At 43.4% G+C, this 144,179-nt stretch overlaps 3 protein-coding genes across 3 annotated transcripts; all 3 read right to left on the bottom strand.

The window, feature by feature from the left end:
• Nucleotides 1–7,023: 7,023 nt before the first annotated feature.
• On the bottom strand, nucleotides 7,024–42,046 carry CAPN5 (calpain 5). Its single transcript, XM_062513837.1, has 12 exons — nucleotides 41,885–42,046; nucleotides 25,811–25,942; nucleotides 17,178–17,386; nucleotides 16,568–16,760; nucleotides 15,816–16,009; nucleotides 14,370–14,447; nucleotides 13,611–13,806; nucleotides 12,399–12,521; nucleotides 11,535–11,731; nucleotides 10,282–10,403; nucleotides 7,532–7,668; nucleotides 7,024–7,206 (listed from the first exon to the last, which is right to left on the bottom strand). The coding sequence occupies exons 1-12, from the start codon at nucleotides 42,044–42,046 to the stop codon at nucleotides 7,024–7,026; spliced, it is 1,926 nt and encodes a 641-aa protein (XP_062369821.1).
• Nucleotides 21,969–22,613, bottom strand: OMP (olfactory marker protein). The gene has a single exon (XM_062513851.1). The coding sequence runs from the start codon at nucleotides 22,611–22,613 to the stop codon at nucleotides 22,134–22,136; it is 480 nt and encodes a 159-aa protein (XP_062369835.1). The 3' UTR covers nucleotides 21,969–22,133.
• Nucleotides 42,047–77,697: 35,651 nt separating the features above from the next.
• ACER3 (alkaline ceramidase 3) lies at nucleotides 77,698–127,694 on the bottom strand. The gene is made up of 11 exons (XM_062513825.1): nucleotides 127,567–127,694; nucleotides 108,341–108,451; nucleotides 101,289–101,341; nucleotides 97,113–97,165; nucleotides 94,919–95,000; nucleotides 93,764–93,799; nucleotides 85,747–85,805; nucleotides 82,292–82,393; nucleotides 79,810–79,914; nucleotides 78,252–78,297; nucleotides 77,698–77,751 (listed from the first exon to the last, which is right to left on the bottom strand). Exons 1-11 carry the CDS (start codon nucleotides 127,667–127,669, stop codon nucleotides 77,698–77,700), a joined length of 804 nt encoding a protein of 267 aa, XP_062369809.1. The 5' UTR covers nucleotides 127,670–127,694.
• Nucleotides 127,695–144,179: the final 16,485 nt, after the last annotated feature.

Here is a 144,179-nt window from a genome sequence, read left to right as displayed (position 1 = left end):
GTGGAGCCGCGCTGCCTCCAGCACCGAGCGAGGGCAGCGACTGCCCTGCCTGAGCCTCTTAGCGGGGGAGGAGCCGGGCTCCAGCCAGCCCCTGATGTGGGTGTGGATGTGGGTGTGGGGTGTGAGTGCGGGTGTGGGGTGTGGGGTGTGAGTATGGGTGTGGGTGCGGGGTGTGAGTGCGGGTGTGGGGTGTGGGTGCGGGGTGTGGGGTGTGAGTGCGGGTGTGGGGTGTGAGTGTGAGTGCGGGGTGTGAGTGTGAGTGCGGGTGTGGGGTGTGAGTGCGGGTGTGGGGTGTGGGTGTGGGTGTGGGTGCGGGGTGTGAGTGCGGGTGTGGGGTGTGGGTGTGGGGTGTGAGTGTGGGTGTGGGTGCGGGGTGTGAGTGTGGGTGCGGGGTGTGAGTGCGGGTGTGGGGTGTGAGTGTGAGTGCGGGTGTGGGGTGTGAGTGCGGGTGTGGGGTGTGGGTGTGGGGTGTGAGTGCGGGTGTGGGGTGTGAGTGTGGGTGCGGATGCGTGTGGCACCTCCGTCCATCCCGGGAACCGCCGGCGCCGCGCTCCCGTCGCTTCCCCACTCTCCAAAGATGCGTCCTCCTGCAGCCCTGGGGGCTGCCCTGCATCATGGTATCATAAAATCATAGAATGGTCTGGGTTGGAAGGGACCTGAAAGATCACCGAGTTCCACCGTGCTGCCATGGGCAGGGACACCTTCCACCAGACCAGATTGCTCAAAGCTCCATTCAGCCTGGCCTTGAACACTTCCAGGGATGGGGCATCCGCAGCTTTTCTGGGCAAATAACCTGTTCCAGTGCCCCACCATGCTCACAGCAACAAATTCATTCCTATTATCTAATCTAAATCTCCCTTCTTTAAGTTTAAAACCATACCCCCTTTTTCCTATCGCTATCTGCTCAAGTAAAATGTTTTCATGGCACCCATGCTATGAGATTAGCTGCAAGTACAGCTTCAAGTCCTCGTTGAAACTGCAGAGCCCTGATGGATCTCTAGGAAAAAGTGTGGCTGGAACTGGAATCCCCATCCTCCTGACCTGTGCATAGAAGTCTCTGGGCTGTGCAAGGGACAGTACCGAGGCCCTGTAGGGTGACAGGCGTCTCCCGACAGGCCAGGAGCTGACAGGCGTACTTGTTTGAATGCACCAGCCTTGTGTACGTGTAAATGTGAAAAATGGGACAGGAAAACACTTGAGGACCAGGAAACTCAGAGCTGATGTTTTGCCTAGAAGCTTAACTCTGACCTGGTGACTCCCTGCCCAAATCTGGGCTACTGTCCTTTTCCCTTCCTGCTGAGAAAGGTGGGGCTGGATTTTAATTGTGTTACGAAATGTCACTGAAGTTTCCTACTTAGGTATAAAGCTTGCCATTTCATTTAGTGAACGGTGCAAAATACACCTTTTTATTTGCAGTGTTATCATAAAAGTTGTTTCTAAGATCCACTTTGGAAAGAGTATGCTGGAAATCCTCCTGGGCACCTGACTGAATGCATTTTTTTGGTGATGCTGGAGAAGTAAGGAACAATATAAGGGAGCTCCTTGCTTCAAAGCTAACCAGGAACTCTGCTCAGAATGTATAAGTCACAGCACAGTCATCTGGTCCCTTCCCTAGCCCTTAGAAATCCCTGCTGATGCCCAGCCCTCAGCCATGAACAGACTCAGCCAACTTTAATCTCAGGACAGATGATTTATGACCACCTGGGGCCATGCCCAGCATCACTCAAGCCCTCCTCGCTGTGTCGATATAGTTGGTGTGGATGTGAGGGCAGATTCTGGCTGTGTCTGGGTTTTGCTCTGGACTGCATCCAATGTGCTTGGAAGGCCTTGAGCAGCCTTGCCTTGTGCCCAACAGGACCCATGCATGTGTGGAAAGGCAGCAAGGGAGGAACACAGGGCTGGACATTCCTCCTGACTGCACGGCTGGGTTTGGAGGTGGGATCTGGAGAGTGCAAGGAGCCTTCGGACACCTGCTCAGAACAGACTCCAATGGCCAATCCCTGGGCATTAACCTGGGCTATTGGCCAAGGATGTGGCAGCACCAGAACAGTTCTGAGGGACAGGCAATGAACTCATCCCATTGCTGAAGGCCCTTCTACCTCTGCAACCATTCCTGCTGGAAATCCTTCATCCTTTGGAGCAGCAGGAGGCTCATATGGCAGGGAATATATACAGGCTTAAGGTGGGAAGATCATGGCTGCAGGGAATCCAGGTATAAGAAGAAATACTTCAGCACCAACTTTCAACCATAAGATAGATGTCTGTTCCTCTGTGAAGATGCTCTTTCAGGTCAAAGGCAGACCCTAAACTGCCGATGCATCATAGAATCACAGAATCACAGAATTATTTGAGTTGGAAGGGACCTTAAAGATCATCTAATTCCAGCCCCCTGCCATGGGCAGGAACACCTTCCACAACACCAGGCTGCCCCATACAACCTGGCCTTGAACACTTCCAGGGATGGGACATCACATTCACAGCTTCTCTGGGCAACTGTGCAAGTGCCTTACCAGGCTCACAGTAGATAATTTCTTCCAGATATCTCATCTAACCTCACCCTCTTTCACTTTAAAACTCCTCCCACTTGTTCTATCAAAACATGCATTTACAAAAAGCCCTTTAAAAAAGTCCCCTATGAAAACTAATATGAGACTATATGAAACTAATGTGAGTAGAAACCCCTGTCAAATGACCTTGCTGGAGGGATGTGGAGGTGCTGCAGGACCCTTGGTGAGCCTGGGCTGGATTGTGCCTGGATCTGTGCACTACTCTATTACTTGCTGCTGGTTTCCAAACATGCACAGTCTCTGCACATCTCCCTGCTGACATGCTGAGGTCCCACACCAATTCCAGCACCCCTATCTCCAGGCTGGTGTGCACAGGCAGGGCTGCAAAGCAACCTATACTTTAAAGCACACTGCCCCCGGTACCAGCAAAATCGAGGTGTGGATGTTGGTGGAAAAGCAGTCTCCATGCCTCCATGATGGTCTGTGGCTTATCCAGGCTTGCATAGACCTTGGTTTTTTTTAAGAATGTGCACAAAGCCAGAGCTCCTGCACTATGCCCAGCATCACAGCCCCATAGGTGCCCAGCCAAGTCTGCTGCTGAGGACATCCTCCAGGAGAGGATCAGGATGTTTGGGGGACTGAGGTGTTTGTAAGGCTTTCCTCCCAAGAAAGGTCCTTGCAAGCTGTTTCAGTGGTGGATGCAGAGGAGTAGGATGTTTATTCTCTGTCTATTATTTGGTGACACATTTTGCCCCAGAGGATGATCCCAGAAGCTGAAGAGCCTGGGAAGATACCTCCACCACACAATACAAGGGCTTTTTCCAGATGTCTGCTCCAGGCTCTTAAGGGTGGGCTGCAGAAGCACACAGCTCCTTCATGCTGCAAAGCCTTTGAGCACAGGCAGCTGGTGGAGGGAAGCTGAGCTGAAAGCAAGATCCCAGTGCCAAAGCTTTGGGTCTGTGAGTTACAGCAGCAAGACTGGAGATTCCAATGGACAGGGCGAGGCTTTTCAAATGTTCCCTGTGTGCATTGTGCAGGCTTGTTTCTGAGGGAAAGCCATCCAAAATCCACTTCCTCCCCCTACTTTGCCCATAAACTCTCTCCCCCTCCTTTTATTTTTTCAGCCATCTACAGAACTCTTTTCCAAGTCAAGTGAGGCACAAAAAAACAAGTTCCCTGCACTATGGTGAGTCTGGGGCATAGGATGCAAAGGTTTATAGTCAGGGGAGGTTACCCATTCCCACTGTGGATTTTCTCAGCAAATTTGAGTGTAACCTTGTGTGAAAAAAATACAGATCACCTTGCCTCAGTCTCAAAGCCTACAGGGATGGAGTTTAGTGAATCGAGCAAATTCAAAAGGCTCTGCAGAGCCACCTTGTGCCCATCAAAAGCACTCTGGAAGGACACAGCAGTTCAAAAGCAAGGAGTCTGAATAAAATATACACAATTTATTTATTTATAGGAGGTTTACAGCTGTACAATGTTGGCTTTCTGTTTGGACCACTCTCTGATCTTGTGCAGCATGACACATCAGTGCCTTTGGCAATGAAGACAAGTCACAGCCTGTTTTAAAAGGCAGATGTCAAAAAGAAATGGATTCCACGGAGTGTAGAGCTGGGCTGCTTGCAACCATTGAAATGATTAACAAAAGAAATGTGAAATAAATCAGACACATGTCCTACCCTACTCACGAGGGACTGAAAAGTGCTTTTCAGACCTGCCCACCTCTCTCAGAAAAAACTCCCCAAACCCCCTGAGTATTTCTGTTTACTTCATTCCAAGAGAAAAGGTATCAACAACAGGAATGGCATTTTAATAATTTCCCTCCCTCATCTTCTCTACAAATAAGAGAAAAAGAAGAGTAAGAAAGGTAATTTCTGTTCTTCCATTGGAAATGTAGGGGAAGAAGGCTTTAACTTTCCCAAAACTTTATTTTTTTCTTTAAAAAAGAGGACAAATATTACTGATATGAAGACAATTTGGTCCTGATAGAGAGTGATTTTTTTTTTTTAAAGAAGCTATTAAAAAGCTGCCTTTCCTCTCTTTATGGCTGGATTCTCTGCAGGGAGGAAGGAGGCTGCCCATGGGCACCTGGCCACCACAACTCCTTGGTGAGCTTTGGCACTGCTCCTTGGGCACATGGTAGGGCTCTCCTGGACCTCCTGTGCTGAAGCTTATCCATAGCCTGATTTCCCGAGAAAACAAGGCTAATGCAGACAGGCTGGACACCTCCATCTGCTGATGATGGTACACAGCTCCTGTCATGTTCCTGTGATGCCAAATAGCTCATCCCCTTGCCAGGTGAGGTATCTTTGGGCATCCCTCTCACATATCACTCTGAACATAAGCCTGTGAGATCTCCTAAGACCCAAATCATACCTTCTGACCCCACAATCCTGCTTCCATTTATTTTCAGTGATGAGTCTCATACACAAAACTAGAATAAAATCAAAATATCTCTGAATTGGTCTTCCTAAATTCAAGGATTTGCTTTGACCTTGGGATCAAAAAAGTTGCTTTACCTAATAAGGAGTGTTTAAGTAAATTCTGCAAGACACTGAACCAAACTTGGTCCCAGTGATGGAACCTGGAGTTGGAGGGTGCTCAGTGAGTAATTGAGATCTGGAAAGAGCATCATGGGACCGCTGTTTACCTTTAAGTCCTGAAAAACAAGACCTAAGAACATAAGAAAATTTGGTAAAAAAGCAAACTCGTAACTGCAGGACTGTGAAGATGAGGAAAGGAGAAAAGCAGCCCGCAAAAAGCAATGCAGTTGCACACTCTGCTTCTGGTTCCACCAAGAACTGAGCTATTAGGTACTGTGGGGAACACTTTACCATGTTTAAGACTTAGCAGACCTTTAGGGACCTTTAAAAAAACCCAAACAGATTTGCAAGACAAACATAAGTATTTAGTAGGACAAGTAGAAATCTTTTGCTATATCAAAAGAAAGCTTTCCTGTTCACTTTTGTTGCAGGAAAGGGACTCTGCCCAGGTCAAAATTTACCAAGATTCAAAGATTTTATCATATGTATTAATTTCCACTTGCATGCAGGTGACTGCAAAATATTTGCTTAGAAAATCTGACAGAAAAATCCCTTAGCTTGCACCACTTTAAAGGCACATGAATAAAAAACCCCAAGCAACAGGAGAAAAAAAAAAAAAGGCTTGAAACTTGTCCTAGTCAGCTGCTGAAAGGCCAGACAAGGGGTTGTTGTTCGGTTTATCTGGGATGGTTTATAAGAAGCCAGATTCTGCCACCCAGCGGAATAAGGAAGATTTACTCAGTTTTCATGGAAATCAGGAGCAGACCATAGCCCTAGACACATCCCCAAGGATGCATTTGGGTTGTGCTCGTAAGACTGGCTCTAGGACTGTGCAACTCATCCTCTATGACGGGAGACTGGAAATTAAAGGTGAAAGATGGACACTGGTATGAATTCAATATTCCCAGCATTTTTGGGCTGCACTGGGAGCAGCGCTCCTCTAGTGCAAGCTAAAATCCCACTATTTTTAAAAAGAATTTGAAGAGGCACTGAGAAATGATGCACTGTAGGCAGCAGTACAGACGGAGCCCATGGAGCAAAGCTCCCCATCCCTTTGACGCTTTGGCCTTCAGAGGAATGAATCTTCTCTTACCTAAGCACTGAACTGCCCCAGCAGACAACCCACTCCAGCTCCTGGGGTGAGCTCTTTGGATGGGGACAGCATGGAGACACAGAGACAGCAGGCACCATGGGAGTTCAGGAGGCACCCGCAGGAGCTGAGTCCAGACTGATTCAGAAACTTGACCCCAGAGAACAGCTGTCCCACCACAGCTGTTGACAAAACCTTTCTATACTTCAGAGTTGCATGGGGTTGAACAAGACTTGGGTGGAGACAGCTTGTCCCCAAAATGATAGAACCTTTGGTGTTTTTGCCCCTGTGGATTTGGGCTGCCTTGGTTTGTTTTCCTTGCAGTTGCAGTACACAAACCCATACCCAAAAAACATCCAACAGGCCCCGATCTGTTTTTCCACTTCTCCTTTGCTGTGGTGCCTACACAGATAAGCGATTACATGGCAGTTTCAAGGGAGACAACTCCATGCACACTACTCTTAACCCAAGCAGACACGCTGAAGATGCACTGAAGCAGCTGGTGGCACCGCGGTGGCCACGTGTGTGTGTGGTGGCACATGTGTGTGCCAGCCTGTGTAAACAATCAGCCCCAGGGCATCGTGCTCTGGCTGTCAGGACACACAGCGTGCTCACAGCAGTCCCACAGCGCACGAGGCAGCCAGGGGGGCTGCAGAGGACGCCAGCAGAAGGATCATTGCGGTTCCCCAAAAAAGGCACAATTTTTAAACATTGAAAACACAAGATTGGCTCCTTGGAGTGGAATGCATGCATGGTTCATATACACTTCGCAGATGGTAGGTAGGCTCTGTGTCTCTTTCTCTGTCTATATATATATTTATATGTATGTGTGCATGTTTATATTCACATATGTGGCACCAGAAGAGTCATCCTTGAGTACTCAGACATTAGTGAGGATATTACTGCTGAGCAGCATCACAGCAATGGTTCCAGGGAGATCGTTTGACCTCCTGTTCCCCTTGTCCTGGAGGTGCAGCGTGTGCACTGACTGCCGGTCGCTGGGGTCCCCCGTGAGCACCACTTGGCCCAAGAACTCGTCACTTATCAAGTTGTGGTTCCAGATCTGTGGAAACAAAACAGGGATGAGGGCAGCTCCTTCATGAACTAGATGCAGCCAACCTTCATGAACTAGAGTGAAGGGGTCACTGGGGACATGCCCTGAGCTGAAGCCAGGGAGATGGTGAGGTGTGGGGGTGTCACTCTGGTAGTGTGAGGGGTGAAGGACATGCCTTTACCAGATGTCACTGTGGTGGTGAGAGGTTGAGCTGCATTAACTAATGATGCTCAGCCTGGGGAACAGATCTGCTGTGGACAGTGTGAGGAGAGGGCAAGGGGTGCAAGTGAGAGAGGGTCTCCATTCCTCAGCCCACTGCTTGCCTGCCAGGTACCTGAACAATGATGGGTTGTCCTGGCTTCTTGCGGTAGAAGAGCCCTTTCACATCGAATTCTGGTGATACCGTATTCTTCTTCACTGGAGAGCGAACCTTTTGTCCTTCACACTTGATGATCACATAAGGGTCAGCTCCTGAGGAGATGAAAGGGAATTTTGTCCTTTGTTGTAGCTTCTGTAATTCCTGAGAGTCCTTTTCCAGGGGTGTCATGCAGTACTTTGCCTCCATATCCCACCAGAGGAGATGGGTATCTGCCAAAGGGTTGATCACACCCCAAATGAAGTCCATGGAGCTCAGCCTTCTGGCTCAGGTTTAATTCTATTAGATGACGTTGTTTCTGGGCAGTAGGTGCTGATGGGCTGCTGTGAAGCTGGGGAGAGGTCTGGATGGAGCACAAATCTGATAAGGAGCAGGCTGAAGGAGCTGGGGGGGGCTCAGCTGGGAGAAAAGGAGGCTCAAGGGGACTTTATCACTCTCTACAACTCCCTGAATGAAGGATGTAGTGAGGTGAGGGTTGGTCTCTTCCCCCAGGAAACAAGTGACAGGATGACAAGAAAGGGCCTCAAATTGCACCTCAAATTGAGGGAGGTGAGGTTTAGACTAGATATTAGGAAAACTAATTAATGACAAAGTGTTATCAAGAACTGGAACAGGCTGCCCAGAGCAGTGGTACAATCACCATCCCTGGAGGAAATTAAAAGATGTGTAGGTGTGGCACTTGCGAACATGATTTAGTGGTGGACTTGGCAGTGCTGAGTTAAGAGTTGGACTCGATGATCTTAGATGGCTTTTCCAGCTGAAACAATACTATGATTCTATGAAAGGGCTTCCTCTCTTGTCTCCATATTCTATAGGAACACTCCTTCATCACCCCAAACCTTTCTGACCATTGCAGTAAATGCTCCATGGAGGACATTGTCCTACTCAACCCTCCTTTCAGCAGACAGAAATAAAATTGCAGAAATAAATCACAGAAAAGAGAAAGTGGGTCACACAAGGAAATACCAGACAGAGGATAAAGTTACCTAGTTCACACTACCAGCCCACAGCTGGAGGGGACCTGAGCTTCCAGGAGAAGGAAGGACTCCCTCATTAGTGAATACTTTCATCTTACCAAATAAGTGCTTGTTTTGGCAATTTCAGTAGAGAAAGAACTACTGCTATGGAAATTTAGCTGCCAGAATGCTTTTACTTACCATGAACTTTAGTGGCTATGATGGAGACACAGATGAGTGGGATGAGTTTTCTTGTCCAGAGGAAATGAGGAGGAACAAACAAGCCCATTCTAAGGGTCAGGGATTTTGATTGCCAGACCACCTCTTTGCTAGATTTATGTTTGCAAGGACCTGGCTTCCCTGGTGAGACACAGTTGCTGGATTTCACAGCTGTTTTTCCAAATTGTCTTTTGGGATGCCTCTTAAATCCTCAGATTCCATCAGCCAGAGCCAAATTCCTATCTGTAAATCACTATTTCCAAAGTAGTGTTTAAGGCCTGTCTTGGGATGCGGGAGAGATACCACGGCAGTGGAAAACACCAAACACACTGTTGGTGGTGGGAGCTGAACAGCTGGAAAACAGCTGGAAGAAAGCAATTCCCAAGGGGTTTTTGTGGAAAAAAAAATGTTTTATGACTCCAGAATCCACACGTTCTTCTTGTCTGAAGGAAAGGTAAACCTCCTTGTTTCTGAGAACTGCTCGGAGATCTTTGGCTACAGATTTCCCTGCATTGCTACAGGAGCAATGACCTGCTGTGAATGACACAAGAAAAAGACACCTGCCTAGGGTTAAATTTTCCCCCAAACACCAGATAGGGTATAAGGACTCCCTGTGTGGCATGTGATAAATAAGCACACTGACTAGTCCTTGCTTAGAAAAGCTCCTGCTTGTTACTTTCAGGATTATAGTGATGGAAAGCCCTGATAATAATTATTTGGTGAAAAAAGGTATAATTTTAGTTGGGTTTACTTTGATTTTTAATTTTTCAATTTTTATATTTTAATTCAGCTTGAAAATGTTTGGCTAAATCTTGTCACAGTTACAACATATCCTTGACTCAGGAAATGGGGGAGAAAGGCTAGGATCTGGTTATTTCCATGGTAGAAAGATAGTTGCTTCTCTAATCACAACCTCTAGATCTTTCATCCCAACTTTAGCAATCTCCTAGTACAACCCATCACTACCACTGGGTTTCTTGGTCCAGAGGCAGACAGAACATGGGACTCTTGTCCTGAGCCTCTGTATGGCTGAAGGACGTGGGGAGGTATGGTCCTGACATTTTCCATGCAGGAAAAGTGATGGATGTCAGAATTGATCTAGATCCACACCATCCCAAAGTGAGCTAAATTTGGCATACCCTCTGCTGATAAGACATTTATCCAGCCTCCAGTGATGAATACCACACATCAGGCTCTTTCTCTGTCCTTCTTACTAAAAAGCCTTTAAATACAATTCCTGACTTTTACAGCTGCTCATACCTGGGAGAAAAGCTTGGGTTGTTACAGGACCTCTGCTAAGGACTTTGGGGAAGTTTTGGGAGGGCCTCAGATAACAGCCTGAATATAACAGTTCCCACATCATGTCCACTGCAAGAAGCAAGTTTAGTTCTCCATGGACTTTCTCCTCCTCTGGTTTCTGAATCAAGCATGTTCAGTGAAAAAAAATCTGAGGATATAAATTCCAGCAATGTCCAACTTCATAAATCACCTCCCAACTCCTCTGGGGCCAGACAGGCAGGGAAAGATCAGTACCTCCTTGGGAGTCCTGATTCTTGAGCCCAGCTGCAGCAAGGACATGGATCTGGGATACTACTTGTGGGTAGCCGCACATCCCACTCCAGCAGGTGTGTGGTGGCTCATCCAGTGTCAGCTCTCTGTAAGGAAAAACATGTGGCCTTTGAGAGGTGCCCAGTCTTATCCATCCGAAGAGTGCTCCAGCACGATGAAGGACTGTACAGGCCATTCATTTAAGAGTTGGACTCAGTGATCTTTGGATGATCCTCGTAGGTCCCTTCCAACTCAGAATATTCTGTGATTTTGTGATTACACACTGTCCACTGTCAAACTCTGCTCCCCACCCCAATCTCCTCAACCTGGGTTTGGGATGCTCTCCCATATCATGCTGTTGAGGGTTAGTTCTCTCCCTTTTTCCCTCTGTGGAATTTTCCCCATTGTCATGCTAAGATACCTGTTGACTGGGCCCTGGTGACAAGGGGGAGGGGACGTGAGGGAAGAGGTAAGCCCCGCGAGATTCAAACAGCCAGAAGAGGAAGCGGAAGGCTGGGCCTCGGCCCATTTCCCCTGCGGAGTTCGGACAAGAAGGACGATCGCCGTCTGTGTCCCATCCCAGCGTCGGGAAACCACCATCAGACCCTGCCCGGCTGCCTTCTCGCTGTGAACTGCCACCATCCAGCATTCTACTGAGCACTGGGACCCACACCGTGAGCAGAGGGCTCTCTCTCTCCATCTCTCTCTCCCCCTGGGACAGCGCTGCCATCACCCCCAGCCCTCCTGCGGCTCTGCGGGACCCGCCCGCCCCCAGCACCGGGAACTGCAGCTCAGGGAAAAGGTGCCTGCAGCCAAAAAACACTGGGACTGAATTACTCTTCTGTTTGTGGGTAATTTCATAGCTGTTGTTGTTCTTGTTTGTCGTGTTAGATATACTGGTAATGAACTGTTATTCCTACCCCCATATCTTTGCCTGAGAGCTCTCTTAATTCCAAAATTATAATAATCGGAAGAATCACGTTTGTTTTTCAGTCCAAAGGGAAGCTTCTGCTTTCCTTAGCAAACACCTGTCTTTCAAACCAGGACACATGCTTAGAAGAAGAGTGGGAGCTTCTCTGCATGTCTGTGGAGAGACTTGTAAAGATGACCTGTCTCTTAACAGAAAGCCAAAGAGCAGCTGCAGGCAAGGCTATGACCATTCAGGAAAACCACAGATCAAAAGCACAGGGCTGTCTCCATAGAGCCAATTCCTCCCCATCCCTGCTCGTGCTCCTTACCGGCAATCTGAAGGCACGTCTGTGAAAATCCTGAGAAGGAACTCGCCCTCATGACCAGGGTCAAAAGTAGTGGGGATGATGACGTAGCGGCCTTCCTTCAGGTCTGTCCTCAGGAAGACACTGCGGGAGTTGATGTAGATGGAGCTGGCCACCTTCTGCTGCAGGGTGTGCATCCGGTAGTTCCTATTCAACTCCACCTGGGCAGAGACCACAGTGGATTGTCACTGGCTGAAAAGGTACTGGTATCCACCATGGAGGAGAAAAGACTGAAAGGACTGAGTCCACAGTGCCAGGACGCCTGGAGTTAAGAGAACCAGCAAAACGGGCCCCAACTGTGCTGTGTGGAAAACAAGTGTGGATGTGGCTTTCCCAACTCTTTTGACTCAGGGACTCATCTCTTGCCTCCCAGCTTGACACTGCGGACCCAGCAAACAAAACATAAGAATTAGTCTAACAGATTTTAACATCTGGAGAGAAAAGACTAATCATTGCTTTTAGCAAGAACTGCACAGAATCACAGAATGGTTCTGGTTGGAAAGGACCTTCAAAATCATCTGGTTTCCATCTCCTGTCATGGGCAGGGACACTTCCCACTACAGCAAGTTACTCAAAGCCACATCCAGCCTGGCCTTGAACATTTCCAGGGAAGGGGTATCCACAGCTTCCCTGGGCAACCTGTTGTCCATGCTGTCCCCTTTGATATCCCTCTTACTCTCAAGAGGAGGGCCGGCTGTGCTGATGGCACCCCAGAAGCACCCAGATAATGCTTAAATGAACAACATGGTCAGGCAGGACTGATGTACCACTCCACAAACAACAAATTTACAGTGGCATTCAGGCCAACATGCAGGAAGCCCAGCCTACCTTATGGATATCAAAGCCTATGGCCAAGTTCTCTCCTTTGCCCTCTTTGCGACTGGTCCTTTTGGGCTTCTGCTGGATGGAGATCAGCACTTCATCTTCTGCCTTCTTCACATCAAACACATACTAGAAGCAAAGAGAGGAAAGTAAGGGAGATATTTATTAATACAGGATCCCTGGACTTCTATGGGGGTGGATTTAACAGATCTAACATCAGCTTAACCCAGTTCACCTCCATGCAGGGACAGCCTGGCTTTAAAAGGTTAATACAGAGCTGGAAGCTGGAAACAACTCTCCCACATCCTTGATGAGAACTCCTGCAATGGACCAGACCATCCTTCAACTGCTTGTTACATGAAGGACCCAAAAGGACCTGGCTTGTGATCATGAGAATCCCAGTTCAGAGCAGGACAAGACAACTGTAGAATCATTTATGTTGGAAAAGGCCTCAAAGATCATCCAGTCCAACCCTTAACCTAGCACTGCCAAGTCCACCGCTAAACCATGTCCCCAAGTGCCACATCCACATGCCTTTTTAATGCTTCCAGAAATGGTGACTGTACCACTGCTCTGGGCAGCCTCTCCTAATGTCTTCATCCTTCCAGTAAAGAAGTTTTCCCTAATATTCAATCTAAACCTCCCTTGGCACAACTTGAGGCTGTTTTCCCTGATCCTACCACTTGTTACCTGGGAGAAGAGACCAACTCCCACCTGGATGTGATCTCCTTTCAGGTAGTTGTAGAGAGCCATAAGGTCCCTTGAGCCTCCTTTTCTCCAGAACATTTTGTTCCAGGAGATGAACTTCAGGCTAGAAGGAAATGGCTCTATGGGCTACACCCGTCCGCGTAAATTTAACAGCATCAAAATTTGGGCACAAAAAGTGGAATTTGGTCATTCACACATCCAGACTGTTGGAAATGATTCCTGGCCCTGTTTGACTGTAACCAGCCAACACTGCTACACTGTGGCACAGTTTGTTTTTCCCTTGTGCCAAGATGCTCTACACTAAGCACTTGGATGCAGTCTCCTTGATAAGAGGGATAATGTTAATAGAGTTGGCCTTGATGCTGGTCATGCTGTGCAGAGAATTGCCATAAGCACAAATAATGTATTAGCGATCTGGTAGCCATTTTGGCCTTCTAGGTCCCTATAAGTGAGTTAAACACTTGGAAGCACATGTGAAGGTTCCAGCAGGCCCTCTGCCCCATTACCCACCTGGGGGTTCTGCAGGAAAGTGTTCTTGTGGTTGATGCAGCCTCCGGAGCGGTTTTTCAAGGGGTCACTGCTTCTGGTCCATGCCCCGTGTAGCACTGCCTCCTCCCAGGTCTTGTGGATGCTCAGGTAGGAGGTGTTGATCAGACGGCACTTGATGATGTCTGTGAAGTATTTGCAGAAATCTTCAAAGGTCATCCTGAGTCAGGAAAGGGAAGAACTGGGTTATGCTGCTTCATTCCCTGGAAAGGTACACTGCAGGGATTTTCTGGATTACCTTCTAGAGAGTGTGGGCTGCCTCTGATGGCTGATGAATAACAAAAGTTACTCACCAAATATCTCCAAAAGAGATGGAGATGCCTTTCTCTATGCCTGCAGTAAGTACTTGTTGAGTTTAAACAACAGGTCTCTGTGTTATGGAGTGGAAGAAGCAGCACAGTGGCCCTTTCTCCACACAAGGATAAATGTTGTACTGAAATATTCCTGGTGAGGCTGTGAAGTTCAGCACCTTTATGACAGGTTCTCAGTACCCTGGTGAAATGGTCTGGTCCCCGAGTGATGCAGAGCACCTTGCAATTCCAGGGTCATGGCCAGCAAAAGCTAATACCCATGGGCTCAAGGAGGGAGCTCCACTAGAGACCCTATGGCTTGGAAGCCTTTTTTCTCTGAAGAGCTTGTACGCATGGAAAAGATGTACATGCTCCATGGGGTGGGAAGATGCCGTGGGCATGGCCTGTGGTGACAAACCCAGGAGGGACTCACCAGAACTCTCCATCATCTTCCACTGTCATTCCCATCTTCTCTCTCTCACTTTTACTCACTTTCTGCCACTCCTCAGATCTGTGGGAAGAGAACAGGATCATTGCTCAGAGGTAAGGGACACACAAGTATTTGAGGCACAAGGACTGTATAAAGCCAGTCCTCATGCCACTCTGGTTAGGTCATCTGACAAACATGGGGGAAGTGTAGCATGGCTTGGAACTTCAACTTCCTTCCTGACCAATGGAGTTGAGCCCAGTTTGGCAAGGTTTTATTTGGCCTGTACAATCATAGCCCTATCCATAAAGATAACAAAATTGACTCTGGCCAAAAGCTCTGGTTGCACCAGCCCTTGGTTCCTCATCTCATCCACAGCCATCACAGCAGTTAGTGGTGGCAGAGGCTAATTCTGTTGGGTGCTCGTTTTGCTGGAATAAGTCTGGGAGCCCAAAGGTGATCTATGAACATCCTTCACTGGTATGAACAGACATGGAACCACAGAATGGTGTTGGTTGGAAAGCACCTTAAATATCACCTCATTCTAACTCCCCTGCTATGAGTAGGGGAACCTTCCACTGGACTGGGTCACTCAAAGCCCCATCCAACTTCACCTTGAACACTTCCAGGCTGTCTTAGGTTGAAATACAGGATGTGACCAAAAGTATGTATTCTATCACCATCTGTTGAAGTCAGGTGGGGCAGTGTTCCTTATCTCCGTGGGAGATATTCTCTGCTAATGGGCCATCTGTTAAAAACCAGGTGGGGCAGTGTTCTTTATCTTTTCCACATCCATCCTTCCTCACAGAAGATATCTCCTGTTAATGGGCCGTTGAGTCCCATTACATGATAAAATTACATCATCCCACTGAGAGACGCTCCAGTCAAGGGGAGGAGCCAAGCCTTTCCTACCTAGATAAAAACTGAGATTTGGAACGTCAAAGCAGCCTTTTTTCCACTGGATTCCAGAGGAAGACAGGACCTTTTCACACCATCATTGGACCTTCAGAGGAAAACTGCACCCTTCTACAGGACCATTGCTTTAGTAGAACCACATCTGTCACTCCAGGACTGCAGCCACCATTTAATGGGTCTGCTACCAACACCCTGACTGACGGGGTGTCAGGTTGTATTCTGAATCTCTCAGTGTTTTTTTGGGTTTGTTCTCTGTAATACTGTATTTTATTTTAATTTTCCTAGTAAAGAACTGTTAATCCTATTCCCACATCTTTGCCTGAGAGCCCCTTAATTTCAAAATTATAATAATTTGGAGGGAGGGGGTTTGCAGTCTCCATTTCAAAAAAGAGGCTCCTGCCTTTCTTAGCAGACACCTGTCTTTCAAACCAAGACACAGGGATAGGGGATCCACAACTTCTCTGAGGAACTGCCAGTTCCTCACCACCCTCAGAGGGAAGAATTTCCCACTGAAAAAAGCTGTGCCTCCCAACTCACGTGTCACTCCAAGGGCCGTTCCACTCCCGCTCGCCCCATGGGTTGCGCATACGGATCATGTCCAGCTTCTCTGACTTGAAGAAGGACAGAAGGCCATGGCCCAGACGGACCTTCCGCACGTCTGTCACCGCGTATGCATGGCCCTTCACCAGCCCGCAGGCCAGGCGAGCCTCCATGTCAGCTGCTGATGTGGCCTGGCAGGGGGACACAGACAGTGCTCAGACCAGGGGGACATGACCACCTCTGCAGGGGCTGGGAAAGAAAGCAACTCAGATTTCCCTACAGGCTTCTTTAAGCCAAAAAGATGAGTATCAATAGTCAGGGAGACAGCCAGTTGGCATGTCTCAGATGCCATTTTATGTGCTGGATCCCTCCTTTTCTTCATTTGCTTCATGAGGTCTCTGAGCTCCCATACTGGCAACCGATAAAGCCCATCCCAATGGTTATACTGGGAGGTCTGGCAGCCTGCATTTGTAAAGATGCCCAGACGCAGACTCCAAAATGCCTTTCTCTGGAGTAGATCCCTTCCCAGCATTTAAAGGGTGCTGGGATGAATCTGGGCTCTTGGGCATAGCAACAAGGAATAAAGCGGGTTGACATTCAGGATTCACTCCTTTTGCCATAATCAAGAAGTTGGAAGTCTTGGCCACAATTTATCTGATCTAATTTAGAAGTTAATGACTGTGTAGGACAACTGCATCCTAAAATGCCTATTCCTGTGGGACTGTGACCATACTGGTAATGTTGCTTACCTTGATGGAGCAGCTGATGAGGCCTCCCCTGTTGTGCACCTTCAACACGCGCTCAAAGAGGAGGTTTCTCTTGGCTTCATCAGTGATGTAGTCCCCTTCGGTTAGGTCGATAGGTTCAGAGACCCCACCAGTGAAATCCACCAGGGCATCAGCTGTGTTGCCTCCATCCAGGGCCTCGTAACAGCCTGACAACCTGAAAGAGGGTGACAGGGATGGCACAACATTGGTGTGACATTTTAAAGGGTTGGAGATGATTCTTGGGGAACCCTCAAGAACGGAGATTTGTAGTTGAACTTCATGTGGGAAAGGACAGCAAACTAGGGTGAAAAAATAGGACCCACATTCCTTGATGCACTCTTGCTGTCATAGGACCAAAGTAAAAGGAACTTGAAATCTCTAGAATATGTGTTACTTAAAGAAACATCGAAGGCTTTGAGGGCAAATTAGGGCTAGAGAAGGCTTTTTTCCTTAGTGTTTTGTCTGTTTGAGGTATGTACTACTCCTCTGCAGGAAAGATGTTTCCACTGCTGTAAACCAGCTGGTGAATGAACAGAGAGGAAAAACAGAGTGCCTGGGTTCCACTTTATCCTACAACTGCCTGGGTACCTACTTGGCATAAGCTTTCTCCACCAAGGCACACCAGAACTCATTCTTGGAGTTGGAGTGGCAGTAGATGAGCTGATTGTGGAGTGTGGGCAGGCGGTCATCGATCACCACATCCAGCCACTGACCGAAACGCCAGAACTGGAAGTGGAAGATCCCCACGTAGCTCTCAGGTTTCTCAGGGTTCCACTCCTGCTCCTTCCAGTCTGGGATGACCTGCAAAAGAAGAGGCACATTATACCCAAATTATTCCTTTTTTCCTTAGGACTGACTCTCATCCTGGAACTAATGTAGACAACATCAAAGACAAGGAAGAATATGAGGGGCATGGACTTGCTTACAGTCTGCTGGGCCAGATTTTGGACCTGGTTCTGCCAATGCAGACTAGATTAACATGTACTGAAATAGCTTAGACTTCACTGTCCCTTGGAAGGAGGAGTTAAAAACCTTTGTCCTCTTTCTTATAATCCTACCCTGGGCATCTGCTGCCACCTACTTCTGTAGACAGGCTATTGGAGCAGATCAGTTCTTTGTCTAACCAGGGATGGTTACTTTTAGGATCAAATTTTCTGGGTTTTTTAGTGTCAGTAGGGTACCACTAACAAAGGGTACCTTCTTTGATTCTCCTACTTGATTCTGGTGTGACTTGACTGGCCCAAGAGCAAGTGTGGTATTCATCTACCTGGTGCCAACAAATAGGCAGCAGATACTCTGCATGAACCTACTCTTGTTAAGTAAAAGCTCGATCCTCATTCCCTCAAGGTCTCCATTCTTCCCTGTAAAGAGTTACCATGCTTGCCCAGGCAAGCACAGGGAGGTGATTTGAGGAAAGACAGAAAAGAAGACCTGAGTTGAAAGAAACCCTAGAGCAGCTGAGGGGTCTGAGGCAGCACAGGTTTCATGTCACTGCCAGCAGGACAGGCACAAGCAAAGGGTAACTACCAAAGTCCATAGCCTGTCAAGGCTGCAGGCAGTACCAGCTCTGCTTTGGATGGAAAATTCATCCAATAGGCAGGACAGAAATGAGCAGAGCCAGGCACAGATGCTGCATGTAGAAGGGTCTGCATCTTGTTTAGAACCAGTACACAGAGGCACACAGCAAAGAACTACCCCACTGCAGATTAGATTTTGTTGAGGGTGGAGGCAATGTGGTTTTACTGCATAGCCAGGGCGGGCTGTGAGGCCTCGTGTAGTTACTGCAGTTGATGGCTGACAAGTACTGACTTACACAGCAGCTGTAATGTGACTGACTGTCCACACCCCTGCTACTTCACTTACCTGTTCCCAAAGGGTCATGAGCTCAGTGATAAAATAAACCCCAAGGTGTCCATGCAAGCATGCATTATGTTTCAATACACCAAATAATCACTTTCCTGTGGAGAGCTGAGCGTGTTGGAGTGAGATAGAAGAGGACACAAATGCATTGCATGGAAAGAGCCTCTTCAAGAAGTCACAGGACATGGTGAAACCACCTTTACTGTGCTTTGGACCCTTGTCCAGCTGATAGAGCTGCTTTTTTTCTTTTTTTTTTCTTTTTCTTTTTTTTTTTTTTTTGAGAATTCCCTCTGAAGAGCCCCCTGACTCTAGCAATGATCCAGCCCAGGGCTCTTGTTGCTCCTACACTGGAATATTAATGATGCCATCAGCCCTGCAAGCTCACAGGCACTCTTGAGCTGTCTGGATCAATAGAAGCAGAACAGACAAAGCCATGAAAAAGAGACACATTTGGAGGGTTTGGTGCTTTGTAGGAGTGCAAACAGCTATGTCCCAGAGTCCTCTCTGGAGACTGCCAGGAAAGGTCAGCCAGCCCTCCATCAGTGCCCATTGATTCCCTCCGGACTGGAGCTCATCCTAATCAATTGTCATAGAGGACCATTGTGATAATCAACTCACTATTAATGTGGGCTTAAAAATGATCCCAGCATTGATTAGAGGCAGCTTGTCAGCCAGAGCTGGTACTGACAGGTTCCAGCTGGCTGGGTCTGAGACTTGCTCCTACTGTCACTGGTGGCAGGACACACAGGTCCCCACCATCCTCCTCCATTTCTTCACTTGGAGACAGCTCTGGAAGGACCCTCCACCACTGAAGGCAGCAAAAAGGTCAGCTTTCATCCAGAGCAGGGTCCAGGAGCAAGAACTGGTCATATTTCTACACTGACCCTTGAGGAAATGAGAGGAGTCTGATCTCCACAGGTGTTCCCTGCTGGAGATTATGCCATGGATCACCCATGCCAGGATCCCAACAGGTCCTGGATTCAGCTTGATTGCATGACACTGGGCCAGTGGAAACCATATTCTTCTTCAGTCAGCTGCTTTTTCCTTAGGGGCTCACAAAATCTGGAGCTGCAACACCATTTAGTGTGACAAATTTACTGTGAAAGGGTTCAGAGACAGGTAGCTCAGAAACACCAGGTTCACCTTTAGGGCTTTTTTCAATTTTCTTAAAAGTGGCTAATTAAGAGAAAAGGCACCTGTGACCCTGGAAAAAAATGTCCCTGATTAGAAGGAGAAATTGGTACATGCCAAGTTCTCCAAGCCTTCTGCTGGGCACTTGCCAGTTCAGGATAAGGAGAGAGGCACCCAGCTGTACCAATCTGCTGAACTGTGGTACAAACTGTGGTGAAATTTCCCTGGGAGATGGGACAGGCTGGTGTATCTGAAAGTCTTTATGGGATGCTGATACTGTTTAGGGATAGTTTCAGTGACTGGTAAAATGAGGCTTACCTTCCTCGCAGCAGAGAGAGATCACACTGGCCCACTCACCTCCCTCCCCAGTTCTGAAGGAAACAAGGATCCACCTGAGAATCATTTCCCCTTCAATGCCCAGCTTCAACCCCCTCTTGACCACAAAAACCCTGCTCAAATACTCCATGAAGTCTTTCACACCAAGAGAGAAGAAAGAAAATTTTCACCTTACATTTTACAGGAAGTTAAAAGGGGCTCAAGAATGCTAATATTGAGCTGAAATTTGGTGCTTTATTGCACCAGGATTAGGGCATTAGGGCAAGCAGGATTAGGGCAGCTTCCAAAGGGAGCATGAAGAAGACACAAACAGCCCCAGTCCTTAAGGGGAATCCATTGCCTAGGCTTTTTATTTACTGTGGTACAGCAATATCCAGCGAGATATGTGCAGCAAGAACTCTACCCTATCCATGTAGCAGAGGCATATTGCGAGACTCAGCATGCAAAACCCCCTTTGGATGTTACCAGTGGCTCCTGATATTTGGTCTAAAGTGGTTTGTAACCAGGAACTCTGCTCTGGGATGTACAAGGAGGTGTCTTCTATGGGAAAGTCTACTATGACCCTAGAGGTGTGCTTGGCCAAGCAGGGATGCATCCACTTTTCTCTCTACTCACCGAGTCCAGCATTTCTTGGGGTCTAAACAAAGACATCAATTTCTCTGGCAATGGCCATGGCATGGCTGTAGGATTTGGTAGTTTCTGGGCTTTGGTTTTGGGCAAGACTCAGAGCTCCCACCATCTCTCCAGCTAGTAGATGATCTTCTAAATTCTTTCTCCTTTCTGTCTGACATAACTTGTGCATATGATTTTGTACACTATTGTTGGGCTGGGGAAGGCATAGGGTCCACATGTCTGGAGATTTTGGAGAAGAGGTCAGACTTTTTTTGGGGCTGGCCTGCATAAGTCCACAGGCACAAAGTCACCTTGCCCTGGCTTTGCCATCACTGCTCTTTCCTTACTCATCTTGGGACGATGTCAGGCCACACCTTAAGGAGTACTCACGCACATTTGAGCGCAATCTGAGCAAAGGACCAACTGTAACAATACTTAGCTCTTTCAAGGGATTTTTCTCTCTGTGCATCTCAAGAAGTTTCATTGAAGTGTTCTGCACTTTTTGGTGGAGGAAAAGGAATCATCCAAACTTAGTAGTTTACTTGTCATGGGTCAAACTGGGTACAAAACAGTTCCTGTTCCAATACTTATAATGTACCACTCTCCTCCACTCCCATGGTCACCCAGACACCCTTCCCTGTGTTTTAGAGGGCAGGAGACATTGCTTTTCAGGGACAGAAGCAGCAGGTTCTTGCTCTGTGGCTTGCAAAGTGCTCTGCAGCCTCATGGCTCTCTACAGACACTTCAGAGTAAATATTTTCATGGTTGCCTTAAGGACAGAACAAAGCACAAATTAGCTCTGCTGCAGAGGACTCATTGCTGGCCTAGGCTGCTCTGAGCTGCTGACTCTGCCCACACACACACACACACACACACACATCTGCTCCAACCCATCTTGGACCAACAAATTCCACCCTCCCCCCAGCAAGAAATGATGGCAGTGGTCAGAAAAGGCTGGTGCAACCTCCCCATTAGTCCAGCTGGTTTACAGTGCAGAATACAGTGAGTCCAAGTACTTGTACTTCAGCTTCACAGCAAGGTGGATTCTCTGTGGGACTGGTCTTCAGAGACTCCAAGCTACCACAGCAGCGGCACAGGTCACCAGAGCCTGCAAGCAATCAGCACCTTGCAAGGAGAGGAGCTCCATCACAAACAAGCCCTCCCTTTTGAATGGCTAGGATGGAAACTAGAGAGCAGGGCTCTCTCCAGGGGTCCCTGCTGTCTTCTGGTATGACAATTACTTATTTTTCCAGTGGGTTTTTTTGGTGTGCAGTTGCTACAGTGAGAGGATTTAAGGCAACCTCGTATTTGCAAACCAGTAAGACCCTGCATAAATCCCTCATGAATTCACAAGCACAGAGTCTTATAGTCCAGACAAATGCAGCAGCAAGCTCATGGTCCCCTTCTCCTCAACATTTAGAGAGAGGACAGTACATTTGGGGAATATTTCACAGGGCTGAGGGGCTCCAGAAGCACTGAGCTGCTCTCTGCTTTACCACAGCGCTGTCTCTCGTTAAAAAGAAGAAAAAAAACCCCAGATGTAAAAATAGAACAAAGAACTGAACTGAAAGAAGCACAGCTGGGGTGAGAAAAGCTGAGCAAGAGGCAATCAGACTTTAAAAACAATGGAGCCTTTCAGCTGAGCTGGTTCGAGGCCACCAGTGAAAGTGAGGAGAAAATACATCACCTTGCGGATCTGGGCTAATTCTGCTATCCGCTCCCCAAATTCCTGGGCATCTGCCTCATTGCACTGCACCTCCTTGGCCCCCGGCTTCTTCCAGAAGATTCCCACTGGCTCCATCAGCTGCCGGTTCATCAGGTGGGTGAGATCAGGAGTCCAGTGCTGGGAGGTGCCGGTCACCGTGACCTTCCCAGGTCTTTCCAGCTGCACGTCCCAGCGGAGGAAGCGCAGTTTGTGCTGCTGGATGAAATCCACTCGGTAGATGTACTCATTGGGACGCAGCAGCTTCTCACCATCCTGGGGCCTCACGTTCTTCTGCTGCAGGCTCTGGAATCGCAGCCGCATGCGCCAGGTGAGCTGCTCATCGCAGGTGAAGGGCAGCTCAAACATCCCTGCCTCAGCTGCCATCACCCTGGCTGCTCCTCTGCTCCGTCCTCAGCAGTGTGCGGCTCTCAAACAGGACACGCAGCAGGAAAGATCAGACAGGCCCCTGGAGCTGGTGTCCTGTCTCCACAGCCCCAGCAGTGCTAGGCAACCTGGGCCAGTGACGCAAGACACCACTGGGGCTTCCCCTGAGTGCCCTCCCAACTCATTTGCAGATTCAGAACTGTTGGTGCTGCTGTACATGATAATCTATAGGGAAGGGATGGCTGGTGTCAACCTCCTTGGCAACCTCCCTGACAACCATGGCTCATCATCCCAAGGCAAAGCCAGGGATGCCACCTTGGCAGGGATAAGTGGCAGTGGCTTTCTCTGAGTGTACTTTCATGGCTAATTCAGACTGGAATGAGACTCCAGAGTCTGGTCCAATCTACTGCTCAAAGCAGGACTTAACTGCAGGGTTAAATCATGTTTCTCTGGGTTTTATCCAGTCCATCTTTGAGTATCTCCATGGACAGAGGCCCCACAGCCTCTCTGGGTCCTGTTCCAGTGTCTGACTGAGCTCACGCTGAAGATAAGCTGCAGCTTGTGCTGCTGCCCTTTGTTCTCTGACTGTATCCCTGAAAGAGCCTGGCTCCATCTTGTCCGCACTCCCCTATTCAGGCTGGATGGGGCTCTGACCAACAAGGTCCAGGGGCAGGTGTTTCTGCCCATGGCAGGAGGGATGGAACTAGATGACCTTCAAAGGTTTCTTCCAGGCCAAACCATTCTATGATTCTATGGTTAAGTAGCTGCAGGCAGCAATATGCTCCCCTCTTACCTCCCCTCTTCCTGGATGCACGAACCGACTTTCCTCCTGACCATTTTGGCCAGCTGTGCCATCCAGCAAAGGGCATGAGGGTCTCAAGGGACAAACTGACTCTAAGTCAATGAATAGCAAAGTAACACAACCATCGTGCCCTTTTCTGGATGGCACAGCTGGCAGGAGTCGGACACCATGCTGCTCCTGGAGCAGCAAGTTGGCACCAGCATCCTGGCATGGTTCTGACCCCAGTTTTAATGTCTCAATTTCTTTTCATAAAAGGTAGTCATATCTGAAAGGTCATGGAAAGGGTGTTATGGAGCCAGATCACACCTAGAGCCATGTAGGGTCATCCAAGACTCAGGAATTTAGAAAACAGCTCTCATCTAAATTCCAGTACCCCATTCCCACTCAGTGATTCACACCACACAAGCATAATGGAAACAGGGACATGGAGAAAGCAAGGTAGAAGAAAATGTTTGAATAAAATAACCTCCTAGGATACACAGGGATGTGGTGGCCTGCCTTATTTTCTTTAAGGTATTCCCCTTCCCCACACTTGAGAGAGACAGTTTCACTGGGTAAAATGGAGCAAGGGACATGCAGAGCCTATGTTACATCCTGGTGTACATCAGGAATACATTTTCTAGTGGCCATGAGTGATTTGGGCCAAGATTCCTGGGCTGATACTTCATAGATACTGAAGCCTGCATCAGCATCTTTCAGCTCTTGCCAGACTCCAAATAGAGACATTCTGGTGTCCAGCAATGTTATTATAATTGCATGTGCAACGTCACTTAGGACCAAGGGGCCCATTATTTCTGTCTCTGAGATCTTCAGTGGATAATAAATTCTTCATTGTGAGCGTAGTGAGACAGTGACACAAAGTTGTTCAGAGAATTTGTGCATGCCCCATCTCTGAAAGCGTTCAAGGTCAGGTTGCATGGGGCTTTGAGCAGCCTTGGAAATGGAAGGTGCCTCTGCCTGTGGCAGGGGAGCTGCAACTAAATGGTCATTAGGGTCCCTTCCAACCTATACAATTCTATAAATCATACCTTTCTGAAAGAAAAGAGGGGGCAGGTAAGAAAACCCTCTGAGAGTTAAGCAATGGAAAATGAGAAGTCACAAACACCCACAGCAAAACTGCCAAGGGAGGAAAAGCAATGCCCAGCAAACTGAAATAATGAAGTGTCCAAAGGGATCCAGCCTCTGTTTGGTTGGCATTTCCCAGGGCAGAGCTGGAAGTGAATGGTGAGGAAGGATGACAACTTGCTCACTCCCCCTTGGGGGACGATGGTGAGGAACAAGCTAAACAACCCTGTGCATCACCCTTGTAATGAGAGCCACAGCAGTCACCACAGCCACCATGGCAGGAAGCCTTATTGTTTATCTAAAGGCAACAACAGCTATCCTGTTACCATATAAAGAGAAACCTTGATTTTAACAGAAAATGGGGATGCTGCAAGAATTCCCTGAGCTGGGTGTTCATGCTCACCACAGGAAGCAGAGACTGGAAGAGCCACAGCACACAGAGCAGATGTAAAGGTGTGGGGTGGAGAAAACCATCTCAGGCTCGTGGCTGTAGGAGGCTGTGGGTGAAGCAGGTGGTGCTTCCTGCACACACTGGCTGCCTTTTGCAGTAAAATCTGGGAAAAGTTGCTCACAACAAGAGACTGCTGGTCTCTTGCCCTGTGACAGTGCACACCTGAGCCAGAGTCTGAAGTCCCTCTCCCCTGCCTTGGCTTTCACAGGGCTGAGGCCATGGTGGAGATGGGTACAGACTGTCCAAGGATGTGGCACTGAGCACCTCCTTCCCCCTGTACCTCTCTGCTTGCTCCCCAAGTTGCTCTGGTGCAGCTCCTTGGTGGCTTTCTGACCCACAGCACATTCCCTTTGTACCCCACACTTGAAGGAACATTGCTACCTGGTGCCATCCAGCCACAGGACATGCCAGGGATGGATGCTTTGGGCAAGCAGTGACTTAGGAAAGATGCTAACACCCTGAAATCAACCTACCTGCCCTGGCACGAGGTGTCTCATTGCCAAGGTGGGACCACAGTAAACAGCCAAAGAGAGGGGACACTATGGGAACAAGGGAAATGGTGCCTAGCGCTGCCGCTGAGTGTCCAAAATTTTGTTCTTGCTAATTTCTAGATTATTTTGGAATTCAAAGGGTCAAATTTGGGAACTAAAAAACAGGATGTGATTTGATCCACTTGGTTAAAGAGAAACTGGCCAAGGGTTTAGCTGGAGTGTGGTGACTGCAAATACCCTTTGCAAGTCAGTCTGCTGAGGGAAATCTTTGCACATTATCAGCTTTTCAGGACATGAGGCATCCCTGAGAACCAGTTTTTGACCTGGACAAACACAACACAAAGCCAAGGTGTTGACAGGCTCTCCCCTGGCATGGGGAGCCACTTACCTTCTGCCACAGAGACTCCCGGGATGCCAGGGAGGAACAGGCAGCCACAAACCAGCAGTTCCCGACCTGGCCCTGGTGTAAGTCATGGGAGCTGATCCCATCCACAAAGAGACGTGGATCATTGCAGATTTCCTGTGGGACAGGAGGAAAACAGACAAACTGTGTCAGTGAGCAGACAGGGAGATCAGGAGCAGGGCTTCTTGGCAAAGGAAAGTCACTTCCTCTCTTCCTCAGACTCCATGTAAACCTGACCTGCAGCTTTCTGCTGGCCTTGCTCATTAGGCTGGTGGCAGAAGGATTCTGTCCTGCCTTCTGCTCTCACCAGGACATGGGCAGCATCACAAGATCTACTTCCTATTCTGTCCCTGCACCAGTGAAGCTTTGTTATAATTATCCCTGTTGATAAGAGTAGTTTCACACCATTACAGCCCTTCTAAGTCTCCTCTTTCAGATGCCTCTACTCTCAGACTGTTTTACAAAGTGTGAAGGATCTGCTCTTCCAGATTTTAGCACAGCAGATAAAAAAAATTTGGTGAGCCAAAAGCATTGTAGCTGGGTCACAAGGATTAAATATTCATTCTGCCACCAAAACCAGGATGGTGGATTGTGCATAGACACCACGAAAGGAGAAGCTTGGGTAGGAGGCAGCTGGGAGGTAAGCTCATCCCTCCAACCATGCACCAAGACCATCAGTTTTTCTCTGCCTGGCTTCTGGCAGGCTGCCCTCTCTGCTTCCCACTGCCACTTAGAGCCTGGCCAAGAAAGCACTTAAATAACAGAGTGTGTTGAGCAAGGTTCAGGTGACACACTGCTTTTTTAAAAATATTTCTTCTTCTGCTCAATCCAGTTCGTAAGTTCACATCCAGCTGGAGGCTGAGAGCAGATGGGACAGAGAAAGAGCTGAAAGAACCCTTCCCCCTTTTGTTATTACATTTAATTTGAAGAGGAAAAAGGAAAAGCGAATTATCCTTCTTCCTCCACACCTCCCAGTTTTTCAGGCTGGCTGTACCCAGAATAATATGCCCCCCCACCCCCGACTTTGCCTATGAGGACTTGTATTACCTCTACCCACAGATTCATGGAAGGGTTTGGCTTGGAAGGGACTCCAAAGATCATCTAAAGTTCCAAACCCTGCACTCTAGCCAGAGACGCCACCCACTAGGTTAGGTTGCCTAGCGCCCCATCACAGGGATGAAAAGGAACCATAGGCACCTCCTGCTATTCCCACCTAGCCCAGCCAGCACCAAATACCTCAAAATTAACCTGACACAAACTGGCCAGGAGCAGATCCAAGATAAAGGACTAATGCCCAACTGCTGGTGCTGCAGGATGTTGGGACGAGCGCTAGGGGGAGGCAAGCTGACACCAGCAAAGGCAGGAGCCACCTGCGCTCTCAGCATCGCTGAGCACAGACAGGGATGGGAGAGGAGCAGCGGGGTCCAGCTCCTGTTTCACAGCACCGGGGAAGGACCCAGCACAGGGGATGTGCCTGGTGGTGTCTGTGAGATCAGCTCCTTGTGATCCTACTCTGCAGAGCAGAGGCACCTTCTTTATCCCATCTGAGGACCACAGCTGCCCCTTCTGCCCTTGGGGGCATCTGTAGATTACAATAAGGAGTTCCTTGATATTACACAGACAGATGAGAATGAGAACATGAAATCATGAGAAAGACAGGGCCACAAAATGGTTTGGGTTGGAAGGGATCTTTTAAAGACCATCTAGTCCAAGTCCCTGCAATAAGTGGGGATGTCATCAACTGGATCAGGTTGCTCAGAGCCCAGTCCAACCTGATCTCGAATGTTTCCTGGGGCTGGGACATCGATCACCTCTCCAGGCAAGCTGTGCCAGTGTCTGACCACACTCATTGTAAAATACTCCTTCCTTATAGGTAGCCTAAATCAACTCTCCTTCAGTTTAAAACCCCTACTCCTTGTCCTATCACAACAGGCCCTGCTAAAAAGTGTGTCCCCATCTTTCTTTAAGACTTTTTCAGGTACTGAGAAACTGCAGTAAGGTCTGTCCGGAAGTGTCAAGTGGGGCTACCACGCTTCCCTGCAGAAGGCCACACACCACACTCAAGCCTGGGGACTGAGTCTAGTTCCAGTGGACTCCCAGTGATCCTAAGCACAGAATCACCAAATCATCATGGTTATAAGGAATTTCTGGGTATCATCCAGTCCACACCCCCTAATCAGAGCAGGGTCAGCCATAGCAAGTTGCTCAGGGCTGTGTTCAGTCAGGTTTTGAATATCTCCAGGAACTGAGACTTGCAACCTCTCTGGGAAGCCTGTGCCAGTTTTTGGATCAACCTCACAGTATAAAGACTTTTCTCTTGCTTAAATGGAATTTCCCGATTTTCAGTTTGCACACACTGTCTCTTGTACTGTCACTGGGCACCACTGAAAAGTCTGGCTGTCTCTCCTTCATTCCCATCTATCCGGTATTTATGGACACTGTTAAGACTCCCCTGAGCCTTCTCTTCTCCAGAGTGAAGAATCACAGAATCATTAAGAAGACCTCTAAGATAATGGAATCCAGCCATTAACCCAGCACTGCCAAGTCCACCACTAACTCACATCTCTCAGCACCACACCTGTACCTTTCTTGAACATTTCTAGGGATGGTGATTCCATCACTTCCCTGGGCAGTCTGTTCCAATGCTTGTGCACCCTTTCAGTGAAGAAATTTTTCTTAATAGCCAGTCCTTGTAAAGGGGAAGGCAGCACTGCCTCCTTGTTCTAATGCTGTGGAACTGATTCTATCAGGATGAGTCTCATTCATGGGTCAGTCTCCCCAGCAAAACTCTCTGGGAAGGTTTGCCATATTGCCTAGACTGGAGGTTACCAATATTAAATTACTTGGATCCTTCAGTCCCTATTGATGCTGCTGAGTTTCCCCTCATACATTTTGTACCTGGTCTAAACTGTGTGGCCTCAATCCACTGGGATGACATCCCCTGTATTTCCTGGCTGTACAGAGGTGGGAGCCAAGGACCCATTTCCAAGGCACTGCTTCAGCCAGGCTGCAATGCCCCAGGATTGCATGGAGCACAGCGGGGCCCCGGTGTGTGATGCAAAGCACACTTGGAGCCATGGAGCACCATGGCCATGTGCAGAGGTGGTTGATGAACAAGATACCAGTGGGAGCTAGGTCAAAAAGCCAATAAAAGCTTTGGAACATTTAGTGCTCCTTTTCCTGTGAAAAGTGCTGGAAGTGATAAGGAGCTTCTTCTGCACCAGATGGAATTACAGGGCCTGGGATTTGCATGTGCAAAGAGAGGAGAGAAGCAGAGATTCCCTGGTCAGAGAAGGCAATGACCTTGGTTTCCTCCCCTCCCTACCAGAACCCAGGTAAACAACAACATTTATCCAGGCAGCAAACACCACGTCACCCTCCCAGCACCACAACCCCGAGAGGGGAGGTCAGCACACCAACATCTACACCCACACACACCCCAGGGCCATCTGGGTTCAGGCTTCAGCCACCACAAAAGCAGCTCAAACTGCCTCTTGCCTCCTGAGGCTCCAGCAGACAGGAACTTCCATCCTGTCCTTCATCCATCACAGCCAGATTCTGGGTCCTGTTGCTCCTAGTCTGGACACAGATGGAGCACATGAAGGAACAGGGAGGGGAAGCCAAAAGCTATGGCTGCAGGGAAGCTATGACTTTATTGTGTGGTTCTTAACTCTACCTTGGCCAAGGGAGTCATCCATGTCTCTTTACCCCCAAGGAGAACCTGTTTTGGAGGATCCCAAAACTCACAAAATCACTGAGGCTGGAAAAGCCCCTAAGATAACCAAGTCCAATCATTAATCCAACATTTCCATGTTGACCACTAGATCATGTTCCCAAGTGCCACACACACATGTTCTTTGAACGCTTCTGGAGATGGTTATTCCAAGGATCCTAAGCACCATTAGAGATGATCTGCCCTTCCTAAAACTGTCTGCTGAAATGCCTGCTGAGCTACAGGCAACAAAATACAATTTAGAGAAAGCCTATGTGGATGGTTCCATGGAAAGATTCAGACTGATAACACAGAGAGGGCCAAAATAGTGATTCAAAGTGGTGATTCATATTCTCCCTCCTCCAATGGATGTGAGACAGAGGTAGAGATCAGAGCCAGAGCAGGTCTCTGTCAATGAAGGGCTGATTGCAGATGTCGGGCTTGTAAGAGCCCAGACTGAGACAAGTTCATTAGGAAAAAATCTGAGCCCAGATTTTTGAAGTTCATTAGGAAAAAGAAGCCCACAAAAAACAAAACAAAACCACCAAAAACAAAACAAAAAAACCCACCACCACCCAGTCAGAGCAATTATCTTGCACTTTTTTCTTCCCACCCAAAAATATGTGGTCTTTCCCTCCTCTCTCTCTTTTGGGACACTTTCCCAAAACATACACAATTTTCTTACAAATGCATTTAAAGCAACAAATATCTTCCTCACCTTTTTCAGCCAGTCCAATTCCACACAGGGTTGTAAGGAGAAAATCACTTTCTAATTTGCTTTATAACTGGTGACTGTTTTACCATAAAGGTTTCCCAGTGCAGGTTTCTGAGATTCAGATTCAGTAGGGATCTGGAACATGTCAAACCAGATGTGGGCAGGGAAAAAGCTATGGCAGGAGGAGGAATAATCATGGGAGATACAACATCTGCTGCATGCCTGGACCATTTTTTGCTAACAAGATTTTGTAAGGAACAGACTAGACTAAATTCACTGCAGAGCCTGGCTGTTTCAGAACAATGCCTTCACTCAGACTTGCAGAATCAGCAAAATAATCTATTAGCATAGCTGCACTTCCTCCTTGCCTTCTGGGCAACTGGGAACTGAAAGGATCCTGTCTTAAATGTCACTCACACAGACACGAGAGCAAGAGGCACCCAAGCATGGTGAGCAACAGTGACACAGCAGACACAAAGGTTACTGCCACTGGGATGTGATTTTGCAAAAGGGGGAATGAATAAAATTTGCATGAGGGTGACAGGGGGAAGGGAAATGGGATGAATTTAGAATACCAGGGGTCTATGCTTTCAGATGGATTAATATAGGAACATGGAATCATGGAATGGTGTGGGTTGGAAAAGACTTTAAAGATCACCTCTCGCCTACCTCCTGCCATGTGCAGGGACACCTTCCACTGGACCAGGTTGCTCAAACCCCATCCAACCTGGCCTTGAACACTTTCAGAGATGCAGCAGCCACAGCTTCTCTGGGCAAACTGTTCCAGTGCCTCACCACTTTCGCTATAAAAATTGTGTTGTTATATCTACTTTTTATCTATTATTTTTTTGTTTAAAACCATTGTCCCTTGTCCTGTCACTACAGGCTTTACTAAAAAATATATACTTGGGAGATCAGCTTCATACACATGGAAGGGTAGGCTTGGTTGGGAGTATCTACACCCCACAGAACTGTTTGTGGGGGTTTGTATTGCCTCAGTCAGGCATCCCTAATGCTAATCCACTAACAGTATCTCAGTATGTACACATTCATATTGCTATCAGCTCTCACACTATGCAGAGGGCACTGGACACTCCACCCACAGCAAACAGGACTTGCTTGTGAAGGGAGGCATCCAAAAACACACACTCCCCACAAGCTCCTTGACTCAGTTCATGTACCACAGCACCACGCAGTGGCATTTGTTCTGGCACCAGGAAGAGCGGGGGCAGAGGTAAATAAGATCTAAAGGTCAATTTGCAGAACCTTGACAGGTCCCTGTGCAGTTTTATCTCCCTGGTATCCAAAGTACAAAGGCACCCAAAAAAGGATAAAGCAATGAGAAGTGGAGAGACACAAGACGCTGTAAGAGTACTGCACTTCCCCAGGAGCAGATGGAGAGGGATTGGAAGGAGAATGGCACAAGTACAGAGAGCCCAGACCTGTCATTCCTCCCACATGCCCTTTCCAGGAATGCACTCTTGGGAAGTCTCACCATTTACTCCACCCAGGACTTCTTCAGCCTCTACCCAGGCAAGACGGATGCAGAGGCTGGCACACCCTGGCTTTTAGCATCACCACACATCCAGACACAGCCCTCCCCAGGCCATCTCTCCCACAGCAAGTGCCTTTGTCTGGTTGCAAAGCCACTAAGAAAAAAAAATACTTTCTGGATACCAACAGCCCCGAGGTCTGCAGAAGTCACTGCCAAAGCAGGAAAGTCTTTACATGGCTCCAAGCAGTGAGGTGATGTGCCACAGGTCACCCCCATCAAGAGGCAGAAGTAAGCGGTCCCTCTGGGTTTCCAGTCCCAGCACAACCCAGTCACCAGGGGAACCATCCTTCCTTCGTAGAAATTATGTCACCTGGCTCCCTTTCATGCTGCATCACCTGAGCCAGCCAGACCCTTACAGCTGCACACAACTGCACACAACTGCAGTCTTGAGATGTGGAGAGGGCAGTGGGCAAATGCAGCTCTCAGAGACGGCTCCACCTGGATCTCCTTCCCTAAATCCTGGTCCATGTAGGCACAGGCTCTAGGGAGCTACACCAGAGAGGTGGAGGAAGAGGACAAAATCAAGCTCCCAAGGTTGTTTAACACCCTCTGACAGATACACCTCTCTGACCCAGCACAGTGCTGCTGGCCACCTTTGCCCAAGCTCCCCCATCCTCCATCATATCCCAGTTCTGTGCTCTCCTATAGATCACATTTGATCAGCATCCCTTGGGAAGGACTTGCAGGGTGAACCAACCCTGGTGTGGCAGTATGGTGAGTTTAAAATACACCCACACTCCAAAACCTGTCCTCTCACATGGCACACCATGCTCTCAGTTGCTCCAGCACTTCTAGTTGTGGGGTTTAGCCTCAAGCAGAGGAACTGCTTTGGCTTGAAACTATAAGCATCAAGCCCCAGAACTGGAGGATCACGGTCATGCAGATACAAATGAGGGGCAACAAACCACAGGCAGGAGCCCTGAGGATGCTCCCCATCTTGCACCACTTTTAAGCCATCAGTCCCCACCCTGGAGGATGCAGAGGTGGGGCCATGCTGGTGGAAAGGGAGAAGCCTTTTCAAGTAAGTCCTGCTGTGAAAAACTACAGTATTTCAGGAGGAATGGTCCAAACCCAGCCATTCACCACAGAGCTAATATGAAATTCTGGAGCAAGCTGATGTGGCCACAAGCTCAGCTGTACTGTTTCTGCCTCCAAGCAACACAATTCATCAACCGCCCTACCTGAATCCCAAATCCTATGTCCCACTGAAAGCTAATCTTCTAAAACAGGATTTAGAAATCTAAATTGTCCAGGGTTTTTTTTGTTGTTTTTTGTTTGTTTTTAATTAGCCTAAGAGTCAAGTTATTGATGGGAGAAGAAGAATTGGAAGCTGCAAAGGAAAACTACCTCCACACACCATTGTGCCTATCTGAGATCAAAATCTCCAAACTGCTTGTTTGCTTTCTGTGGGGACACACCCCCTTGAGCCATACTCTCTCCATTTCCTTGTCCCAGGGCAAGGAAATACCCTTTGGTTTGTGATTGTGTCCCATTCATAGCACCTCCATTCAAAAACAGGACTTGACCTCACCATGATCTAAATTAATCCCTGACTATGCAATGATGATGAAAAATGAGGTTATCATGAGTTTAAGCCATTTAAAGAAACTCCTTTCAGCCCACGCCTATTCTGGTTATTCATACACTGGGTGTAGCTTTACAAACAGAATCCTGTTTTATGAGAAAACCACCCTCTAGAGATGGGGAATCATGAGCTTCTGCTAACTAGGAGAAGGGACACTAATTCTTATGTAACACTGTCAGTGGCATCTGCATCAGACCACAGTCAAAATTTAACTATCCATGACACTCTCCATTAAGATGGTTTGTTCAACCTTTTCCTTTTTGGATGGGGACTCGGAGGAATGCACCACTGAGCAGTGGCTTCTACCCCAAGATCCAGAAATATCAAAGAAGCATTGTTTTATATTTCCACTCATACACACTCACAAACTCACACACACACACTCTCTTCATTTTTTATTTTCCTTTTGCAAGAGGCAGCACCATGGCTGATCAAGTCTTTGCAGGGGCTTCAGTGAAAGACACAGGAATGCCTGCCCTTAACACAGGCAAATCACTCCAAAATCCCATCCTCTCTGAGGGCTCAAAGATTAGAGCTCACAGACAGTGCAGAAACTCCCAGCTTGCACCAAGATTAAAAGCCTTGGCTGATTCACAGCATGCATCCAGCTCTGGGACCCCCACATAAGGAGGACATGGACCTTGCTTGCTGGAACAAGTCCAGAGGAGACCACAAAGATGCTCAGAGGGCTGAAGCAGCTCTGCTATGAAGACAGGCTAAGAGAGATAGGGTTGTGCAGTCTGTAGACAAGAAGGATCCAAGGAGACCTTAGAGCTCCTTCCAGTGCCTAAAGCAGCTCCAAGACAGCTGGAGAGGGACTTTTGACAAGCACAAGAAGTAACAGGACAGGGAAAAATGGCTTGAATGGCTTTAAACTGAATAAAATCAGGTTTAAGTTAGAAAGAAATTCTTTCCTGTGAGGGTGGCAAGGCACTGGCACAGGTTTCCCAGACAAGCTGCGGATTCCCCGTTGCCATTGCTGAAGCCTGAAACAAGAGGCTGTGAACTGCTGACCAAAGAACAAAGGGCACCTGTGTCCTGTCCATGTGACCAGACACTCAGAGACTCTCCAGGCTTTCCCATGCTTGGACTGTGAGAGGATAAAAAGCTAAGGTTCCCTTTGCTCGGGGTCCCTCCTCAGAGGCACCAGCTCAGGCCATTTTTCTGTCACCTGCACCAAGATGAAATAATTTTAATGATACATATGTCTGAGACTCTGTTATGGGAAAGCAGGGGTCACAGTATGGAAACCTGGTCTGACTGTGAGTGTAGGGAGTCAAGTGGGGCACACACTTCTCCCTGAAGCTGCCTGCTACAAGGGGGTTTTGGTCCCAGCTTGGGTGGTGGGAGTGTGACTGCCAGAGTGGCTCCTGGATGGCTGGATATGGAAGTTTCCTTAACACTGAGCAACCAGGTCTAGTGGAAGATGTCTCTCCCATGGCAGGGAGGTTGAGACTAGGTGATCTTGAAACCAAACCACTCTGCGGTTCTATGATAAGTACCTCTGTAATTGCTCTGCAGGTGGAATGTGCCCCTCCAGGACCCCAGAGCCCAGTCTGGGAGGATTTGCACATTTCCTCCCACGGAGCTCAGAGGCAGTGGATGCCCAGGACTCCTTTCTGCGACACCCTCTGCTATTGTTCTGCTCTTCCTCATTACCAATACAATAATTTATTGTCACCAACACGAAGCTGCACTAAGAAGCACACAATGAATCTAATCCAGGGATTTTACTGTCGCTTTTGCTTTTAAGGCCATGTCCTTCTGATGCTGAGGACAGAGCAGACTGGCTGGAAATTTCTTATCGAAGGCTGCAATAGTGCCAAGCAGCTTATCAAGTCCAGTCCTCACTGGGGCTAAGGGGGAGAGTGTGCTTGCCTGGCACCATGAGGCTGTGGCCCTGGGAGGATCTGGCAAGACCTGCTGGAATGCAGCCAGGGTCAGCATCGTCCCTAATGAGAGTAGAGACCTTTTAAAATAAGTACAAATAATAACAATTAATCTATTGTTCATCCTTGAGGGATGGGGTAGCCTATGAATGGCTTAAAAATGTAAAAACAAGGTCAATTCAGAGATTGAATTAAATAATGACTAAATCCTTTCCTGGCAAGGAACAGCCAGACTGGCAATCAGCTCAAGTTTTACTGAAAACAGCAGATAAATTAACAGGCGAGTGGCTCATAAATTCTTAAAGTGAGAAATGCAAAGGTCTTGAAGGATTTTAACCCCTGTGATGGACCCCAGACAGAGTCTGTTGACTCTTCAGAGGAGATGATCCCTCAGTCAATCCAGCAGCACGGAGGAGCCCCAGCATCAACACTAACCCCAAGCATTCTTTGGGTGACACCAAAACTGAGAGACACAGGCCAAGACACTGCAAAAAGCTCAGTAAATACACACCTGGAGTGCAGAAGTTAGTATTTTAATGTTTCTGGAAGAAACACCTCCAAGTGGGGCACCAGTGGGTTTTTGCACCCAGTTGTCACTGCCAGTGTAAGTGCCTTCCTGCTAAACTCTTGGTGAGCTTCAGAGAGCAAAGAACTGCAAGAACCTAACCTCTGTCTTCCCCATTATCTTCACTCTTGTGTTTTTGACAGCTTCCCAGCCTGTACTACACACTGGGGAAAATATCTTTTAATGCAGAAACTTGTGGGCAGTGAAGTGCTGGTCCTGCTTTTAGTGAATTAGTTCATTGACTCCTTTCCCATTCCAGGAAACCCCCAAGGGGAATGATTGTATAATCCTCACTCAGCAAGATAAAAGAGCTAAGTGCTTAATAATGTAAAGGAAAGTGAACCTAAGAGATGCTCTCCCATCCTGCAACACCTCAATCAAAGACAACAGCATCCAGTTCAAGAGACAATGGACATAATGTATCCTGCATAATAGGACAGGGGAGAATGGCTTTATGGTGATTGGATATTAGGAAGGAATTCTCCTCTGTGAGGGTGGTGAGACACTGGATCAGGTCGTCCTGAGAAGCCGTGGTTGCCCCATTCCTGGAAGTGCTGAAGGCCAGGCTGGATGGGACTCTGAACAATCTGATCTAGTGGAAAGTGTCTCTGCCCAGGCAACTAAAGGATCTTTAGGATCCCTTCCAACCCAAACCATTCTATGTGAATAGACAAAATTCCTACATACAAGTAATGGTAGATATATACCAGTCAGGGAATGGTTATTGAAAAATCCTATTTTCTTGGTTTCTAAAACAAGATTTCTCTTGTCTGTCTGGGAAAAAAAACAACTCAGGGCTGTGACTGAGAGCATGTCTCCCCAGTGCCATAATAGGGCTGAAAATGCCATGCCCTAAGATCTCCCGCTTCCACAACCTTTCCCAAAACACCTGGCTTCTCTCCCCCACAACTACGCTCTCAGGCTTTCCCCTCCAAATGACATTGTCCTCATCCATACAAAATAATATTACCATTTAGCAAGAATCTACCTTTATGCTCTTCAATCAGTGACAATCTCTCCTGACAATTAATTCCTGCAGAGATAATTCAGCGCTTGCAAGTAAATACTGGAGAGAGATAAAAATACTGAGAAACAGGCATGGAGGGAAAAACACTTCCCCTGAAGATTGGGAGGGTGTAGACTTTAGCCAAGAGAGTTTATCTGCTGGTTGCAACCAGCCAGGCTTGAACTCACAGTGCAGGGATGAAGCTCAGGCTCAACAACAACAACTATGCATCACCTCGAGCCACACAGTCACTGTGACAACAGCTGGCTTGGAAACCCTTGTGTTTGTCACAGCTTCTTGTTACAGCCCCTTTGGCAGAGCTCAGCATGGAGATCCCACCTGGGGCCCTCCAAGGGTCTTTGGGATCTCATGTCCCAGCCACTCAGCATCTTACGGATGACCATGAGGTGCTCCTGAAATGGCCTGCAGCACAATGCTGTGGACAGGAATGCACTCAGCACACAGCATCCCACCTGCCTCCCAGAACAGAGAGGAAAAAAACATCTCCATGCTCAACCTTGCTCCCTGGGAAGAGCTGAAGGACCAGAGCATGCAGCTCATGTAGTACAACACCACACCTGTGTATGATGTAAGCCTCTCACCAGGCTTAATTTGTTTCCCACATGTGCAGTGATGCCCAAATTTTTCCTGGGTGCTGACATGTCCAAGCAGCAGGTCATAACTTGGTGGGCTGAACCTGAATCAAGTGGCCCTCTTGCTGCAGAGAGAACACAAGCCCTAGGTAAAGCCCAGAGGTATTAAAGGCAGACACTAATCAAAGCCTGTAGCAATCCCATGGCAGCACTGGAAGAACTCTGTACCCAAGAAGAGAGCTTGGGACAGTGATGATTAGAAGAGATTAACTTTTTTTCCCACAGGGTAGATGAGTCTCTTCTACCTTAGACAAGCATTGTTTTTTCCACAGGGGATCAACAGACACAGCAGATGCCCCAAATCTCCCCTTAATTTTGCCGTTCATCCTGCACCTCATCCATCCCCTTCTACTCATCTTTGTGCCACCCCTTCTTATTCATCCCCTTCCCAAAAATCCAGACCAGCTCACCCAATGCACAGGCCAAACCTCCCGCTTCCAAGGTGCACTTCCAGCATTCCTGTCTCAAAAGGAGAGGGCAAAACTCAGAACTTGAGGATCAGGCTGACATTTCCACTGGGAGTGGTACTACCTGCCTGGGTACAGATCTCCCCATCCTTCTCACAGCAGCATACAGAGCACAAGGGAAAGAAGTTTCAAGCAAGGTGTTGGGATTTGGGCTAAGATCAAAAGTTCCATTTAATTTCTAATGCAACAGCTGAGTGCTGCTGCCAAAAGGAGCTGCTGATACTGCCCGAGTGATCTCCAAAATCTGCTTTGGCTAGACCACAAGCAGCCAGCTTGGTTTTTAAGTGGATTCACTGAGCAGGGCTCTTCAGGACCCCCTTCCCTGCTTGGGCTGATGCTGTGGTTTCCCTCTCTCTGAAGCACTCCAGCAACTGGTGTTCTGGCTTTGCCAGGCTGCATCACGGAGGCATCCAGCAAACAACCACCGGAGCCAAAACACGATTAGAGGGCTCAAACAGCTGCTCCCTCTGCAAAGATCTGGCATCCAGAGCAGGGCTGGAGGCCAAGGGAAGCAGGGAGGGAGGGAGGACACCCTGCTGGAAATAATAAGGCTGAGCCCGTTCCAGGAAAGGCTGCAGTGCCGGATGCAGGAGGAAGGTGAAGCAAAACAGCCTGAGCGGGAAGGGACCCGAGCTGTTCCTCAGCCTCTCCTTTTCCCCTCTGCCCAGAGAAACCTCAAGCAAAAGGGAAAGCAGTGCAGAGATTGGGGGTTTTGTTGTTTAGTTTGGTTTCTTTTGCCAAAGCATCCTCCACTGGGAGTGCATGTAGGAACAGAGAGGATGCTGGAAGAATATTTGGGAAGGTAGAGATGCACCCACGGAGGACAGACTGTTTAGATCCATACTAGCACCATGGAAGCATACAGAAAAAAGATCCTGGCTCTGCCAAAGCGCATTCCCAGCACCCCAGAGAGTTCACTAGGGTTACTTTTCACTTGCAAGTGCTTTATCTGAAAAATCACAGAATGGTTTAGGTTAGGAAGGACCTTCAAGATCTAGGATCTAGTTCTGATGGCCCTGCTGTGGCCAGGAACAACTTCCATTCGACCACATTGCTCAAAGCCCATCCAATCTGGCCTTGAACACTTCCAGGGATAGAGCAGTTACAGCTTCTCAGGGCTTTACCATTTATCTCCTTCGTCTGATTTCTTTCTGTAGATCACAAGTGAGAACTTTTCTGAGAAAGCAAGTGGTTGTTTTGAATACTGGGCAGCTTTTTCCATTCTCCACCCACTCTGTTCTCACAGCAAAGCTAGAGACATGATGAGCTCTTACGTTTTAACACAGTTTTAGCTGAAACTCTCCAAAACAGCCCATGGTCATGGCCCTGAGAGATAAAAGTGTGTACACACCATCCCTTCCCTGAAGATAGTATCCCTGGGACTGGGGACTCCATTTCTTGGTAAGGAAATCCCAAAAACAGCATCTGCCAAAAGCTGGCAGTATCACTACTTGCTTTTTTCTGAAAGAGATTTAACTGTGACTCCCTAAGAGAAGATTTGCTGGTTGTAATAGAAACAAGATGCTGTCATTTAATAACTGCACCATGCCATTCAATAGCACACAAGCAGAACAGTTGATTTAAACTTCATGGACATTTTGGACTCTACTGAATCCTGCATTAACTTGGAAAAGCTGATAGTGATTGCTTTCTTGCACAACATGTTGGGATTTTTCCTGGACTCTCTCCCTCTGAAAGCCAGTATGAATTCAGGCAGAATCAGGTCCAGCAACTAAAAATGTCAGTTTGCATTGTCTGCTGGCACAAAGCAATTCTCCCCATTAAATTTAGTTACTTCTGTTAAAATGAACAATTGAGAGAAAAAAATAGAGAAATGCTTTTGAGAAAGAGGCTTCTTGAAACTTTAGCAGCAAACAGGGCAGGCATGAGCTCAAATTCTTTTTTTTAATGGTGATTTTGTGGTCAAGGCAGCTGAGTAGGTCTGATCAAACAATCCTACCAGCCAGTGGCATCATGAGTCTGCTACTGCTCAGCATGCATTCCTGCTGGCACCCAAATTTCTGGCAAAGTTCCCTTCATCTGGTGCAGAGACAGCAAGACAAGGACTACCTCTATGTCTTGTTAAGCCTCAGGACTTTGCTGGCACATGGGACCCATTTCCAGCCTCCATTCCCACTGACATCACATGCCAGAAAGAGTCCTGGTCCAACATTTTATGTTAATTGCTTTAAGAGTCCCCTCCTACCCAAACAGTTCTATGATTCTATGAAACTGCAGAGCTGGGTGGCTGGAAAAGGTCTGAATTCACTCCATGCTTCAGCAGGGATGGGTTGGGACTAGGTGAGCATGACACCTTGCAGGTGAGGTTCAGAAAGCTTTCTTAGAAAGATCTCATGCTCTGAAGACCAAGGCAGTGAAAGGATAATGCCTGTCTGAACACCAAGGGCTGCGAGATGAAGGCCAGAAAAGCAGATGGAGAAAAGCTCTGAGATGCTCAGCAGAACACAAGCAATCTTTGTCCCTCTACAAAGGGATCCAACCTTCTGTCTTTAGATATGGGGCTGAAGTAATGTGTGTGACCTGAGTGCAAACCAGCAAGAGGGTCTCAAACACATCCCCACCTTTTACTCCCAGAGAAAGTTGTTTAGAAAGTCTCAGCTATCATCTGTCTGCTGTATAAATGGGATGTGCAAGGTGTGTTCACGTTGGCCCCCAGAGTGAGACGAAGCCATGGTTAGCCCTGTCTTCAGAAGGCAGCTGTGCACAAAGCCTCTTTTCCTTCCAGAAGACAAGGGGAATAAACTAAAACACAGGACTTTGCACAAATCCAGTGTCCAGGCAGAGCCAGAGTGGAAGACAAAGGCAGAGCAGAGGGAAGCAGGGCCTCCTCCCACAAGGAGTCTGGTGGGATGCTGGGGGGCTCAGTCCTTCTGGCCACACAACATGAGTCAGTTCAGCTCCATCTATCCCTTCACACAAAGCCTTTTGTCCACCCCCCTCCAGACTGCCCTCACCCAGACAGACATAGCACTGTCTTGTGGAAAGCCAGCTGATTTTCTGGGCTGTCAGCGGGGGCAAAGACAATGATGGCAGCTCAGGCAACCCTACAACACTCAAATGCCACCAAGTCATGTGTGGAAAAGAACGGGCTGGGCACAGAGGGATGCTGGAGGGAGGAAGGAAGGCAGGAAGGAAGGCAGGAAGGAAGGCAGGAAGGAAGGCAGGAAGGAAGGCAGGAAGGCAGGAAGGAAGGAAGGAAGGAAGGAAACCCAGGTGTGTGAGATGCTGGGATACTGCCACTCCCCAACCACAATTATCACTGCTGCCTGGGACTCCTCGTGCTTCAGGGCAGTCAGAGCACTGCTCTCAGTCAGCTCCAAGCAGACAGCCATAAAAAGACATGCAAATTTCCCATAGTGCCATCAGGTCCTGATATATATCCTTTGAGCTGGCACTGAGGGCAGCAGAAGAGGGACTGGTAACACTGGGGACAGGCAATGTTACCCCCAGCCTCCCGCAACCTGCCTTCATGACAGACAGAGCAGCATGGAGGAGAGGCAGAGGACAAGGTTTTTGCACAGAAGAGGAAGGATGGGTACGACCACCCTCTCCCCCAAAGATCCCAAAACCACCTCACCTACCCAAACCTTATCTTCTTTTCCCTTTCCAATTGGTACACAGCACCAACCCAGCTGCAAACCATCTCTCTGGTTTATGCATGGGGAAACTGAGCCACAGAAAAACCTCCTTTGTTCTTGGACCTCACTGGATGCAGAAGAGCTTCGACCTGAGTGCAGAAGGTCTTCCTGGCACCCTAGAGGCTCAGGTCTGGCTGCTGGGGAGAGGAGATGTCGACTGGGGCTTGACAGCCTTGGTGAAGCATTGTTAGGAATGCCTGAGAGCAGAGATGGTAGAAAGCAGTGTTGAGGGGCAAGGGGAGGGTGCACTTACTTTGGGTCGCTTCCACTGGATACCCTGGATCCTTGACTTGTAGAAGAGGGAATCGTCGTTGGCAGGGAAAAGCGGGTCCTCAAAGAGCTGCTTCCGCCGCTGGCACTCCTTCTTCAGGGAGGTGTAGCGCTGGTTCTCGTACGGCTTCACTGAGGAAAACATCCTTCCCCACCGGCTCTGGAGGACAGGCAGAGCAGGAATGAGACAGGACACGGTCTGGCCAGGGACACTCAATCCTCCTCTGCAGCATTTGAGTGGCAGCACCAAGACATCGCAGCTGAAGACAACCACCTCTGAGCCCAAGCGTACCTTGGTCAGCCCCCAGGGTTGGGACTCCCATTTACCCCTCGAGCCAGCCAAACAACACCAACCATAGCAGTGGATAATAGCTGGTGTCCTGCTTCTTAACAAATCCGTAACTCATCTGGGAGAAACACAGCCCTCGGAGGCAAAGGAGGAAAAGACACCCCCTGCATGATGGGTGTGCACAGCTGTGGGGGCTGAGCTCTACCCAGAGCACCCCCACCATGGAGCCTCAGCTCACAAAACGGCGCATTTCATGGTTTTGTCAGAGACGCCAATTTCTCAGCAGACTTTATCAGATGGGGTTTTAATTAAAAAAAAAAAAAAAAAAAAAAAAGATCTCCTGGCAGAGCACCACGTGTTTCTGGATTAATTATTCCTTCCTGACAAGCGTCTTCCTTCCAGGACAGAGATGTGAATTTAGCAATCCAGACAGCAGGAAACCATTGCTCAAATGCCCCCCCAGAGAGAGATCAGCACCTCTCCATCACTGCTGCATCACCCCTTTGGTCTTTTGGTCTTTTGGTCACTGGGTACCAACCCCTTTGGTCAGGCACAAGGAAAAGGGGAGTTCTGCATAGCTCCCCACTACCTAATCACAGACTTTTTTCAAAACTCCTTCCCTAAAGTTCCTCTGTATTTATTTATAACAGCCATGTACAATCCTTATCTCTTCCCAAAACGGGATGTCATTTTTCAAAAGTTGATCATTAGTGACCTCAGTCTGGAAATGTCTAGTGTACTTCCGTAAAGAAATGGGAATGTGTGTGCCACATAACCATGAAAGCATGGAATCACTGAGGTTGGAAAAGACCTCTAGGATCACCTATGCCAGTTGTTAACTCGGCACTGCCAAGTCCACCACTAAAGCACATCCCTAAGTGACATAATCTCAGCTTTAGTCTCCATCATGGTAAAACTAAGGATCCAGTGGGTGGATGCATCCAGCAAGCTGACCTCTCACCCCTCCTAGTGAGACATATAGAAACCATATGCCTGTTGTGTTATCATAACATGTGGTAGGATAATGACATGGCAGTAATGGCTAATTGGAAGCAGATAATTTGTAAACATCCAAAATCCCAAGGATTATACGATCACTTATGGTTGGCACCAATTTAAGTAGCAGTGTCACATCCCTTGTTAATGAACCACTAGGATTAGCTGAAGGAAAGCAGGTGTCTGAGAGCTAAGCTAATGCCCATTCTGGTGCTCCAGGAGCACTGCCCATCCAGCCAGCCTTTTCTCCTCTGGAAGAGAGAAAAACACTTCACTTATGGAAATCTGAAGAGCAAAGCACAGGTTTTAATTGACAACATTTATCATCTTGATTAGAAGCACAAGTGCTCATCAGTCAGAGCTTAAGTGAACTCAAAATAATCCTTTTGCTCGCTGCTCCACAGGTCTGTGCTACTGAGGAGGAGTTGCAAAAGCAGCTCCTGGGGATTTTCTCCCTCCCATCAATACCAGATGCTTCGCAGCATCCCAGGTGCTGCAAAGAGGCCCAAGTGCATCACCTGCCCTCAGAAAAGCCTTAAAAATAAATGGCCTGATATAAACCCCCAAATAATACATCAAATTTACTCCATGTAGAAAGGCTGACAGCCTCATTGAGCAGTCAGGGAATGCACTTAGTAGTCAAATCCACCTTGCTAAGAGGGTCAGGGATGCCACTGGCCTTCATATCCACAGCAGAAGAAGGGGTGAAAAAATAACGGAGATGTACCCAGGGAGGTCATGGGGACATCCTGGCACTGAACAAGCTCCTTCTGAGTGACAGTCAGGCCAAGACTTTCACAGTGATAGCACTCACTGCTACAGAGAGACACAGGGAAAGCAGCAGTGCTGGGAAAAGGTGGTTGGCAACTGCCTTCTGCAGGAATACAACAGGCTGGGAGAGGAGGAAGATGCTGTTAGCTGACATCCAAGATTAATTACTTGGACTGGTGCATGAACTGGGCTGAGAGACAGGAAAAGATATTTCCATGGGAGTTATGCAGAAAGAACCAGCAAGATGAGGAAGGGAGCCTGGAAAGGAGGGGAGGAAGGAGGTCTGGCACCTGTCTAAAAGCCACACTCAAGTTAAAGGCAGGAGTTCTGGGTTTGATGTAGGAGATGCTGGAGATGCTGCTCTGCAGCCTGTACCATGGCCAAGGGCTGGCACTTGGCTGCTCATTCATAAAATTACTGCTACACCCTGCAGCTTAGAGCTGTGCTTTCCAATGATCCCTGCAACACTGACTTTCACAAGACACCCTGTGCAATGTCCATCCCTATGAGAACAGGACCACGGTCATCTCAGCCAAGGAGTTCCAGCCTTTCTGATGCCCAAATTTGCCTGAATTCTGCCCTGCTATCCCACCCTACAGTGACTGTCACCTTGCCAGCCATCTGTCCTCGCTGCAGGGCTACTCTCACATGACAGTGTGTAGATGGATTTGAGTTGCAAAGCAGAAGGGGAAGGGATACTGTTCAGGATCATTTAGAAAAACAAACAAATGAAAAAAAAATAGCCCCACCTTGCAAAATAATTAAAAGGAAGGGGCAGAGGGAATGTTCTTAGGGCAGTGTTAAAATTCATTACTCTCTCTAATTTGCAGCATTTCATGCTTACCAGGCTGAACTTCACCTCTGCCACATTAAAATGCCCAAAGGCTGTCCAATTACTCTTTGCCTTCTTGGACCAAGCTCAGATGCTCCCAGAGTGCAAGAACTGGGTGTTTTCATGCCTGATTTGAATTAACAACCCTACACTTGAATATGCATGTGCCTGCATGTGAGCAGGGAGGGAAATCTGCACTCACCACTCTCAGCATGAATTTTTATAAACAGTGGTCTGATTGCAACCTCAGTCCTGCCATGAAGGAGTTAAACAAGAAAATACTTTGTTGGAAGAGTGAGCCAGACTTATGACTCAGGGGTGTTGTGGACTCCCCTTTTCACCTCCAGCATCATCCAGGTGCTCTAGCTCCTGCCAGCTGGTAACAATCAGGGCTCTAAGAACTGCAAAAGGGAGAAGGCTTGAAAGTGTTTGCATTGGCCAGGACCAAATACCTGCTGAAAGGCCCTTTCCTGCTCCCCTCCAAGCATCTTCCTTTCCTTGCCTTCCAGCTCAGAGGCTTCTCAGACCGCTGGCATGGGCTCACCAAGCTTATGTTATCACAAGGCTGCAGCCTGGCCAGGAGCAAAGCCTCCTCTCTTGTAGATCCTACAGCTGTCTGCCTCCAGGTCAGACAAAACACTTTGTTCTAAAGGACAGGTTCTGCTGCCCTTCAGCTCCGTTCCCACTAAACAGGAGAAGGCTTTGGTATCACATTGCAAAAGCACAGGATCAGCCGAATGGAGGATGAAGCAGGAACCAGGCATGTGGTTGCCCAATCCTCAACCAGGTGCAGTTATAGGGCTCAGTAGTGGGGTGCTTGGAGCAGCAGACAGGCTTTTTCTAATTATGCTGTTTAAATAATTTTTTACAGCCTCCTTGGGTGTTTCTATTGACAGACATGTGGCAGCACCAGGGTTATCCTCTCACCTACCAGCACAAAAGCCCAGCTCAGCAGAGGAAACCTTGTCGATGCAAGGAGACCTTTACACACTGTTTCTCCAGGACCCAGGAAAGAAGAAACACTCGAATTGTCACACACTGCTCACACTGAACACAAGATAAGCACTCCACACCTCTTGGCCAACAACTCTATGCCACCCACAAACAAAAAAAGCCTCAAGTCATCTTAGAATCATAGAATGGTTTGGGTTGGAAGGGACCTTCAAGATGCTCTAGTTCCAACCCTCTTCACACAGCTCCTCTGGGTGACCTGTGCCAGTGCCATTCCCAAAGCCCTTTCCCATTCCCAATACCCTTTCCCATTCCCAGCTGTGCATATACCGTAGCTGTGCTTAGACCCCAAATGGCATGGCCCAGAGCCAGCAGCACAGTGCAGAATCCTGCATTAGCAATGTCCACAAGGAGAGGAAGATGAAACCATACTGATGGAAATTAGAAAACAAGACATCATTTCTTCTCAAATTGACTGCGGTTAACCAGTGAAGCTAATTCTCATAGGAAGTTACAGGTAGCTCGTGTCCAGATGTTTCTGAGCACAGTTGGACATCTTTGCAGAGCAGCTGCTTTAGCCAAAATGGAAATTACTGAACATTTACAGTGGTTACTTGCTGAAACAACATTGTTGAAGAACAGAGCACTGAATGTCCCCTCCTGGCCTTTATCTCTTTTCCTCATCAGGTCATGTCTCTGTTCTCATTTAAGAGCTAAAAGCTCTGCTAGGCTAAAGGTGAAATAATAATTTTTACTCTTAATTATGCTTACATTAAGCTCTGATTTTAATCAGTGATTTGCTACAGCACAGATGGCATCCAAATCAGGACACCTTAACATGGCACCTTCCAGCCTGAGGGTTAATCTTGCATGAACAACCACAGGGACTAGCTGCTCTCCCTCAGAAACTCAGTGTGGTGGATTTAGCCCCAAAAAACATCCTGATGGGGCTAAGGGCTGTTTGTTCTGAGTAAACCCTCTGGCTTTTTGCAAGCCAGTACAGCATATGCTCCCTGATGAATCCTCCTCCTCCTCTGTGGAGCAAGAAAAAAGCAACATTCTCCCTCTGCAGAGATCCTGGTCCCTTCTGCAAAGGGGGATGGGGTACAAGGACCTGCAAAGGAAGGTGCTGTCTAACAGCTGGCTATTACTGAAAATAAACAAACAAACAAACAAAAGTCCTTTTGACAATGGCAAGTAGTGATAGGACAATCTGGGATGGCTTTAAACTGAAAGGTAGTAGGTTTAGTAGGTTTACTAAAGTAGGTTTAGATTTGATATCAGGAAGAAGTTCTTCCCTGTGAGGGTGGTGAGGCACTGGCATAGTTGCCCAGAGAAGCTGTGGATGCTCCATCCCTGGAAGTGTTCAAGGCCAGGCTGGATGGGACTCTGAGCAACACGGTCTAGTGGAAGGTGCTCCTGCCCATGGCAGGGGGTTGGAACTAGAAGATCTTTAAGGTACTTCCAACCCAAACCATTCTACAATTGTATGAATCAAGAACAATCTTTCCTTAAAAAGTGCATTTGCACCCAGGCCAGGGAAAGGGCAAGGTCACACATCCTGACAGAAAGTGACTGCAAGTGACTCCACATCACCAAAACACGCCTGGCTGTCAGCATCTGCACAAAATCAACTGGAGATAAGATGACGCATTTATTTGAAGGCTGTTTCCGGCAATGCGGTGATTTTTATCATACTTGCTTTATTTCCTCTGGATTTATTTTTTTTCCCACCAGAACATCATCCCTTTATTTTTTAACAGCAAGACAACAGCACAGGGGGAGACACAGCCAGTCAGAGGGTCTGGGGTGTGCTGGCCAGGAGCTCCCTTTCTGCTTGGATGAGTCACACTGGGACGGAGGCCTTTGGCTGGGGAGTTCCTCGTTCCTTGCAGCTATGAGTCACCCTTTGCAAACACAGTCGGATGTTGGAGCTGCAGGAGAAAAGGCAGCCCCATACTGAGAACACTCTCATAACCCCGTGCTGGCTCGAGCTCTGCCTGGCCAGAGCTTTGCACACAAATCGGGCTTGTGGCACCAGACTGGCCCTTCCCTCAGCACAGACCCTAAGAAGGGATCAGGGCACATGTCTGAAGGCATCCCGGCAGAGCAAACAGTAACAAGCTCAAAGCAAAGCTGGTGGCAGCATCTCCTACTATATCAGAAAATGCAGGGGGCTGGAGGGATGCAGGAATAGCAGGGAGAAGGATGGAACAACAGCAAAATGTGGTGGCAGAAAGACAGACCCAAAAGCAGTGGAAAGAGCAAGGCAGTAACATGCCACCAGGCAGCCAGCCTTGGATGAGGGAAAGCAGAGACGTGCTGAATATATTCGCCACTCAGGGTCCAGCTCACCCCAATCCACTCCTGGTTTGGGGAGAACACAGAAGCTGTTTGGGGCACCTTTCCACATGCTGTTTGATCCCTGGGGTTAGGCTTGTTTCCCAGGCCACAGCAGGGTTAAAAACCATGGGAGATCACCAGGAGTTGCAGGACAAGTAACAAAAGGTGAATTAGTGGGCTTTACCAATGCCAAGTCCCTGGAGACAGCTATGGCTTCACTAACTCCTCATGCCCCAGCACACTCTGACCCTGGTTAATAATTGTAAGGGGCAGCACAGAGTGGCAGCAACACCAAAGTACTCCCAAGCTTGCTCAGCAGCCAATGCAGCCTCCAAAAATACATCTTTGTGCGGGAGAAGGCAAGAACCTTCTCCTTGGTTTTCAGGCACTGGAAAAATACAACTTAGGAAGAGCAGACTCTCTCACACACACACCTGAGACACCTGCACCTATGGTCATCCAGCCACATGGCTCCTGCTTAGCCCAGGAGGGCTGTCACTCCACATGAGGAAACCACAAACTCCATGAGCCTACACAGCTGCTGTGTCCTTCTCAGCATCCATTTTGATCACAAGGAGAGGAGAGGAGAGGAGAGGAGAGGAGAGGAGAGGAGAGGAGAGGAGAGGAGAGGAGAGGAGAGGAGAGGAGAGGAGAGGAGAGGAGAGGAGAGGAGAGGAGAGGAGAGGAGAGGAGAGGAGAGGAGAGGAGAGGAGAGGAGAGGAGAGGAGAGGAGAGGAGAGGAGAGGAGAGGAGAGGAGAGGAGAGGAGAGGAGAGGAGAGGAGAGGATGCTATCTTTGCAGGATCGGACTGAAAATGTATTTCTATTATTTATTCAGTGTTTCTAATTGAACAGCTAGACCAGCTTCTTTTAAATCCAGTCACACTGACTCCACTGGAAGCCTTGCACCACATCAATACACTCACACTGGTTTTCTTGCCAGCTGGGCAAAAATAATATGAACTAAAGGCAGGCCTCCACCTTTATGAGGTGGATAGAAGGAAGGACAGAAGAGTCACAGGACATTGCTTGACGTAGCCATGTGAGCCTTTTTCTTGGGCATTATGGGTCTCAGAGGTGCTTATTTAAGATGCTGAGGAGCTAGAAAATCCATTCAGAAAACTCATCATTAGTGCAGATAAAATGCAGCACGTCTCCATGCAAATACTCTGCCTTCAATAGCTTTTGCAGCCTCTGGGATGATTAAAGCAATTGAACTTCAAACAATGCACAGAGAGCATTTGGGAGGAGCAGAAGAGATAACTGGGCTGCAGCTACTCTGTAGGAGAGTGAGGAGAGGCAGCTGGATCCTTCAAGATCATCCCTCCCGGGCTAGCTGCAGTATTTGTCCTTCTGGCTGATCCAGAGCATCCTTCCTGCAGCTTCAGGATGCAATCATTTCATAACACACCCTATTTCTCTCTGGGAGTGTTCAAGGTAAGGATGGATGGGGTTTTGAGAAAGGTGGTCTAGTGGGACGTGTCCCTGCTCAGTGCTGGAATGAGATGGTCTTCAAGGACCCTTCCAACCCAAACCATTCTGTGATTCTATAACAACACCATCCCCAAGGGAATGGATTTCTTCTCTTTCCATCACCTTCACCCCTTGCTGTAGGCAGAGCCCAAAACTCTGTCCCAGCAGAGGCCTGGAGGTACAACCAAGTCCTTCAGGTGTCTTCTTGAAGTGCATCTGGCTATTCCAGAAATTTATCCCTTGACCTGCTCTACTTCAAGCAGGATGGGATCATCTCCTGCAATTCCAGCTGATGGGGGCACTCCACTGCTTCTGACAACAGGGTCCACACCACAGGTTTTGCCCCAGCCCTACAGCTGCTGGCCTCAAGTCAGGTCTCAAACCTATGCCAAGACTCCCAACTTTTGCTAATAAACAATTTTAGGATTTTCTCTTTGTCTCACCCAAACCTGAATAAAAGCACCAAGGCACTCAGAATTTTTCTTTCTGTGACTATTCTAAAGTATGATGAGCATAAAAGTTTTAAAGGCTTGCAGCAACTGTTAGTGCTAGTGCTTTTGAACAGGCCCCTCTTAGGCAGAACTTCAAATCTAACAAATCTGTGAGATTTTTTAGAAATCCTTGTTACTGGATCCATTCAGTTCTTACAAGCTGAAAGGTCTGAATGTAAGTTCCCACTGTCTTAATTTGAGCTCTTCAAACTGTTTCTACCTTGGATGCTGCAACTCCCCCAGCCTCCAGCCAGCTTTTCCCCCCATTATTCCTTCATTTCAGCACTGCTGCCCTTCTCTAAACACAGAAGTAAGAGTTTGCCATACAGCTCTTGAAGGAGAAAGGCTGCTGCTTTCTCCAGGCAGGGACTGGACATAAGCTTCCCCTGTTCTCCAGGGAGATGGATGCAGGTCACGATGCTGAGCACTGCACATTTTCTCCACTCAGGGTTCCAGACCATAGAGCAATGCAATGGTTTGAATGGGAAGGGATCTTAAAGGCCATGAAGTCCAACACGGTCTGCCATGGACAGGTACACCTCTCACTTGTCAGATGAGGATTCCTCCTCTTCTGAAGACCTCTTGCTTTGCTGCAGCCCAGCATGGCCGGCGCTTGCTCCTGCTACCACGGCTGGCAGCCAGATCCATCACCCTGCTCTCACCCCAACAAAAGTGCCCATCACTGCTCTGATGTCTGTCTGGATTCTCTGTATGGCCTGGCTTGTCCTCAGGAGGTGGCTCAGAGCATGTTCCTAACCCACATGGAGCAGCAAGCAGGAGAGTTCGGGCTGAGCACAGCGCCCTGGGATCAGGATTAAGCCCCCTCCTCCTCTCCCAGACATTACCCTGCCACAAGTCCTTGCTCTGTATCTCTTTAGACACTCTCATGTTGCAGCAGCTCTGAGCTGGAGCAGCAAGTCGCAGATAATGCATGAGATGTACCCTGTGACACAGGGAGGAGTTTTCACTCCCCTGCATGGGACAGGAACCTGACACAACCCTGTGTTAGATGCAATAAATCACCACTCTCCTGCTCCCGCAGGAAGCCCTGCCAGGATCCAAAGGTAACACTTGCTGGGCAAGCAGCCAGCAGCCACCATCCCCATCCTGCACTCATGCAGCAGTGGGGGTCTGGCTCTGAAAAAGCAGAGTTTGCAGCTGCAGCTTTTATCAAATCAAGGCTTCCCTTTGCTCAGCAGAGAAATCACCTCCCTTAATCACCCCTAAGCAATCCTCACAGTATTTACACATGCTCAGACAACTGGTAGGACCAGCTCTTCAAGAATTTGGGAGCAACAACCCTGCAAACATTTCATAGCAAGCTTTTGATTACCAGGGTGTGCCTCAGAAAAAATAAAACAAATTAACCCCAAACCCTGAGAGACAAACTGACACGTGTCCTTTGTATCTATACAGGACTGGAAGAAATGGTGGAACAGCCCTGGAGGGGCTGTGAAGTGATGGAGTCAAGCAGAGCCACCTGCATCCTGCACCATGGAGTCAGAGGAGCTCAAACCAGTGGAAATGTGATGAAAACTGGGATGGAGAGTGCTCCCTGCAAGGGAGGGGTGCCTTTTGTCACCCAGAGAAATCACTGTGTGGATTATTTGGAGATGTAACAAAAACACTCCAGCAACAACCACAAAAACACAGTGCATCGTGGTTTAAGGGAAGGTAATGCAGGAGCAGAGCTGGAGCTCTGCCCTTTTCACCTGGAGCTCAGAGAGACCTGCTGCTGCCTGTCAGGCTGTAGCTACATGGAAGCAATATTCTGTGTAATTATTCTGTACTGTTCCTGATGGTAGAAGCATGGCCCTGCCCTGGTCTGCTGCAGCCTTGTTTGGTAGCTATGCCCAGGTTACATGATAAACCTTGAAGGAATCAACCAAGGCTGCAGTCTTCCTCACGAAAGGATGAGCTGCAGCCAAGCAAGGAGAAAATTTCATAGAATCATAGAACCATAGAATGGTTTGGGTTGGAAAAGACCTTACAGATTATCCTGTTCCAGCCCATTTGCCATGAGACATATTCCACTAGACCAGGTTGCTCAATGCTCCATCAAACCTGGCCTTGAACACTGCCAGTGATGGGGCAGCCACAGCTTCTCTGGGCAACCTGTGCCAGTGCCTCAACATCCTCACAGGAAAGAATTTCTTCCTGCCATCTAATCTAAACCCACCCTCTGTCAGTTTGAAGCCATTCCACTTTGTTCTGTCTCTCCATGCCTGTGTAAAAATTCTCAGCTCTCTGGCAGCCCCTTTATGTTCTGGAATGTGCTCTAAGGTCTCCTTGAAACCCTCCTTTCTCCAGGCTGAATAATTTCATTTCCTTCAGTCTGTTTTCATAGTGGAGGTACTCCAACTCTCTGACCATCCTCACGGCCTCTTCTGGTGCCTTTCCAACACATCTGTCTTCTGCTGGGGGCCACAATAAGCTGAGAAAGTCCCTGCATGGTACTGAGAAGGAGCCCTCTCTCACAAATAATTTCAGAGCTTCACATTAAGATTTCCAGCCTCCCAGCATGGGGCAGACTTAAGGTGGTTGGGATGCTTTATAGTCCCCTCTCCCTTTAACCTTCGTTCTCGATGGATGGAAGCCACAGGACAGGAGGGAACAGAGCTGATGCTCAGATGGAAGGTGGAAGGACTAAAACTGGTCATTTCTGCACATGGGCAAACCAAGGGGCGGGGAGAGCTTTTCTCTGCCAGAGGAGTATTTTAAGGCAAAATGCATCAAAGTGTTATTGAACTGGGACACAAAAGCTGCAGGCAGGGGCTAGGAGCTCAATCCAGCCCCTCTGAAGGGCTGGACCAGGCCCAAAGGAGCCAGTCTCTGACCTAGATGCTGCACACCCTGCAGGCTCCCAGCACGGCTTTGCAGGGGTATCATCTGTCACATCTCCAGTCCAGGAAGATCCCCAAAGCATGAGGAACTGCAATATTGGCTGAAAAACCAATACATTATGCAGAAAAATAAACACTGTAAAGTCTCCTTGGCCACAGAGTGTGAAAGGAGCAGAAAGGATTCTTTCCCAGAGAGGGTGAAAAACTCAATGCTAACCATTCCTATTTCCCTCCACGACCTCAGGAAGTCACCCCTATGTCAAAGGGGCACCTTCTACAGTGTAAGCCAATTTAGCAGGAATAAGCTATGGATGAAAATTCTCCATGGTGTGAGAGGGAGAGCTCAGAGCAGATACAGGGTTAATGCAGCCAGACGGATGCTCGACCGGTGAAAAACAGAGCTTCCATGAAGCCACTGGGTCTGTGTCCATTTTCTGCAGTGCCCAGAGCCTGGCCCTTTCTCCCTGGGTAATCAACTGGAAGCGAGCAGAGCCGGAGTAATCGCAGCCCCTCATTCCCCACCCGTGGCACTGCCTGCAGGGCTGGGAGATGCTGGAGCACCATCTGGCTTGGAGCAGGTCAGCACAAGCCCACTGTCGAGGCTCTGTGCCCCACAGCCCCTCAGAAAACCAGATGAAGGCATGAAGACATAAGTAAGTAAATGGTGCCCAAGTGTGCCCTGTACCTCCACGGAAGGAGCAGAGGACAACAAACACCTCTGTGTGGGCTGAGGAGGCTTCTCAGTGGAAGGGGTTTCACCTCTGGACATCTGCAGAGAAAGGACTTGACACCTCTGGAGATTAGTGAGGAGGAAGAGAGGGAGCACTCGATCCCAGCCTTCAGGACACAGCTGCATCCTTCTCCTTCTCCCTGCATTAACCTGATGCTGCCCTGCTTGGAGGAAGCATTAGGAGAAGAATCTTGGCATCTCTGGACAGCCAAAAATATCCAATAATTAATGCACAAGCGTGAACAGATTCAGAGGATGCACCCGTTCTTTGTATCATCATACCCCAGCATGAACGCTGCCTAAATCTCCTCTTGGGATCAGAGCCAAAGCCTTCTTTAAAGCATCGATGCTTTGTTATTAATCCACGCAGCAACCAGGAAAAGGAGAGAGGGATTCATATTTTTGAGGCACTATCAAAGACAAAAAATTATCTCAGCTGGGCTTCATCTGCTTCATGGCTGCTCTGGTCCCACATCAGGAAGATGGTGAGACCTGCTTGGCTAACACAGCCCTTCCCAAAGGAAACACCAGGACAGGGTGTCTGGACCAGAGTCCCAGCCTCCTACATTGACAAATGCTAAGACCTCCTTATATCACAGCCAAGCACCTTGCAAGAGAGGTGATGTGCCCTAATTCACACTCTCCTGCTTTCCTCTGATGTGACACAGTTGCAGAGCCTCTAGATAAGCCTCCTAAGGTAAACTGAATGAATTCACACCCCAGCACCAACACTGCCCCCAGTTTAAATCGCTCTTCTGCCTGCCTAGAGTTCACCCCTTGGATGTATTTGGAGTCAGCAAGCACATCCCCTCTCTGCCTTTGTTTCACTGGGCTTTTACAGCCTTCTATAATAGCTCTCCATCCCTCTGAGCAGCTTCAGAGCCCTTTTCCCTGCACCTGCTCCAGTCTGAGTTAATCCCTCTCAAGCACCAGATCGAAGAGCCTGGTCTTTCCAGTTAACTCTTCCATACCCGTGTCCCACAAACACCCTCTGCCTGCTTCCCTTTGCCTTTTTGCGATGCTCCCAGGGGCATTATGGATCAAAACAGCCCTGAATCCCCAGTCTTGGCTATGCCAATATGATTCAATCTCTAAACATAGCACAAAGTCCAGACATAGCGTGCCCCACTGTACAGGCTGGTATGCAACTTAGGGGGCATCCCCATAGCCTGAAACCCCTCCTCGAGGTCAGCTCTTCCCCTCTGGCTGAGCACCTCATTCACCTCTCAGCTTGGTTTCTCAGGCGAATCTTGGCATGAAAAATGAGAACGAGCTCAGATCCTCCCTTAAATGCTTTAAGCAGATTTAAGCTCTGCTGTGTGGGCTTAATCTGTCCAGCGGTGCCCTTTGTCACCTCCTCCAGCACCCCCCCGGCAGAAATCTTCTCCACTGACATACTCCCACATGCACCGTGTAAACTGCTGGCACATCCAGGTAAAAGAGACCTGGAGCATCTCCTTCCCCTAAAAAATGAGAGCACAGCTACAGCTCAGACCCCTTCAGTAACAGTTCCAGGTTTCCATCTCCCTTCACCTCAGAGGCTTGAGAATACCCATGGTAGTTGTCCATCACCAGCTGAAAGCTCCCTTGAACAGAAAATGCCATGGTGGAGACAGCATCTGGGCAGGGATTTTCCTGGGCTTATGGCCATGTCAAAGCCACACCTAAGTAATTTCATACAAGAACTGGGGTGCTGATGGCAAGGAGCAGAGTGGACTCGAGTCTGCTGCAAACCTCCTGAGTGCCTTAGTCATGTCACTTTGCCCCTATTTCACGTGTCACTGCTTTGCATGTGACCATGGTGTTCTTACAACATGACACAGGGACTTGAGCTCTACTCTGAGCAGGGCCTGCTAGAGCAAGCACTGCTGGCTTCCTCAAAACCTGCTTCTCCTTTTGCTCATGACTTGATCCTTAATTCTGGTGCCAACAAGAAAGTTTTTCCCAACCAGTTTTGGCACATGGCTGCTGGCAAGCACCATCCACCGAGCGAGCCAGCCCCCATGCGTGCACACGTGTACCCACTGCAGGGGGGGTTTAGACCTCACATCCCACTCCTAAGGGTAGAGAAAGGGTTTTTGAAAGAGCAGCCCTCACGCCCCCTTGGGTTTTACAACCCTGCTGCCTGGGTCATGGGCTGGAGCTGAGCTCCAGGTGATGCAAATGAAAGAATTGCTTAAATAAGTAGGAGGCAGCTGATGTTCCTGGGAATGGCAGGGGGAAATAGATCCCACCAGGACAGATGTGCCTGTAGCAATATGTTGCACTGAGCAGGAGCTAAGTGGTGAGCATTTGGATCAGGCTCTGCACCTCCATCCACGCCTGCCTCTGCTGCTTTTCCTCTGCCCTAGTCCTAGCTGCCCCAAGGATGCTGCCAACAGGTGATACTTGCTCACACCTGTATCCCAAAATTTGTTCCTCCTCAATTCATTGTTACCCTGAGCAGCAGGGCGAGCCAGGCTCCCTGCACCTTGGGGTGCCCACTATCCATGTGCAGAGCAAGGGGTGAGAGATGCAGCTCCAGGGATGCCGTGTTGCCTTCCCTCCAGTATAACACCAGTTCAACACAACTGGAGCCCAGACTGACCCTGGCAGGAGGATCCCTCAAAGATACGAGATAGAATGGAGATAAAACGAGTCCTGGAGAAAGCCTGCAGCGTGGTTCTTGCTGGATGCAGAAGACAAACAGCTGAAGATTTAAGAGCATTCTCTGCGATTCACTGAGCTCGCTGCTCTGATTCCAGCTCCATTTGCCATGGCTGAACTCCCCACCAAGCTCAGAGATAACACAGCATCCAGTTAAAAATGGTAACTGGTGATAAATAACTGGTAATACATCCAAGCATGACACAGGGTGGATCTGCAGAGCCAGGCGTGCAGCCCATGCTCACCTGCAGCTACCAGCGTGGGAGGTGAGGGATAGAAGATCACAGCCATAACCAGTGGGACACACTCTGCTAGAAAGCACCAAGCTGGTGTCTCAAGCTCAAAATAACATTTTTCAGGGAAGGGAGACAACTATGGGATTGGGAAATCCACATTCATATCTTTGCTGGAAACCCCAAAAGCCATCACTCTCTGCACCCCAGCAATAAGTTTCTTAAAAGCAGGAGCCCTCTGTCGCTTTAACTTTCCAGGAGACTTTCTAAAAGCCAAAAATGTATTTGCCATGTATTTGTCCCAAAAAAACCAGAACAAAGAACCATACTGAAACCTCAGGATTTTTTTCTCAGCGCAGAAATGCTGCTCTCTAGCCAGAGCCGAGGCCTCGGTGCTCAAAGTTTCTGTCCAGCCTAGCTCCACAAGCTGAACTGGGGGGCAGCTGTGGGGTTTTAACCATCCGGCATGCAACTTTCCTATGCGCCACGGCGAGCACCCCGACTTCCAGCACCCCAAACACCAGCGCTTGTTGAAGGCAAGGGCAGCAGCGAGCTCCGCGCAGGGAAGGAGGAGGGTGCCTGCTCCGGGCTTTTTTTTTTTTTTTTTTTTTCCTCCCCAAAAGCCCTTTAGGCGCATACACGCTCACACACGAGCACACACTGCCCCCACCCCGGAATGCAGCCGCTGCCCGGTTCCCAAAGCCACAGGTGCCCCCGAGCATCCCCCGAGGACGCGGCGGGATCCCCCCGGGCGGGGCGCGGAGCCATTCCCCCGCGGAGGCATCAGCTGCGGGGCTGCAGGGACGAGCCACCCCCTCCCGGGGCCGGGGTTCGCCTTACCTGCCCGGTGCCCGGTGCCCGGTGCCGCTCCGGAGGCGCCGCTGCCCGCAGCGCTTCGCCTCCCGCAAGCACCGCCCCGACGGGCGGGCAGGGACCGCGCCTGCGCCCGCACCGCGCCGGGCTCCGAGCGCCCGGGAACCGGCACCGGAGCCCGGGACAAGAGACAGGCCGCCGGTACTGCGAGTGGCACCGGGAACGGGGACCGGCGCCCGCAGTGGGAACCGGCACTTGGGATCGGGAATAATGGGAACCGGCACTGGGAACCGGGAACTGGGACAGCGAACCGGCACCGGGAACTCTCGCTAGGAATGGGAGCCGGCGCCGGAAACCGGCACTCCCCACTGCTGGGAACTGTGGTCTCTACGGGGAATGGGGACTGCCGCCACCCGGTAGTGGGAAATGGGAAGGGCTCCAGCTGGCGCTGGTCTAGGAGCTGGGGACCAGTCTGGTGAGCTGGGAACCCTGCTGGGAGCCGGGATCCAGGTCCAACATTGCCCGGGCACCAAGACCCGGGATCATCCAGAAAATGGGCCCATCGGTGGGAACAGGAGCTGGCACCGTTCTGGGTAGGGAACAGGAATGGGGAACCGGGGCTATCCTGATACCAGCAGCATCAGCTGGGAACTGGAACTGGGACCAGCACCTGCATACTTGGACACTGTCACTAGCCACTGGGACCCTCCAGGCACTGGCACTTGCCCCAGCATTGCCCTGGCACTGAGAACTGGACAAACTGGAGCACCATGCACTGCCACGGCCACCTGGACACCAGGGAGCTTGGAGGCATTGGGACATAACCCATGGAGGGTGCGGGGAAGACTCATCAGAGGTTGCAGGATTTGGGTGCAAAGGGCACATCCTCTGTAAGAAATAGCATGGGGCATGGCCACAGCAGGTGAGGAGAAGTGTTTTCCAGGCCAAGACCAAAGTTAATCCCCTTTTCTCTTCTGTAAGAAGGAAGCTGAGGCATTGGGAAGGGGGGATCAAAGGCTGGGCATACGCTTGGCCCACCTGCACATCCATGGAGGTCGATGTGCAGGAGGCATGGTGGGGCTGGTGCAATGGGGCCAAGGTGTCCAGACTGGTGGAAAGCTTTCCCAGCTCACAAAAAAAAAAACCAACAACAACAAAAAAAACCAACAACAACTTGATAGGAGAAAACCAAACAAGAGCCACACAAAACCTCATCCTCCTCAGTGGGAAGGAAGGTGGGAAGGTTTTACAGACTCTGTCAGGGGCAGTTCTGATCTGATGCACTGACACACAAACTTTATTGGTAGTGTGCATGGTTGATCACAATCTAAGCCAAAACTAGATGGCAAGGGAAGAACAATTAAAGAACACATTTGGAAGTGACAAGAATGAACTTCTCACATTTAAAATCATGGGTGGTCAGACTCTTCTAAGTAACAAAAAAATAGGGCTAAGGGTTAGCTGCTTCCTGCCAGCGACAGCGTGAATGCTGAAGGACATCTGCTTGCCACATTAGTGGTAATGCAGTGAAATTTTGGTGATAAAATTAGAAAGGAGGCCGTGCCCAGAGCAGCACTGGCCTGGCACAGGCTTCTGTTCCTGTCGAGGTGTCACCTGCATCTGTACGTGGTCACCACGAATCACATGAGTGATTCACCTCCTCCAGGACCAGCCATTTCTTTCAGTTTCTCATTATATGAAACCCTCCTGAACTTTTCATATTAAGGTATTTTCCTGTTAGTTTTGTAATTTCATTACTCATTCAATTAATGTAGTATTTGTGCTACAATTATTTTAGTTAATTTATTAGTTAAATGAAGAGGATGGCCAAAAATCTGTAGTTCCACGAAGGCTTTGTTTGGCAGCAAAAGCTGTTTTCTAACATTTTCCTTCTCTTTGCTTATTTTCCCCTCTTCCCCCACAGATCTCAGGGCTGCTCAAAACCAGGTGTTTCATACACCTCTGTTCTTCCCCCTTATTGAAATCACCCAAGAAAATAACCTTAAACCCTGCTATATTTAGGTCTCAAGCCTGTCCATGTGCAGTGCTGAACCATCACCCCTCCATGGTGGGAAACACCAGCAGCAAAAGGCAAAGATCAAAATAAAAGACAAACCCTCAATCTCTGAAGATTTTAAAGGGGGAAGAGTAGACTCTAAACAGGACTCCAACCCCAGAATCCCCTTAGTAGCTTTAAAACCAGCTGCCAGGCAGACTAGGGCAGGGATGGATGCTGCTGTTGCTGCTGCTGCTGCTGCCCAGTGGGAGGGCAAGGAGAGCATAGAGCCTCTTTTAATTTGTGATGTGTTTTAGTTGACAGACACTCCATCAGTGTATATTATTTAATATGATCATCTTCCCCTCCTCTCACTAGGAGAGTTACCTTTTGCCCAGTTAGCCACTGTGGGCTTGCTTTAATAAAAAGTAATTTCCTACTGAGCTGTTTCACCAATTTGACCCCAAAGCTGCTGAGAGGGACGATCTCACTGCTGGGGACGTGGGGACAGAGGGACACAGGGTGGAGTTTGTCACCCACAGGGGTGATGAGTGATGCTGTGCAGAGCTGGGTGAAAGGGTTAAAAAGAGGAAAAATGAAAAGAGAAAAAGGACTCACCCTTGAGACAAAACAACAGCAGGAGCCTGTCTTTTATTTTGTTAGCAGGCTGGAAAGCACTAGGGAAAAGCTGGAAAACATTAGGGAAAAGCTCTTCCACCACATTTAAGCAGCAAGTGGGTCCCCAGACGTTCCTCTTGCCCCACAGGGACGTGGAGCCCCAGCCTGTACTCCTGGCAGGCACAGATCTTCCTGATTAACTTAGTTGCATTTTCGATTTCGGCCTCAGCAGGGGAAGGAAAATTATGTAAATCCAATTCATAACGACACTTCACGTCTCCTCAGTGTCATGCAAATGAAGCCACAGTGACAGGGCTGACATGAAGGCTGTGCAGGGGAAAGGAAGAAATAACACTGCTTTAAAACCAGACCCCCAAAATAAGTAGGAATAAGGTAAAAGGCAAAGTGGGTGAGGAAAGCTGCAGTCAGTAATTCCTCTAACAAATAGAATAACATTATTCACTCTGGGATTTCAAAGCAGAAGACTTAGGTTTTCCTTCCTCCCAGGAGCATTTGTTGTTCCTTCTCATGCAGGGGACCCCCAAGGTGAGATTTAATCCCGGGATGCTTCAAAGAGGGTGTCTGCCTGCCCAAAGTGGTGGGAGTTGAAGAACTGCTCAATCTTGCCATCCCTGCTCCTACAACACCAGCTTTCTCCTCCTGAGGGCATGTTTGGGTGTGAAAAGTGAGAGGATGGCTGCAGGTGGGTGATTTGTGCTGCTGTCCTCACTTTCATGCCATGGAGATACAGGGAGCAATCTCCAACAGCCCCATCCTCAAGGCTGCTGGTGAGAGCATCCCCAGGAGCTTCCTGGTGAGAGTTCTAAGTGCTGATGATCCCATCAGGTTGCAATCTGCTGCTCGTTTTTGAAGACTTCACAAAATGAGTCTCTGTTTGTCCATCTGCACTTGAATTAAACATCATTGTTCTGAATTCTGCAAAGTTTTTCGCCCCTGAGTTGCAGCCTCTGGAATACCAGTAATGTATTCTCTCCTTTCCCTCTCCACATGATTGCAGCATAATCTCCTACTCACTTGATTTATTTAAGCAGGCCTTCGGATGCTCCAGTAATGGGAGTCATTTAGGTCCCTCTGCAGATATGTATTTATTTATTGCTGTTCATTTTAACTGCAGAGCCAGTTGGCAGAAGAGACGCAAGACTGGGGTCACAAGGATGTTAAATTATTCGCTGTCAAAAATAGCTGGTTGAGAAAGTTAAATTAAGCAAGGTCACTCAAGGTCATAGTCAATCACTGGTGGGAGGAGATGGGCATTAATTAGCTCTTTTATTTATGGGGGTCATTCTGACCAAAGGACCAGCAGTTGTAACAAAAAGACAAACTGTAGCAACTCCTATTTTTGGCAGAAGCAGCTCTTGGATGAGAAGCCAGATTACTGCCCTTGACCATGATGGAGAAGTTGAAGCTATTGAAAGGCAATGTTGTGATGTTCAGCAAGACCCTATGGAGCCCCACAAAGCATGGGTGGGGGACTTTCCCCTAAGCGTGTCTCAGTGCTGAACTCGGTGCTGAGCGCAACAATGCTTCTTCCACAAAAAACCTTTGCTAGAAGATGTGGAAGTGCTTAGCAGGGGGCAGGTCTCAGAGGGCACCTGAGGTACTTGAGGTTAACTTTGATCACTCATGCAGACAGGTCCTTGCCTGAGATTTTGCCACCTCTCTTGGCAGACAGTTCAAAACCTGCATATCCATTCTGCTAATACTTGTGTTTCATTTTCCATTTGAACTTCATTGGCATCTTCTTGCTACTATGAGACCTTGTGATACCCTTTTCTTCCTAGTTTAGGACTGTCTAGTGTCAGGCTTCTCCTCCCTTTCCATTCTCCTCTACCATGCACTGCCAGGGACATGATTTAGTGATGGACTGGCAATGCTGGGTTAATGGCTGGGCTCAATGACCTTAGAGTACTTTCCCAACTTAAGTAAGTCTGTGACCAGTTTAAGTAGGACATTCAGTTTATAAACTGGGTAGCAATAACCTGGGGTGACTGGCAGCCAGAAGATCCTCACTTTGCAGCTTGTTGCAGGACCATCCCCAGGAGAGCAGCAGGAACACGACAGCCAAGTATTTAATGGCAACAATGGCATCTCTACCCAAAGATCTGTATTGGAACCATTCATCATAAAAGGACCCCTTTTGTCCCAATTTCTGCACACAAGGCAAGGTGTAAACCATAAGGTTTCCTGATGAAACCCACCCTCTGCCTCGTGGAATACATTGCCCACAGTTTGGGGTGCACAGCACTCTGATCTGCACCGCGGCCGGCTGGCAAACAGCTCACGCTAATTGAGAGCTCTGCTGGGAAATCCATACCATTAATTAATTGTCTTGATCAGCACTCACTTCTGCACAGTCACAAATCAAGCAGCTCTCTAATGGGTTGTCTGCAAGGAAAACAACATGGAAGGCAAACAGAAAGAAGCTCCTTGATTAGAGGAATGAAATCATGACATCGGGGTTTATACTGGAGGAGAGGGTTGATGCTGCTCCTGAGATCAGGGTGGGAACTTGGCCCTGAGAGATGCTGAGAGTGGCCTTTCTCTGAAAATATAGTGAGGTAAATCAGCAGGGGAAAGGTTATCTGGGATTGTCTCTATAGAAGGTAACTCAGATGTCACAAACCAAGCTCTGGCAGCACCTGTCTGCTTAAGCGTTTAATGTTCTTCTCTATCCTGAATCCTCCTTGCATCCTTCTCCTTTGGGGTGACACCAGGTGAAGCTGGCATGGGAAATGGGGCTGAGGTCTGCAGTCCCATGCCATGTAAGCAGCCTTTTGCTCATAATCAGAAACTGCATAATCAGAAGAGAGCTGGACTTACTCTGACACCTTTCCTACTCTGCATCGCTCTGGTCTCCTATGTGAGTGCTTCACAGAACCACAGAATGGTTTGGGTTGGAAGGGACCTTAAAGATCACCTAATAACAGCCCCCCTGCCATGGACAGGAACATTTGCTAGGCCAGATTGCTCCAAGCCCTATCCAACCTGCCCTTGAATGCACCCAGGGATGGGTAGGACCTCTGTTATGGAGACAGGTGGAGAGAGTTAGATTTGTTCAGCCTGGAGAAGGCTACAAGGAGACCTTAGAGCACATTCCAGTGCCTAAAGGGGCTACAAGAGAGCTGGAGAGGGACTTTTGACAAGGGCATGGAGTGACAGGACGAGGGCGAACGAGGGGGAATGGCTTCAAAGTGACAGGGAAGGTTTAGATTAGATATTGGCAAGAAATTCATTCCTGTGTGGATGTTGGGGTACTGGCACAGGTTGCCCAGAGAAAGTGCAGCTGTTCTATCTCTGGAATTGTTCAAGGCCAGGCTGGATGAGAGCCTGGAGTAACATGGTCTAGTGAAGAAGTTCTGTCCATGGCAGGGGGGTTGGAACTAAATGGCCATTTAGTTCCCTGCCAACACAAACCATTCTACAATTCCTGGCCACAAACCCTTCAGGACTTTGGTCATCATTCAGTCATGACCACCCTCTGGGAGGGGGCCAGGGCTCAGCTGCTTTGGCAGGGGTGCACCTCTGCCTGAGAGCAGAGAGTGTTAGAAACTCAGTCAACGACCTTGATTTTTACACAGGATTTTCCACAGTGAGAAGCAAGACTGTTTGGAAAACAAGCAAGTTGCCAGCAATCCTACGTTCCCTAGAGTGGAGAGGAATGAAAGGAGCAAATGGCACCTTGAGAGCTGTCCTCTCGACTGCTCTCTGTTTATGACAGGTCAGGAACCACCCTAACAAATGCTGACTCCAAACAATCCTGACAAGCATTTTTCAGGCAATTTACTTGCTGATCCTATTCTTCACAAAAAAAAAAAAAAAAAGGAAGGGTTTTTTTTTCTTTCCCCTTATGCCACCATCTCTGCCTTTACCTCCCGCCAGAGAGACACAGAAACTCCTAATTCCAGCAGCTCCTGAGCTGGGCAAGGCAAAGCTGTATATCAAAACTCTTCCACAAAACTCTTCTTACAGATAAATAGTTTGTGATATAAGATCAAATAAGACAAGCCAAAATCATCCCTGGGATCACTTGAATTACTTTGGATTTACACTGGTATAACAGAGACCTAGTTTTGATTGATAAAAACTTCCCTCTCCTACTAGATGTGCTTTCTGTGCAAAAGCAGTGGCTTGTTCCTGTAGGACTCACAGAAAGGCAGAATTTGCTTTTAGGAAGTTAGGAATTTGGTTTTCCTAAGGAAATTTTGGAAAACCCTGCTGTGTTTTGAGTTTCTTCTTGTTTCCCAATTGCCTAGCAATATTACCCATTTATAAGGTGTAGATACATCAAAGCACTGCCTGGTTTTCGTGTGGCAGAAGACTTTGTACTTCCAGGCAGTGGTCCTCAGATGTTACTTTTTGACTGCCTTCCTTGGCTTTTGTAGTGTCCATACCTGGGGAGGAGAAGCAGGCAAATGTTGGACCTCATGGGAACACCTTGGTCAAGTCCTTGCTACCACTAATGTGAAGCAAAGCTCCCAGGAAGAGACAAATGTGACTCAGATTATTCTCTGTAAGACAAGACAGTAAAATGAGTAGCCAGTGGATCTGAAAGGACAAATTTCCCCATGAATTTATTAATTCTGTGCAATGTATTTCTTACTGAGCTACCTCCAACATTATCCAGGATTGGCCACTGCACTTCATTGCACTTCAAGGAAATGGATGTTTTGGAGGGGCTGAAGACACTTTATCACGGTGGCCATGTGTTCCAACAGTGCTTTTTCCCCCTGTACCCCCATGCCAACATGTTTTCATCACTATCACCCCATGGGAACTTGATACCTGTGAATTTCCCCACCACCTCCAAGGCAGATATTTTCATTCTACAGTCTTATCTTTTTCAGCAAGGAACAGCTCTAGGACATGTCCTGGAGGCTTGTAGGGTACTTCCTTCTATGTATTGTTTATCAGCCTAACCTTGACCCAACGTCAGCATTCAGCCAACTCTAGCACTTGTGCTGACTCCTGCAGTTGGTGAGGAAACCAACTCCAAAATCTGTTCCCAGGTGTCTCTGATTACAGAACTCAGGGGAAATTGCTTGGGTATTAATTGGAGAGGTCACCTCCATACCTTGGCTTCAACTGGGCTGAGCTTCAAACACAAGGCAAGCATAAAACCATCAGCACAGTCAAGATTTATTTGCTGCAGTACAGACAGGCTGGAAAGGTAGGCTGTGGGGGAAAAGCAAGAGTGACGTAATTCTTCGTGAAGACCCCAGGAGCAAGGCACTTCTTAACATCCTCATCTAAGCCCTAAACTGTAACTGAGATGCTGTGCTTGGGAGTTTGCAAGAGCCTTGACTTGGGTTCTCAATGTTTGCTCGGAAATCATCCTCCCTTCTTGCAGTGTCTGGTGATTGACTTCTGCCACTTCCTCCCCTCCAAGCTTTATGTTTTAGGGAAAAAAATACTGTGCTGTAGCCAAAAAGACTATGTAGGAGAAGGAAATGTTCCCAAATGTACTTTTTTCAGAGATCTTTGACACCAGTAGTTTTTCATTGCTGCCAGTCTGAGAAACGAACTCAAGCATAATTTTAAAAGCTCCGGATATGCTTCTTTTAAAATGCACTGGGAAAAGAAGCAATTATCCAGCACAGCTAAATGAGACTGGTGCTTACCAGCAGACAGTCCCCTCACACACCAGTAATCAGGATGCTAATTAAACCAATGGCATCTTATATACCTCGATTTCCCTCTTTTACAAAATTTTAGAGAAGAGGAATGTTTCAGTTTTCAGAAGAATATGACAATAATATTTGACCAGAGAAGCTGGGGCTGCCCCATCCCTGGAAGTGTTCAAGGCCAGGTTGGATGTGGCTTTGAGTAACCTGCTCCAGTGGGAGGTGTCCCTGCCCATGGCAGCAGGGTTGGAACTAGATGATCTTGAAGGTCCTTTACACCCAAACCATTCCATGATTCTAATTTAAGATGCTCTATATCACCAGTGCAGCCTCAGGCATTGCAGATATGGTGACAAGACCCCCTAAGTTTTCAGATGGTTCCCAGAAATGCTTCTCCACAACCCCCAAAACTATGATATGTTCAAAGCCTGCCTAAATTTCAGTGAACCCTGCTGATTTAGCTATGTTTTTTTTTCCAAACCTTTTTTTACTTGGCCCTCCAAATAGCTTTCTTCCTTTTTTTTGTGCAACACAACTGCATTAGTCAAGTAAATGAATAACAATACTGTTTCTGAGGAGAGCTGTGGTGCTGCCAAGAAGCGGTTGCCTCATTAAATCTGTGTCATATCTACTTTCACTCACACAAGGAGGCATGTCTTGGTTGCTGGACAGTGGTCAGGAGTTGGGAATTCGGGCTTGTTTTGTGTTTTGGATTATCAGTGGGTTTTTTTGTTTGTTTGTTTTTTGAAGGAGTTGCTGTTGCACAGTCTGTGAGATGCAATGGTAAAGAAATCAGGATCCCTCTGATTCTGCAAAAAAAGTAAATATCAATCCATCTTCTGGAGAAAATTATATCAAGCTCACAGTTAGCATTTTCCTTGCAATGTGGAAGAAAACAGAGTTATTCCAATTCTCTCCTGACTCTGCAACTGTACGGCTCGTGCTGCAATTCCTGATCTCATTAACAAAGCACTGCCAGACCTGGCTGGGATTTGGAGAGGAGATCTAGGGAAATGATAGGTGTTGTAAGACGAGGTAGGGCTGATTCACAGCTTGGCTATCTTCCCTCTGAATCAGCAGGAAAATAATTAATATACAGGCCAGCAGTCAGAGACAGCAGCCAGCAGTTCATCTTGCAATCTGAAGTCCTCCTTACTTTTCAGTAACTCAGGTCATTTTACTTACTTTCCAGTTGTGTAATTAGCAAACAATTGTGTGAAGCATTTGATGAGGAAAAGCAAAGAAAAATTAATACCTTTACCTTTAATTCTCCGCGGAGCCTCTTGTTTCACCTGGGCAAGTGTTTGCAACCTAAATGCCCAGGACTTGCCACAGTGTTTCTAGTGGACCTCAGGTAGTCTGGGCTGTGTAAGGAAATAATTTCTGCTGCATGGGGCCTGTGGGAGGGGTTTGGGATAGCTGACCCGGGTGTTGAATCCTTTGAGAGCCCTTGATCTTGCTCAAAGATTTCCCTGGGGGATGGCACTGTCTCACATGCACATCTCTGTATTTGAAAAGGGAAAAGAGAGATAGCAGTAAAAGCAGTAGTTAAATGACACAGAAAGACCAAACACCATGTATGAGGTTGGGAAGGATATAAAGGATATAAATCCATCTCAAAGCATCTAGATTACTTCATCTTTGCATATGGTGTTTTAATGGCTGATAATACACACAGCTAGTGAAATGTCTTTCAGTCTTAGATGCCTTTGCCAAAAAGAAGGCGTTAAATCCAAAAGGAGATGGAGGAAAAAGTGTTTCAAAAGTTTCTATTTCAACTCTGAAGACTGGAATGTTTTTTTAAAATCCATTTTAGTGGTGTCAATAACTTAGAGAAAAAAGGAAGATGAATTTCCCCTTTGCATTCAGCTTCTTGCAAGGCAAAAAAGCCCAAAGGAAGGACAAGGCTTGTATCAAGTTGAGCTATTGGGGAATACTTTCCAAGCCTACCTTCAGAATGGGCAGGCAGGGAAGACTGTAGGATCCCCGTCACCAGAGGTTTCAAAGAGGCTGAGCTGTGCTAGGGTATGGCAGCTGTAGGGATGGAGCATTGTGCCAGCCCTCACTGGCTCATCTCATCCCCCAAGAGGAAACAGGGTAAGTCCCAGGCACAAACACCCCTGTGCTTTTGGTACAGCATGGCTGTGTGCCACTTTTGATCTAGGGGTGAGTTAACCAGTGAGACACTTCAGCCAAGGACACAGGGCTTGTCCCTTCCTCTGGACACCTTAACTGAAGAGGCATTGCTCCAGTCATACCTACAGATTAATGTTGGCAGCCTGAGGTCTCTGTCAAGAGAGATCCCACAGCCTCATTTGTGGGGGAGTACAAGTGATTGCAGGAATCACATCAGTCATTTCTCATTAGCCAAGCCTAGGAAAAAAACCTGTCCTTTAATGCAAGAGCAGTAAGAGAGCAGTAAAAGTTTTAGTCTTCACACTGACATGAACCGTACGTTCACAACTCATAGAGATGTATGTTCCTTTCCAGGACCCATGTATGAGACTTATAACTACTGTCACAATTTAATGAATAAAACGAGACTCCTTCTGCCCTCTCTAATTTGATGACTTCCAACTTCAAGCTTCAGGAGCTTGAAGCTTCAAGCCTCCATCTCTGGTACTATCAGACAGTGTAAATATATATATGTATTTAAACTATGGCTCTCTAAGCAGACAGCCAAGCTGGCCATGGATTCAGGCAGACTAACACCAGGATTATTTTGAAATTGAAGGTTGTAAAGAGATATTCCTTACCTCCAGCCTTCCCACATGAGGATGTTTCCACTCCAGACATAAATCACCACCCTTGCTGGAGGTAATTGCCTCCAGCGTTGTGTTTAGCACTGTTGAATCTAATTAAGGCAAGAATGGCCAGGTTTTTATTTTGATTTAGGATTCTGCCCTTAATATGTTCAAACACTGATTTCCCCTAAAGCCTGATCATCATGAGTTGGACCTGGTGTTGTTGCTGTCATGGTTGTACAAACCTGACAAGGGGCTGCTGATGTGCCCTGTGATGCTTACTGGAGTGGAAGGGATCTGCTGGGATGTAACACAGCTCATGGCATGGGAAAAAGGCTTTTTACTCCATCCTGAACTTGACCACCACATGATGTGAGCATATGGACAAAGCCACTTAGTATCAGATGTCCTGGGCATTACTGAAGAGCCACAACCACTCTGGAGGGATGTGCATGAGTGCCTCGGTTGCAAAGCAAATTGATAGTGAACTGTCAAATCCAGGGGGATGTGGCAGAGGGATTTTCAGCAGAAACAAGTCCACAGTATTAATCAGCCCTCCAGCTTTAATTAATGTCAGCAGCAAGAAAACAGCTGGAGTTTGTTTGCTTTTCAGATAACCTGTGTAAAAATATCCCTTCTGTAGCAGCTCTGTTTTCATGCTGTGGCTCGCAGGTTCATTGTTATTTTTCATTTTGTAACTAGCACTTAATCTTGCTTTCATTTCAGCCGAGGTGGGATGTTAAAAATGAGATGATTAAAGAAAAAATCCTAAACAAATAGAAGAATAAAATCCCAGAACCAATCAACCCTTAGAGGACTCCAAATGAACAAAATCCTGTTAAGCAGTAAAACCCTGTGAAGCAATGACTCACAAGTGCCTGGACTGCAGGTTTGCCTGGCTGCAGAGGGGATCTGGTTGTTCTGTTCATCACTTCTTCTACCTGTGAAGTTGGATTTGTCCCCAGGCTTCTACAATACTGCAATATTTTAACAAATGTACTCCATTCTGCTGTTCGGCACTGAGTCAACACACCAGCTATGAGGAAAAAGCAGTGCTCAGGTTAGACATCCACATAAATCACTGCAGCTCTGATACTCTGCCAGCTTATAAATATTAGGGGTTTGACATCAGTTTACATCAGCAGAGTAACTTGCTTAATTCTGTTTCTGTAGGATTATGCAGGCTGCTGTTGATTAGCATTCACCTACCTGATCTCCAGGATGAGAGATCAGTCAGCACCCTCGATGTCCCAAGGTGTTGCTGGGTGCTGTGCACAAGGTCCACAGAACCTGCACAGCCCATGCTCCAGCTGGTCCCCGTGTTGGCTCTGTGTGTGTGTCAGGGCCACTAATTACTGCTAATTTCATTAAGTTGGTGTATGCCTCTTGCATGCATTATAAAGTCTGTCTGAGTGGAGGTGATTAATAAGGTTGGATGTTTTTAGTGGCTATTTGTATTGCTGTAGCAGCTGGAAAGTGTCATGCACTGAGAGCCTTGGGTGTTGCATATGAGCAAGGTGAGAGATCCAGCTTGGGGGGTGACTCATCTTGGAGAGGAATTTAGGAGCCAGGATGCTAAATTAACTATAGGATTGCAAAATAGGTCTAAAGTAAATCCACAAACTTTGTGCTTGTAGGTTGGGATGTTTTATGCATCACACACAGTGCTTCACACAATACAGTTCTGTCTGGGCAAATACAGAGCTTTATGTGTCCCTTACATACAAAAGGTGAATGAGGAAATCATCCCAGCTCTGTTCCTGCTAAGTGTGCAAGGGACCTCTTTTTGAGCTCATCACATTATCTCCTCTTGGGTGACTGAGTTTGAATCCAGACATTTGTCCTAGTCCTGCTTCTGTTGATCTTCTCTCATACCAGCACAACCATGGTCCATGTCCCCACAGGGATCCATCAGAGGAATCCTCAAAAGTAACCCACAGAAAAGAGAGACCCACCACAGCTTCATTAGTTGCTCCATTGTCTCACCCAGGCTGGATCATCAGTTCCTCTGCTAACTGGAAGCAACTCTCTCCATACAGCACCATGAATAGCCAAATCTATTACTAGAGCTACTGGGACTTAAGTGGTGCAAGTATAGACCTTCATTTTTAGCCTTTGAACAGGCTGAATTAAAAAAACAAAACAAAAACCACCCCCCCCTAAAAAAATAACCCCAATAAAGCAACCTACCTCCCCAAAATACCCACCCCCCAAAAAAAACCCAAAACAAGGGGGGAGTTGAAGTGGGGGGTAAGAGAGAAATTAATAAAGCTGCAAGTAAATTGGCAGTCTTAAAAGGGGGTTGTCAAGCTCAAAATTCAATTTTCTGTTTGGGAGGAGGGCTTTGACAGCACCCTGTTTTTATCCCCAGGGAAATTTTAAAGTATTACTCAGTTCTAGACCAGCCACAAGCTCAATATACAAAGCTGGATTTCACCTGGCCCCAGAGGTCTGGCAACACTTGTCTGCAGAGTCTGGATGCACCTCTGTGCACAGCACCACTGAGGGAAGGTGGCAAAGCTTACCCCAGCCATTTATACCACTGGCTCAGGTTTGCTGTCCTGTGGCTTGGCCCCTGAACAGTCAATTCCAGGTTGTCCCTGCAGAGACACAACTTTGAGAGAGATGAGCAGGAGAAAATGGGGTCTCTGAGCCACTGGGAGAGCAGCCAGAAGTGGGGAAAACACCTTATGGTCATTAGCAGACTCTGGCCCCTGGGCTGTGATGAGACTTGCTGGATTAGTGTCTGGTTGTCCACAATTCCTGCCTGGAAAGGTTCTGCCCTATAGTGGTTGAAAGGAACACTGAAAGGAACAGGAAAAGGCTGAAGCAAAGGGTGTGCAAACTGCATGCTCCGGGCTGCCTGCATGTTCATGACTCCTTCCTTTTCCTCTCCCGCCTGCAGTCCCTTCTAACTGGTGTGTGCTGCGGAAGGCTTTGAAGGAAAGATGGTCCTGCAGTATTTACAGCCAACACTACACCTCCAAGCAAGGCCCAGTGCTCAAAGGGCCCCAGCAGAAGGCAGGAAGACTGGGGAACCCTACTGCCACAGAGGCTCTTGGCTGCAGGCAGGCAGCTTCCCCATCCAAGCAGGACACAAAAATCCTGCTGTTCTACTTGCACACCACCAGCAAAGAGGTACAACCACCCATCAACAGCAGCCAGATGAACCAGCCAGCCCTGTGCAGCACATAAGCCAAGAACCACCTGGGAAAAGTTGTATTTAAAATGAAATTCTTTAATAGTTTGTACTATAAAGACACAAATTAGTGCTTGACTGCAGCATGAATAACAAATGAAACATATTAAATATTTCAAAGCTACTGTGCTTTGGAAAACAAGATATGCTGATACATATAAGCCTAATGTTAGTTACCAGCTGGTTTGGTAGGAAGAGTCAGTTTCGTGTACCAAAACTGTCAATAAGCATTTATCAATGTGGCTGTGGTCAACAAGTCAACTGTACTCATCTGTCACAGTGTTGTTATCTATTTGCAACAATGTACTGAATTTCAGGAAGAGAAACCCACATGTTAGAACTCGTAGTGTCAATGTTAGGAAGCTTGGTCATATAATGAACAGATTTCATGTCCACTCTAGGCGGCGAGATAGTGTTTGATCAGACTGTAACATCATCTGTACATTAAGCTGAGATCAATAACCAACATGAAACAGTCACCATCGATTTGGAAACTCAACAGAAAATAATTTCTGTTCAGTCTAAGGAGTAACTACTGCTTATGCTGCTTGAAACCATCTCTTCCAAAATCCAGGGTGCAATAGTATGCACAAAGTTCTTCCACAGCTTTAATGCAGAAAACATTTTGGCACATAACTTGCTATGAGCCATTTTATTCAGCACTGTTTTTGGAGAAACACACACACATATATATATATATTCCAGAGCTTTGGGGACAGAAGGAGGAATTTAAGATTGTGCTTATAGCTATTCCTGTGGACAAATAAGCAAAAGACCCTTTATCTTTACATTTTAAAAAATCTTAACAATCTGCTCTTAAACATCAGGCAGATTCAATTTGTGTGCTATATGTGCAAAAAAAAAAAATTGCAGGCACTGGTTTAGGGTTTCACATGAACTCTGAACTTGGTTCTTCTTAAATCTACAATTACATACTTAGTCAAACCTAAACAATTTCAGCAAGTAAAATGGGGGAGTTCTGCAGTAAAGTAAGAGGTTCAGGCATCAAAGCTGCCTCTCAAATTGTACATATGAATCCCCCCTGTCCCCAGCCCTGTCAGAGTGTCTGGCTGGGAGCTCCAACAAGGAGGCTCCACATAAAGTGCCTGCTTCACTGCTGTGCCCTCACACTGCCTGTCACTGAACTACACACTCCAAAAAAAATGCCTCCTGTACAGGTAAAATCCCTCACCCAGCTTTCAAAGCCTGGAAAGATGCAACAGCATCAGGAAGGTGGGGAGTCAGGCTCACCTGAGGCAGACATGTATTGGATAACCGGAAAGCCACTAAAAGTAGTACTGCGATTCCTGCAGGAGGAGATTTTTAAACAAAAATTGACCCTCACCTACCAAAGACTTTGTCTTACAAACCTCAGAAGAAAACACAGACCCAGCTCTCAGAAAAGTCTTGTAACAACAAGATCAGGCACTTGGCAGCTGTAGACAGTTGTGCGTGAGAAACTGAACAAAGAAACCCAATTTTAATAGTTACACAGAACATTCTCTGTCTTTAGGTTACAGAATCTCAAACAAAGCTGGCAGAGGACATTCCAGACAGGACAGGAATGCATTCATTCATGTACAAAATAATCTGTGTCATGTTCCAACCTCATAAAACAGCGCCTAAGTCATCTACAATGAACTGAACGTAACAGAAACTACATCACTTCTGTGGTGAAGAGAGCAGAGTCAACAGGGAAAGTTAAATGCATAAATAGCAAAACATTCAAGTATCTAAAGTGCAGATACCAGGAGGGTGGCTGACGTAGTACTATGGGATTCTGTGCTTAATCTTTTGTTATTCTCTTTTCATGTAAGATTTCTTAATCTCCTTCTGGCTTTGCTCTGGTCATGTGTAATAAAGACTCCATCATTTATCCCTCTTCATGATAAAGTCTCACAGTCAAACAGCATTTGGCAGTTAAAACCTCCCACTCCCTACTTATAAAGTGCAGATGGAGTTTAAAGTAAACTGAAAGTTTTACCTGAATATGTTAATCTAGATGGTGGGGCACACATTTCCCCAAAATGGATGTGTGTTCCTGAATTCTGATGTCTACTAAAGAAAACAGCAGTGCTGCTCTGTTACAGCTCCTCTGACTGGGCAGTGCTCTACTGAATTGTTTTACCACCTGCTATTAAAATGTGTAATAAATCCACAGAGAGAAACAGGTTTTAAAAAATGGTATTACTGAAATTCTTGAATGCAGATTACACAAGGTGATAGTGACCGCAGGAAACACTGGTGGTATTGGGAGGATTTTCTGTTGCTGAGATTCATGTGGAAGTGTTTCCTGAAAAAGACATTCAGCTGCTTGAAACAAGATTTAAGAGCAAATCCACGATGGCTAAAAGAATCAACTGCACTTCAAACCATACAATTCAGCTTTACCCAAGCAAGACAGCACAGCACAGGATTAAAAGATAATTAAAACTAATTATAGAGCAATATTTTCCAGTATATCCCTCCCAAAAGATTTTGCTACACCTGTCTGAAGTCCTCCTACTCAAACCTCTCTCTAAAGCAGCCAGACTTACACAAAGATTAGCAGCAAACTGAGCACAAGCTGTTAGTGACAGACACCAAACAAGTGAGGATGTTTGCAGGGAATGAACAGAATCAATACAACACTGTTGCCACTCCCAGAGGCTGCATGGTCTAAGTCAGGATGCTCTGATGTGCACACATTCAGATGCAAATGTAATTAAGGGCACAGGTATGGTGCAACACATGACAGAGGTAGACCTGCAAGTGGTAACACTGCATATTCCAACTCTGACTAGGGGTTAGTTTTTAAACACTCACGGACAGCACATCAGCTCTGTGCCAACAGAAAAACCATTATGATGAAGTCTGGAGATGACTAATACTGCTAGCCAACAATACTGCCTTAGAAACATGGATGAGATTCCTCCTCACATCTTCAGTTCGGGAGAATGCACGTCGTGAACAGTATCTAAAAAATCTAAATTCCCAGAATACACAACGGGTTTGATCTGTACTATGAGAGTAATTTTGAAGTTTTTCTTCTTATTTCCAAGAAAGAATTTTTAAGCTCGTGGATTGTAGAGCTTCTTGCTGTTCATCTGTGTCAAATTTTTGGCCATATGGTGGCAGATTTCCTGGTTCCTCAGAGATGTTAAGGGATAGAAGAGTTCATTGCTATCAAGTCTGTCCAACACATCATGTCGAATTCATATCAAATGATACCTGCTACTTCCATAATTCTCCTTAAAGCAGCTGCTGTCTGAATCCTACTCAAATAATAAGATCACATGACTTGCTAAGATGTAGTGCAAGAAAAGTTTGGGATATACTGCTCTAGGGTCTCTAGAAAAAAAAAATCAACATTGTCATACAAGCGATATAAATAAAAATCAACTATCAGACATTTAACAAATTACAGGAGTAAGAATGTACATCCTTCCAGGCACTAGAAAAGGCAGTCTGAATTTCAGTGACACGCAGTTAAAACTGGCTTGTCATTTTCAATATCACTCACAAGATCAGTAAGGCAGTCAAACCAAAGCACCCGTGATTTTAGATTATTTATCCTAAGAAGGACACACAGGTAAATTACATTCTTCAGGGTCTAATATAACCTGTTGAAAGAAAGGCTGCTGGCAGAATGGTAGAGGTGTGCATGTTTTTGGTCATTTGGAATGTAGGAAGAAGCCAATTTGCGTATTTTTTTTAAAGAAAAAAACATCAATGACAATACGTGAATGAAAAACCAACAGCAGTATAAAATTAAAATATGAGCTTTTCCAATTTTTCTTTTAAATCCTGACAATTCAACAAGATTTTAAACTCTCCCATCACAGACTTCCTAGCCGCAAATGTGCAGAAGAATCAACAAATTTCTTTAAAATATACCAATGTAGAGATGCCTGATCAATAAGAAAGTGGCTTTTCCAGACACTCTGGTTCTTGCAATTACTAAAATAAACAGAGCCACCAGATCCTTCAATAACAAAACTAAGGCCACTAAAATAAGGGGTTTTTAAATTTCCATAAAAATAACGTCATACTGAGCAGATGTCACAAGTGACTATTGACATGTCTTGCTGTTACACTGCTTCTCTTACAAGACTCCTTCCCTTACTTATGAACACAAGTAAACATACTAAATAAGAAAATGGGATACAGTGTGCAGAAAAATGCTTGAGAAAGCCTGAAGGTGAACAGGCAGGCACTTATTTTCAAGCTACATTTTTGAAACAGTTCTCAAATCTCTTTACAAAAAATATGCCGTCTGGATAATTAAAGACAGCTGATCCATAAGAGCTGTTTCCTACCTCTGTGCTAGTTCTGCTAACTTCTTTCAGTCCGAAGAGCACTCAAGTTTCCCAACATAGGTACTGACCTTGTCTATGGAACTGGAGCCTACTGATACCAAAGCTGTTCTAAAGTTACCCTTCAGGTGTCTTTATAGGGGTGTATGGGTTGAAATGCACTGCTATCAGCTTGTGCTTAAACCTCACTGAACTCACTCAAGGTTAAGCATCTTTTTCTAGTGCAGTTTGGGGTTATTTCATCTCAAGGGTCTAGGGTCATCACATAACAGAAGCCACATTTTTATCTGAAGGTTCACATCAGTAGGAGAGTTACTGATGGATGTCAAAGATGCAGAGAAACTGCAAACATTAAAGGGAGGAGACCATTTTAGCCAGCACTGATTGTTCAATAGTCAGGACTCTGAGACCTGGGAGACAGCTTTACAGCTACATGACCATGCTTTGCTGCTGTGAGCATGCTGTAAATCAATACAGATTGGGATTTTGGATCAGTGTGAGCATTTCCCTTCTTTCTTCATAGCAAGAAGGAGAAATCCCTCAGAGCGTCGAAAGCAGAAAAATATTGCATAGAATGACAGCAAGTAGGCACAGAGAGAAACTCTGTTAGTTGCCCCAAAATCAAGAGCATCAAAACTACAGCCTTCACATGAGGTATATTTTGAAAAACTGTTAGTTTAACATTTTCTTTACACATTTACTTATTAACTTTCATCAGCTGGGTAGATAAAAATTGCAGAAAACAGTGTTTGTCTCCCCCACTAATCCCCTAAGTCTCATTTTAAAAGGTGGTCAGCTTTCTCACAGACTAAGCCACGTGATGGAGTAAAAGCAAACACTCCCACTTGTATTTGGGGATATCCTCAACCTCAGTCTTGTTCTTTATTCCTCCTTTGAAGTTTCTCAATAAGAAGATGCTTCTGAAAGTTAGACAAATATTTAAGACTTGTAAAATAATAGAAAGATTAATTTAAAGCTGAACCAGAGCACATCTAAGGTGTTTGCCAATCTGTAGTATGAATGGGAAATGGGATGTTAAAGCAAGGGATAGAAAAGGAATGTATGTAAATAACAATTACAAAAAAAAAAAAGTGTGTTTCTTATGTTTCTACAGTCACTCTACAGTTTTGTGATGAATCACTGGTCAAACAAATTAGGAATTGAGTTCCCAGACACAAACAGGAACACCTATAAGGCATCACCTTTTCAGTGTCTTCTGCTGGTCACACTTTGGAACATCCTCCATGGTGAACCTCTCAGTTGGACTAAAGAGAAAATGGAAGCTTGGTACAAAATGAACTAAATGGCACAGGTATCCCAACCATTTTGCTTAAAATATAAATTGCAAAGGAGGCTGTGGAGAAGCAAGGTAGAATAAAGGCCTAAATCAACTGTTACATACTTCAATAATTGTATAAAAGTGCAAGGTTAAAGTAGTTTGGGTTAAGCATTCAGTTCACTATAGGCCACACAAATACTTAGCTTGGCCATCAATGGCCTGGTTTTGTCATTCAGTTACTAATATTAGTTTAGACCACAGAAAGAACAAAAAACTGAATGAAAAAACATAAGCAATCCACTTCAAAATTGGTTAGTCTTCTGTGACCAGCACGAAATATTACCTCAATATCATCAGCTATACAATATATACATAAAACCCTTGTGTCCTAATCTTTGTTTTAACAACTTAGAATAAAGCTTCACTAAGTGCTATTTCCCTAGTGTGCCAGCTCTTCGCTCTGTTCTGGCCGACTGGCCTCGTAGCACAGAGAAGTCCTTTAATAGCAATGATACTTGGATTGATCCATAATTTTGACACTTCAGCCAGAGTAACTGTTGAAATGCTTTATTCAGCTAGGCCAGGTGATCATGTGCAGCTGCCCAGGGCACAGTCAAAGCTTCTTGGGTGGCTCCACAAACAGAACAGGCCATATTCCAAAAACAAACTGTGAAAAGAAAAGTAGGAATAGGGGAAAGGTTCCTTGGAATATTATGTGTCTTGGAACAGCAACCAAACACTATTAAACATAATCTAATGATAGGGTGGCTTTAAAGTGAAAGCAAATAAATTCAGACTGGCTATTAAGAAGAAATTCTTTTGTTTGAGGGTGGTAAAGCACTGGCACAGGTTGCCCAGAGAAGCTGTGGATGTTCCACCCTTGGAAATGCTCAAAGCCAGGCTGGAGTAGCCTGGGGGATCTGAGTAACCTGGTCTAGTGGAAGGTGCCCCTTCCCATGGCAGGGGGGCCAAAACTAGATAATCACTAAGGTTCTTTCCAACCCAAAGCATTCTGTGATTCTACAAAAATTTCAACTGCATTTCTTGGGATGTAAGCAGAAGTCAAAGACAGTACTCTAACAGGCACAATTATTGAGCCTCACCAAAAGTTCAAATCACAAGATATCCAAATGTACATTAATAAAAGACAAAATACTGCTTGCTTACCTTCACCTTTGGCCTGTGTTTCAGGAAAAGTGTCCTTGTATATAAACTGAGGAGAAGGAAAAAAGCATGCTTAAAATTTCAAGTATAAAACAGCATATAAAATAACAATGTCCTGATCCTAGTTTTATTTTCCAGCTAGAAAAGAATTGTGCCTGTGTTTGCAGAGCTACCCATTCTGCCTTTATTTAGTCAACACAGGAGATGTTAACTTCCAGTAAATCCCCCTACAGCAGACTAATCAGCAAAATAACTTACCCTACTACTTATGTGATGAGAAAGAAAAAAAAAAAACTAACAGGGTCTGGAGCCTGTCATTTTAGAAGGATGAAATTAAATCAGTGTACCACAAAATACAGCAGATGTTCAAGAGGGGGAAAAGTAACACACCTTGATTCTATATTTTATTTCTGTTCTTAGACACTTTCTCCTCTCAGTAGATCTTTTCCTATGAATGACCTCACATTTTTTTAAGTGGTAATGCCACTTTGTGGCATGTTGGAAAAACCTTGCCTATGCTCGATTCCTGCAAGGAATTTTCTTTAAAGTATTACCTCAAGCTCTTTAGGGCAGCAGACAACCTGTAAACCAATTTGGAGCAACTGTTTTCCATATACCTTGACATATTTAACAATGTATGTATATTTATATATATTTATATATATTTACATATGTGTAGGGAAATAAATATGTTTGCATATATATACACATAAATGTAACTATAAGCTACCAGATCATCTAATAGAAAAGTACTATTTTCTTGCATTTTCCTTTTATTAGGTATTTTAACATCTGACAAAAAAGGTAAATACCATGTTAGATGTAGAAAAATTGATATGTAATCAAGTTTTCTTGACTACAGAGGATGTATATGTAAAACACACATTCTCTTTGTTATGGATTAAGTGGTAAAATATTATTTCATTAGATGACGAACAAACAGCAGAAATTCTTCACATATTTCAGCTTACATTCTATTCTTGCTCCTAGTTCCACTAGAGGGTGGTACAGAGCAAAAATGAGACAAAAATCTGCTGGCTCCAGACTTGCTAACGTACATTCTTGTTTAAGTCTCTTTAATACCCTGTCCTTTTGGGAACAGCTCCACTACAACCACTTCAGCCATCACCCTTCTGCACTACAGCAGGATACCTGCTGGTTTTCAGGAGCAACAGCACCTGTCAAAAGATTCGTTAATCTCCTAAATTTAAACATGTTTAAATACTTCAGGATTGCTGCTCAAGAACAGACAGGTATTAATGGCTTACATTCTGAAATTAATATACTGTCAAATAGTTTTGGTTTAACTGCCACAGGGTTCCCATTTTGGAATTAAATTTTCTTGAAGACCCATGACTATTTAAAGATAAGTGATTGCATTTTGAAGAATATAAATTAGTATTAGAGGGTTTTTAAATCAGTTGCAAAGAGGAAAGAAAACCTCACATCAGTTTCATAAGTAATTTTCCTGCTCTTTTGGATGGTACAACATTCTGAAGTATGTATGAACCTGAGAATACTCATAAGATGTGAACATCCAGTTTTAGAAAACACGTCCTACCTCAGCAGGATATGAAGGTAAGAACCAAGCCCTGTGAGAATATGCCACCATGCATGAAACTGTGTCACAGCTCCCACCACAGGAGGCATCTTCTCTCGTAATGCTCTGAAAGAAAGAAATACCATGCAATGGAATATTTTTTCCCAGCTAAGCAATCTCAAATAGCAATGTTGGATTGTCAGATCACACATTATTGTTTCCATATCTCAGACATAATGCTTGACAGGTGAGGCTTCATGGAGTCAGGCTTTCAGCAGGTGAGGAGCAGCAGTTATACTTCACACTGCCAGTACAGAGCAGTACAGATATTGGCAAATTGACTTTCTTATACATTTATAGAAAACAGACATTTCATCATCATATATGATGAGTGATCAATTACTTCTGGACACAAATTTCAGGGAATATACTTATGGCATCCCACAGTCCCAAGTAAATTTGACCATTCCCCTCCCCAAAACCCTGTGAACTACTTTCCATAGGATAAAATTCTGAGTTTAAGATCCAAGAGAGGAAATGAGATTCATCAGACATCATCACTTTAAATCTAGCAATCATACCACCTATTCTGCAGGTCCATGGAAGCTCAACTTGCCTTTCTGTTGGACTCTAAAACAGGCACAAAATGGGTGTTTAGTGAGGAAGCAATTAAAGTAGAGGGTCTGAAAAACTCCACCAATATGCTTAGTATTTTGTAGTTATGGGATGTGAGCAACGTGGGAAGGGGCTAAGGGATGGGGATAAAGAAATAAAGAGAAGGAACTACATTGCTCTTATTTCTCCTGCTCACTAGGCTTCTGCAGATAATGCCTAATTTGGTTGATGGTGGAGGAAATATTTGCATCTGCTGGTCTTTTATTTTCACTTTAATTTCACTTGTCGAAACAAAAAACGGAAAACAACAATTGTATGTGTTAAGGAAAAAAATCTGCAGCTCCTGGAGTAAGTCCTTACCGCTCGATATTATGGTGCTTGGTCCAAAGCTGCTCATTCAAAAATATTAGCACAGAGCTTCAACTGAGTCAGCCCAGCAATGACACTGGAATACACAGACAGTCAGCCCGGCACAACCTCTGAGCCTTTGGTTGGCAGGAAATTTCAAAGCTCAAATTCAAAAGTGTGTGGTTCCAACCAGAGAAACTGAGTACTACAGATTTTTTGTTAAGAATATTTTTAAAAAACAAGGTGCAGATTTAATGAAATACAAAACAACAAAACCCTGAATCAAAACTCAGGTTTGAACTTTAAAACCAAACAGAGCAGGTAGGTGGATGATTCACAAGTTAGACCTTCAGAAAAGAAAGCATTTAAGGGAACTGAAATGCATTTTCTCCAAAGGTTCAAATTATAATACCTCCCAGAGAAATCCAAGGCTCTGCAGATGTCTGATTAAAGCTAGTAAACAAGCATATTTTTTCCAGTACCATAACCAAACAAGTATTACAGGAAAGACACTAACATTTTTTCCCCTTATGAAATGAGGATGGAAAAAAGTGCCTCAACAGCTGCTGTGATTTTTGGACCTAGATACCAGTTCAAAAGCCCCATGGACCCACAGCAGCTCAGCAGGTTTGTTGAATTGGGGGTTAGGATCTCACCAGTGATGTGAGGCAGCTGCAAAAATCAACCCTGATGCAAAGCAACTGTAAACCCAGCCACTTGTGCTGCCAAATAACTACTCTATCTCATCTGTATCAAATGCTCCTAGGGAGGAGGATCAAGTATTATATTAATTTTAAAAAAGTTTCAAGAATACTTTTTTGGAATTAACTTTCAGTAGGCTTAACCTAGCACAGGGATTGCAGACCCAGAAGGGATGGAAAACTTTAGACTTCTTTACAGCACACTGGCTCTGACAAGTTAACCTACTAGGACAATTCTGTACAACAAAGACCCTGTGGCATAACAGTGTTTCAAATTGTCAAAAATGTATTTTCTGGATGCTGGGATTAACCTTTCCATGCTGCAATTAACCTTTCCATCTCCTCCAGCTTGCTGAGCAACACATGGATTGCAACTAAGTGTTGTTTATTGGTAATATGGATATTGTTATAGGTATTTCTTGAACAGTAAAGTAGAACTACTGGTTTTGATATTTTCCTGGGAAATGGCAAGAGCAGAAACTGAAAAAAACCCAATCAAGCAGGATAAAAACACATTCAGATGAAATCAAGTGTGAATAACAGGCTTTAGTCAGCCACAGATCCTCAAAATTACTTCAGTGACATTTTTTCTCTCAATTCAATTTGAAGTTAGAGAGAAAAAAACAAAAAATAAATCTAGAAATGGTTAAAAAAGTTTAAAAAAACCCATGTTGAGTGCTGAATCTAGTCATGAGCAATCTGTATAAAATATCATGGCTGTTTTGTAGGCAGCATACGATACGTATAACGAGATTGACTTGAATATGCATCTCAGAAATAATCCAATCTTTATACATTAAGGCTAATAGAGCTATCCAGACTAGTGAAAAAAACCTCACCTCAATTTATCACAGAAAATGTTGTCCACATTCCAGAGAAAAAATCCCATTAAAAATACAGTTAAGGACGTATAGCCTAGACCTCTAAGCCATGGGTATACCCTAAAGAGAGAAAAAATGCAGTTTATTTCAGAATGCTTTAAGATACAAATATATACTAACACATACTACACTGAATATATGTAACATACAGAAATGCTGTTATATGTAAATAAAAATCTTTATCAATTTGCTTTTTTCCCCAAAAAGAAAAATATACCAACTTCAAATTTTGTCTGTTTAAATATTGTATTTTACTTCTCCCCTATCCTGATCTTATATTCTCTGAGACTGTTCTTTTACTTCTATAATACTGATTGTTTCTCTAAATACTGCACTCTCCAAGCAAAACCAGAAAGTGGGAAAACCAAAGTTGGCTAAAACATACTAATTCTTCAGTTCCATGTATAATCTTTCATTAAAAAAAAAAAAAAAAGGAAAGAAAGAAAAAAGGCCCTGTTGCAAACGAGGACTCTCTTTCCCAAAAGAAGAGGGTCTTTGCAAAGAAATGATACCTCTATACTAGGGAATTTTTATAAATATGGTCTTTCAAAATTACTCTTCTGTGAACGTAGACTACCAGGACCAACAGCTAACCAAATGAAAGGTATTAAACCCCAGTACTTTTGTGTTCATCTTTGAGTTGAATGCTAGTGGGAATAGAAAAAAAATTAATTTTGGCAGAAAAAAATATTCTTTAAGATATGAAAAACACACTGAAGAATCAGATACAGGAAAGTGCATCATTAAGGAATATACTTCCCCCACATTCAGGTTGGATCATGAAATTGTAAACTTCCTAGATGGAAGGCTCCTTTCCCACTAGTAAGACAAGTCCAAAAGCAAACCCAAATCCAGCCTTGAAAGGCTGCCAAGAAATACTGTTCAAGTTATTTTTAAGCATTATGAATGTTCAGTTTTGATTCTGGGTTAAAACACATTCCTGAGCTGCCTGTTCCTCCACTGTGTGTCTTACAGCGCATTTCAGAGCTACGAGCACTGGGAACCAAAATGTGCAAAACACAACAGGCAGCTTGCCCTGTGCAGGAAGCTCTAACCAGATACAAGCTGTACATATTCACAAATTGACTGCCAGCATAAACTAGCAAAATTATTATTTGTTTAGTCTAATAAATGTGTGGAGCACCATGCAGTACATGGCAAAGACTACACTGTAATATTCCCCTCCCCCCCCCCCCCAGTGCTCCAGAGACATAAGTGAGACCATGACATGACAGAGCACTAAATGGTATATTAAACATGCTGGTAATTAGATAATTATAGCTGGAATTGTTGAGGAATAAACAGTGGTGTTTTGTGAAGGAATAAATTGGCATCACTTATTAATAGGGAACATGCTTTGAACAGAGAATAACATTCACCCAGTTGTAATCTTGGGAAGGGAGCAGACCCAACAAGGAGATGAAAAGTGTGGGGAGAACAGGCAGGAAGAGGAACAACTGGTGAGCATGGGATGAGGTAGTAGCCTGGAAGGAATAGCATGCTGTTCTTTGGGATTTTCACTCCAATCTCAGCATGGGCCTTGAAGTCACTCTAAGAAATATGAGTGATAGGAAGTGAAGTAAGACAAAACAAGCAGAAATCGGGGCCAGTATGTGAGCTGGAAGAGGCTTGGCCAAGTGCTAGCACTACTGATGGAAACACAGGAATATGTTCTAGCAGTGCAGAGAAAGTAAACCAAAAAGTGTGCTTGGGGATGAATTTTAGAGAAAAGAAAGGGTACCTTCAGGTTGGCAGAGCTTCTCTAGCAGAACTAATTTAAAATCAGTAGTAGTTTAGTTAACGCTTAGATGTAGTTTAAACCTACTTCTCTTCCCATTGCAACTTTCTACCCAGTTTGCATAATAACACCAATGGGGGAAATAAGTCTTTGTAGGGCCCTGTTGCAATGGAGTGATCAAATTAATTAAGAATACACACTCCAAGCTCCTAAAACTGAAGCAAAAAGTAGGTGGAACTTCAGAGACAGACTTTGCTGGAGCAAAACAACAAATGATACTTTTGGAGGGAAGGCACTGATGTTACTGATAAAGACAGAAGACTATTAAATGCTTCAGAAATAATGAGAATGCACAGCTGTGGAATTTGCAGAAGTAGAAAAATAGCAGGCCCAAGAGTTTGTCTACACAGACAAAAAATTTCATCTGTGAGACTAGAACTGTGCTAAATCCTTGAATAAGAACAAAATTAAAATGACTTTAATTTGATTCAATTTAGTTCCCCTTGGAGGTGAATTAACGTAGTATCACTTAAGATCTCTAGGAGAGGATTAAAATTTCCGGTCCATAGGTTTGAAAAGTGCCTCTAGATTGATCATTGTTTCTAAAGCTGCAACACACTATCATTTTTAAGCTCTTGCTTAATAAAAATTTCTGTGAACATTTGCACTTGGTCTATGGGAATTTCTTGGGGATTGCCAAACCACCTGAACTGAAATAGCAATTGGAAGGTGATTCAATGAATGTACGTGATCCTTGTGGGTGTCTTCCACCTCAGGATATTTGAGGATTCTGTAATACTTAAAATTCACATTTTGTTAAATTCTTCCTTGTGTTCCTGAACAGACACATGTGGAACTTGAAACAAAATTTAACAAAAAGCACATTTAAAACGATGACAGAAGAAAGAAATAAGTAATTTTCAGAAGCAATCCCCAAATTGAGAACATCATGAAGAGAACATCAAATATTCACAGGGGATAGACAGAAATGGACAATCAATTGTCCAATTGAGCCTCTGAGAGCTAAAGGTATGTGTTTACTCCAATACTGACTAAATTCCATTTTCTTCCCTTTTACCTATCAAGTCTTTACTCAGGTTATTCTAATGCTTCTCAATGTCTCCTAGCGCTTTTAATACCTTTTGTTTGTTACAGTTTTAATTTCAATTTCCATAACATTATGCCTAACTTTATCCAATCAAAACTGTAAGAAAAACTATCACGCGTCATTTTTTTTAAAATACTTGAGGAGGGAAGAGGAAAGGAAATTACTAATTGATGGTTCCACTCTGCAGTCTGACCACTCTCCCAGTATTATCATTAGAGTTTGGACACTAGCAACACATTTCACACTACCCAGCAATATGAAGACAAACTCCATTTCTGTTTAAATCTCAGGCTAACAGCTGAAGCCACCAGCAGAACACTGACAGTATACACTGATCCTAAGTGTAGAAATCTCAGTTTAGTTTAATGTTATCTCAGTGGCTTAAAAAAAGTGTAAGGTGATGAGCCATTCTCTTTCAGCCCAGGGGAGCCTAGGAACTAACATTATGTACCTAGTTACAGAAATTCTCCCATTGACAATTTCTCATGTTAAGCTGACCAAAAAAAAAAAAAAAAGCTGCAAATGCTATGCTGGTAACTTACAATGCTGAATTAAATGGTTACTTACCATAATACTATATAAACAGATCTTAGAACTATGATGGAAACTAGTGTTCCATACATGATCTGAAAATAAAAAAAAAAAAAAAAGAGATAAAATTCAGCAGTTGGGTTCAAGAGACCTTATAAAATACTACAGGAGTAAAAATTTTTTGAAGCCTCTGTTTTTTTTATTTTTAAGTCTTATGAAAATAGCATTCCTCCTAACTTCATGTCCAGAAAGCTTTCTGTTCAAGTTCCAAATAAAAGTATGATTATAAAGCAGGTACTTTATACACTTACAGAAAACGTCCTTTGTGTGAAACCAATGTTCCACTGTTCTGAATCAGAAAGCAAACACTAGATGGCACTCAGAAAGCATCGTGAAATAAAAAACAGTAACTAACCTCTATTATCTCTCCTCTCTCTGTGCATTTTAGCCCAGGATTGTACAAGCATCAGCCTAAAACTGTTTTTTAAAGCTGTACTTCTTTCATTGATACCCGATTAGTATGTTTCCTGAAAGCAAACACCTGAATAGACTATGCATTATTCCCACACTGAGCAAGGGGAAGAACTTTCCAGGAAGCATTTCTAACAACTATTACAGATTGTTTGGATTCAATCTAATTATGTAGTGGGAAGGCTGCACACTCTGAAAAGATCCATGAGCAAAATCTGACTCACTGTAGGCTTGATGAATTTGAATGCTATCACCTGACTTATAAAAAGTCAAAGTAATCATTTATGTTTTGCCTTGTGATCTTTAAATCACTCTCTTCTTTTTTATTCACTAGCTTAAAATCCATGTTACACCACCTCTAAGATGCACAGATTAAAGAAGAGAAAAAATGTGGCCAGTCATGCCTGAGAGTGATGCAGAAGTCACTGCAGCAGGGAGGATTTTTAGACAATGATGACATTCAATTACTTTCTATAGTTTTTATTCTGAACACTGGTTTCCTCCTGCCAAATGGCAGCTTGTTCCAAGCAGCTGTGCCTTGCTCTTTTTGCCTCTTTCCAGTGGCCCACAGGCCTGCCAGTATATTTTTCTTCCTTGTTCACTGACTTAAATTTCTCATCTTGCTTCTACTTAGTTTCTATCTAATTCTGCCTTTGTTTTACATGAAACAGAAAAATTATAAAGCTTTGCTGTCTATTTTTAAAAGGCACTAAGCAGAAAGAAGCGTGCTTACAGACCGGTGTCCTTGCCATGTTCTATTGACCTCCTCACACCCTCCTTCTTTTCAACTGTCTTTGAGACAGGGACTGCCTCTCTCTCTGCTCTAACTGGGGCGTTCAGATCCTACTATCCTGCAAGCATGTCTAGTCATCCCACATAAAACAGGTTACTGTAATAACATAAAGTGAAACCTGCCTTCCAAAAGTTCATAAAGGCATATTTGCAAACTCCTTTCATCTTTAAGATGAGGTTAGTAGCACATGCTGTATTATCAGTGCACGTATACAGAACAAGACAGACAACAGAGCCCTTATGTTTGACAACAGGTAAAAGTAAGCTCCAATACTGTATTCAAAGTCAGTCAGCACAGCAGCTCTTCATTTGCATTCAGAACAAGATTAAAGAACTTCAGTAAATAAACTACTACTACTGTTCTGCTGTGCGTTCTGCTCTGTAGAGCTTAACAAAGCAAAACTATTTGAAAGGCTAATTGGTTCTGGCTTGTAATTTATACAAAGCTGTTAGTTAATTCCAGTCCCCCTTGTTGGGGTACAGAATATAAACCAGGAAAAAAAAGAAAACGGACAAAACCTTGTAGACACAGCCTGAGTATCAAGTGCTTATCAGTCCCAAGCTAAGGGTAGGAAGGGGAGTGCTCAGGTGTGCTAGGTGCTGTCTGCTGGTACAATTCTTCACTGTTGACATTTTGCCTAAAAAGATCCCACCACAGAAATACATTATCAGCCTCATTTAAAACAGCCCTTTTCATTTTTTCTAATTAAATCCAGCAATTTATTCTAAGAGAGGGATGGTACAGAGGAAGATACTCCTAGAAAGGTTACTCCAGAATCCAAATTACAGTTTGATTTGCTGATCTTCTCCTCCTTAAAACTTCCACCGCTAAAATACTCCTTTGCAGTAGAGATATGGGAAAAACCTATCCATTAAGGGCAATTTCTGTCATACACCTTAGGGGTTGTGACCACCCTTATGCTTGTATCTAAATTGCATTTGGATTCTTTGTAGAGGGACTTCAATAGTGTCAGAGTATGCCCAGAGAAACCGGTCTTAAAGGCAGCCCAAAGCCTAAGTAAAATGCTACCTTTTTCAGCAGCTGCTAAAAGCAGGAAAGAACAAAAGCTAAGAAAAGGTTTCCTTGCAGAGTTTCCGGCTTGGTATTTCCTAGTGATTTAATGGCTTGCAGAAGAGGACAGTATTAATGGATGGAGGAAATTAAAAAAAAAAAACAAACAAACAAAAAAAAAAAAAAAAACAAACAAAAAAAACCAACCAAACAAACAAAAAAAACCCCAACCCTTGCAGTGACTGAAGAAAAATAAGAAGAATATGTCCATAGTTGACACTTCAATTTCTTGCCTTTTCCGCTTCCCTACCCAAACAGGTTGTTAGCAGTAAAACACACTTGTGTTTAAAAGCCTGTTAAAGACTGGAACAACAAGCTGTTCTGCTCTGCATGCTCCAATCCTCCTCGCTGGAGGTGAGCACCCAGGAGGTGCTGCTGTGATATACAGAGATTGTAGCTGCATGCCTCTCTCAGCTGTTTCTTACTAGACAGCTACACACCAAGCTGCACAGCTTAGTTCAGATACCAGGCAGCAGTGCTTACTTTATTTCCTTTACCATCCATGGCTTTACTATTTTTATCTTGGTAAAACTTTGTTAGATCTTACCCATCCACCCAAAGAAGGACAAAGTATAATATTATATAAAAAAAGAAAAATCTGCCTTATTCAAGTTAAATTTTTCCATTCCTTTAGCTTCCTTTATCCTTCTTTCCTTTAACTAACACATCATTTAAGTGGCAGATGACAACCCAAGCAAGTTTCTGCTATTTTGTCTCACATTGCCATTAAATTGTAAGCCAAAGTACATCTTTGTACTGCAGTTGAAACGAAAAGAAAGATCAGAATCTCAATCTTCTGTTACCACTAGACAGTTCTCTCTTTGCTGTTTCAGATGCAAATAAAGCTGTGCATATTTCAGCTTTGAAGGCATCTTTGCAATTGAGGGAAATTGAGGGAAAAGTCTGAAGTCTGATGAATACACAGTGGATTGCCTCTTAAGAAGGCCAAATATGAAAAATTTCCTAATTCACAAATGGGAAGCAAGCACTTCAGGGTTTAATGTCTGGCAGGAATTATGGAGGCAATTAAAAAATGTGGAGGCAATTAAACAAATCATACATAAATTCACTAATGTAAGTCAGAAGCAAGGCTGGTACTCCACACTGAGAAGGGGGCATACACAACAGGTTCTTCATCTACCCTTCTAGCACAGAAAGAAGCTGTTGCCTGCTATTTCCCCTTCTCTGTTTCCTCTGCTCCTGGCCTTCTACCCATGCCTGGTTAATAAAATCAATTTATCAGCCTCAAATATTAGTATACATGTTGGGCACTGCACTGAGAGATATCAGGTTCTTGGCAACCAGCTTATCTAATAACCCAACCAGCTATCAAAAGATATTTACTTAAGTATTTGGATGTGGAAACTGTATTTGCAATTTTCAACAAACAAAACTGAGTTCTACATGGATTTGGATTTCTGAGAAGAAATTTGAGCTGAGAAAAAAAGGAAGGACAACCCCAAGAAGACAATGAAGCATCAAGTAACTCAACACAGTTACATCTGTGTAGTACCACAGGCTGTCTTGACAGCTCCCAAATGAACAAAATCAGATTCACTGGGTTTGGTCCTGTTTAGATGCATGTATGTGATGGCAAAATGACACACAAGTCACTGCTGCTGTAGAGCTTCTGGGATACTGCCTGCCATGGAAAGTCAAGCTTCCCCTCCAGTGACTTGTAGAGCTGAACTTTTGGAGAGTCGGAATATCCTTCCTCATTCCCTAAGCTTCTGTGCAGGTAGAAGCAGCAGCCAGAATGAAAGCTGGACTCGCTTGGGAAGACATCCCCAAATGAGCTGTGTAAGAGTGAAATGTCACTCAAGTTAGTTTTATACGTGCTCATCAGCAGGACAATGACAGAACAGGAAAGGCTCTGTGGTGAAGACATGCCTGAAAAGGTCATTCTGAAGAGAACACAGGGGAACCTGAATGTAGAGAAAGTAAGAACACATTCCACTAAAAGGCACAATATATTAGCCACGAGCCTACAACCAACTACTGCCTTAGCAGCAGGAGGGATGCTGGAGAGCTGTAAGACTTCCAGTGGGTCCACACAGATTCCCCAAGATGGTGAATCCTGCAAGTCTGAACTGGTTGTGCCCAGATATAACATATTCTTCATGCAGTTTCAGGCTCCCTTATGTACTTCTATATATACATTGATCTTGATTTCACTTCCTTCTTTGCACTTGTATATTTAAAACACCCCTAGAGAAAAAAATCTATTAATTTTTGTATTGGGGCAAATTAAATACCTTTTCCTGCCATGCTTACTTTCTCCTCTTACTCAAAGTCATCTGGAGACGTAAATCAAATACTTGTATTTTACGTCTATCAAAAGTAAAAATAAAAATCCCTGGTCATGTTGTTATGCTGTAAACAGAGAACACATCCACTCCCTCTCCTGCTCTGGTGATCTGCGAACAGTTTAGAACAAGAATAGTTTGTATTTGTCCATCAGTGCACCACCTCTTCCATTTTCAATCAGTCCTCATCCTCAGGGCCTCTCAGTTATCTCTTCATTTCCTCCAGTGATAACTCAGTGATAACTCTGAACTTTGTATCATCACAAATACCAGCAGTACACTCTTCTTTTTCCTGCTACAGGTTGTCAAAAAGGAAACCAACCAAACAAAAACAATCCCACTACTCATTCCAAGAAAATTCAGGCTTTTTCATAATCTCCTTTAGTCATTTTTCACTAGTCACTACCTTAACCCTATTTGCAACTCTTCTGCTGATCTGCTTCTCCAATTGGCTTGGTTTCTCATGGGGCACCCCAAGAACATGTTAGAATGCCTGTTTTTTACATCACATTTCACAATGTAGAAGAAACAGATATTTAAATAGCTGTTTAAAGAAACAAATATTTAATCTATTTTTCCATTAACCTTTTAATTATGTTTGCTAAAATTTACCTCAAATCATCACAGCAGATGACTACACAAATAAAACAGGTTTTTAGAACTATTTCACTATTCACATAACTCGGCCCACTAGCTGAATGAGGGTTTTTTGGTCACTACAAGTGATCAGATATGGTATGCAGCAAGCAGACAAATCAGGATGGAACACATTGCTTTTTTTGTGACAACTTCCTAAGCTTCATCTTATTAGAAAGAAGGCTACTTGTAAGACTTGAATTGAAAGTTTAGCTTCCAGAGTAACTATTTCCACTTCCAGGGCTGTCTCTATGTCTGTAGATCACTTCACACTAGCAGCCATTCTTCCCCTGCCCCTTTCCTTGTATACATGTGGTAAACACGGATGAACAACTAATCTGATTTAAAATTAATTCAGAGGAGAATTAAAACCAGAGTTTCCCAATCACATTCACATCAGAAAATAAATTCGTGTGCCTGATGGAACAGAGGGGAGAGGCACAGCTGTTTTCAGTGACAATGATGCTGGCTTAAAATCAACCAGGCAACTGGGGTGTAGGGTTGTTTAGCACCGTGAAAATTAAGACTAATAGTGCTTTAGCCTGAGAGATTTGAACATAAACAAGACAATATATGCCTGTAAAGCCCATTAATATATTTCATTTAATTGATGAGGGGGCAAAAAATAGACCAGTTGTCAGTCAGGAATTGTTTCTTTCCTTCTCATGATGTGCTGCCTCCAACAGCCCCAAACATGCATCTCATCCCTCCTACAACTGAAACACTAAAACCCTTGAAGACCCCTTAATACCTGGGTGCAGAAAAAGAAGTTGGTCTCTGTTACCACTGTGCCATGGATAACAAACTGAAATCACCTTTATGCCGCTCTGGCAGCTGGCAATTTATGAGCCTAAATTGGGAAGGCAAGTAGAAAGTAATTTGGGGGAAAATGAGGCTTGGATCCTGCTTGCTAAATATAATAGGATCCTTTTTTCCATTCTTTCTGGCCTCCTTCCAGAGGGAAAAAAACCCACAATCCATACTGAAACAACAAACAATAAAAAGCTATCCTTGTAGTTCTTCCTCTTTTTGCAAAGCTGACAACTTAAAATGATCACAAACACCTAGAGGAACCAAATGCTATTTTATCCTCTGATGCTGCTTTTTAACCCAGTCAGAAAGACTGTGATTTAAACTATGACTGCATAAGCATATTTAATTTTACTTCAAGTCTAAATGACCCATTCACTTTGAAAATGCTTCCAGAAATTATTTAACTTTTTTTTAATGCACTCTGAAATAATGTACAAGTATTAAGAAAATAACCTTGCTCAGCTGTGCAATCAGGGAAATATTTCCTCAGGATTAACAACATATTTGGCAAAGATTGTGAAAAAAATGAGTACAGTACTTGAACATTTGGAATTCTGCCGTAACTGTATGTTCTCCATAAAAATCAATTTGTAAAGAATTGTTGTAAAAAGTCCAACACTTTTATGGGATCTAAATATTTTCTACATTGGTTCCTCATGTATAAATTATAACAGAGAATTCATATTCTGAACCTAAGAGAAACCAGATGCAGAATATTAAAGGTCTGGGACAACACTTTAAAGTTTCCCTAGTTCCCTCTTTCCCAAAAAGTAAATGATACCTATTGTTTTAGTTTTTATGACATGGGCCAATACCTATGCCAACACATCAAACTGGACTATAGTAAAGCTGAGATGGATTTATTCCAATTAATCAATTATTTGCCCAAGTTGATTTAAGAGATAAAAGCTCATTCTAAATAGTAAATTTTACCACTGTTGTTAACAAAAATACTCTAAGTCACTTCAAAACCAGTTATGATCAGCTCAGTAAAAGCACCATTGTCACTTTCATCCCAGCCAGTATCTATCTGCTGGAAATGTAAGTAAGGAAAAAAAAAAAAAAAAAGATTTAATTAATATCACCAAAAAAACCCCACACTGCAATTTTCTCTTTTATCTACAGGTAGGGTAACAATTCACATTTCTAGGGGAGATTATTTAGAGCAGCTGAAAATTTATTCTCTTGATCAGCACTTCACTAATCCACCAACAAGAGCCATGAATCATTTTTACAACTGCTGATGCAGCAGGCACATTTTGACAAGTAGTGGCACTACCAATTTCAAAAATTAAGGCTTTAAAGCTCTGTCCTGCAAAGAGCTCAGTGCCTTTTTCTTGGCAATTTTTCAGCTGTTATACCTAATCAAAAATCATAAATGAAGGAAAACTACCCATGGCACACAGAAACAAGCATTATTTCTAACCTCCTGTGAAGAGGTAAGCCATGCAAATCCTATCCCCACAGGCAGGGGATGCATATTAATACTCTTGGGCTGCTACTCACCTTGAATTTCCACAAAGTAAGATTGAGTAGTTAAAAAACCCAATAAACTAATGTGTTGAAGCAGGGAAAACAATGTGGTGCCAAGTCAATCAAGCCATCTTATGATACAAGGTCATAGTTTCAAAGCAGCTGCTAATGGAAAGCAGCAGAAAAAGACTCATTTAGCTGTTCCTCTCTCACACACCTTAGGGTCACCTCATTACAATTGCCACTGATGAAAATCACAGGAAATATTAGGTCAAAAGCTAAAACACAACACACACTGAAGCATTCTAGTTTTTCAGGTCACTAAATAAGAGGATGGTGACATGACAGGCAGCAATAAAGCTTAAAGAAAAAGCAAATGACAAATTGCACTTCCATCTTTCTTCTAGTAGAATACTGTAACACAGTCCACTAAAACAGCATAGTTAAAAACCAAACTAAAAATTAGCTCTTCCAACAGAGCAACATTTACCTGATGGAATACAGGCTCTTTCAAATCTAGGTAAACCTGAAAAGATTAAAAAAGAGAAACAATGTGCAACAGAACCATCATAATATTATTCAACTAAATACTGCCAAGGGTTCTCCTGTTAGAATCAAGCCATGAGTGCCTATTCATTCACCATTAAAGCTGGTCAAACATTTGAAGTTTCCTCTGACAGAACCTGAGGTTTTAACCGTGGAATTATTTTAAACTAAGAAGCACAAATAGAAACATTAACATCTAACATAAGGCTTTTCATTTAGCAGAGTTGAACACACACAAAAACAATAAAGATGCTGAAGTTACCAGATGTTCTTGATATGCATTGCAAGAAGAAAGCATACTCAACTTTGATTTGCTATTATTGTTTTTGACAATAATTTAACATTTCAATTCATTTTACAAAAAGCTAGTAGTTCTTCCTATTCATAATACAGTTAATTTAATTTATGTTTTTGAAGAAGGCACTAGACCTCAGGCAAAATGTACCACAAGTGTAAAAAATTTTAGGAGAAACAGAAGAGGCGAATATTTTGGTAACTGAAGATGACTTTATTATAATATACTTTAATTTTTAAAGAAATGGTTCTCAATAAAAATTACATAGGAAATTCCATCTGTGGTTGGCAGCCAGCATATGAAGCTGAATTTATTCATAAAGGAAGAACACTCCACTGACAAAGGGAGTCAAGGTAGCCATGTGTTAAAAAGTTAGAAGCCTTTTAACTAACAGCTAAGTTATTCTCTTATTCTGCCCATCTTAAAACACCAGTCTGCATCCTGGACTGGGTATCACAGTTCACTTTTTTGCAGTCAAACAGAATGATTCTTATTTCTATAGATGAATTAAAATGAGAGAAGGTGAGGAACACAGCTTATCCAAGGTTTCATATCAAGTTCATGGCAACTGTTTTTTTCTAGCAACTGGATTATTGCTTTTCTTCCTTATTTATTCTATACAGTGGTTTAGATAGAAAGGTTTCAGGTTCCTCTGGCCAGCAACATAATTTCCCCAACAAAAGAATAATTTGTCTTTCTTGACTGGAAGCGAAAGAGATTTAGTATTGCTCTATAACATTTCTCCACTGTCAGAAAAACTGCCAACCTAAGGGTGAAAATACTGTATTAGAAAAAGTTACTTACTATGCTGACTACGACGCTGTATGTTATTAACAAGAAAAGCAGTGCATAATTGACTGTATTCTTGTACTTGAAACATTCATACCTGGAAGAGAGGATAAAGGAGAGAGATAACATTTATCACTTACCATATAATGGATGCAATTTCCAATGTATAATACTAAAAAAAATTGTGAGAAAATTGATCCAAATTGGTCTTCGACACTTCAAGAAACTCCAACTCCTTCAATAAAGATACATTATTGTAAAAAATATCATATTCTTACAAATAAATGCTTTAAAAAAAAAAAACTAAAGCAAAATAAACCTAACATCAATAAGCTCAAGCATATGCCAAAAAGTGATCCAATCTTAGAAAAGTTTGGGAAGCAGAAGTGTTTTTAAAAGGTGCTAACAGGGTGATAATGGATGGCAAATTAGAAATTAGCTTAAAATGCAACAGAGCTGTCAAAAACATTACTGAGCAAACAGCAGTGTAGGAAAAGGACTGCCTTGCAAAACAGTGAACTGAGATCTGTTAAAATGTAGATTGTTTATGGCTTCACTACAGTTGCAGTGCAGTAAATTTGCTGGATTGGGTACTGGTAGAAGTGGAAAGTAAAACCACCTGACTGCACCCAGTATGTAAAACAACCAATTAAAATTACCTTCACAATCTCTACACTTCACCTCAGTCTGAATTGTGATGGAAATACACACACATCCCAGACTGTATCTCCATCAGAAAAAAGGTCCAAAAATCCCAACAAAAATGAATTTCGAGAAGCGCATTATCATCAGGGCTGGAGGAAGCTGTCTGTATAATTCCAGGTTACACCTGTCTAGTTTCTTTGTTTATAAACTTGGAGAAATAAACACCATCATAAACTAATAACAGGAAATAAAATAAAAACACATCTGGGAAACAAAGAGTCTAAAGGCAGCACAATGTGCAACATTCAAAATGGTTTGCTGAAGTAATTACACAGCTTGAGAATCAGCAGGACTGAATGATGGGTAAGAGAATGTCCTGTGCACAACCACCTGCAACTTACCTTCAAGCAAACTAAAACAATTATTAAAGGCCTCCTAAACTACACATTAGCTCATTTTTTGGAGCATTTTAACTGCTACCAGACATATATACACAGAATCTTATTGGAGCTATAAATGCAGTAACAGACTTCAGTGCTTTTGAAGATAATAAAGTAACCACTGCACTAAAAAAGAAATTCAGATACATTTTTGTAGCTACTTCTCATCCTTTTTTCCAATCATATTCAAATCTGATAAATGCAAAGGCAATTTCAAGGCAATAGGGAGCTACAATGGATATACTTCCACTAAAAGAGGCATTATGATTCTTGTCCTGAGTTTGAACAAATCACACTAATGTATGAATCACAGACTGAGGGCAGTTTCCATAGATAGGGGTTTAGTCCTAAAGCATCCATAGCAAGCAACCAGTAATCTTCACCAAGACATCAAAATTTTCAACAGCTGAATATTTGATATGTTCAAAAGCAAAAAGACCTTTTTTACCTCTTTTTGTCTGCAACAATCTATCATTTGGATTTGCCAAGTGACAGAACAAATCATACTAAATCCAGATCTTGCAGCAACAGGCAAGAAAAAGCCAACTTTGGGTGTCTTTACAGTTGTCAAATATTACATTTCTCCCAAAATTAAATGAGAGAACTCATCCTGCCATTGCATTAAGCTGTCTTGCATGTTCCAAGACATTCTCCCAAAATATACATTCAACTCCTCATAAAATATCGTCCCTTTAATTTTCCAGATGAGTGAAAAGCAGGTTTAGCCAGAAAACTGAAATTTGCATTTTGAGCCAGACTACATCATAGAAATCCAGCTCCAATAAATTATAATGTTGCTAATTTTGTAGGCATTACTAAAGTTGATTTTATTATGTCAGCTGTTTTTATACAAGTAGCACTGAGCTCTGATTGTATACTACACTAAGTCTTTAATGAGTGGGGTTTTTTTCCCTACTAAAAGAAAAACTGGTAAAATCTATCTAAATTAGCAAAAACTAGGACTAAAGCTGGCACTCTAATATCATAATGCTACACAAAATCAGATCTCACTGAAAGCAGTGGAAGCCTTCTCTCTATATATGCTAAATTTGGCTTCAGAGAGTCTGCATTTCAAAAGTGAACATTTCATAAATATTCAAGGAAAAAGATTAACAAATACTTACAGGCAGTAGACAAACACACAACAACTGTATATCATTGGCAGTTCATCCAACAGCTATAAAAAGCAAAGACATCAAAACATGAAAGCCACTTTTAACTCACAAGCTTGTCTAAGTTAACTAAGGAGAGGTAAGTCTTAAGTAAACAGGACTTTTTAAGTTATTTGGATAACCATCTTCTTGACTGTACTCTAACACGTAGCACTGTCAAACCCTGCTCAGCTACCAAAGCTGCTGCATTAAAAAGCTTATTACTCTGAATCTTTTGAATATTATGCTTCATAAATACCCACGCCTTCAAAGAACCTTGACATTTTTGCTGCTCATGACTCTTAAAATATTTGTATGAATTAGTTCTGTAAAGCCAGCCTGCAGAAGACCATCCCATCTATGACCTTACAGTCAGTAGCATATTCTTTCTTTACAGAGAAATTGAAACACAATTTTTCCATAGCACAAAATAAAATTTTAGCCTATTAGGATGGGCAATATGCTTGCATATTTACTTCCTAATTTTAGAAATTTCTTATGTTGTTTTAATTCAGAGACACTTTGTTTGTTTGTTTGATGTGGGGTTCTTGTGGGCTGTTTTGTTGGGGTTTACCCCCAGAAATTATGGAGACATATAATGTTTTATTGTCTTAAATAATTTTTATACTTGGGGAGAAGACAGGTGTATTACAGCTAAAAAAGTTATTTCTTCAGGAACTTGCCACCTTAATAGAATGGAATTAAAATTGCAATCACAAGAGAGTTGATTTCTCAACAGCAGGTACACTCAAAATTGCCATTCATCATTAGAAGGAAAAAGAATCATAGCATAATTTTCTTGCAAAACTTATCATCAAAGAACTTTCATTAATTTCTGCTTATGAATATACAGTTAAACTTACCTCCTCTTAAGAAGGACTGAAAATCATGGAAAAGAACAAGGATACAAATGGATCAATGAAGATCCACAGCCTCTGATTTCTAATATGTTAAGCAAACATTAATAGTTAGGACTTCCAGAGCTTGACTTTTAAGAAAAACAAGAACTGGATGCAAAAAAGATTTTGACCTTTTTCCATCATCACTCAAAGTTCTTGGTGGCTGTGCCTGTAAAGAAATTGCTTTCCCACTACTGCTACAGGGTACTTAACAAGTTCATAACTACGTTATTCTGAACAATGAGACTTGTTAAGAGCAGTAAGTAGCTTACTCAAACACTTTTATAAAGCCAGCCTAATTCTGCTCATTTTGGGATAATTCTCTAACTGCACAGTTAAAAACTTCACTTTAGCTTTGAAATTTCCTATTGCAAAGGAAAAAAAAGTGGATCTAATTCTTTATGGAAGGAGAGAGATGTATTAGCTTGTTGTGATTTTGGTCACATAAAGTTCTAGAACTGTTTCACAAGAGTTCTAAACAGCTCTGCTGCCCAGCTGCCACTGATAAGGCTGATGTTGCTTTCCCCCCCACACTGCCACTGCTTCTTTCCAGTGAGGAGATCAGACTGGTCTGACTTCATGGAGAGCCAGATGCTGAGCCAGCACACAGCCAACCTTGCAGAGCAAGGTTTAAATCCCAGCACCTGTGCATTGCAGGGTCATGGACCACAACAGGCAGCACAAAGACAGCATCAGGAACATTGGCAGCAGCTGAAGCTAACAGGCATGTTCAGTGGCACCTTACCTTCACAGTAGGTTATCTTTGCTGACATGCCTTAGAGGGGACAAAATAGAAGCAATAGCTGAATTCAGCTTTATAGTAATAGTGTTTTACAAATTCAGAGATCTGCTCTTCCAAGTCTGATAGGAATTAGCTACAGGATTAATTCACGTGCCTGTTAAAGAGTATGAGTCATTTAATACCTCATAAAAGAAGAAAGCTGGGGAAGAACAAGAAATACAATACAGGAAAATTTTTCAAATTTGGCAGATGATTACACTTTTAAGTTCATATGCTGGCAGCATCTCAGGGACATTACAGTAGCAACAAAGAGCCTCTCAAAAGATCTTAACTAGAATTTGCAGGTAGAAGACAATGAGGTTGGTATGCAAAAGAATTAATGTTTCTGGGAGTACTGTCAAAGGCATGCCAAGACAATGAAGAACCGTGGAAAGAAGGGAACTCACAGAGCTGATTTCACTGGCTAAATAAATATTTTGTGCATTCCTCAAGAATCCAATCAAGCAGATTCCCATAAAAATAACAGAAAAAGGGGTGATTTCCTCACAATTATTTAAAAAACTGCTTTCAAGAACAGAAACTTTCCTGTTTTTCTTAATTAAGCAAATTAAATTAATAATTTACAGTATTAAGACTGCAAAACAAAGGTAAAAAAGTCTCCTTGAACAGCTGTGCTGATTTTTAACCATAACAAGAGATAAAGTGAATGAGAAAAGTTTATTTACTGGTTGAAGTGCTTTCTCCATGGTGATCAGTAAGCAAACAATTGGAATAATTATGGACCACTTGTGGATTTCACTTGGCTGCCAAAATAAATGTACTTTCTCCACCTCACAGGAAGCCTTTTACATCAGTTGACAAAATGATGCAAGACGTTCCTGCTTCCCTCTCATCTGCTTCTGCCCCACTTTATTTACTACAGTTCACATGCCCCTCAGTTGTTCTGATGCAATACCTGAACTATTGGGCAAGTATCAGCAAACCGACTTGGATTAAAATAAAGCCTCTACACACACACACACACACACAGACAAAACCTCCAACAACAACTGAAAAATAACCCCAACCAAGACCAAAAAACACCCCAAAAACCCCTCACCTGAAAAAAAGCAAACAAAAACCCACAATCTCCCCCCCCCCCCCCCCCTTCATAAAAGGTTTCAAGTCTGGATAATCTTAATGATTGTGATTTCAGGGGGCCCTTGCTCACTTCTGCATCAGTGTGAGAAAGAGGATTTGAAATACTGGCCATGATAGGAACAAGTAGATGAGGGAAATAATATGAAAAAGGTGGAAATTCAAGGCAGTTTCACCACCAAATATGGAAAAATGGCACGCTAATTTGGGAGGGAGTGGTGAAACTTTTTTTATGCCAAGAAAAGCACCAAATATTCTTGTATGCTCTGTGGAAACTGACAATCTCCATCACATGCCAGAGATACAAACCAAAGCATCGTGGAGGCAAACATCAAATAATCAGCAATATGTAGGTCCCACTGTGATCAGCAGAAATGCAGGACTCTATTCAGCTGCCACAGCATAGTTGCCTAATGCCACCCAAGATGCTCTGTCACCTCCAATACACCCGTCCAAGACTGGAAGATATGATGGAAGTCTAAGAAAGCTGCACTTCTGTGGGATGGAAGCTGGAGGCTTGACAGGACACTCACAGGGTCTAAAATAACACTAAACATCTCTGTTTAGACAAATGAATCTCTTTTGAGCAAAGATTGCCAGTGGAGTCTGTAGAATGATTCAGCCCAGCCAACTGCCTCTCTCCACTCCACTGATTTCACTGTATTTCCATTGACTGTGGTGGGAACACAGACTTCCAGCAGACTTTTAAATGTAGGCTTCTTAATTTTGAACAAAATCCCACTTCACCGTGACTTGTATTCAAAGATGCATTTCCTTAATCTTTGCAGGCCTAAAACAGGAGAATAGGACAAGACTTCCTGTGTCCCTTTAGAAAACAGGAAATACCAGGAAAATCCCTATGTCCTGTGACTTGTTACAGAATGTTGTCTACTCGAAAATAAGAGAAAAGATGACTCAATTACTGCTACACAGGAGATACTGATTTCAGTATTAATGCTACAGGTACATCTAGATAAATAGAAACATAAAGATGAGACAAGTTACAATAAATAGCAGTAACTATAGTTTATACTGCTTGCTATTATGCCAAAGCTGCAGGAATTTTAAAGTAACATCTTGTGTAAAAACATAACATGATTTCCCAAAGGATCAGCTATCCTCTACCAACGTAAGCAATTTATGATAGCTCTTATTTTAGATGCAAGTATATATTTCTGTATATAATCAGTGGAAAATATCTATTGAAACAAGATCTGCATTACTGCTTCGTTGAGAGCAGGAGCCATGTACAATGATACTTAAGTCAGATTAACTCATTTTATACAAGTTTCATCTAGCCAAGAAATGGCAAAATGACTGTACACTGAGATACACAGAGAAAATTATTCACAGCTACTTATCAGTACTCACCTGCATTTCATACTTCAGGGTCATGTGGAAGCACCAAGATCCCAATCCCACAGCTGAAACCAAATCAAAACTATCATCAGCATAATGGTAGACATGTAAAATTTTCAGGTACATTAACTTAAATGCATGAAATGCATGTTTAACAGTGAAAAAGAAATTAGAATATCAGCATTCCACTGCAGGGGCAAGCCCCAAATTTTCCACAGCCTTCTACTTTATATATTAATCACCAATGAAATCCCTGAATTTAGGGGCTTTGGGTGTCAGTGCCCTCTTTACCTCCCCTCAATACTGTGTCCTATGAGCTGGGTGTAATCTCAAAGAGGAGAGGAGCAGAGGGAACCCAAACTGAATTAAATACTATACATCAGCTTACCCTTTTCCTTTTATTTTTTTAAATCTTAAGTAAATTAAGATTTCTCTTTTCCAACCCTTCTACAAGGGAAAGCATCATTCAATAACTAGTACTCCTGGAAGCCTCTCAATACTTCTGCTTACTGTCCAGTTTTAAAACATGCACTTCACTGAAAGCATTTTGTTGTCTCCACATAACATGGTGCCAATAACATCAAAGTCTCAGGTTTGATCCCTACAGAAGCTGTTCATTCAAGAGCTAGACTCGATGATTTTTTGTGACTCCCTTCCAAAGCAGACTATTCTGTGATTCAAAAGCAGAAGTGAATTGCTACTAGAACTCAGAACTAGAATTTTGAGGCAAACAAACCAACCCCACAGAGGATGGATTCATTTTGTGAAATGAGATCATCATTTCCAGGCCTTCTCTATAGAAAGATAAGCTTCTAAGAAATTATTTCTATTTATTTGAAATACTTTCTTTACACATTTTGAATTTACTTCTCAAATTACTTTATGAGACATGCTTTGCCTATACAGTTTCTTTCAGTCAGGCATGAATAATGCTTCTTGAATTTCTCTGTTTAGAGCAAAGCTGGTACAGTCTTTAATGCATCATTTGTTACTTGGAAATACTATCAGTAAAACACTCTCATTAAGCACCACCTCAGTTTTATTGTGCAAGAACAAGTACAGTAATGCGATGTCTTGTCTTCCTTAAAGAAATTATGTTTTACCTCAGACTGTAGTTTCAGAGGAAGCCAAGTGATTTGCACTCAAGCCTTGATCACTGAGTAATGCTGCCATATTTTGTGGCTAGAGTATCACATTGCCTACCCACCAGTCAAGTTGCACTGATGGATAAACAAGAATTCTGTCTCTCTGCACTCTGTAAAGAATTGCCAGGACAGTCAAGAGACATGTCTGGAGATGCTTCCTTAGATGTTATTAACTAGAACTATGATTGTTACACCTGATCAATGAAATTAAATACCTAAGCATGTAGCTTTATTGAAATGCAAAACTGTAATATAGCAACATTTCACAGTGTATCACCAAACACTTCATTGTCATTATTTCTCTGGGAAAATTAAGCACAGCTCCTACCAGAAAATAAACAACCACATGCACTACTGTAAACTGTGATTATGTTGGTTTGCTTCCGAAAAATCTTTCCAAACAATAAGCAACAACTGCTTTCACCTTCATTGAGATTCTAATGAGAAATTCTCATAGCCATTTTTTTATGTATACAGAATATATGATGACAATTGTTCATTCTGGAGAAAAAAAACCCCATTAAGATCATCACTAAAACAGTGCCATCCATTATCCTGGCTGTCAAAGAATACAAGCTCTTACAATTTGTAACAAATGTCATTTGCAAGTATGGGCAAAATTATTGCATAAGAAATTTCAGCAGATTTTAAGTTAACAAAATATGTTGTTGGGGTTTCCTTGTTTTTTTTTTTAATGTTATTTGGGTTAATAAATCTCAACAATCAGCAACTGAACTCCTTCCCTTCCTCCTATACGATCAGAAGCAATTATTTCTAGATTATTTTTTACTCTTCAGTCTTTGAAAAAATCAAGAATGTTGCAGATATTAGTGTCACAACAGTTAATTTAGTGACTACAGTTAATTTCTAAAGGTCAAATGAATAGAACCCATCTTGCTTCTGTGTAATAATCACATCTGGAGTTTCTCTGATTATGAAATTTTACTATGCACTGTAGAACAGTGTTTTATCTATAGTATCTATCCATATAAAATGGATATCTGGAAGAAGAAAAGCTTACAGGGACAGATCTTAGGGTTCCAGACTTGAGACATTTCTAAGAAACATTCACTTCACAAAAACCATCTGCAATGAGAGATTCTGCCAGCTTTGTACTTTTCAAAATACGAGTGATCACTGTTATTGCAATGACACGTTTCCAAGAGGAGCAACTCTCCCGTATTGCCACTGACACACCGAACCTTGTAAGCAGGGGTTTCAGTTTTCATATTTTAGGTGTTGCCTTTGCAAAGGAGCTTAACCCACTGAAAGCTGCATATTGGTTGGGAAGTGCTAACTCCATCCGAAGCAGTAAGTATCATTTCCTCTCTAACTACTGTAACTCACTTTTCATAAATACTATAAGTCACTTGGCATTTTTACATCAATGAACCAGTTACAGGATCCCAAGTTACAGGGGATATATACAAATTATGTACTAAGCACAGAATATACATTAAGTCACAATATTATGAAATCAAAATGGCACTTCAGAAGACTAGAAATTAAAGTCATGGTTGCTGCTCTCTATGTAGACTAACAGGGTCTTTTTCTGTCCTGCAGCAAACACCCTGTGTAGTTACTGCCAGCTGATAAAAGGGTGGTGTTACCATGATGTAAAAACAATGTATCTACAAACTTTACTTCATACACATACTGTCAAAAAATTTAAGGGCAATACCTATGGCTAGAAATAAGCTAATATTATACAAAAGACTCAGCTCTACATATGCACCCTATAAATCATCAGGATTTGAATTCTAGAGGGATTCTTTTCAATAGTTTTAGGAAGCATCAGAAGCATCACATAATCAGTGATAATTCAGTTTGATGTAACTACCCATCAGCACTCAAAATTCTCATTATGAGCCTAAATAATTTCCAGAAAAAGCTGTTTATTATGATTTCACAGATGAAAACACTTTTATTTAGGTATCTACACATGAACTAGGCATCAAAGCTTCCACTTAGAGAATGTCATTAAGAGTAATGCAGGTAACCAAACAGGTATTTTAGAACAAGTCAAATAATTATTTGGGCTTTTGTGACTGCAGCGGCAGACAGAACCCTCTGCACAGGTAGACACATACATTTAGGTGCTTAAATTTGGAGCTGAATTTCCTTTTATTTTTTTTACAATGCTAGAACTTAATTGAACATTAACGACATCACACTGCATCATTAAAAGTTAAAGAATGAAACAAGATGAAAAAAAATTAAATGAACCATTTTTAATGGATTATTGTGTGTTATAATAGTTTCCCTCCCCCACATAAGAGACAGGAGAGACACTGGTTACTCCAGAGGTACAGCTCTACAATTAACTCCAGCTTGGCTGGTACTATTCCCAGACATTGCAGCACAAGTATCTGCACTAGTGAATTGTTGGAACAGTCTGTGGTATGAATCTGGCCTGCTCCAACAAGCACTCTCCCCAAGCAGCTTCCAGGCACAGCCCAGCAGTCGGCAGCATCCGGGGCCTGCACTCAGCAGGGAATCTCTGTGTGGTCACCTTGTTTTGGAGGCTAAAATGAACAGACATGGGTTGTTCCACCTGCTTGGCTTCAGCACTCAGGAATGTTCCCAACCACAGCTGGTTTACCAACACTGACACAGCCCTGGGAGCTTCTCTACAGGTGTTAGGTAAGAGGAAGGGAATTAACTCTGACTGAAGAGGTTTTAACAACTGCTTTCACAAGAGTTTTCAAAAGTTTCACTGGAAATTAAATTTAGTAAGTTGCTTAAGAGTTCCTATGGCTATGCTTAACACAGAAAAATTTTTGCACCTTTTTTCTTTCCTCCACTTTGGCACTACTTGAATGACTGAGCCCTATTAAACAGGCCAAAGAAATACAAATCAGAACAATCCTTCCAAATTTCAAGTGAAGTATCTAATAAATATTACTTCAATGAGTGCTTTCTTGTTTCCATAGGTCCAGAAGTTACACTTATATATTAACACACACAAAATTTTTTAAAAGTCAAGACCCTTCTAGAGTAGGAAGCATTTCAGAATCACAGTTCCCCAGGATGCATGAGAAACTGGCATGTGTAGAACCTGATACAATACCACAAAATCATAAGGAACTACTCAAAGCCAACCACTTATTCTTTAAGGTAGTAATGGTCAGATGATTTGTTCCACCTACTTCACATACTGAAATAATGGCTTAAGATTATTCTTCATAATTTATATATTGATTAAATAGTTCTCTACAGCTTAAAAATCATATTCAGTTCCTACTGAGACGATTGAGAACATGCACTTTATGCTGAAAGGCAGCAGAAAAAAGGGCTGAGAACAGTGTGCTGTATCTCAAAGGCCTTGCTGAAAAGTACAACTCAGTCTTGGCACCAGTATGAACAAAAAATTTATTTAAACAAGTATTTAGAAATACCCCTTGTTGTCATGCCAAGATTTTAACAGGTGTATGTGAAACATACACCATGTGTATTTGAAAAAAACAGCACTTTCATAATTCAAAATGTATTTACTTTGAAAAGGAAATGAATGTCAACCAAAGAAATTGTGGATATAAAAGTCAAGCACTGAACATGGCGCGGTAAAACACGAAGGAAGTGACAATCAGCTAAATGTCTGGAAGCATGCAAAAGAAACAGCTGATGTGGATCAAAATTAATTACTAGAAACAACATCTCTTAGGTTCTCAAATGCTAACAGATTTAATTTTACTGTTGGCTTTGACAGCTGTCTTTTAGTGTCTTGTAAAATCTCAGTAACTATTCAAAATTGTTAAAACCTAAAGTGCCCTCCCTTCCACCCCCATCTTCACAGCAGATTTGTTAAAAGGATTTCTACTTTGACAAAACAACTCTCAGCTAGAAGCTCTGCTGCATGGTTTTTAATGAAGCATGCTGCCTCAAGTGAAATCACAAGTTTGTGTTAAATTCCCTACCTTTTCACAGATGAAGTCTACATTTATTTGTTACAAATTAAATAAATAGAGTGAAACCTATTAATAAATAAAATTCATATGATGGAAAGAATTCTGTTTGGTACTTTCTTACAGAAAGAATATTCTGTACACTTACTCTATCTCCATTTCAGTATGCTTCTTGTTCAGTTACATGCATAGAGAGAATGCCAATATTCCTGACACATTCCAACCATATTTAATTTTTTTATGTTATCATTCACTGCTTTTATTCTGTAGTAGAGGAAATGTTAAGTGGTTTGTGATTCAAAATCATCTTGCTCCTGTTTTCATGAGAAACTATAAAGTCTTCTACATTTCTTTACATCTTACAACTGCTGTAAAATAGGGTTACAAATACTGAAGCAGACACAAAGCAGAAGGGAAATGCTTTTGGAGAGACCTTTAATGTTAGCTTCCAACATTATGAGATAAAAATCAAGCCATTTATCACTTCAGACAGGAATCAAAGCCAACTCAGTCACAAATGAGCAGGGTCTAGATGGAACTCAGGACTGCCTTCCATCACCGCTGTCTAAATGCAGGCTCAGCTCCCCTTCAGCAACACCAGAGAGAAGAGAAACTGAAGTCCACGGTATTTAGTGTGACCAAAGAGGGGTTTTTTTTTGTTTGTTTTAGTTTTCTAAAAAATATTTTAAACAGTAAATGGGATATGAGAAATGCCCATCTAGTGTGAGAGCCTGACATTCTGGTCAGATAGTGGCACACTCTGTCCATCATAAACTGCCACTGACAAAGGTAGGTACAAATCACAGTGAAGTCAGTTTCAAACTGACTTTTAATTTAAGGGGTTCCTTTTCACAGTTTAAAAAGAATGGCAATATGGACACTGTGATTCAAGAACACCCAAAGTCATCTTCAGCAAACATTTACACACCATTTCCTACCATGTCTTTTTAAAGTAAACCCTGACCTTTAAGAATTCTCTCTGTTTCATACTGAGAGAAAAATTAGTAATTACTTGAAACCATAGAAAGCCTACAAATGGCTAATTAGAAAGTGCTCAGACAATATGCAAAGCAGTGCATTGTGGCTGCCTATATTTCATGTAGCTCAGCAAAGCTGATTTAACTGAAAACTTGTAAATTTGCACCTTGTATATGTTACAGTTTAACTGGTATCAAGGATACATTTAGCATATGGATATGTGTTTTCCAACAACATCGCCTAAATACACAACATGCCAATATTAAAAGTGACATTTATCAATCCCTTACCACTCCAAAGACTGGGAAAATCTCCATAAAGACAGGAGCTATAGCAAACACAGAAATCCTGTGAAACACAGAAATTCCATGAAATTTAGTTTTGAGCTCCAACTGTCAAATCTGAACCATCTTCACCCATCTTTTCTCATAAGGCACAAGACTTCTAGTCACACAACATTTAAAAGGAAGTTGGTTCTTCTCTGAATTTTGTTATTTTAGAATGGACAGACTTCCCTTGAGTTGATCTGAACATGAATATCATGCTGTTCTTCCATTCTTGCAAAACTTCCCAGACATGATGGCTGAGTGATACATGTCAAAGAGGAACTGGAAACAAATCCAAAGTCATGAAAGAATGCCTTTCCAGTTCCCTCTACATCTTGGTCACTTCCTCTATTACTCTCCCATAAAAATGTCACAAAAATATTAAAACAGTGTGAAACTTTTTAAGTAGAATACACAAGACACCTTCTGTAAATCAAGAGAAAAGTACAGAGCAAGCCAAGATGCACTAAGCATCACCCAAAGCCAGAAAAGGGCCACTTTAAAATCTGATCAAATTATTTAGTGTATTCTAATTTCATGTCCCTCCAACAGATATAAATTTTCTGTAAACATTAACAAGTGCAGCAAACTGAGGTCTACTTTTCACACATAATATTTGTATATAACTGCAGGTTTATTAATATCTAGATATATTTTCCATTGCCTGAGCCCTCTTTATAATGAAACAGCAAATTAAATTCTACACATACCTGTAAGACACAAATATGCAGCTAAATACCGTTTTTCAAGGCCATCTTTATAGGTCTGAATCGCACCATAGATTGGAGGTAGAATGAAAATCAGGTTACTCACTGTGTTCCCTGTAGGACAGAAACATAAAGCAGAGATTTAGAATTGGGTACAACGCACTTTAACTAAATCTAACAAAATTACATTCACTCATTAGAGACAGGTTCAACAGTTTTCATCCAGAAAGTGGCTCAGCAAGACACCACTGCTCTCCATCCCTCATCTAGTGAAAGGTGTCCCTGCCCCCAGCAAGGAACTAGATGGTCTTGAAGGTCCCTTCCAAACCCAAACCCTTCCAGGACTCTAGCCTACATTCTACCCAATGCAAAGAAAAGACGTGTTGCAGAGACCAGAGAAAGCAATAAAAGCCAAGAGCTCAGCTCTTATACACTGATTTAGATTTGGTTTGTTTTTCTTTTCCAAACTGTGCTGACCTAAGACAAAGTGCAATGAAATCCTGCAAAGTTTAAGTGAAACAAAAGGAAATGGTACATCTCTCAACAGAAGGGATGCAGATTCAGCTTTTTAGCTTAACCACAAATCATAATTTAGAAAATAGAGGTTATGTTATGGGAATTAAATGCCATACAATTTGAGAAAATGAGCAAATCTGTTAAAAAAGGCTTATATAAAATAATCTGCACATTTTCACATACCATCAGTTAAATATATATAAAACTGAAATCTAATTTGCAACTACCCCAATGGAATATCCAATTTATGAGGCTATGAAGATACCAAACTCCCTATTTCTGCATTTTTTATTCAGCAGAAAATCCCAGAAGCTTTTCCCATTCTAGAACAAAGAACAAGAGTGAGCAGGTCCTTTCTGAATCACACCCCTAATTCAAGCAGCTATTTTTCAGGAATCCTACTTGCCAAAATCCATCCAAAAGAAAAGCAAAACATACCAAACTGTGTTCATATAACCTTAAGGTATTGCAGCACCTCTAAAAACAAAAATCCATACTTCACAGTTGTAAAGAAAATTCATGCTCAAATGGAAAAAAGGTTATTTAAGAACACATGTAGCAGAAGTGTACCTAGTTCCCTTGAGCAAGGTAGCTTTTCTGTATTCTCACAAAGTACATACAAATCTCACTTTGAGACAGTCTTCTCAACCAGTTAAAAATCTCATCTGATTTTTATCATAACTCCTTTAAATCATTTCCTTACTGATTTTACATCACATCCTGCCCAATCATGAATTTCACCAAGATGTAACAGTCAAATTACATGTGCCAGAGATCTCACTCTTGTAGTCAGCTCCGAAGTAAGTTCCTCTATGTAAAAAGAAGCCCAGCTGAAAACAAAAAAAAACCTTCTGCAAGGATATACAAGTTTATACCAATATAAAAGGCCTTTTTCATGTTCAAATTCTTGGTGGTATCATCAGCCTTTTACCACATTCCCACAGAGTTGCAATGGGTAGTGATTCACTTTCAACTGAGACCACGTTTGGAAGAAATTCACTCAAATGCTGTTGTGTGACACATTGACCATTGCCACGATCTCCTGTAAGTCATGCAAACATGTCATTGAGCCTTGAAAAGTAGAATAAAGGTTACATAGCCTGGATAGCAGAATTTCTGCTTTCTATAGCAGTGCTCAGATATGCCCATTTTCAATAGAAGTCAGTAGACATTATATAAATGTCACTGCTCAAGGTCACTTAGTTATGAAACTGTCAAAAGTCTGGCAAAAATTCAAATGTGAAAATGCCAAACAAAAGAAATACCATGATGTTTATCCACAATTGGGAAGGCACATGACTGTGGAAGAGAGTTGCATAGGATAACAAACTTAGATGGGTGTAAGAATGCAGAAAACAGATTCTTCTGTAGGAAAGGGAAGGGAAGGTTTTAACACTTCCTGTAAAGCTATAATTACATTAAATTATTGAAAATGTACGAGCATTTAATCTGGGACCATCTTGCTGAGAGAGGAAATACCATAGACCTAATCTAGCTGTACATTCCTGCCACTCCTTCTCTGCACTTTTTGGCCTGAATTATTCAGAACATTTGCAGCATGGATTAGGCAAGCCTATCTGCAAACATACTTAATGAAAGTTGTGTACATTTTGTTAAAAGGGGAAATGGGGGCAGGGGAACAATAAAGTTCTCTGGCATGCTGCTAGCAAAATTCCTTTTTTCAGCAACAAAAACTCCAAGGCCTCTTGCAAACCCAAGGTGCCCAGGAATGCGTATTTCATAAAAGTCTTGCTAGTCTTTACAGGATTATCCTCACACAGAATATCTTATAAATTCATTAAAAAGGATTTTTACTAATTCCATCCGAAAATGGCAGTGGGATATGCACAGAGATTAGCAAAGAATATAAAGAAAGAAGAAAAAAGTGATACAATGCAGACCCATAACTCTAAAGTTATTTCGCAAACAAGGAAGTGAAACAAGCCTTGAAGGAAATAAATAGGGAGTTGAAAATGAGAAAGCAGTTCAAACTGTCAAAAAAAAAAATCACCTTTTTCCACTAAATTTCCTTTTTTTAAAATGGAGGGAACATAATGCAGCAGAACTCCATGGGAAAACCAGATGACAGAGAAATTGCAACTACAGCACAAGGCAGAAGATACATAAAACAACCAAAGAAGAAATTATTGGCTATGCCTATAAGAAATAGGGTATGTCAGAAATTTGATGAATGCACATGGATAGACCTGGGATTAACTCTGTACAGCATTCTTATATTTCACTACTGGATTCCATGAATACTGGTCCAGGGAGTGACCTAATTTTTCTTTAGCGACAAAAGACTGCTTCTCAACATTTTATCTTCAACATGTCCATCAACAGAAAGGCAAACCACATTATCTGAGGGAGAAATGAATGAACTTGCAGACTGAAATGACAAGAACAGGATTAAATATGATGGCCATGAACACACCTTTCAATATGAATATGAATCCTTATTCCATATGTAGAATAAATCTAATTGAAAAGGCAGAAAACTGAATTTGGACTGTCTTGTAACTGACCACAAACCATCACTGTACACACCAAACCCCTTAAATTTATTTCCAATAGAAGCAGTGAAAATAGTTATGTCTTTATGCAAGTCAACAGTAGAATACACTGTTCTCTAGTTATTGATAAAAGAAAAGAGAAAGCTCATCAGGTGCAGAGAAGCTCTGCTCAGATGGGAGTGATGAATGAGAGCTTACAATTTCAGAAGGGACAAAAATTGCTCAGCTCACTGAACAAAACAATGGCTGGATGGAACAAAACTGTGCTCTATAAAGACATCGTGGGTCAATGCCAAAGACAAAAGGGAGCTGTTTGAACTGAAGGATAATAGTGACAATGACTAAATAGATATAAACTATGATATAAATGCAGGCTAGATATAAATGCAGGCTAGAATAAAGAGGAAAGCTTCCCACTAAAGAGAAAATATTTACAACTGCTTCCCAAAAGAAACGAGCAGCATGATGAACCTGCTTTCAGGGTGGAGCTCAGGAAGCTCCACAATCAGATTACATGATGCAGTAGCCTACCAGAGTACTAAACCAGAGCATGTCCACAAAGACTGAACATGGTACTAAGTACAGGGCTAAATTAATGCCTAATTGTGATAATGTGACTGACCGCACAAATTTCCAAAGGAGTCTCTCAAGACTCTTTTAATGTAAACCATTGCTTCAAAGAAATGTTTTTTTTTTATTGAGACAATACCATAAGGTACCAGAACAAAATCAAATTTATGCAAAACATCTTTTCAACAAGCTTCTGTCTGTAGGAAGAAGAACAGTATGAGTGTTAAAACACATCTGCTTCCCATTCTACAAATACAGCAGCAAAACCTGACAAGTATTTTTCTAATGCATGTACATTCACAGTCATCTTCAGGCCCTAAAAAATATGTGTACTAGCATTAACACAAACATCTGTAGAAAGACTGACCACAAATACAAAAAAAAATAACTTAAAAGGAGGGAAAGTTTCTACAGGTAAACACAGGTACAATATAGAGCTTACTGTTGCACAGACATAGTACACACAGTTGGGAAGGACACAAATTTGAAGTACCTTTCATAAAATTTCCATTTTTCCAAATATGTAGTTAATTCCACAATAGAAAGTAATTGCTACAATAAATTTGGATGAAGTGTCAAAAGAGGGAAAAAAAAGTAAAGTTGGGAATAAGTTGTAAAAGAACATGGTCAAAAACGAATAATAAACATGATGCAAAAAAGATAAGGAAAAATGCTGGGAGTTAAAGATGCTATTTTCAGTGAGGGAGGAAAAGTGCTATCATAAAAGAGAAGCAAAAATTATCATGTTCAAGTTTTGACAAGCTTATCAGTGTGATTTATCCTGTGTTAAGAGATGCTTTCTCGTATGTCTGTACACAGAATGACAGCATGGTTAACCAAGCACAAAAATCTTTTCAAGTTTTAAACTGTTCTTGCTCTCTGTGTCAAACAAATGAAGACTTTTTACTCTTATGGTTTCTACAAGACTCAAAATCAAGATAAATAAATGTTACCCTCAGAGAGGAAAGAAGAAAACACTTGCTGCTTAAAAAGTTGACTATACATAAAGAGCTCATTTAATATTAGTACTAACAAACACAACATTCACCACAGTAAGATTTTTCAGCAGTAAGGTTTTTCATATTAAGATTTTTGCAACCCACTGCGAAACAGGAGAAAGGTACATATTTTAGAAAATAGCAGCCACTTTCCTAAGTTGTAATAGAGTCAAAGTAGCCCTTTAAGTAAAACATACAAGCAAACAAACAAGGTTTTGAGGCTGAAAACATCCATTTCATTGTCTGGATATCATAGTGCTCTGCACAGTCAATTCCTGGATCATGTAGCTTTATCTTTTTCCATAACTGCAGGAAGAAATTAAAAATAATTATAAAAAAGAAAGCCTGCCAGATGGCATCATGAAAAACTTGATTCATCCTTCTATCTGCTTTCAGATATAAAGAATTCTATTTCATGGTTTTGTTTCTGGAATCATCACACACAGTTCTGGTCCAAACTACAGCTCATTATTAGGGAGTTTACCAAGTTCCAAGAAATTGCAAAGCAATGCAATTCAGGCACATGTGAGAGCATAACCATCTACCATTAGGTATGCTCTCTTGTTCAGAAGAGCCAGCTATGCAGAATCACTTGGTTTGGCCACTAACTTCAACCTCACAATGTTTTTGCTTATGGCTTATCACCAGAAGGGCAGAGCAGCAATTAGATTTTCACTTCCACCGGCCAGTTTTAATATATTCCACTTCAAAGTCCACAATAACTGCACTTCAGAGTGTCAGGAAATGAAAACTTCTGTTTCCATTTGATATTTCAGAAGGACCTCAAGGGGAGAAAACCAAGTCATCCCTAGAGGAATCTTGCCAATATGTAATTACTGGGCTCCCTACTTGCTAATGTGCATGAAGGATCAATACAAACTTCCCGTGAATCAGTGAAATACAACACAGTGTTACTGCAGGCTGGAACACAGCACCAATGCTGACTTAAAAAATAAAAATATTAAATAACAATTAAAAAATGGGATTATGGGGTGTTTGTTGTTAAGTTACAAGATCAATTTCTTACACTGTATAATTCTCCTTTCTGAATACTAAGCTGACCTTGATTTTGTTTACTGAGACATTAATTGAGGTTACAGCTTCCAACAATTCAACTGCAACTTGTAATGGCCAACACATTTCTAATAACAAAATAGGAAAAATACTGAAGGACACAAATACTGAAGGAACTACTGAACTGTATAAGCTGTGTATGAAAGCTTCCTGAGGAGCTATAAAAATGAGTACACATAAATAAATCAATGGATCTTTACTGAGACTATAGATTTCTAATTTTAAATACCTAGGAAGATCTAGTAGAGCAAGTTCACATAGATCATAGGCATCTAGAATTAAAAGACAGATAAAACGGCACAGAAAAATGTAAAGAAGTACATTACAAAGGAAAGACGTCTTAATCTAGCTCTGTATAGATGTTGTCATACCATTATGAGAAAAACTGTAAGGCACAAAGGAGAGGGAGGGAGTATATATAACAACTAGGAGTACTACACAGGAAAACAAAGATCTGAATAGAGAAAGAACAGCTGCCTAAATCTCATCCAGGCAGAAGCTACATGAAAGCAACATGGAATCCAAAGGATTCTCATGGGGGAAGGATTGAAAAGAAATATTACTTGCATCACTAAAGAAAGCATTCTGATGAGCACTAACAGGCTGAACCAAGGAAAAAGGAAGTTTCAGTAGGACATCTAGAAATCCAGCATTTGGCAGCAGCATCTCCCAAAAGAACCCATGAATCCTGCAAGAGTTTCAAACAGAATGGACAATACACTGCAAGATACGTGAAGAAAACAATGCACGGTGGGTGAAGAAAGGTGACAAACCAGGCAGGAACACAGATGCCTTTCCATGGCCAGCACCAACTCAGACGCATTCCACTGCTGTGAGCACACTGAGCTCCTGTCACACATGTCCCAGCCCCAGCAGCAGCAGAGCTGCTTCCAGCAAGTCCAAGTGCTGGGACAAGGCCAAATAAACTGAAGGCAACATTGCTGCTGCAGAGCTGGTGGCCAGCTGGAAGGCGTAAGTGTTTAAAGTCAGCATGCAGAGCAGTGCTTCTAGACCTTCTAGGCTGCTTCTCCCTTGCTGGGCCTCCATTTCTCCAGGATATGTAAGTTGATATCCTTCTGAAGAGGCAAACCATTTCAGGGATATATTGCATTGGGAAGGGGTAAAGAGGCAATTTTAGGAAAAAATATTAATTATTAACAACACAATTTGATTTTATTTCCCAGCCACATTTATAAGTGGTTCCAACATGCTGTGTCAAGTGATACATTCTCATTTATGATTTTACATAGTTTATACTCCAGCTGCAGAATTCATTCCCTTGGCTTTCATCATACTAGTCCAGCTAATATTTTTAGATGGCTTTAGTCTGATTACACTATTTCATGTTACTTGTGTTCCTCAAAACAATCAAAAGGTATTTAGAAGAGAAAGCACTGGACACTGCTGACTAACAGAACACACACAAGTAGGCTCAGTTCAAACCTGCAAAGTGTGGGTGTATTTTCTTATGCACAAGCCTCTTTGGTATGCACACCCTACAAAAGCCCTTATTATAAACTGCTTCTGAATTGCCCTAGGTTACAATTAAGCTATCCTTTTCCTTACCCTCATCTTTGCAAATTGCTATGCTACAGTATAGCAAAGGCATTCAGAAAAACTACAACCTAACAGAAGACTATACTGACACTGACCTTGCTTCTTATGCAAATTATACTAAAAATAAATGAAAGATAATACTTAACAAGTTCACATTTTAAAGCTCCACTTGTTTCTTTGTAAGAAACCAGTACACTTGAAGATACCCTTGCAATCCCAGAAATACATTTGTGCTTACAGAACAAATTTAAATTTAGACAGTGAAATATTTATTGTGGGGCCAAAGAGATTTTTGCTCTTTCCCCTCAAATCTAAAACACGTTGGCCACCTATTTAGTCTCTGTTACTGCAGGGTCTAAGCAACCCCAGTCTTCTGTCTCCATATCCCTGCAAGACAGGCTGGGTAAAGCTGCCTGAGTCACAAAGAAACCTGCATTAAACTGAAGTCAGGACTTTCAAACACTGGTGTGTTCCTCTAGCCACTTGACCATCCTTAGCTGTCACAATGAAAACGAATGAGTTCACCACACCACTTCTCATAAGTAAAGCTTCAAAGTAAACAGTACAGTCACAGTAATAGCTAGGTACTTTCCAGAAACAGTCTTTTTGTTACCAATTCTCATGTTTAGCATAATGAACTTCTTCTCCTGGAATTCTTAAAGGCTATCACAAAAGAAAAAGTGTCTAAAGCCCCAGAACTTGCATTGATTTATTTTTTCCAGGAAGGGTGACTGCTAATTTTTTCAGAGGTATCTATCTCAAAACATTTCATGAGTGAAGTCTGAGATCAGGATGAACTGCTCTTCCCCAGAAGAGCATTAAAACAGCAGATTAAAGATGTGGAGGACCAGCTGTGAAGTTTAACAGGTAATTATGAAAGCAATTGCAATGAAAATATTCTGAGGTGATAGGCCAGAATAAGGATAGCCATAACACCTAAATTAAAAGCCAAGTACTATCTCTCTTCTGAAGCCTATTATCTTACTGTAGTTACACGTTTATCACACCAATGCCTGTCACGAGTGCAGGGCATCATGGAACATTAATAAATGTCTTTTGCATTTTGAATGTACTGTTACATGAAAAATAACAATATTTAGAAATGTAACAATAAAAATGCTAGAATCTATTCATGGCCTTTTTTTGAGACAGCAGGAAGAGCTTGGACAAATATGATAGCATAATACACACCTTCTTTACAGGACATTTTATTCTCAATCCAAGAAATTCACAATTAACCAGACTGCAAGGAATAAACTTGCAATACAGCCAGTTTCTATGCCATCCTGTCATGCTTTAATATTGCTTTCCTAGGGTATGGGAAACCACATGGAAAGAAAGCACAATTTCCCTAATAAACATTAATCTAAGATGATAGCAAGCACACAAATTACTTTGAAGTACACCTGGAAGGATTTTGAAAGCAAATTTAAAGTAAAAACAGTTGACATAGGCAGATCATTTAAAATACCAATCTAGAAAGCCCACTAAAAGCAAGTGCTTACATCTGGAAAATGCAATCAAAGTCTAAAGAGATTAGGCTGAGATGATGTAAAGTTGCAATATTACATGCAATAAGATTGTTGCTGAAGGGCAGATTTGCTTCCTTTATATCCTTTACTGGAAAACAAAATAAAATGTATTTTAAATGTTATTTTAAGGCAGGTTGATGATGTCAGACTGGAAGGAAATAACAGACATGGAGATTAGTGTTCAGCCTCTGCTAAAACTAAGCAGCAACCAACATATTACAATGATCATCCATTTAATTTTCATCATTCTTAACTCCTTCCAGCCATTCTTCTCTACACTGGTGTCAGCATCCCAGCTTCCTGTTCTATGTCTGCACCAACTCCTCTAAGGGTCTATCCAGAGCAGAAAGCACTGGATCAAAGCTGACAGCTTTGACCAACAAAGTACATCCAACACAGCATTTGTCAGTCCTCCCTACAATGGAAAAAAACAACTTGAGGCACAGAAGCTGTGAGTATCAGCCCAGAGGCTCTGGTAGGACTGTCCCAGGCACTATGCAGTAACAGAGGAGAGCTGAGCCTTAGGAGAGCCCAACATGCTCACTGGACAGTGAGCAGCAGAGAATAATGTGTGCCAGTGCTCCTATCTTCAAAACACAAATCCTCTCACTTTTTTCCCTTTCTTAATGTCAATACGGATTTCCCCTGGGCGTCCAGAATAATTAAAGCCTCTCCTACTAATGACTCATACCATTCTTTTGCCCTACTTGGATGGTAGGAAATTAAAGGTGTGATACTATGTGACAGCTCTAGCAGAACACACCAGGATGATGAAACTGGTCAGCAACCACAGCCTGATTCAGACACACAACAGCCACTCAAATACTGGTTGGTGACATTCACCCTTTTATCATCGGTATTATTTAAAAATTCCTTCTGTAAATAACTCTATTTTATTTATTTATTCATTTTTTTCAGGGCTGCCTTAAATGAAAAACCCTAAGGCTACCTCGAATATGTGATGACAGGCAACTGAACTGATCACAGAAATGACCTGGAGTCATCACCTTCACTCCTAAATATCTAATTTTATCTCTTTTACATAAGTACTTAATTTCTCCAAAGTCTTCATAATCTTTTCCAGTTAATACAACAACCTCCAGCAAGAACTTTTGACAGTACCCAATTAATTCAATAATGCAAGACTCAAAGGTTGTCACTCCTAGTCTACAACTAACTCCACCTGTATTATTTAGTCACTGTCCAAATGTCATTTCAAGACAACCCTCTTGCTCATGCCTGAAAAATGAGAAGAAAAAGACTGACAATCATTTATCATCCACAAACCTTGGCAAAAGCTATTTATCTGGAGGGAAAAGGAAGCTTCTCCCCAGAGAAAGTAAGATCGAAGTCCATACCTTATATCACAGTCTAAACTAAATAAAGGAAGATATACTAAATACATTGAAGGTTCAAGCTTTAAACACTATACTTTTGTTATCAACTAATACAGTACCTACACAATAATAGTTCATAAGTTGGCTGGCAGGAATTTGGGCACAAATCTGTTTTACTGAGTAAGATACAAAATAGTTGGAGACCATATAAAAATTAACCATGTCCCCAACACAAATGGTAGCCCAAAGGCTGACAGATAAAATCTTTCAGAGGAAACACTTGAGAAAATTAAAAAAAAAAAAGTAATGCAAAAGTCAAGTGGAAATCAGCATGGAAAAGCTTGGAAGGGTATGCATTTAAGAAACAGAAATTGCTTTACAATACTTCTCTGCAGCCCAGATTGGGGGGAAGGGTGGGGGGAGGACATGAAAAATTAAACTGGAATAGACCCAAGAATTTCAGCATTTCAGCACTACACTGATGTTATGCATTGTGCAGAAGAATGTATTCTGAAGCGCCTTGGAGGATTATAAAACTTGGGCCTTGAAAGATTTAACAGCCACCAAAACTCCGAGTGAAAAGCAACTGTGGTATCACAGATCACAAAGGCATAGCAGTTTGTTTAAGTGAATGAAAACAACATCTGCTGTATGATTTCATATACCACAGTGCATTTCTCTGCTGCTTTCCAAGGCACTGACACAATTCAATTGAACTGATTCTTAGAGAGACAGTATACTCACCAGTAGTACAAACCAGCAGTGGTCCTCTGGTTTTTGCTCTGCTACCTCTAAAGAAAGCCCTGAACTTCCACTCTGCTGCTGCTAGCAGCAGCTTATGGAGATGGAATTAAACTGGTACAAACAGAAGTGTATTGCCAACCTTTTCTCTACATTTTTGTGACTAAATTGAAAAAAATAAAAAGTTTAATTTCTCTGATTTTCCAGGCTGTTTACTCACATACTGGGGTCAGCACATTGTGTATAGCTTATTCTTTCTGCTTAAACAGCTCATTTTCACAACTGTGAAAAAGACTTGGAAAAAAGAAAAAAAAAAAGACAAAGACATCAGTTGTCATTCATGAACAAAATATTACCTGAAGCAACTCTGCACTTATACAGCTGTGGGTTTTTTTCTGAAGTCTATAAGGTTAAACACCTAAAATAAATAAATAACGTCTGCACCCTGTGGAAGGAATGCAGGAATATCAGTAGAAATACACTTCGCAGCTGTATGCAATAACTCCCAGAGCAGCATGGATGCTGCAATCTGGGGGTCAGCACCAGACCTGGAAGTATCTGGTAGGAAAGCAGCACTACAAACTCCCTCCAAGACCAATTAAATCTGTAATGAGACTTACACAAACATGAAAAGGCTTGCTGTGCAAGAAAGCATAAGTACTTGTAGAAGAAAAGTACACTCATTTTACCTAGAAGGAATGTAAACTCCTCTCTGTGACAACAAAATCAGTTCATCAGTTCTGTTGGTCACTTTAGCTTCCTCTTGAAGATGACCCATTTGATTTCAAAGCAAGCCAGAACTGCAGACCCTCTTTCTCAAAGACAAACAAGCAAATTTTCAGTTATCCCTGGGTTTCCTCAATGAAGCTTAAAATACCCATCTGAAGGGATCACAGTAGCATGCTTTCCAGTCAGGAAGCAGGTCTTTGCCTGAACAAACAAATGGTATTGACCAGGAAAGATGAAGAAAGAGATGTCATTTGTTCATCACGTTAACACAGACATATCTCTGTCCCAAGACTCAAAGTGTCCGGACTAATTTTAATGCTCAGTGCTCTAAAGGAACTTCTTTGGGCTAATATTGTATCTGTTTTCCAGATGCTTATTCTTGTTCAAATGAAAATCCTTATCCAACTGGAATTAGTAACTACTAGAAATCCAGCCTACAGAGCAGTGGCAACATGAGCTTACTGCAAATAATGACCTCATTTAAGCACTGTATAAATCCAGAGCTTCTAGGATCATGTCTTATGGCCATTGATACCTTGAAATCCTACTAGATGGAATACATATAAAATTCATACAAAACATACAGATGTTCAGCTCACTCCTAACACCACATCAAGAATTTTCTTGATTCTGATTGTCTGCTTTCCTGCCTGAAGAAGTCTAATCTTGCCTTCTCAAACACATAAGTCAAATCTCAACTAACATCCTGAACCGTGCCTAGCTTAATCAGGCCACACTCTTGTCCCCTTCTCCAGTTCCTCTGGTTAGAGAGGAGAACCATATTATAACCTCAGCTTGACTAAGGGAAAGTACCTTCCCGTTCACAAAGCCAGACAGAGATCCTTCAAGAGACACACACTCTGCACATACCATTTCAGGGTCACTCCAAGGACACTGCATTCAGAAAACCTGTCCAAAGGAACCAAGGAACAATGTAAAACCAAACATAAGAAACTAAAGCCCCAGGACACAGCTGGGAAATAGACACGCCGCTGGACACTAATCTCAAATTTGAAATAAAGTTTGGAATTTCCTTCAGGAAAGTGCTACAATGTGCAGGGCAGGTTTGAGTCACCAGTTGGTGGAGAGGCAATGAACTGAAGAGGAATCTCGTAAGGCTGAGGAAAAGGCACAAACGGTGCAATCTCTCCACTGAGACTGACAAAGAGAACAACTTCTGCCTCCCAAACTCCAGACACATTGAAGTATGTACTCTGCCAGAGGATGATGGACCTGGCTGTAAAGGAGATCATGATCCTGGAGATGATGGCTGCAATGATCACTTAGAAATATTGTTTTTTCAGTCACTGGCCACAGTACACATGCAGCATATTTCTTCAAGGAAATTAATTCTTAGAAGCAGAAAAAAATATCATGGTTAGACACTCCATTTTTTTTGAGCTAGCACAAAATCTCTGAAAATTTATAATTGCATTTTCAAGTACAAAGAAGGACCTGCGCCTGAAATTTTAAATCTAAACGGTACCCAGCAAAATCACTGAGCCTCTACCCTGAGCTTGCCTATATGGGCATATTCAGATCAATTAATGGTAAATGATTGACACTAAAGCTGTGTTGTAGAATTTCTCTCTTCCTGACACATTCTTTTGCTCTTTGTAATACTTCCACAAAGACAGAATAACCAAGCACCTTTAATTCATGCAGCAGCTCAGCTTCTCTGCTAATGGACGGAAGAATAAGTGCAATTAATGAGGCAGGTGCAAAGAGCCCCCCAGCTAGAAGGCAATCTAAGGGAGGTAGCTTTGCCCTGGCAGCCACTTGCAAGTGGGTTCTCTTCTAACATTAGAACATCATGTTTTGATACACATTTTGAATTAAAAGAACTCGTTGCATTTTGTTAACCTTTCACAAGCCACAAACCTTTCCATGATCCTCCTGAGGTAGTCAGAGAAACAGCCAAGTGTGTGAGCACTCGCACGTGTGGCAAGATAAATCAACCATACACTGCTGAGCTGTTGGGACTGGAGACAATTACCAGGCTTCCTTTGAACATGTTTGCATCGATAATTAAATCTTTCTTATTAAAAAAAAAAAAAAATCTTTCCCACTTATCTGTGAAATTCACCAGCAAATATAGAAAATGCATTACATTAATAGCAGTTTCACAGACACAAGACAGAGCAAACACTACTGAAGACTTTTTCTTTCAGTTATGACAAAAGTTCTTAATCTGCAACTAAAGCCTCATTAAAATTAATTTAAAAGTCCACAGTGTTCCTTTACAATCATTCATTTTAAATTAATCTTCCTATTTCTAGCTACAAATATGTATTTTGCGAATTCATATAATGCAGTTCATAAACCTGTCTGCCTCAGTTTGCACATAAGCAAAGTTAAATTGTACAAATGTCACTGCCCTGTTACCATTTGGAGTGGCAGATGTCCAACTGCCAGCTATACAAGTACTGAGTATGAAGCACTAATTACAGAGTAATCAAATGCTTTGTTAAACCATATTTTAAAATTCTATTGTCGCTTAATAACGACACACATATTAGTAGATAAGCATACATGTGGTCTATTAGCACAGCATCTACTAGGTTTTAAGCACATCCATAACACGATGGATAAGTAAGAAGTGATGATTGGAAAAATCAACTTTCCGAAAGCCTTCAACCCCATGTTTCAATGAAGGCTGGTGGAAAAACTGAAAATTAAACTGTCATGAGATAAAAGGTAGAGTTGCATCATGGATGAGAGATAAAAAAGCAAGGAAGAATTAAAAATAATATATAAATCATTAGTGGTGGCAAAATGCATCAAAACAGTGTGACAAGACTGTTTTTAGGCTTAAGCCAAGAATGTACTTTTACAGCCTAGGAAAGGAAATAAATTAATGCAACAGTATTTGCTGCTGATTCAAAATCAAATAGAAAGACATAAAAAAACCCCATGACAACAGAGACCATCTGGCTTATCATTTTGCTTCTGTTCTATTATTCTTTGGAGAAAGGAACCCCTCTTTCAACTCGTATTTGTCCACAGCACAAAAGGCAAGCTAGAAGTGTTCATCCTAAAATGCACTGCACAGCTGAGCACTGTTCTGCACACTCCATTTGACTTTACACTCACCATCAATTAGTTTAATGCTTCCTTAACCTTTTTGCTTGCAGTGTCCCCTCAGTTGAGGGAGCTCCCTCAAGAATCCAGATAAATTTCCAGAGGAAGGTTGTGATGTGGTTTCCTCCAATGCAGTCATTAAATTTACACACTCAAATCCCTTTCAGTCTTAAAGTCTACAGGCCTGTGACATTGTTTTCAGTTGAATCACTGTTCAGAACTCATCTGTGTCATGTCATCTTTAAATCGCTCCATCTCAGCCAGGCAGTTGGGCTGATCACACCCAATTAAACTTGATGATGTTTCCTTCATCTACCACTTCACTAAAAGAACAGACAGGGTTCTTGAAGGCAGGTTTGTTTTAGTTTTCTTACACTCACATAGAGAGTACCTAGCCCAACAGTCTCTGGCTGCTTTCCAAAGCCTCTGGCAAAAAAGGCAAAATGCAACAGGACACCCACAAGGAACAAGTGACAATCCATATGTGGTAGTACAAATTCAACATTAATGACGTTATTCTAAATTAAGAGAAGTAAATTAAGTAAATTTTGCAAGCTTTTATGTTTTAAAGTAATGAACCCCATGGAAAATAGAGATCTGTGCATCTTTGGCAGCTGTCTTCTCTGAGCAATGCCTAAAAAGAAACAACAGTGTTTTTGTGTCAATGTTCACAATGTAGAGAATGCTTGGACGGCACCCTGTGCCCTCCAAGATGTGAGATAACCAGACATCTCAAACTGAACAACACAAGTAACAATAATTTTATCTCAATCTCTTGTCTGAGGCAAAAATCAGAAGGCTTTAAGGAAGCGGAACAAAAACAGACAGAAACATGGGCAGATTCTCATGACATGGGTAGTTTTTTTCCTAAATAAAAGTCCCATAAGGAAATCCCAGTTACAAGAAGTTGCTTACCAGATCTCTAATGAAAACAAAAGTTAATGGATTTAACTCTGGTAATAATAATAATAATAATAATAATAATAATAATAATAATAATAATAATAGTAAATATTGTTCTTATACAAATATATCAGGACATGCTGAGATAAGACCAGAAGCCAAGAAACAAACAATTTCACCGATTGCTTGAGAAGCCTGAAGCAATGTTCTAGGTGCTTGCTGCTGTAAATGCCAGCATAAGGATATACTATCTCTAAACCAGTCATATTGTAGATGATACATATTACTCATGGACAATGATAGCTCAAAGCAACATAACTGGAAACATGACTCAAGTTTGATCCAAAACTGAAACACAGCATTCTGTTGATAACAACAAATTCACCCCCATAATTCTCCTGACTGAGAATTATAAGCCCCCCATGTACCACACAGGGCTCCTTTGAACCTAAAATATTTGTTTGAATTGCTACTACTCTACATGCTTTCAGTAAAGGGAATATGTGAAGATTACTTATATTCACTCATTATATTCTACAGGAAAAGCTCTTACAGGGATGACTGAATGCAAGAAGGGTAAGGCTCCTGTTATAGATATTCACATCAAAACAGACCCCCAAAACTCAATGCTACGTGGGCTAAACTGGCCTGAAACATCAACCCTGCTAAGATAAGCTGTAACATTTGAGTGATAAGTGCTAAAAACCAGAACCTATATTTGCCCTTTTTCTATTTGCTTATGTGGGAGGATGGTGGGTTTATCCTTTACTATTTTTCTTAAGCAAGTGTACAAAAGTTTGGATAATTCAGCTTTCAAGCACTGGGACCTGAAAAGGTTTAGTTTTAACGAATGAATAAAAGCCAAACTACACGCCCTCCAGCACACAGGAGTCAATCAATGAGAAACCCTGAAAAAGGAATTACTGCACCATACAATAGGTTTGATCAGTGGGGGACATAAGACTCATTTTAAGGCTAAACAGAGTTAAGCTTGCAAAACAATTATTTTCTACTGGTTTTCCATGTCAAATGGTTTAATATTCTACAGACGGATGTAGAGCAGTTAGTCATCCACCTCCACAGGGGAGAAAAACTCACTAGGTGCAGACTCAGAAAGGCAAGAATAAACATTTTTCATTATTAAAAAAAACAACAGCACAACAACTTTTGAATACATGTCATTGTGTTTGAGATACATCAAGGAAATGTAAGTATGAAGTGCTACACCACCACCTTACCTCACTTCCACATCACTCACTACATACAATTGATAAGCTGCCATCATTTACACTAGTTCTTTAAGGAGTGAATGGCAAGGAATTGCATGTGGGTTTTTGGAACACAATGTAGCAATTTTGTACTAAAAGTAGTGTGCTAAATCCAAATTGCTAAATGGCACAAAACTGTAATTTTCACAACAAGCTTTCTGTTTGGTTCTTCAGCCTCCTCCTCCAAACCTATTTGGTTTGGACCTGCCAGTATTCCTCAATCTTTGGGCCTCCAAAGTTTCTTATAAATTATTAATAAAAAACATTCAATGCAAAAAATTTTTACATACCATCATCTTTGCCTGAGTGGTACCAAGTCAGAAACTGATTTTCACTCTTCTGTAAGGTAAAACTTCGAAAACTATCTCCACAACACTTATTGCCTCAGACCCTGAAAGCACTATTACAGAACCACTGCTAAAGAAAATCTAACCCATCTTGGCATCTGGACTGAAATTAGCTGTTGTTAAGATAACCCTACACCACAGCAGGCTTACTTACTCTTTTGCATTTTTAACTTAGACCATTTAAATGCTTTATCTTACAGCACAGCCCTTATACACAGTTGTTGTTTTTTTTTTCCAGTGCAACTTGACAGACCAACAAACCACAGTCCCAAATACCAAAACGGGACCAGACCTTGTATAGCTACTCCCTTTTTCTTCAGAACGCAAGTCTTTCTGCCTGCCATTACTTTCATCCTCATCTCCCTTCTCCTGAATAATCCAAAAGTAGACAAAAAGTATCAGTTAACAAGGCCAACAGTGCAGGGTTTATTAAAAAAATTTACATGCTAGTCAAATTTATTTTTACATTAGTGAAGAAACAGAACTTCCTCTTCCCTATGAGAATTATCTCACAAATTATGCTTGACAACAAGGAAAACACAAAAAATACACACTCTGCAAATGTGTCATTCAATTTAAACTTCCAGGTTTGTCCCTTTTTAAGAGTATTTAATTTTGTTTCCTTTTCAGCCAGCCTGGCTCCTCTCAGCCATAAATCTACACGCCAATTTCCTTTTTCCTCTGAGCTTCTAAGCTGCTTATGCTGCTGCTGTTCATTTCAGATCCTGTTCTCCTTGCTATTCCTACACGCCGAAGCCTCTTTCACAATTATTCATTTTGGATCCTCACCCATGTCACTGTTTGCAACCAGGAGTCACAGCTTGGCATGTATACCAAGAACCCTCCATCTTCTGTATGCCAAGCTCTTCCAAACCGCTGCTGAAGTATTCCAGCTATGTGAATGGCCTCTGCAGATTGCCCACTTCAAGCACTTCAGGGCAGGTGAGCCTGGTCACTTTAGCACCCAGGGCCCTAACACTTCAAAGGCAGCCACCTACCTTAAACGTGTGAAAGTTTTTTGTAGTACAGGGCGTCTGCCAGGCAGCAGCACATAATTATAACTACTACACCCTTTAAAGTCGCTACCCAGGATTCAAAAATATTTAGTTTTTCAACAAAATCTCAGTAACATAGGGCTTGCTCTTTTATCACCTGCAAGGCACTCCTTTCTCAAGCACCTGATGGATGACCCTGTAGTTGAAACCCCTTCTTTCTTTCTTTCCCTAAAACAAGATAAATCCTGACTGTTCCTGCATATCAGAGTTTCCAGGTCAAACCAATGGCCTGCTCTCTTGCCAGTGCTCTGAGCTATCCTAAATGACTACCACACGAAACCGAGCGACCCTTGAAGCCTCATTTAACTCCCACCACCTGCAGCAGAGCCACCCGATTGATGACGGCCACCACAAGGCACCAAACACCAGCTGGGGGAAGGTGTCTCCCCTGGATGAAGACACATCTTGCATAGGAAGACACCTTTTCTCTCCCCGAGCAGCTTCACCTGGTTTGACCGTGCAGGCTGGGCAGACGGTTCCACCTCAAGGGGAGCAGAGCAGCAGCTCCGTTTCACGCGGTTTCACGGCATGGCACCCCAAGCACGACTCCAGCGAGAAGCCCTGTCCTCGCCCATGCTTGTGGTGCCACACAACCAGCCCAGCTCCCGTGGCAGCCCCCAGGACCCACCTGACGGGCCACCCCATCCCGGCCACCCCCGCAGGCCCCCGGCACCCCCGCTCCAGCCCCGCCATCCCTATGGACACAGTCCGAAGGGACATGCTTGGGATGGGGGCCCAAACAACACCCTAGGGAGAGAGGGGCTACACCACCCCGTGCTTCCGACACGGATTTGTGGGGGAAGGTGGTGGAAAACACCCATTTCCACCCGCCAGGGTTGGCTGAGGGGCAGCGGCGCCGTCACCCCGCAGGAGAGAGGGGACAAGGAGAAGGAGGCATTCCCCCGCCGCGGGGAGAGAGCACCAAGGGCTGCGGACAGGGAGAAGGAGGGGGCGGTGGGACGCGGCCCCGGGGCCAGGGCAGGAACCGGGGCCGGAGCGGCCACTCACAGAACTCGGCGATGTAGTAGGAGACGGCGTAGTTCTCCTCGCACCACTCCAGGGTGGAGGTCGGCGGCCCCCAGTAACCCTCCCGTTCGGCGGCCGGGGCCATCGCGGCGCCCGCTCCAGGCTAGAGCGGAGCCAGGGCACGGGAGAAGCGGAGGGAGAAGGGCGCCGGGCCCGGAGCACAGCGGCGAGAGAGAGCGGGCGGGGCCGGCGCTGAGCCCGCCCGGCGGGGCGGAGCCGCGGTCGCCATGGGGATGGACTGCGGCCTGCCGGACGGACAGAGCGAGCGAGCGGGCGGGCTTGGGGGAGCGTGTTGTGGTGAAAAACGTGGATGTGGGGAAAGTCTGTGGGGAAACACGGGCGTGGGGCATGCTTGGCTCTCAGGGAAGCCGCGCGACGCCTCTGTGAGGATGAGGCGGGACGTGAAACAGCATCACGGCGCTCTCCTCGCCCGCCTTTCAAGCTGGTCCGAGAGCAGTGAGGAGTTTTCTTCCCTCAGCTTTCCTCCGATTTTCCTTAAACATTTCATGGAGAATTTGTAAGGCGAGCGAGGCAGGGTGCTGCCTTCATGTTGTTGAAACGCAGCTTCACAGCATCCCAGAACGATTTGTGTTGAAAGGGACCTCAAGGACCATCCAGTTCCAGACCCCTGCCATAGGCAGGAACACCTTCCACTATCCCAGGTTGCTCAAAGCCCCATCCAACCTGGCCTTGAACACTGTCCCATCCCCGGGGATGGGACATCCACGACTTCTCTGGGCAGCCTGTGCCAGTGCCTCACCACCCTCGCACTGTAGAATTTCTTCCTGAAGGCAATGAAGAGGCAAGTGTTCCTCGTAGTTGGGCTGGAAGAAGGAAGAATGTTTTTTTATAGCACTGCCTACTAAAGGGGGGGTTTTCCTCTCCTCTGATGCCTTATTTAGTCTCCTCAGCGCTTACTATGTGTACTATACTTACACCCATAATATGCAAAGTGCTTCTCAAGCAGAGTTGGTATCCAGAGGCAAGTACAGTCTAAAAATGGAAAGACTTGAGACACAAGCGAAAAGAATAAAGTGTACCAGTAAAGGCCTGATAATACTGTGTGTGTTTTGTGTTTCAGAAGGCAATCCAAAGCCTTGAGAGGCTTTGGGCAGACCTTGTGGGCTGTACACAGTGCTTACACCCTGCCAGCCAGCAGAATTTATTATACCTGCCTATAAATGCACAGACTTCTTTTTCCACATCTTATTTCTTCTCACCTTTCCTTCTGTAAGCTAAGAAATGCCAATCTAAACACAGACCTTTCATACTGTAAATACTGCTGTTTCACAATGTGTACATCTATCTTGAAGACTATCATGCCTTCTGGAGTTCAGTTTGTATATAATTGCTTCCAGCATCAGATAGAACTGTATTTAGCACATATCACTACCTCTCATCGTGCTATAAAGCACTAAAATAAAATTCATTTTAGTGGTGGCAATGACAATATACTTAAATTGTCAAAACATCATCAAAGTACCTGTGGATTTTTATATGCAGATTTGTCTTCCTATGTTTTTCAGACTGAGATTACTTCCACAGATTTAGATTTTCAAGATTGGGGTCTGGAAGAGTACCAGACTGACCAAGATACATAAAACTAGCTGTAAACAATGAGGAAGATTCTGGCCTGCTTGATGCACTTTAGCTTTTCAGACTTTTGAAGGTTCAGTTTTTATAATAAGGAAGTTTGTAGGACTCCAATTTTTGTTCTCATGATAAACCATCTTAAGGTTAGAAGTTCTTGACAGAAAAATAATTTAAAATTTGAAATTGCAGTTGTTCAGAAACTAAGGAGAGAACTATGAAATATTTTAGGTATTAACTGATAGCTAAATATTAAATAATAAATATTTACTTACCAGAAGCAAAAATGGCAAAAGCATGGAAAAATGTAGGCAATTTTTACAATAGTGTATTACAGTTGGCTTTAAATAAATAATTAAAAATGCTGGTGCTTGTTTCTTTTCCCATCACGTGCATGCTGTCCACAAGAAGATTTGCCACGACACTAGAAAAAGAAGTCAGACATGAAACTAGCTTTAAAACTGGGCAAGATAAATTAATGAAGCATTTTATGTGGTAGATACCAAGAATGTAGGTTATCATCCATTCTGATTTCCGTAGAAATACAAGAAAAATTTATAGCTAGGCCTTAATTTCAGTCACTAGGGAATTTTTATTTATTTGGCATGTTTCTGGAGTATTCTCCATCATGATATGCATTTATTTCTGACTTGTTCTGTGGCTTGATTCTTTGCATTTGAATTCTGACAAACCTTTCAGTCACTGCACTCAAAGGATGATATTGAAGAAGCAGCCCCAAACTATTACAGTAGTTCCCTTTCTTATTCCCCTGAAAGTGTTTTGTAGAGGTAAACTTGACTTCCACAAACCCAACTTTGACTGCTTCAGCTGTTACAAGAACACATATTAAAATCAGTACTTTTCCTCTGTAACCTTGAGCTGTGCCTTGTTCTCTCCATTACTGCACTGGATATAATGTGACAGCCTGAAGTTCTTTGCATCTAAATGTGGTCTATCTGATTAAAGAATCAAACCTACCTCTGTCCAGGCATTGGGTTTTCTTTGTCTGATCTGTACAATCTATGGAGGGAATGTCTTGTTTCTGAAATAGCAAAACCCAAACAGAGCTACTGAAATGCTTATTTTCACTATTACTAAAAATGTGCTTGTCATGCCGATGGAGTAGTTTCCTATGGCCTCAGATTGCCTGTGGCACAGGATCCACTTTCCATATAGTTTAATGTTGCTCTGAAACCTTGTGGCTTAACTGATCAGTGGGTAATTGAATCATGTCAGTTTACACCACTAGAGGGATATGTCCTGTCACTTTAGTGTGTGGATCCAGTAGTATTTTGCTTGTCAATGGGAAACGACTGCTGTTCAAGAATGTCACATGTTCAGCTCCTTGTGATCAGGTAAATCCAGGGAACGACACCTTAGGAACACTTTTATCTCTCTCTGCCTTATGCAAACAATATATCGTGGTTTGTACTGCTGGTTGTTTTATTTCTATGTGAAATGAGACCTAATAAGCAGATTGTTTAAAACTTGTTATGGAGACATATGTTGGGGAAGATTGTACTTATTCCCTCTCATCAGTTTATGTGTGCAAAGGGAAAGATAAAATTGATATAAAATCTTTAAAATGTTTTCACTGCTTGGTTCTCCTCATGTTAGGATATCAGTCACAAAAATAAAACTGAATTTTGTCCTACATATTGCCTGTTCAAATTCTACAGATGATTACCCCCGAATGGTTTGGGTTGGAAGAGATCTTGAGGATCTTCTAGTTACAACCCTCCACCCCCGCTGTAGGCAGGGACACCTTCTAAATGACAAAGTTGCTCAAAGCCTCAAACAATTCCAGGGATGGACATCCACAGTTTAACTGGACAACCTGTTCCTGTGCTTCACCACTCTCACATAAAAGAATTTTTTCTAGTATCTAATCTGAGTCTGCCTTCTGCCAGTCCAAAATCATTTCACCTTGTCCTAAGACTCCATACCCTTGTCAAAAGTCCCTCTCTAGCTCTCTTGGAGCCCCTTTAGGTACTGGAAGGAGCAGTAAAGTCTCCCTGGAGCCTTTTCCAGGCTGAACAATCCAAACTCTCTCATCCTGTGTCCACAGAAGTGGTGCTCTAGCCCTCTAAGCATCTTATGAACTTGTCCGTCTTCTAAGGCCTTTTTTATTGGGTTGTAGCATTTACACCATCTTAGGTGTGGAATCCTGGGTCATGACTCTCAGCTCTAAAGTCCTACTTTCCATCATAAGGATGGTTCCTAAACAGTGCAGCTGCAAATGCCATTATTGGCAGCTTTCTGAATTGCCAAGTCTATACCGGTTACAGGAAAAGGCATCAACACCTCTAGGTTCTGCAAGCCCAATCCTGTGGAACATGTAATTTATCCCATTGATTTATATGCAAATTGCATGAGCAAGATGCTAAAAGTAGGATTATAAGAGATTGAATCAGAGTCTTTGTAATGTGCCCTGAAGTTTGAGGGCTCTTTATGAGCACTGGTGCCGAGATGATGATAATTATGCCTGGAGTAGTATCATGGTAAGTTATTGGCATCTGAATGAGTGAAAAAGAAAAGATCTTTCCTGACATGAAGAAGGATCTGATCCAAGAAACTTTAATGGACTTTAACAGATCTGATTGCCTGCTCATTGCTAGGTAAAGCAGAAATGCCTGTGCTGGAGTCATGCATTTGTAAATTATCATCAATGGGACTCACGTCCTAGAGCGATATAAATATTCATAATTTCCCCAGTGTAATATGGCTGTTCTTAGTCATATTCTCAAGGCTATTGTTGCATTTTGGCAACTGATTGCTGTGGTGAATGACAGCATCACAGATTGCAGCTCTGTGGATGCTGTGAACACCCAGCACTGATGGGCTCAGATATGAATACAACCACCTGAATAGTGTTATAAAGGATTTTTATAACACCTTTAGTGTTATAAAGGACTGGGGTGGAAACAGGGGCTCCTGAGTGCAGATGTTTAGGGAAGGAAGTGTGACTTGACAGAGACAGAAGGTTTCCTCATGCAGAGAGTGGTTCAGTTGTAAAACTGATCCTCAAAGCAGATTTTAGGGAGGTATTTTCTTCTCTCTACCCTTTTTCAGCAAAAGCCTGTCTGCCCAGGTCTATCAAGATGTATCCCAAATGCTTTAAAATCAAAATCTGAGGCTGGTCCACAGAAGGCCCTGTTTTACCAAAATGAGGATATTTGCTTTCTTGTAGCAGTGAATTAAGCTGAAGCTTTTCTGAACCTGGTGGTTACTGCTCTGCAAGCACACAGCCTGTGTAGGTGTCTCCAAGCACCTGCAGCTTTCAACCCATTGTACTAGTATAAAATAAAATTCATGTCACTTTGCACTAATTTGCAGGGTTGAAAATGGTAAGGGAGCAGATAAACCTGCTGTTCATCCATTCCCAAGGGAGAAGCAGTTGACACAGGGATAATTGTGCAAAGAGAGCTCTTCTTCACTTATCAGAGCTTAATTCACCCTTATATGTGAATCAGAGTGCTTACCAGCTGCAAAACATCTGTGGTAAATGTACACTTTAAGCTGAAACATCAGATGAAAACCTATCAAGGAGAAGAGACTTTTCAAAAGCAAAAATGGCATGTTCCTCAATCTCATTGACTCTCAAAGGAGTCTGAGAATTGGTTTGCCTTTGTGCTTTGGAATTCTAGTGCTTTAAAATAGCAAAAACAAATGCCATAACAGTTCATTGTTTACACTTGTAAACAGCTTTCTCTTTAGGAAAAAGCATAGCAAACTGTGTTTTTCTGCCTACTAATTTACATACACAGATCTCAAAATGAAGAGACTCACATAAAGTTTGTAACAATATTTAAGTGTGTTCATTTCAGTTTGAATCCTGCTTTACAGGCTCAGCTGACTTTCTTAAATGCAGGCGTCTTGTGTTGCTGGAGATTCTTTCAGAGCAACAGCTGAAGGCCAGGCAGGATGCCCATGAATCATTGGAACTTCTCTACATCCAGTGTTGTATCCCATATAACGCTCAGATGCTTTGTCTCCAAGACCACTTAATGTCTATGATTTCATCAACTGAATTAAGCTTAGATGTCTGACTTTTTTGGCTGGATGAGGTTAGGTAAGGTCATGAATCCCAGGTCCTTACTCTCTTCTGAAAAAGAACTCTGCTTTGATTTGAGGTCAATGAAGCTCCTGTTAGGTTTTCTGTACTCATAGCATCCGTGGAAGGTGCTTATCTAATTGGCTCTTGGACTTGCTTTGACCTCAGCTGGCTGGAATTCAGGCATTTAAGGAAAGCAGTCTCACATATTCATAGAATCATGGAATCATTAAGGTTGGGAAAAACCTCTAAGATCGCTGAGTCCAGCTGTTAATCTACCACCACCATGCTCACCATTAAACCATGTCCCCCAGTGCCACATCCACAGAGATTGTGGATTCCAGAGATGGTGATTCGACCACTTCCCTGGGCATCCTGTTGCTTCTGTATATTATACCATTCATTGCAGTCACCTGTCCTTCGGACAAATTATGAATTTCCTATTTGAAATCTGGGAGGGATATATCCTGGAGGACAAGAGCCATGACACATGGGCTGTCTATAGTGCTTGAACAGGCAGCACTAAGTCCATTTGGGACACAAAATGACAATAGCACTTTTTAGATGGTGAGAACAGGAGCATCACTCATCTCTTTTTGTTTCTATCCAAGCTCCCTTCCTGTGAATGGAGACAAGAAGGAGTGTGGAGGAGAACACATCACTAGTTCTCTCTTGCACTCAGCTCCTTTTGGGGAAGAGAAGGGAAGGTGCTGGCAGCTTGCAGTTAAAGTGAGAATCTATACATAATATTATGATATTGCTGTGGCACAGAGGTAAGAGTGTTGTTTTCCAAAAAACATATTTTCAATCCTGCAGGAAATATTTTGGAATATTCATGATTTATGTGACTTGACAGTGTTCAAAGCCATTGGATGGATTAGGCAGGAATTTCCTGGTGATTACAGCTACCTTGTGCAGGCAGGCGGCCATCAGTGGCAAGCTTTGGGGTGTAAACATCAGTTTGCTAACCTGTTCTGCCAAGGCTCTTCAAGCTGAGGCATTCTCCCATCTACATTCATACTGCTAAAATTCTGGGTGTCACTGATTTCAAGTGTGAACTCCTGGTGTGTATCTGTCCTCCCCAGTCATACCAATTTGAGTGCATGATCACAGACTCATAGAATGATAGAATGGTTACAACTGGAAGGACTTAAAATCATCTTGTTCCAACACCCCTGCCATGGGACACAGGGACAGCTTGCACTAGACCAGGTTTCTCAAAGCCCCCATCCATACTGGCCCTGAACACTTCCAGGGATGGGGCATCCACAGCTTCTCTGGGCAACTTGTGACAGTGCCTCACAACCCTCACATTAAAAATGTCTTCTTACTATCCATTTAAGCCTATGCTCTTCCAGTTTAAAACCATCTCCCCTTGTCCTATCACTGCATGCCCCTGTAAAACATCCCTGTCCAGCTCTCGTGATCAATTGGACTGTCAAGGACAGCTCAGTGACCACCTAATACAGGAATGGAAGTCCCAATGACATAAGAATTACTTAAGGCAAATTTTGAAGGAAAAAATATTGTCAAGAAGCAAGAAACTGGCTGGAAGACAGGCTGATCTGGTCTGTGAGGGAGAAGGGCTGAAATTTTTTTAATCCTAAAAGAGCAGTAAGAATGGATTTGGAATAATTAGCTGTTGCCAATGTTTCCCCTTCTCTTATAACTTTCAGTTTAAGGAAGAAAGCATGCACAAACTATTCATCACCTGTATTTTGTGTCATGAATCAGTTAGTGTCTGAACATGAAAGATGATTTATCATACTCTATAAACCCTGTCCATCCAATTGTGCACTGCTTGTCATTTGGTCTCATGGACAGCAAAAGCAATTTCTCTCAAAAAAATCTCTGGAACAAAAGGAGAAAACCACTAGGAACAAGTCTCAGTGGTAAGCAGATGCACATATATTAAAATGTCAAACATCTAAAAAAAATTAAAATTTTGAAATATCTTCAGTTGTACTGCACCAACAGTGGGGAAGGCAGCAGTTATTCTTTTCCTTGATCTCTAGGAAAATGGCATGTTTACCCCAAGCATATGCAAATTTTTCTATTTAGCCTGGAAATGAAGAACATTCTGCTCATGTAATGTTATATTTCTTTCATTTGCTGCAGGAAGGAGGAGGAAAGGAAAGATCAAGTCATTATTTACCTGACAAAATCCTTTGTTACTTTTCTTGTTATCAGTTAATTACCAGTGAGCTAATCAACTTACACCTCAGCCAAACTCTTTTCTTTAACAAGTCATTAATAGGAGAGGCTGCTCAGACAATTCAAATTTACTTTATTAGCATAGCCTGGATGTTTCAGGCCTATGAACTAAAGAGGGATAAAAGGAAACACAAAGAAATACAATAGTATGTTTCCACTTCCCACTTTCTTCTGGGGTGACTTGTGTCCCTTCATTTCCACAGTAAATTGCTGATGAGCTGCCTCAGTAGCACAGCTCATTAATAGACAGGGAAAGAAAGACATTTTATGCAGCTTTTCTACCAATGACCCTACTTTATTGTGGTATCAGCTATGAAGAAGTGGAGCTGATGTCACAGAAGTGACTTACTGAATCACAGAATGATTTAGGAAGGAAAAGACCTGTTAAGATCGCCAAGCTCAACCACTAACAGTACTGCCAAGCCATAAACCATGTCCCTAAGTGCCACACTTATATATCTTTTAAATCCTTCCAGGGATGGTGATGGAATAACGTATCCTGTTCCAAAGCTTGACAATAATTACGGTGAAGAAATTTTTCCTGATATCCAATCTAAACTGGGGAAGAAGACCAGCCTGACTGAACAGGAAGCTTTCACTAGAACTCTAGGAAAAAAAAAAGTCTGTTTATGACCTTTGAAAGAAGGGACAGGCTACTCGGGAAGAGTACAAGAGTGGCATTAGGTTATGTAGAAAGAAAATTAGAAAAGCAAAAGCTCAGTTAGAATTCAATCTGGCCACTGCTGTGAAAGGCAATAAAAAGTGTTTTTATAAACATACTGACAACAAAAGGAGGGCCAAGGAAAATGTCCATTCTTTATTGAATGCAGGGAGCGACATTGTCACCAAGAATGAGGATAAGGCTGAGTTACCTAATGCTTTCTTCACCTTAATCTTTAACAGTAAGGCAAATTATCTTTAGGACAACTTTCCCCCTGACCTGGTAGATAGGGATGGGGAGCAGAAGAGACCCCCCAGTAACACAGGAGAAAGGGTTGGGGAGAATCCTGTTTAATACCCTTATTGATCTTCTGGGTAAGGGGAGCAAGGACATCCTCATTAAGTTCACAGATGACACCAAGTTGGGTGGGAGTGTGGACCTGCTGGATGGCAGGAGAACTCTTCAGAGGGATCTGGACAGGCTGGATCCATGGGTCCAGGCCAAGTGCTGGGTCCTGCCCTTGGATCACAACTCCCAGCAGCGCTACAGGATGGGGACAGAGTAGCTGAAAAACTGCCCAGTAAAAAAGGACTTGGAGGTGATATTTGACAACCAGCTGGCCAAACATGAGCCAACATGTGCCCAGATGGCCAAGAAGACCAATGGCATCTTGGACTGTATCAGAAATGGTGTGGCCAGCAGGACCAGGGCAGTGACTGTCCTCATGAGCTTGGGCACATCTCAGATTCTGTGTTCAGACCCGAACCCCTCAGGACAAGACATTGAGATGCTGGAATATGTCCAGAGAAGGGTAATGAACCTTTGGTCTAGAGAGTGAGTCATGTGAGGAGTGGCTGAGAGAGCTGTGAGTGTCCACTCTGGAGTAAAGGAGGTTCAGGGAAGACCTTATGCTTTCTATAACTTTCTGAAAGAGGCTGTAGCCAGATGGGAGTCAGCCTCTTTATCCAGGCAACTAGTGACAGGACAAGAGGGCATAGCCATAAGATGTGCTAGGGAAGGTTCATTTTGGATATCAGGAAGAATTTCTTCACTGAAAGGGTTGTCAAGCATTGGAATAGGCTGCCCAAGGTGTATGGTTGTGTTACCATCCCTGGAAGTATTAAAAAAAACCACAGGAGGTTGCACATAGTGCTGTGGTTTAGTGGATATGGTAATGTTTGGTTAAAGGTTGGACTCAATGGCCTTGGAGGTTTTTTCCAACCTAAATGATTTTTTTATTCTATGACACACCGAAATTCATAGGTGTGTCACATCAAAACTTCAGGTGAGAGTGCATCCATCATGATACACTTTTCTGAAAATTTCATCCAGAAGTGTGATTATTTAATTGCAATGTTAATAACTTTATTATAACATATGAAGTTACATCATGGGCACGAATCATGCACTGAATTCTGCCTGTGTTAAAGCATTATATCCACAATGGTAAGTTGATATGATATGATATGATATGATATGATATGATATGATATGATATGATATATGATACTGAATTCCTTATAATATAACACTGAATTCCTGTCTCAGGCAATTTCTCCTTGCAGTGACTGCTGAACGTGGCAGCTGTGGACAGTCTGAATCACTCAGTGGTTGAATTCAAATGCCACAGTAGGTGTAACCTAAAAGTTAGGCAGTGCTTATGTACGGTTTAAACTTGACCCAGTATGCTTAACACAGACTGTAGAACACCCTCCATGAACAACACTACGTGATTTCTGTGATCTGTATTAACATAGCTTTGTAGCTTTCGGGTAGAACCTTGAGTGTAACTGTCTTAGGGGGATGGATACAGTGACTTCTTTGCAGTCTAGACTTCAAAAGCCAAATCTAGGCTCGTCACCTGTAAAATAAGTAAAGCGCACATAGAATAAGCCCTGGTGGTTCTAGGACTGGCTTTTTTCTGTGCCTGTTGCTGAACAAGGGTGGGTATTGAATTGTCTGCATCAGTTTTGCTGCCCAAACCAGGTGCCCTGTTCACAAAGAGGTGCAGTTCTCATAGGTTAGAGTAGTGCTGATGCTTGAATGAAAGAGGAATAAAATTCAATGAGACTCCAGCACAGATTTGCTGGTCTCTCATGCCAGTCTTCCCAAAGAAAGCTGCAGTACATTCAGAGGTCACTGTCGTGCATCAGCCCATTTGGTCAAAGGCTAAGCAGTGCTTCTGGATTAATTAAACTGTTTTTTGCAATGCTGTCAAATCAAAGATGCTCTCTACTACCCAGAGCTCCTTATGTACCAGAGCCAACCAGAAAGAGCTGAACACCTTCTTCCTTGTACTCCTTACTTCTGTACTTAAAAGGAGCATTTCTACCCACTGCTTCCATTGTCAGGGACTGCGCTATTCACATGACCATCTCCAGTTCTGAAGCCAATGCTCTCTGAAGGCTTTGGAGGCCAGACTGCTAATCCCTTTACAAGCAAGTGTATTTCTTGACAGTGTGATTGGTATTGGCCCGTGGCCCTTAATGGCTTGGCCCTCTGACAGCTGGCAGTGATTTTCTGATGGCTGGAGCCCCATCACTTGCCCCCTGACAGCAGCAGAATAATATTCTCATGCCTGCCATAATGGCAAATGTATTTGGAAAGCTCGTGAATAAAATTCCCTTCTCTGTCTCTTTTTATAACCCTGATGTGCTTTTCTCTTGCCCAGTTTCTCCTTGTATTTTTTTTAACACTCACTCCACACTTATTTCTCCCACTCTATTATTATTCCTCATCTAATTGGAGTGGCCAGGACAGACACTTCTAATTTCTTCTCTTCCCAAGACTCAATGTTCATTCTTTTGGTCCTTGAGCAATATTACCCAGATATTGTTGGCAGGAGGCAGATTCCTGTGTGAAACTGCCATGCAGAGCCCCCCCTTCCTTTACTCCTACCAGCTTCTAACAGTGCGGGTTCCATCTTCCATCACCCTTGCTTGCCAGCTTTGCTATTTATTTTCAAAACATGCCTTTGACTCTGTGTGTTTTCTCAGGAAAGTTTGGGCTTGATTCCACAAGCCTGACATACCTCCTGATTTGAAAGTGCAGAGAAGAACCTTGGGTACAGGGAGGCAGGGAAAAAGAGAGGGAGGGAGAAAGGAGATTGCTGCCAGCAGGCAGGAAACCTCCTGTTTCAGCAATCTAGGATGCAAGATTTATTCTCTAGGGGTTCTGAGAAGATAAGAAAATAGATTATCTTGCAGTTTGCAATGACCCCTTCAAAAAGATAATGTGCTCCTAAATCATAGAATGGCAGAATGGTTTGAGTAGGAATTGACCTTAAAGATCATCTTATTCCAGCCCCTCAGCCATGAACAGGAACACCTTCCATTAGACCAGGCTGCTCATACGAACAGACCTACTTCTTTTTCAAAGGTGAGACAGCACTGCACAAACCAAAGAGGTACCATTGTGCATCACTCCCCAAGCTAGCCCCCCTCTCTTTAATACCTGTCTTATTATTTCATTCCTTTTAGTGGGTCTGGCTCCAAGGCTGAAGCAGTTTCTAAGCTGTGACTGCTATCCAAAAAAAGGACTCAAATCATAGAATCATAGAAACATTTAGGTTGTGAAAGACCTTTAAGGTCATCAGTTCCAACTGCTAATCCAGCACTGCCAATTCCATCTGCTCACCTGTGTCTTTGTGTTTCTTTGTAGGGGCACTACTTCCTACATAAAGTTCTTGAAAATGTAGTTAGGACAAGCTTCTGTTCTGTGCCGCGTGCGTGTCCAAAATTAAGAACAATGCCCTGCAATTTCCTCCTTTTGCTGCACATGTTGTTGCTAACAAGGAGCTGCCACAGGGGATCTTTATTTCCATAGAATAATTAAGGTTGGAAAATACCTCTAAGATGACCAAGTCCAACTGTCAACCCAGCACTAAACAATGTGTCTAAGTACCACATCACACAAATTTTAAATCCCTCCAGGGATGCTATCTCCACCACATCCCAGGGCAGCCTGTTCTAATGCTTGACTACCCTTACACTGAAGAGATTGTTCCTGATATCAAATCTAAATGTCTCCTAGCACAACTTGAGACCATTTACTCATGTCCTATTGCTTGGTGTCTGGGAAAATAGATTCCTATTGTATGGGGATTTTGTTTCAATGTCGGAACTCCAAGTGTTTTATCTATATTGCAGGAGGATCCTGCTACATGCATACGTTAGAGTAGGGTTGTTCATCTCAGACATCAGGTTTTGAATCCTGGCATCTTCTGCATCTCAGGGCATCTTCCACATCCTGAGATGTCTTTTGCATCTCTAGAGCTTTCTTTTCTTGGGTGCTTCAGCAGCAAGGTTGGGCTCCAAACATCACTTCTAACCCCAGCTGTTTTTTGTGATTTTGTGATTCTCTGGTGAGGCTGTGGTTCCCACCCCACATTCCTCCTGTAGTTCATTATCCCTTTCTGGTTTAGGGCCAATAAACTATTTGGGAATTTTCTTCCTTTCTATTTTCCCTGAAAGAGATAGATTCTTGAATTTCTTTATTTATTTTCCAAGCTGCGACAGTTAGAAATGTGCTTAAAACTTCAGACTAAGAATCCCCTGTACTGAGCAATCCCAAGAGCTGGGACTCACCCCACTTCCAGCACTGCTTTCTCACCTTCCCACAGCATTAGATTCGTGGTAGACAGGGATAACTGAAAACTGGAAGGCTCAATAGAGGATGATTTGGTGACTCATGTTTGATGAATGCCTCACAGCCAACTTTCCATGGGACTGCAGACATTTAACTCCTTCAGATTGCTTTGTGTCTGAGTCCAAGAGACTATGGTCCCATCTTCTGCTTTGTGGCAGCAGCACTTACAGTGCCAAATGCTGCACTTTGTTAATCCAAGCATACCAATGACAACTGCCTTTTGCTATTTGCAGCATGTAAAAATCAATATGCTACTTACATATCTCTGACTGTCATCTCAGTCACTTCTGCTCTGCTATTATATGCTGATAGTTTACCTCCTTCCAGCAAAACACTATTTTCTGCATGAATATAAGAAATGCTCCAACATTGTGTCCCCATCTAAATTATAGGTGCAAGGAAAGGATTTATGAAAGAAAAGATACTATTGGTCCCCAGGGACAAAAATATCCTTTCTAGTTCCGCTGACCTCTTCTCTCTGATGTCCAGTGATGGGACCAGAGGGAATGGCATCAAGCTGTGTCAGGGGAAGTTTAGGTTGGATATTAGGAAAAGTTTCTTCATCCAGAGGGTGGTTGGGCACTGGAACAGCTCCCCAGGAAAGTGGTCATGGCACCAAGCCTGACAGAGTTCAAGAAGTGCTTGGTTAATGCTCTCAGGCACATGCTGTGATCTTGGGGTTGTCCTGTATAGGGCCAAGAGTCAGATTTTATGATCCTTGTGATTTCCTTTCAACTCAGGTTATTCCATGATTCTATGATTCTATGGCTTTACAGAGAACCAATTTTTGACCATACAGCTCTGCTGTAAGATGTTGCTGGACCTCTCTTTTGGAGGGACTGTGGAACAGGTGAGATCCACAACTGGGGACAAGATGAGATCCAGCAGTCAAGAATCCCCTATACAGATCTCTCCTATCTGATGTGCCCCAAAGGAGACTATTTCAGGACTCAAGAGCCAAGCTGCTGTTCAAGGCCACTATGGCCTGTGGGGTTGTGATTTTTAAAATAGGATACAGGTGAAAGATGCATAGAAAGGAAACAAAGGAGCAAAAAGGAGATAATGACTGAGAATGCCCTATGGAGAATGAGCTGCTGTGAAGCACCTAAAGGCCAGCACAGCACATGTAGCCATCCAGTTTAGATATCTAAATCCTGGAATTCCTTGTTCCATTCTTACATGGAAGCTCAAAGGAGACCTTGGGGCTCCTACAGAAGCCTTTTTCTGCTCCCAGACCTGGCCATGGTGAAATCTCTGATCCTGCCTCAGCTCCTTCTTGGGGAATGTGCCAGCAGATGGTGCTCAAAGACCCCAAATTTAGCTTTTCTGCCCTATATCCCTGGACAGGGGCACCTTGGTGCAAGCAACTAGTTAATCAGAGCTTTCTCACTCTAGGCACTACACCTTGAATCTTCTGTTGAGCCAAATGTGCAAGAGAAAGTTTCAAAGTTAGATGTTCACTTTGACATCTTTCAGCTCCATCCATCCATCCATCCATCCATCCATCCATCCATCCATCCATCCATCCATCCATCCATCCCTCCACCCTCCAGGGCCTTTTTTATCAGCAGAATTTTTCCTTAGCAGAGGGAATGTCCAAACTAAGACAACCATAGTAACTTCTTTCATCAGACCTGATCTGTTCTGGAGATCAACTAGTTCTTTCTTCTTACTTGCTCATAAAAAAATGTGGCTCACACCATATTGGAATAAAATTTCTTGTACTGCCTTGACCTGGACACAGTGCTTTGATAAGACTCTGTTCCAGCTCAGAGATGTACCAGCAATCCTCAGGATGGGCAAAGCAGCTTTCTTTTACTTAAAAAGGCAAATTTCTAGGCAAAAAAAAAAACATTTCACGGATTACCCTGGACTCAGGCAAAAACCAGCAGTGCTGGGGAGAGTGAGTTATAGCTGTGCTCTGTAGTTTATGTGAGAAGGAAGGTCTGTGTTTACAATGCAAGGAAAAGAGTGTAAGATGGTGCTTTTAAGCTGTCAGCTATTTATGTCCCTTGCTTGTTTAATTATGGACTGAATATAAAGGTGGTAGAAACCAGAGCATGCAAGTACTTGATGACTTGGCACAAAAGCAGTGTAGAACCTTTAAATATGTGCTGCACTATTTGCTTCGTGGTGAGGGTTTGTGGGGAAGGGACAGCAAGAGGTGAAGGTTTGCCTGTAGTGCTGGGGCATGGTTGCCTGGGTCAGACAGTAAACATTGTGACTTGGAATCTGAGAATCATAGATGCATAGAGTGGTTAGGTCTGGAAGGGACCTTAAATATCATTTAGTTTCAACCCCTCTGCCATCAGCAGGGACACCATCCTGACAACTAGATCTCAGAGTCCCATCCAACCTGACCTTGAACACGCTCAGGTGTGGAGCATCCACAAACTTCTCTGGACAACCTGTACCAGTGCCTCACCACCCTCACAGTAAAGAATTTGTTCCTAATATCCAATCCAAATCTACCCGCTTTCAGCTTCTGAGTTCTCTTTGCTGGTTACTATGAAAACTTGAATTTTTTGTTGCTTCAAGCTCCCATTTCATTAACAACTCTTCCTTGCTGGAAACCAGGCTGTTGAGGCTCACCTGAGGAAGACAGACATTGTGGTGTTTGCTCCAAAACTCCCAACTGGTTTTGATGGCCAGATCTACAGAAATCACCTTCTCCACCAAAATGCATCTGTCTCTGAGATAAACCACAGCAGAATATTAGCAAGGATGTCTTGCTGAAACTGTAAGAGGGGCTTTGGGTTAGCAGGATATAATTACCCAAGCTGGAGTTTGGCTTTGTGACTAGACCTAGACCTGACATCCTTTCATTCCAGAAAATTGCTGTGAAAGATTTCTGGTTAATAGGAGTCTCATTGCTGAGTCCCATCCTGGAGATGACAGCTCCCATGACAGCTGTGATATCCATTGTGGGAGGAAGAAGACACTGAAAATGGTGTTTAGGACGCCTTGCAATCCTGTACGTTTGGTTTTTGGGAAGAAGCTGGGGGAAGAAACACACAATTTGATTGAAAAGGGAGAAGTACGCTAGTAATGAGATAGTTGTCAACACTCCCTGTGGCTAAGCTCACGGCAGCAGAATTATTTATAGACAGAAGTGTCTGAGAACTTATTTTCTCTGACACTGTGGCCATGGCAGAGAATTATAGCTCTACAGGGTGGGTTTTCAAAACCACTCAATTAGGAGCAATGAGGTGCAAAATTACATGTGCAAAGAGATGGAAACATAGATGTTTGAGATGAATAGGACCTTGCTGGCCTGCCAGCACCATGTGGCTCCCCACAGGTCAGAAAAAAGGTCTTTTCTAAGATTGAAAATTGTTCTTTTTTATGGATATCTTTGAACACATGACTGTGATATGTGGAGCTTGAAAACTAGAGATGCTTGGGTTATTATTTGCTGCTTGGGATGTC

This window comes from Cinclus cinclus, chromosome 2 (genome assembly GCF_963662255.1).
Source record: "Cinclus cinclus chromosome 2, bCinCin1.1, whole genome shotgun sequence".
NCBI classification, from domain to species: Eukaryota; Metazoa; Chordata; class Aves; order Passeriformes; family Cinclidae; genus Cinclus; species Cinclus cinclus.
Note: the sequence above shows the minus strand (reverse complement) of the source record. Positions and strands in the feature narration are given on the sequence as shown.

Bases quoted from the DNA above. Each gene is read 5' to 3' on its own strand.
- ACER3 (XM_062513825.1), bottom strand. From the start codon at position 127,669: ATGGCCCCGGCCGCCGAACGGGAGGGTTACTGGGGGCCGCCGACCTCC. The intron at 108,452-127,566 runs GTGAGTGGCCGC...TCTGTCCTACAG, and splicing joins CTACTACATCGCCGAGTTCT to GGAACACAGTGAGTAACCTG. The intron at 101,342-108,340 runs GTATGTGTAGAA...ATTTGGTTTCAG, and splicing joins TGCATATTTGTGTCTTACAG to CTGTGGGATTGGGATCTTGG.
- OMP (XM_062513851.1), bottom strand. From the start codon at position 22,613: ATGGCAGCTGAGGCAGGGATGTTTGAGCTGCCCTTCACCTGCGATGAG.
- CAPN5 (XM_062513837.1), bottom strand. From the start codon at position 42,046: ATGTTTTCCTCAGTGAAGCCGTACGAGAACCAGCGCTACACCTCCCTG. The intron at 17,387-25,810 runs GTAAGTGGCTCC...CTTCTTTTGCAG, and splicing joins GGGAGTCTCTGTGGCAGAAG to GTCATCCCAGACTGGAAGGA. The intron at 7,669-10,281 runs GTACTGATCTTT...TCATCTCCTCAG, and splicing joins GAATCAGGACTCCCAAGGAG to GAGCTGACCCTTATGTGATC.